At 43.7% G+C, this 144,179-nt stretch overlaps 4 protein-coding genes across 10 annotated transcripts; all 4 read right to left on the bottom strand.

Annotated features, from left to right (window-relative positions):
• Window positions 1–2,228: 2,228 nt before the first annotated feature.
• LOC116319739 (ADP-ribosylation factor-like protein 4D) lies at window positions 2,229–7,603 on the bottom strand. Its single transcript, XM_031739163.2, has 3 exons — window positions 7,386–7,603; window positions 6,143–6,848; window positions 2,229–3,465 (listed from the first exon to the last, which is right to left on the bottom strand). The coding sequence occupies exons 2-3, from the start codon at window positions 6,584–6,586 to the stop codon at window positions 3,301–3,303; spliced, it is 609 nt and encodes a 202-aa protein (XP_031595023.2). The 5' UTR covers window positions 6,587–6,848; window positions 7,386–7,603; the 3' UTR covers window positions 2,229–3,300.
• Window positions 7,604–20,639: 13,036 nt separating this feature from the next.
• Window positions 20,640–31,820, bottom strand: LOC116319737 (transmembrane protein 106B-like). 2 transcript variants are annotated; one of them, XM_031739160.2, is made up of 8 exons: window positions 31,551–31,820; window positions 30,108–30,302; window positions 29,379–29,442; window positions 29,160–29,313; window positions 28,931–29,071; window positions 22,158–22,201; window positions 21,694–21,747; window positions 20,640–21,178 (listed from the first exon to the last, which is right to left on the bottom strand). In XM_031739160.2, the coding sequence occupies exons 2-8, from the start codon at window positions 30,298–30,300 to the stop codon at window positions 21,058–21,060; spliced, it is 771 nt and encodes a 256-aa protein (XP_031595020.1). In that variant the 5' UTR covers window positions 30,301–30,302; window positions 31,551–31,820; the 3' UTR covers window positions 20,640–21,057. The 2 variants fall into 2 exon arrangements, with proteins under 2 accessions (XP_031595020.1, XP_039467092.1); XM_039611158.1 differs by lacking the exon at window positions 31,551–31,820 and adding an exon at window positions 30,901–31,517.
• Window positions 31,821–35,474: 3,654 nt separating this feature from the next.
• nbr1b (NBR1 autophagy cargo receptor b) lies at window positions 35,475–56,881 on the bottom strand. Of its 2 annotated transcripts, XM_039611154.1 has the most exons (23): window positions 56,568–56,856; window positions 53,676–53,738; window positions 53,389–53,407; window positions 53,268–53,290; window positions 50,236–50,424; window positions 50,035–50,112; window positions 49,688–49,956; window positions 49,101–49,226; window positions 48,646–48,852; window positions 47,994–48,153; window positions 47,150–47,233; window positions 46,870–47,055; window positions 46,524–46,640; window positions 45,210–45,285; window positions 44,525–44,635; window positions 44,017–44,193; window positions 43,563–43,835; window positions 41,424–41,607; window positions 41,083–41,328; window positions 40,559–40,644; window positions 40,399–40,471; window positions 39,490–39,583; window positions 35,475–38,988 (listed from the first exon to the last, which is right to left on the bottom strand). In XM_039611154.1, the coding sequence occupies exons 1-23, from the start codon at window positions 56,667–56,669 to the stop codon at window positions 38,815–38,817; spliced, it is 3,117 nt and encodes a 1,038-aa protein (XP_039467088.1). In that variant the 5' UTR covers window positions 56,670–56,856; the 3' UTR covers window positions 35,475–38,814. The 2 variants fall into 2 exon arrangements, with proteins under 2 accessions (XP_039467088.1, XP_039467089.1); XM_039611155.1 differs by lacking the exon at window positions 39,490–39,583 and having other exon boundaries at window positions 38,815–38,988; window positions 56,568–56,881.
• A 7,861-nt stretch (window positions 56,882–64,742) lies between these two features.
• si:dkeyp-72e1.9 (syntaxin-binding protein 4) lies at window positions 64,743–130,214 on the bottom strand. 5 transcript variants are annotated; one of them, XM_039611156.1, is made up of 21 exons: window positions 130,126–130,214; window positions 115,899–115,972; window positions 109,028–109,123; window positions 104,939–105,008; window positions 104,782–104,856; window positions 100,398–100,477; window positions 94,983–95,106; window positions 93,091–93,232; window positions 85,987–86,093; window positions 83,551–83,692; window positions 82,172–82,244; window positions 77,317–77,405; window positions 73,744–73,840; window positions 73,169–73,296; window positions 72,950–73,042; window positions 70,373–70,438; window positions 69,777–69,974; window positions 69,375–69,491; window positions 66,921–66,967; window positions 66,696–66,823; window positions 64,743–65,740 (listed from the first exon to the last, which is right to left on the bottom strand). In XM_039611156.1, the coding sequence occupies exons 1-21, from the start codon at window positions 130,152–130,154 to the stop codon at window positions 65,685–65,687; spliced, it is 2,031 nt and encodes a 676-aa protein (XP_039467090.1). In that variant the 5' UTR covers window positions 130,155–130,214; the 3' UTR covers window positions 64,743–65,684. The 5 variants fall into 5 exon arrangements, with proteins under 5 accessions (XP_039467090.1, XP_031595017.2, XP_031595016.2 ...); XM_031739157.2 differs by lacking the exon at window positions 130,126–130,214 and adding an exon at window positions 119,361–119,695 and having other exon boundaries at window positions 70,373–70,426; XM_031739156.2 differs by lacking the exon at window positions 130,126–130,214 and adding an exon at window positions 119,361–119,694.
• Between the last annotated feature and the right edge of the window lie 13,965 nt (window positions 130,215–144,179).

Raw genomic sequence — 144,179 nt, 5'->3', positions numbered from 1 at the left:
ACATGGCAGCTTTCTGCTACATATGGAGCCTGTTCCTGGTCAACTGCAGGCAGAAATTCATCCTCAGTGATTGTGTTACAGTGGATGAACAACTTGTGCCTTTCAGAGGGAAGACCCAGCTTCTGCAGTATATGCAGAGCAAGCATACAAAAGTGATACAAGTGATACAAAAACTGCAATTTCTTAAAATTAATGAAAAAATAAATAAAAATGCAAAGGGCCTCATGTCACAAACATGTTTTATGAGGAATACCTCAAATATGAAAATATTACAAACCTTTGTTTTAAAGATTTTGAAGAATAACAACCGAGTTTATAGCAAAATGCATTGTTTCTATTTGGAAGAGTGTAGGTATTGGTAGGTTCTAAAGTTTTAGCGTCATATAGCTCTGTGAAGGTTCTCAGTGATCCAGCTCATCGTAGTCTAAGGAGCTCAGAAAGAAAAGTGTCTGGACTTCTTTAAGTTTCTTGAAGACGTTTCATCCGAGAAGCTTCTTCATTTCTAAGGTCAAATGGAGGAGAGTCCCAGATTTTTTTAACCCCTATAGGAGTGTCCCCCAAGGGGGTCATGGACCCCCTGTTGATCCTCACACAAGCCTAATTTATTACCTCATCACACGGCCAAGGTGTGAAAACGGGTGTAGGTCACAATCAGCCAAGGTTTCGTGTGAACCCATAATTAAACCTAGCCCCACCCTATCATATGATTTCCTGAGGTCAAATGGCCCAGGATATGAGTGGGCGTTAAGGCCCCGCCCTCTGTTCAAGGATGGTCGCTCACAGTGGACATAGACGCTGCTTTCACTCCTCTTTCAAACCATCTGTTTTCTCTGTCCAAAATGTGAACGCTGGCATCCTCAAAGAGTGACCTTTGACCTTTAGATGCAGACGGACAGCTGAGTTGGCTCTTGCATATAGATGGTAGCGTTTTTGTGTGTGTTCATTTGTTATTGTCTGAATGCAAAGAAACCTGATGCTGTGATCCTCAGGCTTTAATGTATCCAATTCTTCAGGTTTTCACTTGTCTACATGCCCGTGAAGCAGTAGTAACACTAGTGCAGCTGCAGTGTTTGTCATGGTTGCATTGCCTGCAGGGAATGTGCCAGGTATCTAGACGAGCCTGTTTGTGACACCTGATGGCTGGGTGTGCACGAGCACTTTTACGTCAGTGGAGCTCCTCTTCCTGCTATGACTGTGTACACAGACAGCTCGCAGCAGGGAATATAAACCATAGAATGGGAGTGCTGGTGTACCAGTTTCTGTCATATGTACAAAAAGAGACATCTTGTGTACATGCGTTCAGCTAACAAAACCTCCAGATAAGCCAACGTGAATTTTATTTGAAATTAACGTTCACTTTGGGAAGTTGGAGCACATGGAGGAAACCCACGCAGGCAAAGGAGGACATGCAAACTGCACACAGCAGATAAGGTTTGAACCAGGAAACGACCGGGCCCCTGTGCCAGCTACAAACTAAATCCATTATTTGATACCCAGGCAGCAGCTCACTTGATTTGTTCAATAGAGATGCCAAAGAAGGTGTGAGCAGCCTTGTAAGATAACCTGACTCACCATAGGCATGCAGTTTGATTAGTAGCACATCCTCCTCATGTTTCACATTCAAGAAGAGCTTGTAACACTCAGGTGATTTCTTTGAACAGCATGTCCTTTTTTAACCTGTGGACTAACTTTGCAAGACACATCTGAAGTCATAGATTCCCTGTACACACGCATACTTCATGTATGCGTGTGTACAGGGAATCATGCTATAGACTTTTTGCTCCGACAACTGAGATGCAGCAGGGGGGGGCCTCCAATCAGGATAATTGCATTGACTGGGGAGCTGATTGGGTGGGCACAGCAGGTTTTGGCCAGGGATTTAAATACCACGGGGGGGGGGGGGGGTTAAGCTTTGTCTAAACTCCTCGTAGGATGGCTGAAGAATCCCTTTCCACTTTGGAATATCTGTGTGGACTATTTTTAGTAATCCATCAGTACTGATAATAACTCGTGGTCATCCCACAGTCCAAAGACATGCACAGTATTTATGGCGAGTCACTGGCTTCCATTCAGACATGCTTGTATGTATTCACTGGTCTTGAAATCAGATCCAGAATAATGGTGTTAAACAGGAATGAGTGTTTGGTATTTAGACAGCTATGTGGGTGTGTTTCACATTCCTGTGTGATGAAGCTTCACTGTGTGAATTCCAGAAGGCTGGCAGTAGAATCGTAAAACACAACTTTTATTAGGATTCAGTTCAACTCAGCTTTATTTACAGAGCACCAAATCACACGTGTTTAATCTGTAGTATTGTAACGCTCAAAAATGGCACTACACCTCTGCTGTGTGCGCATCGCGTTGGTGTTTTCATGTAACTCATTTTACACAACAACTTTAGGAGGATTGGGTTTATACATGTGGAGCTACAGGGCGTGACAGCTGGGAAAGACTTCAGTAAACCATGAGCCTGATTTAAATAATTACAAGACAAAAAAAGAACATAATTAAATTAATATGGCATTAAATAAATATCTTAATATTCACTGAGGAGATGCAGACATGCGTCAGGGTTAGGCTAACAACATCAGCAGACTCCCGCGTCTGCATGGATACTCTAGCTTCCTCTGAGGCTGAGGTTAGTGGGGTTGGGTGAACAGGTGACCCACAGGTGTGTCTGTCTCTAACCCCTGCAACAGGCTGGTGACCCGTCCAGGTGTACCCTGCTTCTGTGGCAGCTGGGACAGAACATGAATAAAATAATGACTGTTCTCAGGGAAACAATGCTAACGTTGCTCAGTTTATTCATATTTTACAGTATGAACAGTATGAAGCCATTGTAAAAACACTTGCCTGAACTTAAAAACGCTGAAACATCCAACTGTGCGGAGCAAAGCCCGGTGAGAGTGACAGTGATAATTTCCGGGAGATTCAAACACAGGAAGTTTCTGTGGGTGCACAGAAGTGTTGCTCAGTCTGAGGCAGGGTGAAGATTTAGGTGATCGGGTGTAACACAGAGGAACAGGCTGTCTGCACCAGTAACCGAACATCCTTCAACGTTAGAGTGTTTGTCAGCAACGCGGTCACTCCCTCTGCAGAGCTCTGTGGTCCTCTGAGAGTTAAAGACAATGAGAAGCAGTCTCAAAGGTCCAAATGTCTCCAGGAACAGAGTCTTGGTTGGAAACACTCCACCTGATCTACAGGACTGACCAGCTTCTTTCTGGTTTCCCCCGTTTACCAAGTTCCCCGAGAGTCACAGACACAAGTGCTCACAAATTGACCTGCACCCCTTTATTTCCGTCATCTTTTCTTCTTGCTTTGTCGGAGCATCTTCTTCCTCTTCACGATCATCTCATAGAGTTTCTCCAGGCCGGGCTGCAGACCCTGACCATTCAGTGCTGAGCAGCCCTCTGTGTGGTGCAGTGTGGAGGAGCTCAGCTCGTGGAGGCCCAGCACCTTTTCCACCTGAAACGAGAAAAAGTGAGGTCAGTCCCAACCGCGTCACACAGCTCGGCTCATATGAACCAATAAGCTACAAACTCTGAGCGTGACAGTCGCTTTCAGAAGCAGGTCCTAAAGCACGTGTGTCAAACTCAAGGCCCGCGGGCCACATCCGGCCCAGCGTACATTTATATCCGGCCCGTGAGATCATTTTATATAGATTTATTATTATTGTTATGCATGGCCCGGCGATATGAGGTGCTAATAACACACAAACAACAGATCCCATAGTGCAGCGCTGCAGCCTCCTTGCTGAACGTTAGGCTACCTGGGAACATTCCCGTGTCAATCAAGTCAAACTTCTGTTATTGCGAAGCTAGCCGCTCACAATGGCAAAGAGAAAAGTTGATTCTGAAAGCAGAGCCTTTCAGCGCCGGTGGGAGGCTGAATACTTGTTTACAAACGTAAACTGCTGGTAACCTGTTTACCAGCAGTTTACATTGCTGGTAAACTGCTGGTAAATCACAAAGTGAAGCTGTTGTGAAAGCAAATTTTATTGTAGCAGAGGAGACAGCCAAATCAGCCCGGCACGCTGAAGCCCACTGCAAGATGATGAAGCTGTGCGACGTCTTGTGTCCAGACAAAACGCAGATTTTGGCAAATGTGAGCCTGAGGAGAAATACGATTGCTGACCAGTGCAACCTGCCTCACTTTCCCTGTTGCCAAGTAATGTTGAACCAAGTCAGCACACTTTGCTGATAAACTGAGCGCACTGCGCACGTGCGGCGCTTTGGTGACTCTGAAGCACAAAAAGAGAATTTCGAGCTGCTTCGCAACCAATTTCCGTGGAAACTGCACCTGTGCAGATTCAGATGGAGCTGCAGTGTAATGGTACATTCAAGGCAAAGCACGACACTGCAGTTTATTCACTCCATTCCTGTAGCAATGCCCCAGCCAAGTCTACATGCGGCTCCAACCTTGTATATGCTTTCATTTATTTTTTCTGGGGGTTTTGGCAGCATGTTCATATTTCTAACTTGCATAATTTTGACAGGATATATTTTTATGAAGAGCAAAATATTTAAAGTTTATTTCTTTTGGAATAATATTCCTGTCTGTTTTTATTCATATTTATGTTTAAAAAATCATTGTTTAAGGGTGTTCGATAAATGTATATCTTGTTTGGCCCGTGCCCTTAAGTGTGCCTTGAGTTTTGGCCCCCTGTGCAATTGAGTTTGACACCCTTGTCCTAAAGGATGACGTATGCGTGTTTCTGCAAGAGTGATGAGGCTAAACAAACCACACAATCCTATAAACAAAAGGACAGACCAACAAAAACAACATTTTTTCACTCTAAAGTTGTGCTGCTGACAAATGCTGATGCTGCAGTTTGCTGTTTACGGAGGTCACCCTGCAGCGACAGCACTGACGGGACTGTCGCTTCATGTTTGACACCATCCGCAGCTCTGTGCTGTTGCCATCACTGTTGGCTCAGGTGTAGGGCAAAGAAAATAATGTGTTCATCCACAGAACTGACGCAGCCTCTCTCTTTGTGACTGGGACTTCATGCACATGATGCACCCACATCATACTGAACTTGTGTTAATGCAAACCTGTTGCTCCAGCCCACTCAGTGGCTCCCACACAGTGACACTGTGTTTGTGCTGGCAGCCTCAAATGTGCACATCCATTCTAATTTATTCTTTTAATAATACATCACATGTATGTGCGTCCTCTGGGGGCTCAGTAAGGCTGAAAACACAAACTGTTATGACCCACGTCATCATTTAACGTGCTGTTTTTGCTCCTCCAGCCTGAGGGTGGTGTTGTTCTTTTTCTCTCCTGTTTTTGCTTATGCAAGTTCCAGGTGGAGGCTGACCGCTGGAAGACTGAATGGGGCTGGCTATAAACTGTGACACGTCAAGACTGCCATGGCCCTGCCTACTTCCTGCCTACAAATATGTTTAGCCCTGTACTTCATGTTAAGCTGAGTACTGTGTGTGATGATGTTTCTGTGGCTAGATGAGCTAGACTCGCTGTTATTGTATATACTGTAAATAGACCTTTGTTGATTGACCTGGTAGCTGCAGGGGTGTTAGAGACAGGTCAGAGGCTTTATCACCCACCCCGACGTTTCCTTTCTCTAAAGATAAATATAATATTCAGTTGTTGGCAGGATTGGACGTTCCTATCTTTCTTGTGTTTCCCCTAGGCCGGGCCATAACAATACGAATAAATAATCAGCTGCTGCTCCAGCACTGAGTAGTACTCCCTCACCCAGTGACTTGGCCCGACACTGCCTACGGTCCCTGCTCTACAGTGCAGCTCTCCACCAGCCGAGGACAGTGACCTCCCCCCCCAGCAGCAGAACCCTAAATGATACTGAAGAGCACCGCAACAAGAACCAGAGCCAGCTCTTGCTGTTTAGCAGCGAACAACTTTTCAGTGTACCCGAGTGGCCATCCAAGTCTGTGTGTCACTAATGTTTAAATGGAAGTTTTTAGGGTATATTCATATGATGTTTATATAGTGCTGTTTTTTCTCACTGACCACATTTAACCACCCTTTAACACGGAGCATTATTCTGTGCAGTTTAAAGCATTTTACCGACCTCCAACCACAGCCACAAAGCTAAAAAAAGAACAAGAAGTAGATGCTGTGGCCAGAGCAATAATGCCGGCCACTTGTGTTTGATAATTACCTCTGTAGACAACAGCGCTCCATCCAGGTCTTGTTTGTTTGCCAGAACCAGCACAGGAATCCCCTGATTTTCAGCTGACCGGGTGATCCGGTGGAGCTCCACCTTGGCCTCCTCCATGCGCTCCATCTCCGCTGCGTCCACCACGAACACCAGCCCGTCCATCCTCCGAGTGTACGACTTCCAGAGGGGCCTCAGCTTTTCCTGACCACCAACATCCCACACTTGGAATGTGGTGGTGTTGGCTTTGGATTGTCCGATTTTCACTTTAATCTTTTCCATGTTGAATCCCTTGGTGGGGCTGGTCTCAACAAACTCCCTCAGCTTGAGTCTGTAGAGCAGGGAGGTCTTCCCTGCAGAGTCCAAACCAATCACAACCACATGCAGTGACTGAAAGCTGGGGAGGAACGGGCTGTTAGGGGCCGTGCCTGTTAGCTGGTTCCCCATGTTTGTGTCCTGTGATGCAGTGGGAGCTCTTAATGAATAAAGCAGATCTGGTTATCTCCTCTGGCTTGTTACTATTCTGCTTTTCACTTGTGTCCAGGGTCAACTTGCTTTCTGCATCCTTGGCAGCGAGAACACAAGTGTGTGTCAGGGGGGTCTGAAGGTGTTTGAAGAGTTTACGTGGTTGGAAAATACTTCACACCCTGGCCTCACTTCAAAGGTTACGGAGGGGAGGGCAGGCTGTCTGGCTGCAGTCACTGAGGACCTGAAGACAAAAGAACAGACAGACGAAAACTCGAGTCAGCGTTTTAACAAATGGCCCTGCCTTTGTGAGCATCTTCAGCAACACCGGTGGAGTTTCTATTTCCAGTCTTTTCCAGCTGTGCCCAAAACAGAGCTGGAAAAACCAGGCTCGGGAAGAGAAACCGAGAGCGGAGGAATCCTGCACTACCTGTTCTGGTTTCTGCGCACTTAGTAGCGCGTGTCTCACAGTTAGCCCTGTGAAGCAGTACTACAGACGACAACAGTAACGACAACAGAATCAAACTAACTACAATTAGATCAAAGCACAAACTAGTGTCAGCTATGACTTCCCCAATAAGACTCGCACATTCCACACCACAGATCACAGTCACACAAGCCTTTGTTTCTAGAAAACGAGGAGGAGCCCGAATCCCAGAGCAGGACTAAGCAGCCAGGCTTCACACATGCTGAGCAGGAACACTGCGCTCCCGGCGGCTGTTGGCGCAGCTCTCGGGTCAGCCAGCGCGCTTCTGTTGGTGGAAAATGATGAACGTCTCACCTGCCAGTCCTTCCACGCCTGTTCCCGCAGACAGCGCAGTCATCCTGGGACAAGTCCGCTCACAAGGAATCCTCGTAGCTTCGTTTCAAGGCCGCTCCGCGAAGACGTGACCGGCTCGATCCTGAACCGGCGAAGACTGAAGCAAGGGAGGAGCGCCGGGAAAACACCGCAATCCCGCTGCTGACGTTTCACCGGAGGGAGGAGGGATGGAGGAGCCTCCTCCTCCCCCACCTGCTTCTTCTTCTTCTTCTTCGGCTGCTCCTGCTGCTCCTTTAGGAGTCGCTACAGCGGCTCATCCGCCCACAGCATCCTCCTCTGTCACACCAGCCCTCTGCACTGCACCCACGAGTCCTCTGTGGGGTCATCGTCAGTGTCCTCTGTCAAATATAACTAAAATGCTTCTTCTACCCATTGTGGGCTTTAGCTGAGGAGGAGTCGGCACCATTTACCACAGACTATAAAATATCACAGACAAACGGGCCTCAAGCAGAGGTGTAAATATGAAGTAACGAAGTATTTGTACTTCGACACTTTGTTACTGTGCTTAAGTAGAATTTTCAGGTATCTGTACTTTGAGTAGTTTTTTAAATGAAAACTTTTTACTGTTACTCCCTACATTTATAAACTGTACTCTGTGCTTTCTTCTCCTTACAATAATAAACGGCCTGTTACTTTTGCTTTAACGACTTTGGATTTATTATCTGACGTCACTACAAGCCTTCAAACATTCTTTCTTTAATCTTTATTTAACAATGGAGAAAATCTCCATTGAGATTAGAAAACGTCTTTTACAAGGATGTCCTGGCCAGGATGAGAAGCAGCACAACTGCAAAGTGCAAAACAAGCCAATTAATGTACAAGTGCAACAACAACATCCAACTGATTTGAGCCTAAACAGTGAGGCGTGTCTGTGTAATAATCACCAGGAGATGTGATGTGCCATGTGCCATAGTCAGGGTTTAAAGTGGCCCCACTTTTTTCCCACAATAGCAGAAGGACTGCAGGTGCAATCAGATCTTGGTTCTGTACATGTGACAGAAACATGCTGCCAAACAAACTGAGATAGACTAACTGCGTTAAGACTGCATGAAAATCCTCTGCAGGATTGCACAGTGGCTGTGGTCACAGTTAGATTACATCAAGTGAAGCAGACATTCATATAAATTTTACCTGATGATGCTGAGATTCATCGACTGAATTCAACCTTCATACCAACTATGCAGGCATAAGAAAATCAATTAGACCAAAGTTTGTATTCCCATTTTCTAATATTTTATTATTACATAAAATAGCACAAGGCTCCATTAGCTTTGAACAAAAACAGCTGACAGAAACATCCTCCAAAGAGCTACTCTTACTTTCTTACTCTGAGCACATTTCAGAGTCTGTACTTTTTTACTTTTACTTGAGTAACTAAGTTGAACCACTGCTTTAACTTTTACTGGAGTGTTTTTTAACACTAGTACAGTCCACGTGACCACTAGAAAAATGTAAAAAAAAAAAAAAAAAAAAAATGCTATTTTGCATGTTTGGATCGTAACGAGGTTCCAAGTAGAGCTTCAACATGCAACAAGAAGAAATGGGAGTGAGGCAAAACATTTTTTTGATCATGCAGTTTATTGAAAACAACACTTAAACTGAAACAGGCTGTTTCACAGCTGATCAAAGTTTAGGACCACACCTCCAAAAAACCCGTAAACCCCCCAAAACAGAAATCAAAGTTCCAAACATGAACTCAGTAATGAGCAGCTCCACCGTTATTGTTGATCACTTCAAAAATTCGTTGCGGTATGCTTTATGTACGTGTTTCCATGAGGTGAGTGGGAACATTTCTCCAAGTGGTGCAGACGGCCGCACGAAGGACATCTACTGTCTGGATCTGTTGTCCATTTCTGTAAACCTCTGTCATGGTCCCGGGACTTCTGACATTGACATTCTTTGACATTCTGTATTAAGTTCATTTGTATTCTTAAGATCCTGAGGTTGTCTGTTCAGTGTAGTTGGTTAGCTTTCCCCTTGTGTCTCTGCCTCTGTCTGCCTGTGTGTGTCTGTGTTTATTTAATTGTGAACTCTTGTGCCTTATTTCTCTTGTGTTTTATTCCATCATGTTTATCGTGTTTCCCCAGCCCGTTATGTCTGTGCTCTCCCCGTGCTCTCTCCCCTCCTGTCTGCGTCTCTGTGTCCTTCCTGTGTTACGTTTAAGGTCCGTGTCTTGGGTCAGTATTTTCAATTCCATGTCCTCTCTGTCTTGTCATGTGTAACTGTCCTCAGCTGTGCTCCCCGTGTGTTCCCACGTCCCTCATTACCTTCTGTGTATTTATGTCAGAATCTCCCTCTGTTCCTCTGTGTCGCGTCGTCCCTCATGCTGTGTGATTCCTTGTGTGCCTGTCTGTGAAGTTTAGTTTACATTTTCCCAGTCTAGTTTAGTTTTCTATCTTTTCCTTGAGTTCGTAAATAAAGTTTTGTTTTGAGTTCATTCCTGAGTGTTGTGAGTCCTGCATTTTGGGTCCAATCTCTTGCCTGCACACAGCGATTCATGACAACTTCCTTTGCCATCCATCCCCAAAGGTTCTCAGTTGGATTTAGATCAGGGAAGCCCGCAGGCTGGTGCAACAGAATGATGTTATTCTCCTGGAAGAAGTCTCCTGTCCTGCAACATTGTGTACTGTAGCGTTGTCCTGTTGATAAACCCAGTGGTTACCACACAGACGAGGGCGCTCAGTCATGAGGGGTGCTCTCTGCAACATCTGGACTCAGCCAGCAGCTGTTTGACACCCCTGCACCTCCTGAAGCTCCACTGTTCCACTGAAGGAAAAAGCACCCCAGACCATTATGGCGTCCCCTCCACTGTGGAGGTGAAATTGTTTTGCGTCTTCCACTTGACTTTTTTGTTCCATAACCCACAGGAACATTTAAGAAATTCCAAAGGACCGTCTCACTGCGTCCCACCTCAGCAGCGATGGTGCTGTGAGAGACCCTGCTTATGCAGTTCAACAACCCAACCACGTTCAAAAAGGGAATGTTTTTTGCCTTTGCCATCAGAACGTCATGACAGTGTGACTACCTGACAGAAAAGGACAATGAATCCACATTTTTGCACAGATTTGGCCTTTTAAAGGCATGTGGTCCTAAACTTTTGATCAGGTATAAAACAGCCTGTTTCAGTTTGTTGTTTTCAATAAACTGCATGATCAAAAAAATGTTTTGTCTCACTCCCATTTCTTCTTGTTGCATGTTGAAGCTCTACTTGGAACCTTGTTAAGATCCAAACATGCAAAATAGGATTTTTTGCCATTTTTCAAATGGTCTTAAACTTTTGATCGGAACTGTATCTGTGCTTCTACTTAAGTACAGAATGTCTGTACTTTTGCCACCTGTGGTCTCAGTTTAATTAAGGTGGATGAGTTGACCTGTGTTATGTCACTATGCATCAACCAAGAGCCAACAACAGCAAACTAAAACTACTCTGAAAGCTTTTATAGACTTGAATGAACAGACAGTGATTTTAACAAACGAGAATAAAAAAATATATTCTCTCAGGGCCGGGCTCAGGTCACTGCAGGATCTTAGACTCTCTCCTCTCCTGGGTTTATTCTCTGTAAATTTCTCTAAAAGCTCAGATCGCTTTGCTCACAGGCTTTGATGTTGATCACTCTCCTCTGATTCTGTCCTTCAGAGCAGCTGAGAGATGATGTTTCTGTTCACTACTGCCAACCACCTGACTCAGCTGGCCGTCCAGCAATGGAAATTCACTTGTTTTCTGGGTATAAAATAACCAGTGTTAGGGTTCTGTTGGTTGCCAAGTTCCACTTTCATTTTTAGTTACTTATCATGGTATTTCCACCATTGGGCCCACAACAACACTGCAAAACCTGATCTCACAGCCTTCATCTCTGCTGAGTCGTGGTCTCTGTGGCCAGTTCAGCATCACCAGACATGTGACAGACATGTGACAGACATGTGACAGATGTAACATCCAACATCCAACTTGTATAGAAAGAACTGGAAAAGAAAGCTCACTTTTTCTGGTGTGGTGTGCGATGTCTGGATTAACACGTGAAAATGAAAGTAAAAATATGAAGAATTAGTGCAGAAACCTTTCAGAGTTCATTCTGGATCCATGCACCACACTGTCCACTGACACTCTCTCTGAATGTGTGACTGAAAATGCTTGTCCAATGTTCGTTTCCAATCACACACATGGTGATGCGCTTCACTCAGACCGCTCCTTTCTGTGCCTCAGTGTTTGCTCGTTAGTTTAAGCGCTCACTTCTCTTTCCTTTTGTTGCCACATTTTAATCATTAGCACTTTTATTCTGTGCATTTAAATCACTTCATGTGGCTCACATCCATGGTCAGTTTAGAATCAGAGTTCAGCTTTTTACATGTTGTAAAGGTCTGTATTTCACACTGTAAGTGAGATGTCTACAAGCATTCGGTCTTAGATGAAATGTTTCCCGTTTTCTCAGTATGATTCCCCTAAACAACACCGTAGCCTGTCCACATTTACCTTTCATGGCAAACTCTTCGGTAACAAACTCCTCTGACTGACCTTGTTCACTTCCTGTCTGCTACATTTAACATTTTGTGACATAAACAGCAGAGTTCAAAGGTCTGTGACCCCCAGCCTCACCTAACAAGGACTTCTTCTTATCCAGGTCTCCTAACTAGCCTCTTTTAAATCAGAATGTAAGACCTTCAGTGAAAGTTAGTGTATTTAAAATGAACACAGAAGCTTAACAGCACACAGCCATGTCAGGCTGGGACCATTGTTAGTGAACCACGGAGGGTGGAGGCAGCAGATTTACCCACACTCCCCTGCCTCCCTGTTCCTCTGTAACAAAGCAGCCCAGCGTTATGTTGCCTGGAGGCTCTCCTTATCGAGGTCAGAGTGACACTGACACTTCAGCAGTGCTCAGCCCAGCCTGTACAGCTTCCTTATCTCCAGGTACAAGTCAGGTGAGTAAAACTCTCATTTGCTCATTAGAATAGAATAGCCTTTATTGTCATTGTACAGGGTACAACGAAATTGGAGTGCCACTCCCTTGGTGCAAAATGCAATAATAAATATAAATGTAAAATATAAAAGGTACAATAAAACAATCGTAAGTACTCAAACAATAGTAAGTACAATATATACAGGATAGCAGCATTAATATAATGACAGTGACAGTATGGAGTAGCTAAGCAGGTTCAATTGTTTTTGTGCTTATTTACTACGGTGACAGCTCTGGGAAAGAAGCTATCCCTGAATCTGTTTGTCCTGGTTTTATGTGACCTGTATCGTCGGCCTGACGGTAATAGTTCAAACAGTTGATTGCTGGGGTGAGAATGGTCCTTGATGATATTGCCAGCTCTGCTGAGGTACCGAGAGTTTGCAATGACCTCCAGGCTGGGCAGAGAGCAGCCAGTGATCTTCTGGGCTGTGTTGATGACCCTCTGCAGTACTTTCCTGTCTGCAGCTGAGCACCCTGCATACCATGTTGTTATGCCGTACGTTAGGATGCTCTCTATGGTGGCTCTGTAGAATGTCACCAGCAGCCTCTCCTCCAGCCATTAAGACCACAGTAACTGTCTGTGCTGATATTTAGTCACGCACACACAATCTTTAACAGCTAAAAGTCCAGGAAGAAAATATAGTTCAAATAAATCATGTCTTCATTCATTAAGAGAGTGTGGAAACATGATCCAAACTCTGGGTGTCCAGTCTGAATCCCATATCCTATGTGTAACATGATATTTTTGCATAGCTTCAAACTCTAACAGTGTGAATAAATGTTCGTGTGGTATCATTTAAATGTTGTGTTCATTTTAAGCCTACAGGGCTCACACTGAGAGCAGGTGAGACAGGACCCAGCTCAGTAATCAGAGTAGATGGTGGCAGTGGTTGGGTGCTGTATCATGTAGCTGCTGTGAGATAAAGCACAGTGTTTGTAATCCAATCCTCCCCCAGCACCAGCACATGCTGCTCGAGTCAATTTGAATCGTGAAGTGGGTGATCGTGAAAATGAAAGAATGTGAGGATGATAAAGAGTAGAGAGATGGTTGGTCCAGATGACATACCTGTGGAGGTGTGGGGGTGTCAAGGAGAAGTGGACATGGGGGTTGGTTGACACAATCTTGGTGTGTGAGAGGATGTCTGAGTGTACTGGTGCTCATTATCCATAACAAAGCTGAGAGCTGTAGTAACCACTGAGGGCTAAAGCTGAAGAGACAAACCATGAAAGTACCAGAAAGAGTTGTTGAAGAAAAGCACTGCAGACGTGACGATGCTTGATAGTGCTGATGGAGCAGGATGGAGGAGGACAGACGTAGCTTCACTGTGTCTTTGTGGATCAGAGGAAGCAGATGAGATGCTGCCAAGAGAGGAAGTCATGAGAGGGTGGTGAGGTGTGAGTGGACAGATGGGTTCAGATGAGCAGCAGACCCAGCTCACTGTACAGCATACACGATGCACCCATGGGTCAGGTCTTTGATGTCATGTAACATCATGCTTAAATGAAGATAATAAGGGAAAGGGTTTCCATGGCAACTGAACTTCCCATGTCCTCCAAACTTCACACCTTCATCACTACATTTACCCCATTTTCTCTTTTTATGTACTTCCCAAAGTGACCTTCAGTGCAGACACACCACAAAGGTTTACAGTGTCTACTTCTCCGTAGCCCAGACTCACTCGAGATGTCAGCTATGCACTGGGAGGCCAGGCGGCGGCAGACTGCTCTGGACCGCAGGATGGCCCGAGACAAGCAGCCGGTGAGCAAGCAGCTATCCTGCTTTCTAATAAGGAACCCTACGTAAATGTTCATTTATGAAGCTTTCAGTGTTTTTAAATATGAAATGACATCAAGTGTAATCAGAATCTGAACACTTTTATTATATGGCAACGTCTCCAGGTTCTATGCACTTGGGAAACTGTAATTAAATCCTATCACAAACCATCCATCCTCTTCCACGTATCATCGGGGTCACAGGAGGGCTGCAGCCTTTCCCAGCTGCCACAGAGCGAGAGGCACAGAGACAGACGACCATTCACACTCACAATCACCAATGAACCTAAACCCACTAACTGCATGTCTTTCACCACAACAGGTGAAAGACATGTGGTTCTTTCATACAGTGCTTCTAATACTTTGTCCTGCTGATTGATCCAATCCAAGTTTGTCAAGACTTCAAGTCAGAAGCTATCACACTTCTAGTTGGAAGTTAAAGAACTTCAAATCATTTCTCCAACTCTCTGGCTCATCCATTACTTTGCCTGTAACACATTGTTCTGATGATCTGAGGACTGAAGGCAGACTTTCCTCAAACTGTGACATATTCTTTAAACTGCAGATGAGTTCAGAGTTGGTTATTGATTATGTACATCTTTCTCTTTACAGTTCGTGCACATGAGAAGCTGTTCTGACACCAATGCAGCCAAATCAAATGCAACACAAGAACAGCGAGGTAGGACCAGGCTTTGTGCAAGAGCCACAAGGAGTCACGTGGCCCCTCAGAGAGCTCAAACAACACCAAACAGCTTTTTGTTATAGTCCATTTTGTTGTGACCAAATACTGAGAGCAGACAGCAGATAGGCCTTCAGCATCTGCAGCATTCTCATTAGTAACTATCAGAATCCTCGAAGTACAGCCCGGGGGGGCAGCAATCCTCCATATTATCCACTTCCACTTATTGATCACCCAAACACCCAGATCGAGTTTTAATTAATTTGAAAACCTGATGCTTAGCCTTGTCCAGCCAAGCTGGAAAACTGAAAGAACAGTTTTATTTGTTATCATCTGTAATCCTAATCCTTACTCTGAGCTTTTGTCTGATTTAGTGCTCATGGAACAAAACACAGGGAGGAAAACATGTAAACAGGAAAGGGAGACGAGACTTTGACAAGACAACATGGAAACAGAAATATAACTAAACATAGCAGCCATAACCAAGTTTAACTCAGTACTAAATAATAGAAAACTAAAACATTATAACACAAAGAAAAAAACACTATCAACTCAAAAGCTGAGTCAAATAACCCAGAACCATGACGGTTATTAGACTCAATTGGCTTCTGTCAAAATGTAAAAGAACCCACCCACCACTTTAATCACACTCTAGATCTTGTTTTAACATATGGCATAGAAACTGAACATTTAACAGTGTTTCCTGAAAACCCTCTGCTGTCTGATCATTTCCTGATAACATTTACATTTACAATAATTGATTACACAGCAGCGGAGAGTAGACTTTATCACAGTAGATGTCTTTCTGAAAGTGCTGTAACTAAGTTTAAGAATATAATCCACCCACTGTTATCATCTTCAATGCCCTGTACCAACATAGAGCAGAGCAGCTATCTGAACGCTACTCCAACAGAGGTCGATCATCTTGTTAATGATTTTACCTCCTCACTACGTACGACTCTGGATACTGTAGCTCCTGTGAAAACTAAGGCCTCAAATCAGAAGTACCTGACTCCGTGGTATAATTCTCAAACACGTAGCCTAAAGCAGATAACTCGTAAGCTGGAGAGGAAATGGCGTGTCACAAATTTAGAGGATCATCATTTAGCCTGGAGAAATAGTTTGCTGCTTTATAAGAAAGCCCTCCGCAAAGCCAGAACATCTTACTATTCGTCACTGATTGAAGAAAATAAGAACAACCCCAGGTTTCTCTTCAGCACTGTAGCCAGGCTGACAAACAGTCAGAGCTCTACTGAGCCAACAATCCCTTTAACGTTAACTAGTAATGACTTCATGAACTTCTTCACAAATAAAATTTTTATCATTAGAGAAAAAATTACCAATAATCATCCCACAGATGTAATATTATCTACAGCTACTTTTAGTGCCATCGATGTTAAGTTAGACTCTTTTCTCCAATTGATCTTTCTGAGTTAACTTCAATAATTACTTCCTCCAAACCATCAACGTGTCTTTTAGACCCCATTCCTACAAAACTGCTCAAAGAAGTCCTGCCATTAATTAATGCTTCGATCTTAAATATGATCAACCTATCTCTAATAATCGGCTATGTACCACAGGCCTTCAAGCTGGCTGTAGTTAAACCTTTACTTAAAAAGCATCTCTAGACCCAGCTGTCTTAGCTAATTATAGGCCAATCTCCAACCTTCCTTTCATATCAAACATCCTTGAAAGAGTAGTTGTCAAACAGCTAACAGATCATCTGCAGAGGAATGGCTTATTTGAAGAGTTTCAGTCAGGTTTCAGAGCTCATCACAGCACAGAAACAGCTTTAGTGAAGGTTACAAATGATCTTCTTATGGCCTCTGACAGTGGACTCATCTCTGTGCTTGTCTAACCAGATTCTTACTCTAGTTCATGCATTTATTACTTCCAGGCTGGACTACTGTAATTCTTTATTATCAGGATGTCCTAAAAACTCCCTGAAAAGCCTTCAGCTGATCCAAAATGCTGCAGCAAGAGTCCTGACAGGGACTAGAAAGAGAGAGCAGATTTCTCCTGTTTTGGCTTCCCTTCATTGGCTTCCTGTTAAATCCAGAATTCAAAATCCTGCTCCTCACATACAAGGTCTTAAATAATCAGGCCCCATCTTATCTTAATGACCTTGTAGTACCATATCACCCTATTAGAGCACTTCGCTCTCACACTGCAGGCCTACTTGTTGTTCCTAGAGTATTTAAAAGTAGAATGGGAGGCAGAGCCTTCAGTTTTCAGGCCCCTCTTCTGTGGAAGCAGTTAAAAGGGAGTTTTTCCAAAGTGCTTGCTCACAGGGGGTCATATGATTGTTGGGTTTTTCTCTGTATCTATTATTGTAGGGTCTACCTTACATTATAAAGCGCCTTGAGGTGACTGTTGTTGTGATTTGGTGCTATATCAATAAAACTGAACTGAATTGAATTATCTGGCATCTGAATGATTGATGCCAGGCCACACAGACTGCTCTACACTGTCTCACATATCAGCACCCACTGATGTACTGCTGTGGACAACAAAGGATTCATCATTCACTGCCTCATTCGCTCTCTCGTGACTTTCTCTCTCGTCAGCCATTTGTTTGGCTGAGATCATTCTAAGGACAGCAGCAGCAAGTTAGCCGTGTGGTCAGATAGAAGCACACATATCATTTTCCAGCAGGTTAACTGTCCCTACAGCATCAGCCCCACCTACCCCAACCTCCACAGCTACAGGTTACACACAGAACAAATCAATGTTATGATTTAGTGAACACACCTTAAATATGAGTGTAACCGCTCTGTCCATTTAGTTTGTTTGATTTGGCTCTTGTGCATGTCACTCACATTAGCGATGAGTGGGATCGGTCTTAAGGTGGTAATTAGGTCTCCTGCTCCTTGCGATCTGACCTTGTTTCTTTGTGTCTAGAGCTCTCAACAAGCCCAGTTCAACCCCCCAGGGACAGCACATCAAATTCAGAGCCCGGTGCTGTGTTTCAGTCCAGTTCAGTTTATTTTTTTCATATGGCACCAGTGCATAACAACAACCAGGCTTAGGGAGGGGCAGCTTCATGGGATGAGAGGTAAACAAGAGAGGTAAAGTTTTCCATGCGCTGTTTGTAGCTGGAAGTCAGCATCACTGTGAAGGTGACCTGAAGATGGATGACCATCACAACCCCAAGATTCCCAACAGATTCTCAGTAGGTATCATTGAATTCCTGTGATAAGGCTTGGCCTCTCACTGTAGACTGGCAATGACTCATTTTCATTCTGTTTATCGGATCGGTCGTCTTAGTCAGCGGTCCCCAACCCTTTTTGCGCCACGGACCGGTTTATGCCCGACAATATTTTCACGGACCGGCAATAAGGTGTCGCGGATAAATACAACAAAATAAAACTAGTGCTGGTACCGAAAAAAAGAAGATTTATTCATAACACACGTGAAAAGACCCAGGAAAACCGAGTTAACGATAAAAACGATAACAAAATAATGCTGAAAACCGATAAAAACCCTGAAAACCATACATTTCACACCTGAGCCTCAACTCTCGCGGCCCGGTACCAAACGACTCACGGACCGGTACCGGTCCGAGGCCCGGGGGTTGGGGACCGCTGGTCTTAGTAACGGCCCATCTATTATAAATATTGATCTATTATCCATTTATCTTCCAGTCTCTCCAGTACACCCAGCAGTGGTGAGGAAGAGGAAAGCCTCTGCTATGCATGTGTGGAAGTTTCTGCCTCTATGAGATAATAAATGAAAATGACTCGGTGTGTCTGTTATTGGAGTTACAAAAGGACCCTCAGACAGTATGACACATATTCACACTGTACAGCGAAGGGAGCAAAACACTTATGAAGCTTCAGTGCTTGGTCTCTCGCTCGCTCGCTCTCTCTCACATACACATGCTCAAACACACAAACAGGTGTGGCTGTGTGACAATGCATGTGTAACACACTGACCACAAAAAGGAGAGATCAGGGTCATTATTACTGTGATCACAGTCAAGCCAGATTTATTCGAACAGCACTGTTCAGACACAGCAGCTGTGTGCTTTGCAAAGGAAGGAGAGAGAAATTTATGGCATGAAACACAAATGCACGCATAGACATAAAATCATGAGAAAATATAACAATAACAATGCAGACACAGCTTATTAAGAAGCTGCCTTCTTGTGTAAATTTGTCCTCCCACCTTAACTTTGCTCTTTGTTTAGGCTTTTCTGTGCCGACTATCTAGTGTCTCCAGTCCTTCACACATTTTCCAGTTTCGCCTTCTATCCAGCAGGGGACGTAACAAATACTTTGTTACTGTACTTAAGTAGAATTTTCAGGTATCTGTACTTTACTCGAGTATTTTTTTTCCTGACAAAGTTTTACTTTTACTCCTTATGTTATCAAAGAAATCTGTACTTTCCACTCCTTACATTTACAAAACAGACATACTTTTAATTTTAAGTGGAGCTATTTCATCACACCTTCAAACATCAAACTGATTTGAGCCTCAACAGCAACACGCGAAAGGCAGTCGTGTTCATGTATTAATCACCAGAGGATGCCACAAAATGAGATGAAAGAGGCAAACCGTGTGCCATAGTCCAGGATTAAAGTGGGCCAGTGTTTTTATATATTTGTTTTTCTGCACAGCACCAGATCGACTGCAGGTGTGCTAAACTGCAGCTGCAGTATTTCAGCATCTGCCTAGCCAGGAGTGAACATACATGGAGCACTATTTTTTAAGGGACAGGTCATTTGAAATTCAATGTTTCTATCAGTTCAACAAACACAACAACTATGTGTTTGCAGTTTGTCTCACAGTGTTAGAGGCTGCATGATAATCCTCTGCAGGTCAGTGCAGGATAAACAGGTTAGTTTGCTGTACTGTGGTGGATTTAAAGTAAACAACAGTGTGCTGCAGTGTTGCTCAGTGGCTGTGCTGCTCATGGTCAGAGTTAGGTTACATCAAGTGTGCCAGAGATTCATATTACAACACGTTCTCATCCCGACAGTTAACATACCAACACTATGTGACAAATCGTCAGTATGTTACATGTTGGGAATGAGAATGCTCTGGATTTTTAGCTGATGATGCTGAGATTCATTCACCTTCATACCACCTGTATAGTGTCTATAAGACAGTATAAATAGTATGCTGTCAGTGTAGAGGACAGAAATCAGCCCAGACAATTCATAAAACATCAGCTGACATCTTGTTGAATTCATTCTGTACATCCACAAAGAGCCGTGAGCAGCTGTACCCTCGATCAGCTGATCACTGAAGCTCTCGATAGAGATAACAGAGTTGTGATTCACAATCAGTCACAACATCTGACTTTAATGTTCCCCCACTTGCTAAACCCTGACTGTGCTCTTTTTCCTGTTTAGAGGCAAAGTCACCCTCTACAATGTACGCAGTAGAAAACAGAGCTGAAGGCTTAACATTTAGACTGAAATAAAGTTTGTATTCCCATCTACTACTTTTATTTTAATATTACATTAATATAGCACAAGGTTCATTAAACATTCAAGGATTTACTTTGAGTACTTTTCAGAGCCTGTACTTTCTCACTTTTGTTAACACGAGTATCCGTATGGACACTTTAGTCCAGGATGTCTGTACGTCTGCCACCTCTGACCATCTCTCACAGCAGCTGTCGATGTTTAACACTGGGCTGACTAACAAACTTCAACTAGCAGGAGCTGATTTGACTGTTTTAAAGCCACAATGCTGCCGTTTCATTCATTGTTACAGCTGGCTTTGTCCCAAGTGGAGAATACTTGGAATACTTGCTCATGTCTTTTGCAGTAAGTTTGGTGAATAAGCTCTCAAAAAGACAAATAATGAGCTTTATTTGAAGATGATTAGCAGACACACCATGCCATCTAATGATTTATATCATTCCAGCTTACAGAGGGGGCAGCACATGCTGGACCACAGTGGGTGCCATCCTGTAGGTGCTGTAGGGTCACATGGTTACCACATGACTTCCAGCACATCACAGTGAGACCATGTGAACGGGATACCTTAGTCCACTGGTCTGGCCCACAGCACCGTTTCTCCTTCCTCTCCAGCCCAGGCAAACACAGCAGAGTCAGTTTAATTCAAAACCAAAGCAGCTGTTAATCTTCACACTGCTTTTCTGGTCCTCTTCATTCAACATCCAGCCGAGACAGCATCCTGCTCTAAATATTACAAAGCACATTACTCTACTTCCCAGACACATGCACAGCATTTGTTATCCGTCCCTCCATCAGGTCGATGCGGCTTGTATGCTGTGTGGTACGGTGTTGTTTGCTCCACAGTCGATGTACTCGTACGTCTCCAGGGACAGCTGCTCATAGCGGGCCAGGCAGAAGACTGTCAGTGATATCCTGCAGAGAGATCACCATGAAAATCAACAAGCTGGAAACTGCAGGCCTTCATAGCTGTGTGTTAGCCCGAGTTTGAAGACACTTGTCACTCACCCACCCCCTGCTGGGAGCGGAGGAGGAGGAAGGATGGCCTACATATTTCATTGTCACACACAAGTACCAACAAGCATTCATGAAGACCAAAGCAGACTCGCTGCTCCTTCAGGACCATCTGATCTGGCTGCTGTTGCCATATACAGCCTTGTATATACAGGTAGCTGGCTACAGTCAGGACATGTTCATACCTCAGCTGTGATCGGATCAAACAGCTTCTCTGAATCTCTTTATGCTTAAAATTTTCAGATTTCAAATAATGTAGAATCAATTAAAACAGCCAGGAGCAAAGACCTACTAAATCACACTGTTAATGTAAGCTTGTTAACATCTAGCTTCAAAACGTCTTTACTGTATTTCCTGCACAAACTCAAGAGGACTAAGAGCCTGCTGAAACAAAAACAGGATGATGTCATACTTACTGTAGGTTCACATATAGAATATGGACAGGCAATGACTCTTTCTTACAGTAGTTACTGCAGAGGGAAGACAGCAGAAACAGGAATGAGACAATTGATTTCACAAACTGTTTTAGACACAGAAGAGAAACCCCATCACTGCTCCGTCAGTGGGACAAAGTGTGTACCAGCTGCTAAATAAGAGCGTAACACAAAGCAGAGCTGGATGATCACTTCACAATGCAAACCAATACTTTGAACAATGTTCACCAGCTTTCTACATTACCTGCGTAAAGTGTAACCTTCAAACACCGGACTGACGAATACACGTCAGATTTAAGTCTACAGAGAAAGACTCAGACTTGGATACTTGGTGTCACACATCTGCTGTTAGACAGCAAACGGGTTAGAATAGGTATGATTCAGTGACCTCTGACCCTGCAGTAACTAAATCACTCTGACCATAAATTCATCCCATTTAGGCTCACCTCAAACCAGGGTCTGTCAGCTGGATGGGTATCATGAAGGAGTACTGCGAAGAAAGAGAGATGCAGAGTCAATCCTCACTTCCTGTGATACTTGTTGAACAGTGTCTCAACAACAGTGATCTTCCTTAACAAAAAAAAAAAAAAAAAAAAAAAAAAAAAAAAAAAATCACAAAAATACTGTAAAATAACAGACAAATCAGATCCATCAGTGAGGAAATACCCCTCTGGACAAATGAAATGTTTCTGTTTCATGAACAAACCAAAACAAGCTCTCATCGGTGACTGGGATATGTGAAAATCTGTTCTGGGTTAGATGGATATCCCCCCGATATTTTACAAACATTTCTGCAAATTACTGTAAGCACTTTTTGTTACAGTGGCAGATGAAATTAAAAATAACCAGTTTGTTCCATATCACATGAATACAGCTCAAAACAAACAAAGACCCTATTCACTGCTGCAGTTACAGACATATTTCCTTTATTAAGACAGAAATCGTAACAATCAGCAATGCTCTAACAGCCTGCACTGAAGGATTCATTAAAGGCAGACATCCTTCAAATAATACACGTAGACTTTCAGCCTCATACATCAGTCGCACCAAAGTAACCATAGCAACGATCCGCTCACTGGAAGCAGAAAAAGCCTCCGACCATCTAAACTGGACATTTCTCCTGAAAACACTGGAAAAAACACGGCTTTGGGCCGTCGTTTATCCGATGGATCAAAGCACTCTACGATACACCAAAAGCAGCAGTTATAACAAACAACTTAATCTCAACAAATTCACAGAGGCGCAAGACAAGCATGCCCACTCTCACCCTTATATTTGCACTTTTCATTGAACCACTATAAGCAGCAATCTGAACGTTAACATCATCGGCATTCACACCAATAATGTAACACAGAAAATCAGTTTATATGCAGACAATGTAGTCCTGTCCTACAAAATCCCAACTAATCAGTTAAAGAACTAAACTACATCATTAATCCAGTCTCCAAAATCTCTGATTATACAATAAATTGGGATAAATCCACCACTCTAACAATAAATGGAGATACTAGGGGTGGGGGAAAAAATCGATACTGCGTAGTATCGTGATATTTTGTTTGCTAATATTGTATCGATACAGGGACAGCAGACATCGATATTTTGTTCCAAAAACTTCCAGTCCACCAGATGGTGCGGTTGAGCTTTTTCTCTAGTGAGGTCAGCAGAGGTTAGGTCAGCACATGGGAAAATTTTTCAAACAAAGATGGAGGAAGAGAAAGAGATCAGGAAAGCGCCATCTGCGTTTAAATCAAACGTCTGGATGTACTTTGGATTTTTTAACAAGGATGGAACCAATGAGATGGATATGACACACGGGATTTGCAAGGTGTGTCGTATGAAAATAAAGTACTCTGGAAATACTACGAACATGAGGGCCCATCTTACACGGCACCATCCAAAAATAGCATTAACCACGGACGGCAAAGCTAGCTCTAAATCAGCTCAGCTGAAAAAAGAAAAATCAACCAACGCTGGACACTCTTAGCTTAGCAAAGCTATCTCCCAATTCAGAGCGAGCTAAGAAAATAACACAATCTATCACGTACTTCATCTGCAAAGACCTGCGTCCTTACAACATTGTGGAAAACGAGGGCTTTTCTTACATGATCAAGACGCTGGAACCCAGGTTTTTTTTGCAGACACAGCCGTACCCAATCTCTACATAGACATGAAGCGTAAAGTTGAGGAAAGTTTGAGCACAGCAGAAAGGGTTGCTTTAACTTGCGACGCATGGACGTCGCGGGCTGTGGATTCATATATGACTACAGGGAGTGCAGAATTATTAGGCAAGTTGTATTTTTGAGGAATAATTATTTTATTGAACAACAACCATGTTCTCAATGAACCCAAAAAACTCATTAATATCAAAGCTGAATGTTTTGGAAGTAGTTTTAGTTTGTTTTTAGTTTTAGCTATTTTAGGGGATATCTGTGTGTGCAGGTGACTATTACTGTGCATAATTATTAGGCAACTTAACAAAAACAAATATATACCCATTTCAATTATTTATTTTTACCAGTGAAACCAATATAACATCTCCACATTCACAAATATACATTTCTGACATTCAAAAACAAAACAAAAACAAATCAGCGACCAATATAGCCACCTTTCTTTGCAAGGACACTCAAAAGCCTGCCATCCATGGATTCTGTCAGTGTTTTGATCTGTTCACCATCAACATTGCGTGCAGCAGCAACCACAGCCTCCCAGACACTGTTCAGAGAGGTGTACTGTTTTCCCTCCTTGTAAATCTCACATTTGATGATGGACCACAGGTTCTCAATGGGGTTCAGATCAGGTGAACAAGGAGGCCATGTCATTAGTTTTTCTTCTTTTATACCCTTTCTTGCCAGCCACGCTGTGGAGTACTTGGACGCGTGTGATGGAGCATTGTCCTGCATGAAAATCATGTTTTTCTTGAAGGATGCAGACTTCTTCCTGTACCACTGCTTGAAGAAGGTGTCTTCCAGAAACTGGCAGTAGGACTGGGAGTTGAGCTTGACTCCATCCTCAACCCGAAAAGGGCCCCACAAGCTCATCTTTGATGATACCAGCCCAAACCAGTACTCCACCTCCACCTTGCTGGCGTCTGAGTGGGACTGGAGCTCTCTGCCCTTTACCAATCCAGCCACGGGCCCATCCATCTGGCCCATCAAGACTCACTCTCATTTCATCAGTCCATAAAACCTTAGAAAAATCAGTCTTGAGATATTTCTTGGCCCAGTCTTGACGCTTTCAGCTTGTGTGTCTTGTTCAGTGGTGGTCGCCTTTCAGCCTTTCTTACCTTGGCCATGTCTCTGAGTATTGCACACCTTGTGCTTTTGGGCACTCCAGTGATGTTGCAGCTCTGAAATATGGCCAAACTGGTGGCAAGTGGCATCTTGGCAGCTGCACGCTTGACTTTTCTCAGTTCATGGGCAGTTATTTTGCGCCTTGGTTTTTCCACACGCTTCTTGCGACCCTGTTGACTATTTTGAATGAAACGCTTGATTGTTCGATGATCACGCTTCAGAAGCTTTGCAATTTTAAGACTGCTGCATCCCTCTGCAAGATATCTCACTATTTTTGACTTTTCTGAGCCTGTCAAGTCCTTCTTTTGACCCATTTTGCCAAAGGAAAGGAAGTTGCCTAATAATTATGCACACCTGATATAGGGTGTTGATGTCATTAGACCACACCCCTTCTCATTACAGAGATGCACATCACCTAATATGCTTAATTGGTAGTAGGCTTTCGAGCCTATACAGCTTGGAGTAAGACAACATGCATGAAGAGGATGATGTGGACAAAATACTCATTTGCCTAATAATTCTGCACTCCCTGTACAACAGCTCATTATCTCACAGCGGACTGGCGACTGCTGTCTTACATTCTCCAAACTCGAACATTACATGAGAGTCACACCGGAGCGAACATTGCAAATCTCCTGCAAAATGCAGCACAGGAATGGGGGATTGCTGACAAAAATCTGGTGGTTGTCACCGACAATGCTTCTAATATGACAGTTGCCACTCAGCTAGCGGGATACCTGCATGTGAAGTGTTTCGCCCATACGCTCAATCTGGCATCACAACCAGCCTTAAACCTGCCTGCAGTAGCCAGAGTCTTGGGGAGAGTGCGGCGCATAATTGGGTTTTTCAATAGAAGCACAGTGGCAAACCACGCTCTGGAGCAAAAACAGAAAATGTTACAGCTCCCGACTCACAAGCTCAAGACCGACGTCTGCACGAGATGGAACAGTGCTTATGACATGCTCCAGCGTTTCCTTGAACAACAACCTGCGATTTGTGCAGCGCTGCTGTCTCCCGAAGTCAGAAAGAGTAGCAGAGATATCTTTACTCTAAATGAGACGGATATTGGGAACACTGAAGAAATTGTCCGGGCCTTGAAGTCAATGCAAGTCGCGACTACTGTGATGTCTGAGGAAAAGAATCCTCCTCTGTCTCTCGTAGCACCGCTGCTAGCACAGCTGTTGCACGACACCCAAGACAACATTGGTGACACAGCGCTGGTCAGAAACATCTAGCAAAGTATCAGTCAAGATCTTAAGAAGAGATATGCCAGCACAGTCGAGAGGAACACCCTCTACACAGCATCAGCTCTCGACCCACGCTTTAAAACCCTGCCGTTCCTATCACTGGAGGAAAGACAGGAAACCTATGTCAGAGTGGTTGCTGAGGCTATAACCCTTCAGGTAAGCAAACATTCTGGTGTTATAATTTAAATAACTTACTTACAATATTAGTAGATCGGTGATATTTTTGTCATATTGGTAATATTCTATTTAACAATTAAATACATTAATTATAATTTGCTAACATATTACTGCATACTAAAAGATATAAAATATTTATTTTCTCCCTCCCTCTGTATGTGTGTGGGTTTTCTACAGGAAGAAAAGAGGCAGCAGCCCATCTGTGAGCCAGAAGCCCATGAACATCATGAGAAACCTGACGAGACTGAACAAAATCCCAGACCCTCTCTCATACCAGCCAAGATGAGGAAGTCTTGTGGGTTAACAGACTTGCTTGGTCAGACTTATGGTGATGTTGGAGCCCCACCAAAATCATTATCTGCCACAGCTGAGGAGGAGGTGAAAAGATACCAGGAGGTCACGCCACTGGCACTCACAGAAGACCCACTAAGCTGGTGGAAATCCCATGAGGAAGTCTATCCTTTCCTGGCCACGCTGGCAAAAAGATACCTTTGTATCCCAGGTACTAGTGTCTCAGCTGAAAGAGTCTTCTCAACCGCTGGAGACATGGTCACAGCAAAACAGAGCACTCTGACTTCAGAGCATGTTGATCAGCTCCTTTTTCTGAGCAAGAATGCTGACATTGCTTCACTATCCAAATGTGTTTAACTTTTTAGGGCAGCAACAAACATGACAGTTTACTTATTTTAATTTAAGACGTCTTTTATTTTATTTAAATTTAAAACTTTTTTATTTAATGTAAAATTATATTTTGTTTTTAGCTATAATTGTACCAGATAGTTACGTTCAGTTAAGTTGGACTAGACTGTAATACAAACCGTTCTGTTTGTCAGCAATAAAACTGACTGACATGAGAGAAAGACTGTGTGAGACTTTATTATTAGATAAAATGAATATTGATAAAGTTTACCTTTATGGACAAAATCTGCAGTAGAAAAAATATGTGATAAATCAATCATCGTATTGCAATACTCAGAATATCGCAAAAAAAAAAAAAAAAAAAAATATCGCAATAATATCGTATCGTGGGGTGTATGGTGATTCCCACCTCTAGGCTATACCCCTTCTTATACATGACATACTACCACCTACTACTGGCAAGATCCAACAAACTGTCAGAGCTGTTCCACCTTAATTTCACTCTATTGAAAACAATAAAAGATGACAAAACAACTTTCGATTACAGGACGTATTGACACCATGCAGATCCATTACTTATTCACAATGACCCCTGTTCAACCCACAGCTGCTTTTTTCACCACTCTGGACACAATAACAACATTAAATACAACTAACAACATCGCACCAGTCAAAACTTCAAGGAGGCCTAGAAACACCACATCTCCACCTCTACTTCTCAGCCAACCAACTACAACACCTCATCAAATGGATACACTCGTCCATCACCATCCATGACTGGACATCGAACAATCTGATTGTAAAGAGATATTAATTAATTAATTGATTTAGCATTCAACAGTAATACAGTCACACATGACAACTGCTTTAATAGCGACAGCTTGGTGTAGATCAATAAAATAAAAAAAACACTACATTTGCACCTAAAACTCAAACACCCACACGGACTCACCCCGACTTCACTGCAAATAGAAAAACACATCACACACCTCCGTCACATGTTTGATCACAATCATTTCAACAGCTCATTGACAGGAAACAGTTTCTTCAACATAACCAACTCAAACACTCCACCAAAGCAAAGTATCCACAACACTCAGCTGGCACGACCATCACTGCAAGACAGCACCAATAAAACTGCAAAGTCACCAAAAACCCTCTAAATACACTAATATCCTCTACTGACAATGCACCTCACACTCCAACCAACAAATGGCAGAAAGACTTCAACATCCACACAGACAGTCAAATCTGGAATAGCATCTGCACCAACAATATAAAATACTACAGTCCTCACACAGCACAGGATGCACGCCATGGGACTGACTCAATCAGACATCTGCACACACCACTGATGACCACCTTCACACATCCTGGCTCTGTCCACCAATACACAACTTCTGCAAAGAAAAAACTACCAAAACATCCCAAACCCTCGACCACAACATCCCGCTGTGCCCCGCCGTCTGTTTACATGGTAAACTCCAAACAGATGAAAACAGCCCTGCCTGTGGCCCCGACTATCACCAGGAAAACATTACTGCTCAACGGGAAAAACTGGAAAAGATCCGCACATCCCAAAAGTTAGAGCTCCTCACACAGCAGGTATCAATGGAACAACAATCAGCAATACATAACAACCAATTTGAACATTTCATTCAAATATAAAAGCTGCTGAGCTAATGCCACAGCAGAAATCATCGGACCAGGGCAGGAAACAGGGACAAAAACAGTGAGAATACAAACACGCTCTCATTTATGTGTCTGCTTTTCTATTCTCATCCTGTCTCACTCCACATCTACATAAAAGGACAGGTGTGTGCTCCTTTCTCTCACAGCTGTGGTGACTGCATCACATCTCACCGTTTTCATGGACAGAGGTTTGACAGACACGACGTTCTTAATGGACACCGTTCCCAGCACCGTGCCAAAGTTGAGCGCCTGGACTGTCAGGTTGTAGGCCTGCACCGCTGCAAAGTTGTTATTAGTGATGTTCAACACGTTCTACAAAAGAAAGCAAAGAGCGATCATCCCGTCCTTCCTTCCACAGCCTGACTGCTCCATTCATCACAGCCCGGCCCGCTCTTCTCACCGTGATGTTAATCTGCACGCCGTCGTGAGTGAAGTAAACAGAGGATGACTTGACAGCTACTGGAGACAGAAGCACGGAGCGTGGAAACAGGAAGAACAACACCAGGATGCTGACCAGGAGGCACAGCCCAACAGACAAGGCAACATACAGCTTCCTGAGTGAGGACAAAACATGAGAAACAGAAATGCATAATACAACAAGTATCAGCAGCAGTCTTACGTGTGTCTGGGTCTCAGCCTCTGGTCAGTACAGGGAATGACAGCAACCAGCTTGCTTTCCTGACCTGTAACACAGTTGGAACAAGGTTCTTAGAAAGTGAGGAAGATGTAACGTTGTTGGGTCATCAAAGCAAACTGTGACTGGTCATGTCTGTGTCAGCCTTGTGGTACACCGCTGACTAGGGCCGGGGTGCTTCTCACCCTGTGACAGTGGGGAAAGGCTGCAGGCCAACTGTCAGCTTCACAAGTGAAATTAACATCAGATTCATCACCCGGCCCTAAAATAAAGGCGGCTGTGAGGTTCCCATTGAAACACGCGGTGTGCATTACTGTTGAAAAGAGTTTGTCATGTCAGAGTTCATCAACTCAGAGACTTTTAATAAAGTCTAATAGTTATAAGAAAGCAGGAGTGTGTGCGTGTGTGTGCGTGTGTGTGTGTGTGTGTGTGTGTGTGTGTGTGTGTGTGTGTGTGTGCGTGTGTGTGTGTGCGTGTGCGTGTGTATACGGGTTCTTACTATACTGGTGGCGACCAAAATCCAGGGTTGAAGGCATTTTTCACACTCAACATGTGGTTTCAGTGTCAGGGTTACAGTTGGGTTAAGCTTAGGTTTAGCGTCAGGGTCAGGCATTCATTGTTGATGGCTAGGGTAAGGATTATGTCAATGGGAGGTCCCCACGAGGATAGCAAACCAGACATGCGTGTGTGCGTGTGTGTGTGTTGGTTCACTACCTCTGGGTATACGCCCGGTGCCCTGACAGGTGGGACAGTGAACAGTGTCTGCTGAGCTGCATCTCCTGCTCAAGCTGGTCCTCTTAATGCTGTCCTTCTCAATGATAGGCTGGTTGTAATCTTCCTGTCCCGCCCCGCTGGGCTGGAGACAGTCCTCGGTGACACCCTCACATTGGCTTGGAACAGCTCCCATACCTAAAGGAACAAAAGATTAAAAAAAAACAAAAACAAACAAAAAACAGTAACACACACACACACAGACAGTACTGTGCAAAAGTTTTAGGCAGGTGTGAAAACATGCTGTAAACAAAGAAAGCTTTCAGAAATATAAATGATTGTTTATTGACCCCAAATGTATTCTGCAGCAGGACAACGAGCCCAGACACACAGCCAACGTCATGAAGAAATATCTTCAGGGTAAAGAAGAACAAGAAGTACTGAAGTGATGGTCCGGCCCCCACAGAGCCCTGATCTCAACATCACTGAGTGTGCCTGGGATTACATGAAGAGACAGAAGGATGTGAGGAAGCCTACACCCACAGGAGATCCATGGTTAGTTCTCCGAGATGTCTGGAACATCCTACCAGCCGAGTTCCTTCAAAAACTGTGTGCACGTGCACCTAGAAGAAGGCAAAGGGTGGTCCCACCAAACACTGATATGATTTCTCTTTTGTTTATTCACTGTATTTTGTTGATTGATGAAAATAAATGATTCACACTGAAAGCATTTCCCCTCACCTGCCTAAAACCTTTTGCACAGTACTGTGTATACATATATATAACCCTGTAGCACTCTGATTTGAAGATTTGATCATGTCCTGGGTGTGTTGGGTACAGCTGGCAGATTTTCCAGAACAAATCAGGAGCGATGGAAAAAAACACGTCCTCATCTCTGACACTCCTGTAGTAGCTGGCCTGCGCATTTTAAATCCAACAGTTTCAAGTCATTTTCTGAATTATAAGGAAAAACTATTCATGTTGTGGAAGATGGGTCCGGTGATCTGGATGTGCCGGGCCCGAAAGGCTCGAGGCCTGAAAAAAGATGTGGGAGTGGATCACGTGAATGTGTGACTGCGTCCGTCATTAGTAGTTTCGCTGGGCCACTCAAAGCTCAGTGAACAAAGTATTACAGCACTGTATCCTCAGGGTGACACAGACGTGTTTAAATCCACGCAGTAATGTTCATTAAAACGTTGCTGTAACAGGTTTGAACGTGTGTCTCGAACCGTCTATAAGCGCTCCTTGAAAACGTGTTTATGCTTAATATTTGAACAAAGTAACACTTGGAACGAGTGTGAACGCGACAGGAAGCACAGCCACAGCACAGGTATGCTAGCTAACACACAAACAGCAGCCCGCCGCCTTTCCCAGTTTCTACACCTCCTGCGTGTGACAGCACCGGGCTCCGGACTTACCCGTGACAGCACCGGGCTCGGGACTTACCTGGCCGCCGTGGGTCTCTGTTAAGAAGCAGCCCGTGTCTGTATGCTCATTCCTGCTGCACCGAGCCTCGGTTGACTAATGGTTGATCACGCCGCTGACCCTGCGCACGTAAACACTTCCTGTGACAGCTGGCTGCACTTGTTATGTAGCCTGTTATCCCGTGTTCCTCTTACGGTTCTTACTTATCCCAGAAGCTGGGAAATTCCTGTGTGACAGAGGGACCACAGTCCGGAGCGGAATATAACCAACAGTTCACTTCCTGTATTTTCACTGGCAGCTGAATCTGTCAGAGGAAGTGCTCTTCGTCAGTCTGACATTAGTCACTACTGTTCACCTTTGGCTTCTCGTGTCCATGTCTTCCTCACTGGACGCTGTTAGTTAAACTTACTATGATCACTGGGCCATAATAAATGTGTCAGTACGATTCTGGCTGTACTCCCTTTGGCAGAACTGGCAAAGTCCATTTCAGCTGGTTGGTTTCGTGCTGTAAATCCGGCTTTTAAGCACTGTAAATACATTTTCTACAGGGTTGAGCTGGGATTTTGGATGCTCCCTTATTCAGATTGGGTTGCCACCAATGTTCCCTCTACTTTTTCATGTGTCTGAGCGAACACACAAACTCCCTGAGCGTCCCTTGGACCACTGTGAGCGACATCAGACGTGTGCGCTGTGGTCACGCCAGCGTCGAATCCATCCAAGTTACATGGTTTATTAAAATAATCAAATTACAGCATTTACATTTCTGTTAGACTACTTTTAATTAACTGCTTTAGCTCACTTACAATGAAAATTAAAAAAAAAAATCTTGTTCCTGACCTGTGTAGGATGTTAACACTATTGGAAGTAAAAATAACTTGAACTCCAATTTTGAAAACACAACTTTCTTTCTTTTCTTTTTTTTAAATAAAGCTCTGACTTGTATTATGAGTCTGTGGTCTGGGAGAGAGTCTGTAACTCTGTCTGCAAAATACAGCATATAATGACCAATGTTGGGTAATTAATTATATAGTTACTACTTCAAAAAAGTTACTGAGTTTTACAAACAACAAAGTGTTTTGCAGCTGTTTACCTAAAAATGCAGCCAAGGCGTTTTTTTAAATAAACATTTCAAACTATTTACAGAACAATCAGCTGTTCTGCATCAAATCTGATGCCACACAAATTATTTGTGCCACTCCAAAAAATAATTTCTGTCCACTATGAGATAAAGGAGAACACCAGCCTGATACCTGCAGGCCTGACAACAGGAGATGTATCACTGCTGTAACACCTGTAACATTCAGCAGCCGCCTCATTGTTCTGACACACACAACAAAACTATTGACTACACTACACACTAACTACACACTAACTACACACTAACTACACACTAACTACACAAGATTTGCGCTAAACGTCTCAAATCTCTCACATCTCAGAACACCGCCACACTCCTAAAACTTCCCCGTTTCTTAACAACTAGATGCCACGTTGCCATATCATTTTTTGATTGGTCGACAGGTACTTTTTTCGACCAATAGGAAAGGGTGGGGGGTTTTTTGGTGTTGTTTTTGCTCACAGGCTTTCGAGCGTTTTCCTTATAAAACGCCGTTTTTACCGTTTCTTCCCGCAGTAAATATAAACAACGATAGTATTCAGGAAGAAAACCAAACATTGCAGATATTTTTATCATAACTCTGGTTTTACGTGGCCGATCAACACAATTTAAAAACTGGTATAAAGTCCACACTTTTTCCGTCAGTTGTTCCGTCTGTCCTGCTCACATCTCCAATGGTTGTACACGTCATTAACGTGGCTTCACTGCACATCAGCCACGCCGCTTTGCTAGCTAAAACACCGGTGTCGGCACATATTTACTTTAATTTCAATTCAGGTTAGAATTTTTTTTGTGTGCGCAACGCAGATTTTCTCTGCGCAGAGACCGTGCCAACAGTGCGCAGCTTAGATGGTAAATGGCCTGTATTTATATAGCGCTTTTCTGGTCCCTAAGGACCCCAAAGCGCTTTTACATATCCAGTCATTCACCCATTCACACACACACATTCACACACTGGTGATGGCAAGCTACGTTGTAGCCACAGCCACCCTGGGGCGCACTGACAGAGGCGAGGCTGCCGGACACTGGCGCCACCGGGCCCTCTGACCACGGGTGAGGCAACGGGTGAAGTGTCTTGCCCAAGGACACAACGACCGAGACTGTCCGAGCCGGGGCTCGAACCGGTAACCTTCCGATTACAAGGCGAACTCCCAACTCATGAGCCACGATCGCCCGTGGAACATTGGTTGCCACAGGTTTCCTTTCCTGACACAGCTCCGAGGGATCGGTGTCTCCTCTCAGCTGTAAGCTGGGGATCTTTAATTTGTTGCATACATGTGTAAATCACTACATTATCAAGTCATTCATCCACGCAAACACAGCCACAAACAGATCCTGTTAAATATCTCTGACTCTGTCAGTAAACAGAATATGGTCTGATTCAGTCGTTGAGTTCTTCAGCAGTAAAGTCCACTTTAAAGTTTTTCAGTCACTTTCTGACAATGTGATGAAAACATGTTCTGTGCCATCATTTCCTTCACACACGTTTACTGGCCCACGCTTGCCCACAGTGGATACGTATGGGCAGGGTGGAACCCACACTATTTCTCAGGTGGTGGGGTTGGTCAGTGGTCTGTGGCTCCTCCAGTCTGTGTGCCAAAGGCTCTGAACCCATACCTGCCTCCAGTGCATCCATCACAGTGTGTCGTGTTCTGAAAGAAATTGCTTAGTCATAGATAAAAGTGCAGTCCACTTACCATTTACACCCATCCCACTCAGGCCCCAGTGGGCGTGCCCACACTGAGTCCGTTTTAGTGTCTATTGTGAACAATTTGTTTATTTGAAATGACTTGTTCTGTTTATCAGTGAAACGTGGCAGCGTAAGAACAAAATCTCCCAGTTTTCACAACATTTGTGTGCACCATGTGGCTCCATAAACAAGATATTTTTATGCCAAATGAAGAGGATTATTCCTAAAATTGGAAAAGTTCAGCCCTGTTATAGTATTTGATTAAATCCAGCTCAGCTTTGTGCATCTTTGACTATTATGTCAGGTAGGCTCATCACAGTCAGGGACTTTAATTCATGTCAATGATTCATTCGCATCATGGGTTTGTTTAACCCTGTGAATGATTAGATGACTGCTTATTCTTCATTCTGATCGGATGAGCCCATGATGCTGATTATTTAAACCCTGAGCCTTCCTTCCTTCACAACAGTGGCACTACTCTCACTGCAGGACACACCCTTTTTCATTATTTAGTCTACCTGATGATAATGCTGAGTAAATGCTTTGTGAGCACGGCCTTGCCTTTAGAGATCAGGTTGCTCTCTGCTGCTTCTGGTTCAATAATCGTCTGTAGAAGACTAAGGGTTTGGCTGTCCATAGAGAATTTTTCCACTTTTATGAGGCAGTGAAAGTCAAGATCTTATTTCAGCAATCTCAAAAATCATAATCAGAATAGTCCCAGATTAGTATTTGATGCTAATAGCAGCACTGTTTGTCCTCCACCTAATCGTGCTGTGACAGCCTCTGATGAGGACTCATTTATTTCTCAACCACTGTGTTTATAAGGTGAAGGATGTGAGATCCAAATTCTCCTCAGTTACTCTTTTTCTCTCCTCCTCGACCTAAACCACTGCTGTCCTTGAACCCGCCTCTGTCAGAGGTCACTTCCTGTTTAAAAAGGAGGTACAATGTTACAAGACACATTCTCAAAGACGCTCAACAGTCCCATCTTTGACACTGTGAAGATGACTGCTGTGAAACATATATGATGACATCCATTTAGAATTTTGTTGCTTCTCTTTAAAGGTGACACGTCACAAACGTGACCTTTTTAGTTCCATGTGATGCTTCTGACAAGCAAACGAAGCAGAAACCTCAGGTGGGTGTAACGTATTTAATCAGAGACATATTGATTTGTACATCATACAATATTCATAAAGTGCAACACAGAAAAAAGCTCAAGCCATCCCCCGTTTTTCTTCCTCCATAAATACATGTTCCCTAATTTCAACATGTTTCATCCAACCGGAGCTTCTGGCACACATGATGACACACAGCACACATGTGGCCTTCATTTGAGACAGTCCACACTGAACCTGTTTCAGGACACTTTTATTCTTACCTTCCAAATTAATTACCTATCCAAGATGGTGAAACCCAACAGCATGATTTATGAAATGCTAATATAAAGAAATAATGTGTCACTGATGAATGCCACTTGCTTTTTAAAAATCAAAGCATCCGTGTGAGGTGGAGCTGTGTTTGGCAGATCCCATCACCCTACAGGACAGCACTGATCTCTGTGCAGAAATCTGCAGCCTTCAAAAAGCTTTTCTCCACTGTGGGAAAGCTAACAGCTCAAAATGCACTTCTCTGGCCTTCTGATGATTCAGTCGCCCATACAAGGACCTCCATAACACAGCTGACTCGTCTGTCTTTACCTGGAAGTTCCTTTAAGGTTATTGGACAATATTGTTTCCTATCAGACTGTTTATCTGTGAAGATTTGTGATAATGTAGCAGAGATGTCATCTTTAAGTTCATGGCTACTGTCACCAGGGGGCGGGGTCAAAAACGTGCGGCCCAGTGTGGGGGCTATACTGGCTGGACCTGTGGCTGGTCCTTCAGGCAGCTGCAGAAAGGACAGAAGTTATAACAAACACAGAGCTCATGCTGTTCTTTAAATCGTTTCCACCGCCCAGCATGTGACCTGCACGTCTCCCTCAGGCTCCACCCACACGGTTGCTTTCCTGTTGGACCGCACAGACGCATGTTGCATATCCTTCCCATGAACCAAACACCAGTGCAAACCGACACAGACAGGGTACCATGTGACGTGGCGTGAGGTCACGTGGATGTGTAACGGCATAAAGTGTAGTAGCACGCAGTGTATCCCAATCTTTTATGAAAGGGTTTTCCCTTCACACCCACACCAACAAAACAACGTCCTTTATTACAAAGAATGAGACTAAAACTGCAGAACAGCTTTAACTAGCATGCCTAAAGACACGGCGTCAAACTTCCAAACAGCCTTCAAGCAGTCAAAGCAGAACTTAAACTAACTGAGCCCACACCTTTAACTAATGAGGTCAGCTCAGGGTCCAGCTAGGAGCAAAAGGAAAGAGCAGACAAGAGCAATGACCTTACTGTGCACACCTGACAAAGCCCCATCAAAGTCAACTTACGGAGTAGCCACGTGTGTCTGGGATTCACAGCGTTCAGCAGAGAATAATATTTGCATTACGTTAGCCTGCAGTATCAGCAACGAGCCACTCATGGACCGCATACCTCTGTTGAACTTTCTCTAGTGATGGAGGAAAATCCATTTCCAACCATCACCTGGGCCCCTCAGCTGATCCTAATGAGCGCCTCTCCACAAACCAAACAGGCAAGCATGTCACATCTTCTCCAAGAACAATGTAAGCTCTGAGTGAGAGTGAACAGGTGCAAATCCACTCTTAAATCATTCATCTGATGGGAGAACTGAAAGCACTGTGCCCAGCAAACATCTGAACTCAACAAAGCAGCCAAGCTGATAATGAACTTCATCTAAAGCCACAAAGCCGACCCCAGCAGGACTGCACTCTCCCATCAAAACAGTAGAAACAATGAAGCATGGTCAGGTGGGTGAGTGGGGAAACATGACAAGCACAGAGAGGGAATGTGGAGACAGCTTTGTGTGACAGGAAAGGAAGAATTTACGCTGCTGCTCATTAAGTTTAGCTACGATAGCTCTATTCAGAGGAACGTGGTGTTTCCACAGCAGTTCTGGGTAAACTGTGCTTCTCATAGACAAACCTGGTTCATTAGCTAGTTAACCATCATGCAGTGGGACAGTGTAGTCTCCTCACCACCACGGACTCACGACGAGCTAACAGTCTGACTCAAAGTTTCAGCTACACTGAGTGGAATTGTTTTTTTACAGGTTATGCATACATGTTGTATTAAATGTATATGAGAAAATCCCTTTAGTTTCAATGATGGACTAAAGTTACAGGACAAAGGTAATGTGCAACCAAAACGGCACGCTGCAAAAAGCTCATCACACACTCGCCTTTCCCACCATGAAGGAGCGTTACTCAGATTTCAGTGGTTTGTTGTGGATGATCTGCTCTGAGCACATATGTGAGTTCTGGGAAACTGACTCAAAAAAAGACAAAAAAAGGAGGAATGTGTGTTTTGAATAGCACAGCAATTTAAACATCAAAGTACTTCATTGCATTCATCATCACAAGTCACATCAACATGAATGTGTCGGAGCAGTCCTGCTCCTCCAGCCGGAGCTCTGAAAACACCAAAGGATCAGATTTCTTAAACAGTAAAGCCTCACACACACTACATCACCTGACCAGTTCTGGTTACCTACAGTCAGTTTGACTATTTACAGCCCAGTAATAAAGTTATCAGTAGCTGTTGGAATGGCTGGTCAAATAAAACAGAGAAAGAAGCAAACCTGAAGCTGACACTGTGCAGACGAGCTGTGTGAGCGTGGCTCTGGGACACAGGTCAGTGATTTCTAATGAAAGGAAATCTGCAAACAAATAGCTTTGTGACACAAACAGCATTAGCTCACTACCAGTCAAGCTGGTTGTTACAGTTTTCACCACAACACGCAGAAACATGCATCACCAGCTGGTGTGATGGAGCCAACTCGACGAGGCGAACAAGACTCTGAGGAGATGAGATGACTTGATGCCTCAGCAGAACCATCAGCACGAAGCTGCATTTTCTTTTTGCCCAAAGATGTTCTGAGCGAGGGGGTTCGGTAGGCGACCTCTGAGAGTCTGCTGCTGTGGACTTGAGCAAAGGAAAAGCGTGAGGGTGCCGTTTGTAGCTTTTTGGGATACCTGCAACCAACAGGAACAGGTAAAGCAACTGTGGAGTTTCTGCAGCCAACACAACTTTAGCTCAGGTTTGATGGAAGCGAATGCTTTTACGCTTCACACTTAGTTAAACTCCATGATGTTAGCATGTGATGCACATTTGAAGACCTAGAATGCCTGTTTTCACCTTTCTTAGACAGATATGCAAAGAAAACCTGCGACTATCAAGAGCTACGCTGAAAGTACTAAAACTACAGACAGTGGGTGGGTGATGGTCCGCTGGAGGATCCAGGGTCGGCTGGAATGTCCCTTACAAGGTCATAGTATAGTCCTCGGTCCAAAAGGGCAAATTAGTGGAGAGCTGAAAAGAAGGAGGAAGAGTTTGGCCTTCTCGTCATCAGTAGCGTGTAGAGTACCAGTCATTGTCGGTCATCTGAACGAGCTCATTGACCACGTCCAGCAGGCTGTAGTTGTGTTTCTTTAGCAGACGCTGGTTCAGTGGGCGGTCTGCAAAGCCCATCTCCACCAGCACGGCCATCATGGTGTCCTGGGTGGATGCATCCACTGGAGGCTGGGTGGAAACAAGATCGGATCAGTCGAGCGAGCCAGCTACTGATTACTGCACAGGCCTGAATGAGTCTGAAGTGTTTGAAGGTCTGACCACTGACAACATGCTGTCTAGAATGTAAATAAAACCAGAATGCAGCGATTGCAGCAGCAACATGTCACGATTCCCACTGTGTGGCGTCCCCTCGTCAGGAACTGATCGAGTGTCGGGAGCACCTGTCTGATCAGGGAGCACCTTTGGCAGCTGGCTCCTGCTCTCCTGGATTAGGGACGCAGCCCATTTTAAAAGCCTTTCCAAAGTAGTGCAAGTAGCTTTGCACTTAATGTAAGTGTAGGCCCACAACTGTGTCGCCTATGTGTTGCATTACTATCATGCAGAGAGACAAGAGTTCAAACCTGGGTTGTGACTAGGAGATGTCACATTTACTCAACACTGGAAAATAGCCTGGAAACTCCAAATAACACAAATGTGAATATGGGAGAAAAAAGCTGCTAGATGTGTCACCTGTGTGGGGCCTTGTCCGGTGAACAGGGCTTTGTAGGCAGAGGCAGCTACTGACAGAGCTCCTTTCACCAGGCCGCCGGTGAGGCCTTGTTGCCTGAGGAGAGCAAACATTTGGAGAGTTAATCCTTTTGTTCTCTCTTATCAGTGTTTACTATTCATGGATGTGAATTTATTAATAAGCTGTCTGCAAGGGGAAAAGTTACAGCAGCAAACAGAAATCAAAAAGCATGCTTGGACTTTATGCTCCATCCAAACTGTTAGTGCTCATCATTTTACTCGGGAGGCCACGACATTATTCTGCTTCTGTTTTAGTTGGCAGCTGGGATTGAAGCACAACAACTTCATACACTGTTATCAGTGCTCGGGGTCAGGCTCTAAGCACAGAGCCAAGGTGAGACGACTCCTCTACGTATGTGCATCTGAGCTGACCCTAACCTGAGCTGCAGGCTGACCTGTGAGGACTCTGCCTACACAGTCATACTTTGAACAGCACTGCAGTTCAATCAGCTTCATCATTCAATCAGCGAGCAGATAATCTGCCTCCCGTCTCCTGGAAGCCAGTGTTTGGCCATTTCCATCAGAAGCTACATTCAAAGTGATTGAATGACGGTGGGACTCTGATATCTGAGATTTGTAGTATGAGTGGTGTGCATGCTCGATACTGAAGGACAGATACAGGAAGTTGAAAAACAAACAGAAAGAAAATGCTTCAGGGGCCTCATGTCGGCTCTGCACGATAAATCAAACCTAGCCAACAGATGGATGGACTAATAAAAACATGATAGCTTCATTGTGTGTGTGTGTGTGTGTGTGTGTGTGTGTGTGTGTGTGTGTGTGTGTGTGTGTGTGTGTGTGTGTGTGTGTGTGTGTGAGAGAGAGAGAGTGAGTGAGTGAGAGAGAGAGAGAAACCTGGGGTCCCCAGGGTCGCTCTTCTCTGTGTCAGTAGCTTCAGTATCCGTCTGAGCATGCTCAGGAGCTGCTTCTGCAAGACAGACAGATGCGATCACCGTGGAGTTCATCATTGTGGTACTGTGAATGAAGTGACAGTGAGATGCTGTAAGGAGCCTACCGTCCCCAGTCTGGTACAGTTCTGAGCCCTGCGCTCCTTCCTCAGTGCCGGCATCCTCCTCCTCTCTCTCTGCGCTGCTCTCTGGGCTGTTCAACACAAACATGTTAGTGTCAGTCATTTACTGTCCGTCAGACAAACTGTGTCCCCACAACAACAATACCTGTGCCACTTCATTAGCTTCATTAGCTTCGTTAGCTTTACGACTCGGCTCGCTGTATTTGAATCTTGTTTAAATGAAGGAAAAATGTTTTAGATGATACGGCACACCATCTAACATATTTTGGTAACTATTTTATGAACCTGAATAAATGTTTAAACTGCACTGATGTAGCTGGTGTAGCTGTGTAATGCGGAGTGTGTAAACGCTTGATTATTTGTATATAAGCAGGAAGTGAAGCATTAGTGATCTCCCTTGCCTGATGAAGGCTGTAGATGATGCTACAGTCGTACAGATGCGGTGCAGCAGTGGAGCGGTCAGTCTGAGGCACAGAGGAGCATTTCTGAGGAAACTTTCTCATGCTTACTGTGATGTGACGACGGCTTTAGGCGGTGTCACAACTTCAGGAGTCAGCGGCTCATCGTCCAGCGTCTGGGATGTACACAGCATATCGTTGGCACTGCTGGCTCCTGACAGCTCCATTCCTGGAGCCGCTTCATCCACCTCGTCCGCCTCCCTCTCTCTTGCGGCACTGTCCCGACGCTCAGCTGAAGGGGTATCTGGGTCTGTGGCGGTCTTGGCTTGGACGTCTCCAGGCTGGGACAGAGCAGAGCTGCAATGGGACAAAGAACAAAGAAAAAGTGAAAGCACCCATTATTGTCCCACACGCGATGGTTCTTGCAGACACTCCAAAGCCACGGCTCATACCTGTACATGGACTCTCCCAGGGGCCGACTGGTGTCAAAGCAATCGGGCAGGATGATGATGTAATCCTCAGAGGATGTGGAGGAGGAGCGACTCCTCATTACACCTCTCTTCTCCTCCTCTTCTTGCTTCTCCCTCACTCTGGACTCCACACAGATGCTCTCCATGTGCGATTCTTCAGCTTCACCTGTGATGAGACCAAGGAAGCAAACACTGGGTGTGACTGGCTGCTGTACGTCACACACATGCTGGGACCCATGCTTCACTCCCACTCATGACCCAGAGCTTCAAGCTTCACCTTTAGCCATGGCAGCACAAGAATTTCAATTCAATTCAATTCAATTTTATTTATATAGCGCCAAATCACAACAAAAGTCGCCTCAAGGCGCTTTATATTGTACAGTAGATCGCACAATAATAACAAGAAGTAACTAGAATCATAAAGGAGGACCTGATGGTGTGAAGTGTGTGAACCTGATACGTAGCTGGATTTTTAGAAAGGTGCACATCAGTGTAGGCTTTCAGAGAGGTGTGCAGTTCCCTTTGTTTTAGTTTTAACACATAAACTAGCTTAAGCCTAGTTTAGACTTGAAGCAGGAGAAAAAACATCTAATTTCTAGAAATCTGGCCAAATTTATTAAACCCCCCAAAATGTGACTATCCAGAGACTGTGTCAGCTCCCAGACAGACTAAAAACAAACTAAAAACCAGCAAAAACAACTTAAACATAAAAAATAAAATAAAAATAAAAATAAAAATCACAAAGAAAGAACAATACAGCATCCAGCACCAAAGAGTAACACTGTGAAATGTGGATTATTAAACATTAGGTATCTCTCCTCCAAGTCCAATTCAATTTTATTTATATAGCGCCAACAGTCGCCTCAAGGCGCTTTATAGTGTAAGGTAGACCCTACAATAATACACACAGAGAAAAACCCAACAATCATGTGACCCCCTATGAGCAAGCACTTTGGCAACAGTGGGAAGGAAAAACTCCCTTTTAACAGGAAGAAACCTCCAGCAGAACCAGGCTCAGGGAGGGGCGGGGCCATCTGCTGCGACTGGTTGTTGATTCATTTAAACTAACATAATAATCTCTGTTAGTACACGACTTAATAATTGATCAACAAATCCATTAGTTTAATTAGATTAGTTTAAATGAATCGACACCCCCGAGTCTTTCTATTTGTGGCAGCAATTTTTCACACCAGCCTATCAATCAACCAAAGACCCAGACAGACTGTTAATTCATTTGAAAGCCTGATGCTTAGCCTCGTCCAGCCCAGCTGTAAAACCAGTCTTATTTGTGATCGTCCACCTGGGCCTTACACAGAGTTTCTGTCTGATTTCTCGACTGACCCCCCCCCCCCTTGTTTCCTTAGCGTAAGGAGTGAACTCTTATGTCAGGTGTGTGACAGCCCCGTGAGGAGTAGCAAGCCAGAGAAATCCTACTTGAGATTTGGAAAAATAGAGATGGAATTGATTCAAAGCCCAACACAACGGCTGCAGTGTGGGAGCACTTTGGATTCAAATGGAATGACTTAACCTGTGTGAGCCGGTTTGTCGGATTTGTTGTAAAATACTGGCTCCCTGTTAAATCCAGAATTTAAAATCCTGCTCCTCACATATAAGGTCTTAAATATCAGGCCCCAGTCATACAAAGTGTTGGAATTAGCTGACATTTCTGTTGTGCTTGAAATCTTGCGGACCTTCCATTTAAAGAATAAACAGCTGTTCCCTCGACAAAGTTCTCCTATGTTTGTGGTGAAGGAGTTCCACACAGACTCAACTGTGCTGTCACATGTCAGCTGGCCGCCCTGTTAGCACAGCTGCCTGGGGTTTTAGTAGCGTTCCTCCTGCTGATGCTAGAGGTCCTCCCAAACACTGAGCTGACCATAAGCTGCAACCCAGGGCTTCAAGTCTGCTCCTGTACAAACCACGGCTGCCATCACACCTCACTATTAGATCCTTGAATCCAGTCCAGTCATACGGTGACACTTTCATTGAAATTAGACGCCGCCTCTACTTTACATAAGTCTGCAAATGCTCAACGCTCATTCATTCCACTGACACTCAACAATGACCTCCCCATTGGTGCAAACAACTCTTTGAGTCAAGATATCAACTTAAAACTATCACCTGTGGCGGTGTGTTCTGGCAGCGTGGCGGTCCCGGCTGAAGCGTGGAGCGGGCCCGGTGCTGAGCTCGGGCCAGGCGGCACGTTCAGGGTCACAGACGTTGGAGTGGGCAGGGAGGCTTTCAGTGGGGAAGGGATGGGCGCCTTGAGACCAGTGAGGGGTTTGATGGGAGTCTTGGAGTTGCTAGAGCAGTTGTCGGGACTCTCCTCCATTTTCACCGTTTTACTCACACAGGACAGCGAGGAGGAGCCGCCATGAGCAGCTGGACGTACCACTGAAAGCAAACACAAGGACCACAGTGAAACACCTGCGGCAGCACGTTCACATGCAGATCACGCTGCAGACGTTCAAGTCAGAACAGATTGTATATGAACATAGAAACGGGGACGTTTCAGCCAAACACAAATGATCATTCATTTAAAAGGACGAGCTGGCGCCGAGGGCGTGTCACTGACCTTTTCCTGTTCCTGGGCAGGATCCTCTCAGAGGTATGTGATCAGGGGCCTCCTCCAGGGTCATCGAGCGAATCACAGTCTCACAAACAAACTGAGTACCACTGATGTCATCCTCCCCTTCCTCCTGAGCTGGGACTCCGCCCCCTTCAGCTCCAGGTCCTACCCCATGGGGGACATCTGAGGACCAGCAGCGAGACAACAAATGTCAAGACACACCCATTTCATTTTTGAACAAGACAGCTGTGCACATTTCTCCACACACAGCTGTATCAGGAGGACAGCTGCTGATCTACACATTCAATCAGAGAACTAACGGCTGTGAACAGCTGGACAGTTTTAGAAGAAAACCTTCACCCCACTGCATGCTGGGAAGCCAAAGAGGGTTTTTTAAGGAACCTGAATCAAGTCAGTCAGGTGTGGCTTCTTTAAGGAGTACTTGTAGTTTACGTTCCAAGCTTTTCAACAGAACAAACTGAGAGAACACTGAGGAGGATTGGGACTCCATTACCCATGATGCTATTGATGACTTCAGTCTCTTCCTGAATCAGACCCAAGGAGGGGCTGCCCTTGTCCAGCAGAGGGCCATCTTGAGACAGAGGGGACATGCAGGGTGTCATGTCTGGAGGAGAAACACAGACAGCTCTTACAGTTAGCAGCTGGGTCCAGTTTCAGATATGAATAAGAAGGATACAGCGTGTGGAAACCATTTAAAGCCGCCTGCTGGAATAAAGACAGAATGGCAGTTTTTTCAAAAGTGTAACATTTGCACTGGTTTTAAAACCAGCTGTGGGCTGCAGACACACCAGTTTAGCACAAACTGACAAAGCCACAGAAAGCGGTGTGTCTAACCAAAGTCTGCAGCTTCCCTACTCGATCAGGGTCACAGCACCTAATGCTAATCAAGCAATGAGGTCAAAGAAACATTCTCTATGAGTCACAGACGGCCTCCGTCAGTGTGTCGGGCCGATGCTGCCACTGCTCTTGAGCTCAGAGGACACCGTGCTCGCCGTGTCCCAAAGAAATCTGCTGGTCTTGGGGTTTTTTTGCATGTTCAAGTATTTGTGGTGCAACAGATTAATATTTTATCTTACTGTTTCATTGTTCATATAGCTGACGTGCTTTTAGTGCAGACGCGTGTCTCTTAACCAGGACCGAGTGTTCTGGCTAACAGGTGTATGCTGTTCTCTTCTTACCAGCAGGCGTGTTGGTGGGGGCGCTCTCCAACTCTTGGACGATGTTGATATCCAACAGCTCAAAAGACAGAAGATCCTGACAAATGAACAACAGGTAACAAATTACAAGGCTAGTCTATAGGTCACCTGACCTGTCTCCAAACCAGTACAATCCAACTCAGACCTCCCAGTTTATAAATGAAGATGATGACGTTGCAACTCATTTGTAACACATCTCTTATTAACAGAGGACTCAACTGGTTCTGCTGTGGTTATATTGCTACATAAGTGCTGGGTTGTTGAGTGCGTGTGTCACTTTGCCGTTAAAGTGCCATCCGGTAGTACAGCAGTGTGCAAGAGTCACAGGCCACACCCCATTTCTTTATATTTTACTGGGAAAATGAGACTTTGCATAACTTCAGTGAATTTGAAGCTGAATGATGGCTCTGATGGCTCCACACACTTCTGCCGCACCTCCTCTGTAAACGCTGATGAGAATTTGAACCAAATAAAATTGGGCTCATCAGACCTTGTTGCCACCAATTTTCAGTCCAGTTCCTGTGTAATCTGGCAGACCTCAGCCTCTCCTTACCAAGCAAAGCTGTAACATACAAAGCTTGTGTTTCACAAACCATTCCAGCTGTCAGCCAATCAGCATTTGGCCCACAGTTAAGCTACGTGACGCTGGGTTTTTGGAGGACAGATTGAAAAGCCCCTCCCACAGGCTTGCACAGGAAATTACAAAAGCAAACAGGGGTTGGTGGTAGAGCAGGTCACCTACTAATTAGAAGCTCGGTGGTTCAATCCCTGCCTGCACAGGCTAACAATACTAACCCCAAGCTGTCACTCAGACTCAGACTGTAGGTGTATCTACTAAAAAGCTCTGCAAAAATCTGCATCCTTGGAAAAAATAAAGAAATAAATGAGGATGGCTCAATACTTGCACAAAATCCCTACAGTGGACTCTGGAAACAGATTTACAGTCTTTGCTCGTTTGTCACAGTTAATCTCAGCCTGTGTCATAAACAGATGACTATCAAAGACAGAGCAGCAGACTGACTCCATGTCATCTCTGACTGCCAGTGTGGACCAGTCCCCGTCCTCAAAGGCAACAAGTTTACACAGTTGCAATTATTTTGGTTGTGCTACGATCTGTAAAAACAGATGCTTCACTGCACATTCATGGACATTTGAATAAACAAGTCAAATATGAGCTATTATTATTCCAGCTTCATGTCAGCTGAAGTATACATACAGTAATGGCCCCAGGTAACGTGATGTTAGCATACTGAAGTTCAGCTGCTAGGATGGGGGAGGAGCGTCCCAGCAGGTTACCTGTGCAGTGAGCAGGTCTACAGACGGGATGTAGTACTCTTCTTGGTCCACCGACAATAACGGCTGTTCCCTGGAAGCTGCACATGCTTTCCCATCCTTGGCTACTGGGTTCTTGCCCTGCAGGCAAACATTCACATAAATGTCGTTTGTGTGTTGGTCTTAGTGAATTTGCACATCCAGAAATTTATTCAATTTTTAAACCGTCTAAACTTCAATTTGTTTTGTATGAAATTTACGAACCAAACGTCCTTTATCTCAAAAATTCACACCGATTAGTTAAACTGCAGGAATGTCTTAAAGACGTTAAAGACTTTGAATAAATGAACAATAAAGGTTATTGTTCTACCTGCGGTGTGACACAGGGTGAAACCAGGATCCCATCAGCCATCATGGGCGCTGGAGCCAGAGGGTCGACCACGATGCTGCACCACACTCTCGGTCCAAACTGCTCCCCAGCGTGGGCCAGACGCCAGTGAGATGTGTAGGAGCCCTCCACAGTGGGAGCACACAGCGCTACGCTCACTATGCCCACCTACACACACACAGAGACACACACACAGACACACACACTTGTTTCAGTGCTTCACAAGGATATTTTCCACAGCTCTGGGATGTCTCACACTCACCTGTCCTGGCTGCAGGAAGGGAACTGACACTTCTCTCCAGCGGTCTCCAGATCCCACTGCCAGGTTTCCCCACATAAACTTCAGCTGCAGGAACCAAACAAGACATAATATAATGGTTCCTTAGTGGGAGTTAGCACACAGTGGACCAAAACCTCCGACAGGTGTTGAGGTCAAAGATCAATTTATACAACAACCAAAGCCACGTCCTGCGGTCCGTAAATGTCAGTACTTTGCTGCTAAACTTGATGGAAAAAATGTTTAAATAAGGATTTACACTTTAAAGTGACACTATTAACACTATTAAGGAAGTATTTGTTGAGTCATAGTGAAACAGGGTTGCTGTTTGTTTACACAAAGTACAGCTAAACTAAGCCTTTGTAGGCATTTAAACCAAAAGCAAAGCACAAACTAATCACTGTGTCTGAGCCCATGGAGTAACCTGAAACACATAAGATGTGACGGGCAGCATGAACGTTGTGCTAGTCAGTGATGACATGTCAAGTTCTGAATCTGCCCAGCTGGCTGGGTAATCACGCAGGTCAGTGACGCTCATCACCTGGGGTCATGAGTATAGCTGTTTCTATGGTAACCCAACCAACAGTTACACTTCCCCCAAAATGTAAAAAGTACATCTAATGTTGGGTCAGATAATATTTTTGTGTCACTCTGGCCTTTTGTCCAGCACCACTGTCAGGACACATCTGTGCTACACACACATATAGAAGAGTTTAACCTATTCCATTATATTCACGGCTCTGAGACGGCGAGCAGGTCTCGTTCTGGTGTAGGTGCCTCTCAGGAGAATCCACGGCTTTTAATGACAGAATGCTGTTTGAGACTTTACCTTAGTGTCAGCACTCCAGCTGAGAGTCCCAGTGTTCCTCATCTTCCAGTACTTGATAAACTTGGTCCCAGGACGCAGGCGCGTTCCGTCAGGAAGGTTTTCATCCAAAAACGCTGCCGTCATGGCAGGAACCACCAGGGGACAGGGGCGCTTTGGACGCCTGGGCAACAAGAGGAAAATCCCTTTATTCTAACTCCTCATCACATCTCACTTTAAATTCATTCATATCTTCATTCAGCTCCCATCCAGTCCAGAGCAGTGGTTACAATGGACCATCTTACTGACTGCTGCAGTCTAACTGCTGCTGTATTTTCCCATAATCTGTACACTTCATTGCACTATAGCCAATTTAGCATCACCGTTCAGACCAAACTGTGTTTCAACTTTGGGAGGAAGCCGTAGTAGGTGGAAAAAAGCTGTTTCAGGGTCACAGAGGTTACTGAAATGCATTTCCTGCACACCCAGCCCTGACGAGCTGATAGCGCCTCCCTGTGACTCGACTGTGTGAGCAGGTGCTGACGTTTAAATAAAGACAGACTTTGTTTCTGGAGCTACTCTGGAATTAGACACGAGGAGATCAAGTGTCACAGTGGTAAGATCTACACTGAGATAAATGAAGTGCGTCCTGCAGCCTAACTTGGTTGGAACCTACTCTGGGCTGTTGTGCTGTGTGGCTCGAGGCTGCAGGAGGACGGGGGAGGAGCTTCCGTCTCGATGGGACGAGCTCCACTGTATGCCCCGCCTCTCCATCCTCAGCTGCTTCCGGATTTCTTTCACCTCAGCTTTCAGCAGGCGTTTCTCTGCTTTCAGCCGCTGCTTCTCTGCCTTTCGGAAACTGCGATCCCCCCGCCTGTAGAACCTAAACAACAATGGATCGAGATGAAGTAACATCAGCAATATGGGAATGTCTACAGCCAGGTGTAGGGCAGAAATATTTTATACTGGATCCAGACAGCCCTGCATCAGCTCACACTCATACCACATATCTTTAAAACAAAACATGCACCTTTTTGTTAAATATTTACTCCGTAAAGCTAATAATACAAAGCTAGTTTGTGCTTTTTGGTAAATATGAACACGTGTTAAAGTCCAGTAGCTGTGTCACACCTGCTGTGGTCTGGGGCCGGTGATCCGTGCTCCGGGATGGACAGGGGAGTCCTGGCTCTCACCAGATTGTGACTGGGATCGTGAGAGAAGCTGCAGGGCTCGCACAGAGTACAAGAGGTGCACACGCTGTGGAGTGAAACAGCCAAGAGGGATGAGAGGAAACGTGAGACTATCTAAAAACTGACACCGTGATGAAGAGCACGCACTCAGTTTCACAATCTGCAGAGATAACTGTCAGCTCAACACGGTGCTGTCATTTGCCAGTCAAGGCATGCAAGGAGAATACGAGGAACTGCATCATCAAACTGCAACGATCGGTCATTGCAGCAGTTTGTGTGCAGAGCTGAAGTTAGAATGGAGCACCAACATCCTCCAAAGACTCTTCCTTTACAGCAGCGAGGCCAACATTGACAGGTAGATGTTCACTTGGTAACAACGTTTTGTTCGTTTTTCAGCTTATTCATTTGTACACTGACAAGTGTTAGAGTTAATCCGAGGCCTACTGCAACACCAGGACAGCGTCTTTCACCAACAAAGACAAATCAACAAGCAGAATCCAAAGACAGAACTCACTCAACAACACATACCTGCACTGATAGCCTCCTCCAGTAGTCTGCCCCCTACAGGACGAGCAGGGAGGAGTTGAGGAGGACGGAGCTCCAGGCAGAGTGGAAGAGGACACCTCGGGGACCTGCTGGGTCTCTGCTCCTCCTACGGCTTCCACTCTACCTCCACCAGCTCCACCTGCTCCTCCTGCTGCTCCTCCTCCCCCTCCCAGGGGTTTGTGGATGCAGCACTGTCCTGAAAACTCCCGACAGATCTTTTCCACTGCTTCACGAACTACCTGGTCCTTAAACTGAATGCAGTAACGAGCACTTTAGTCGTCAGTCGTTTAGCGTAGTTACTGCTATGATACTCATCAGGCTGCTCTTACCTTCTCCATGTAGGAGGTGAACCAGGCTGGGGGGGTCTTGTCTTCTTCTTTGGTCCCTTTTACTTCTTTCATGATCACCTGAGCAACAAAAGAACATTATCTATGTGCATACAAACTTGTGGGCTAACACTCAAACATCTAAGTCGGTACACAGCAGTGGATGAATGCAGTAAGAATGAAGCCTGTGTGCTGGGGTCTTACCATGCCCTGTTCTGGCACTGCAGCCTGGACCTTGCGACTGACCACCTGAGCAAGCGAAGGGCAGTGCTGTGGCGGTCTGAATCCCCTCTTGGGCTCTGCTCCGCCGGCCTTGGTGGTGGCAACCCTCGTTGGCTGGCCTCGAGTCTCGTACACATTCATGTGCAGACGGTTCCCCTGCCTCATTGCACTCTGGAAAATAAACACACCGTCAGTTTCACCGTTTAGCTAGATTTTTCACTGACAACACAAATGCTTCACTTAAGAAGAGCAGTAAACACAGCGATACTATGTGAGCTGGGCGACAGATGATCCTGTCTCCGCCTCTTTAAACTAGATCTTGGGAGATGGAACATCTCATAAGGAAGTCCTTATCTTCATGGGTCAAATGTAACTGCACAAACCATGAAAGAAGATAAACACCATTAGATTATTATTTACTTTCTGGATTTGGAAAGCTTCCACAGTCACATTTCAAAGCTGTTCACAGCATCGTAATCGAGATGCAAATCCCACACTGGGGATCAAAACTAGAGATGGACCGATCCGATATTACGTATCGGTATCGGTCCGATACTGACCTAAATTACTGGATCGGATATCGACGAGAAATAAAAAATGTAATCCGATCCATTAAATATCAAAAAAACACCTCACAAAACTTGCAACACGGTGTAACTCGGCTCATAACCGTAGCACGTCGGAGCAGTGTGCTCACGTGATAGAGCAGCTGTGTGTATTTGTAGCCTCGCTACCAAACCAGCATTTCATCTCCGAGGAAGTTATCCCAGAGAGAAGTAAAGCAAGTGTGTAAGTTCATCTCTGAATGTTTGTAAAGCGTTCCCATGTTAAGCTTAACAACCGATATATGGAGCGACTGCCTCTCTCTCTCTCTCCTGCTGCTACTTCAATCATGAAACTGATCAATGATCAGCTGATCGGCTTTTCTGTCGCGAGTCCGTCTCTCTTCTTTGTTTTTGGCCCACTTTGCACCAGAAAGAGGAAACCAGCGGCTGAACAACAGCAGCACGTTGAAGCTTGATAAGCTGTTGTTAGAATGTATTTAATATTACTTTCTACACCAGGATCCTTTTCTACGTAGCTGACGGCTGGTAACTGTGCAGGGGCGGATCTAGCAAAGTGTAGCCAGGGGCCGATAGGGCATGAACAGGGAAAAGGGGCACAAAGACATACTTTTCTTTCTTATTCTCATTTAAAATGCCTAGCTTTTAATAAATAATTATCTGAATCTTACACCCAAAGTTTTAATCTGATGTAAAATGTATAGAAGTCCATTACTGTATATAGTAACTGTTAAGTCTAATATACCCAGTAAGCTATAGTACTTTTTCCTTTGGGAAGGTACCATCTGTGCAGTCTGCAATTCTGTAGAAGAAAGATGTTGAATCTATTTAATTATTCTTGAAAAATAATTTATTTCTGTGCATTTTTTTTCACCCTGCATCAAATTAAAGTTGATTACATCGATTAAGCATCATGAGGTGGAGGGTGGGGGTTCCCTATTTTTTTGCTGGGAGTTTGCAACCCTATTAGTTAGGTTGCTTAATATTTCTGCTAAGTACTCTTTAAAATACCAGAATAGGGAGGATGGAGCAGGTTTAAGTTTATTAGATTGATCAGTGTTGCTGAACTATGAAATATTTTGGGTGCAGTGTTTTTTTTTTTTTTTTTTTTTTTTTTTTTTTTTTTATAACAGAATAGCTTTAGTACAGCGGTCCCCAACCCCGGCCTCGGACCGGTACCGGTCCGTGAGTCGTTTGGTACCGGGCGCGAGAGTTGAGGCTCAGGTGTGAAATGTATGGTTTTCAGGGTTTTATCGGTTTTCAGCGTTATTTTGTTATCGTTTTTATCGTTAACTCGGTTTTCCTGGGTCTTTTCACGTGTGTTATGAATAAATCTTCTTTTTTCGGTACCGCACTAGTTTTATTTTGTTGTATTTATCCGTGACACCTTAAAGGCCGGTCCGTGAAAATATTGTCGGGCATAAACCGGTCCATGGCGCAAAAAAGGTTGGAGACCGCTGCTTTAGTGTTATTGTTTATTTAAACTTGAGTATGAACTTATACAAAATGCAGCAAGATATTAAAACAGTTTTATTGATTAAAAAACACACTATATCGGATTCATATCGGTATCGGCAGATATCCAAATTTATGATATCGGTATCGGTATCGGACATAAAAAAGTGGTATCGTGCCATCTCTAATCAAAACCAGACCTTTTTCTTCAGCTTCATTTAGGAAGAAATAACAAAGGAATAATCCACAAATGCCCATGAAATGAGGGACTGTGTGTAAAAAGATATTTTTTAGCAATCTGTTAATAAAAGCTGCAGAAATATTCCTTAAAGCGTTTACTTGGGCTAACTGTAACCCAGTGGAGGTAGCACCAACAGTGTGCCAATAAACTGACTGTTGCACAGAAGGACAGTGTGACGGTACAGTGCGTCTCTGCTATACACAAGTCAGGGATCTGTGCTGGAGCTGGATGTGAGCGTTTAATGGTTAACTGGCAAAGCTATGCATCGTAGCTGATGTTGCAAAGTAAACAAAAGTATAGTAACAGGTGCTGCTAACACAGTGCACTCCAAGACGCCAGCAAACACTCCACAGGATGTCTTTACTGTAAAGACGCTACAGGAGTGTGAAAGCAAGGACAACCAGACTAACAGTTTCTATCCACAGGCCATCGGCTACTCAATCACTGACCATGTCCAACTGTTTATCCCTAACTGTAAATTTGTCATTTTTTGTACATATCTCTACATATACACCCTAATATTGCATGCTCTGTATAAGTTAGCACTGTGACAGTGTTGCAGCTACTGTGTTTACACCCACATATGAGCTGCAGGATTTACAAAGCACTGCTTTACTGTTTTACTATTATTACTTTCTTCTAGTCGTGTGAAGGGAACCTGCAGAGTAAGCGTTTCATTGCTCTGCGTAACAGTCTGTGTTTTGCAGCGTACATGACAATAAACTTCTTGGATCTTTAACCGTGACTGAGCTTACCTTCAGAGCCTCCTCATACTCAGCTGGAACAAAAGCAGAAATGACCAACATTAACATGAGTGCACTTTTATTTGGACTTTGTTTACTGTGTAGCATCATGTGACTGCCCAGGTGTACTTACCTTGGCTGTTAATGGACACCTGGAGGAAGAAAAGGAGAAGACGATGATGTAAATATGTGATAAGAATGCGTTACATGGAGGAATTAATGGAATTAAAGGACCACTCCTTTATACAGGCTGCTCACTTGTTAGTGAATCCTGGCCAGAATGTGAACAAGGCACAACTTACCACAGTCATTTAGGCTACGACACTCTTACTGCATCAGTACCTGGCTGTAGGTTAGCTGTACCTACTCACTAATCTCACTTTGTATGGCACTCCTCAGAGGAGGAGCACAGTCTCTTACCTCCTCGTTCTCCTCATCAAAGTAGGTCAGCTGCAGGCTGCACAGGCCAAAGGAGCGCTTGACCTGTAACACACAGACAGATGTTGTCACATCCAAAGTCAACTCTTATTTACTTCTTCACTGTAAATCTCAAAAGTGTCTTACTACACAATAGCTCTGAGAGCCTGGTCTGCAGCAACACTGAAGTCTGACCAACGACTCAAACCCCTAAAAGCTGATCCTGTTCATCTGGACGCTGCGTTTCCGTGTCCCCAACTCTCTGTGAACGGAGCTCGTGGCACTGATCAATGATCATTGATCATTGATCATGACAGTTTGCATATTAATGATCATAAACTGACCCCACAGCCCATTGTTCCTTTAGTGGTGCTGGTGTCAGTCATTATGCAAATGTACTGTTTATAAGATTGGAAACCTGCAGTCAGCTGATGAAACGTTTCTCCCACTGAAAACAGAACCAACCTTTTGGGATTTCCTCACCTGGACGATTGAGCATGCATCAAGACAACTACTCAAAACTTTTTATTACTTCAGGACCCGACGATTATGATTCTTTTCTGTAATTAGGCTGTTCTGGAAATCAACTGACCCAGAACACTGCAGTGAGAGCAGCAACAGAGACCCGAAAGAGTCATATTAGCTTCCCCACACTGAATGATCGGAGCCCATCATATCCTACAGAGCTGACAGTACCACACACCCCACAGAGGACTGCTGCTTACTTCTGGTTCAAAGCCATTCTTACAGACGGTCCTACAGGGTGAAAGGTAACACACTAAAACAGTTTTACATAGAAGCACTGTTTTTTAATATTTGGCACTCAACCAAATCACGGCTCAAGCCCACGAACGTCACCAGATGGTGTTTCCCGGCTTGATTCAGTTAATGTAACACTGTAGCTGAGCTCTGTGCACTGACACTGAGTGTCTGCACTTCAGTCACATCTCAGGGGGTTTCATTAGAAATCCACCTTTAGTGTACAGAAACAAAACTGTCCAAACACTTATGGATTTATCTCCTGCAGTTTGTGTTTCACCCACACCCACCCACCCCTAACCTGCTGACCGTGGCTGTCCCCCACTGAGCCTGATCCTGTTGGAGGTTTCATCCCATCAGGACGGAGATCTCGGACTATGCTTACACTGTAACAAAAGTCTTCTCTCTTGACATAACTGTTATTGTGGTGTTAGAGCAAAACAAAAAAATGAAGCGCATACTTTACACATCAGGCACAGAGTGAACAAATTCAGGATGACATCACAACTGTGTGTGAGGAGTGCTTCAGCTGCTGAAGGACTGAGAGAGGAGTTGTTCCTGTATGTTAACCATCAGGAGGATGACCCCTCAGCCACAGGGACGGCCTGCATTTATACTCCTGCTAGCTTTTTACATGCTGTGAGCAGCACAATTAACCTTTGACACAAACACATATAAGCTCATATTGTTTCACAGATTGGCATCAAATGAAAACTGTAAAAGCTAAACCTTTTGCAACCATCTCAGCAGCCAAACGTCTGTGACTCAGCAGCACTCACACCAATGATGTGCTCCAGGTAAAGCCAACCATGCAGAGCTCCAAGCCTGTGTTTCACCTTCTTGTTCCTGACTTACTGCATTTCCAGGCCCAGTCATATATAACAGGGCGCTTGCTCAGGGCTCCTCTTTACTCTGCACAGTTAATACTGCAGCTCTGGATCTGGATATCTGCATCCTTCCAGTGTGTAGCTATATTCCTGAGGAGGTGCGTGTCAGACTCTGGTACACATTTAACACAGTAATGAGCTGAGCTCTGTCGTTCAAATCTATGTTGTCCTATAGTTACTACACCACACATCGAGGTATGGCAGTCAGTAAATGGAAACTTAAAAAGGCGAGACAGGAGAAACGCCCTTTGACCTTGTTATGATGATGTCATACGTGCTTGGACGACAACAAACAACAAGCAGAGTGCAGATGAGTAGATCAAGTCCTACACATGACAAACATTAGAGATATCTGTGTGAATTAAATCAATAAGTGATATCAGATATAAAACAATCAGCCAGGCTCTCCTCCACACCAAGCAGCCCAAACACGTCTCCAGGTTATTTTCCTTGGATCTGTTACTGTGTAAATACACGAGCTCGCTCAGTGGAAATGCAGCGATATAAAGTCAGTCTGCCAGTGTCGTTCTCGCAGTGAGGACAAATACACAAACCGCTGCATCCCTGCTGCGTGGTGCTGTTTTTCTCATGGATTTGAGTATCTTTAAATGTCTTTGTGGTTGTTTCGTCTTTTTACTGCCTGCAGTCGGAGTGTGCCACTGCGCATGTCAGTGAATTGGCTACGCTGTTGCTGGTGTGTTGACATTAAACCACCTGGGCAGAAAACGCAGGAATGTGTACAGGCCTGTCTGACTCGTTGCCTTTACCTCCCCGATGTGACCCACGCAGAGCCTTAAAGGTCACACAGTGATTTCTCCGTTATTCGGCGTGTTTCACTCTGACATACACAACAGTGTGGCTCACCCGGAGGGACGAGCACGTCCTGAACAGCCTAGTGTCTAAGCAGGGATCACGGCCCGCATGTGAAGCTGCCTAAAATGAGTGCGGCCCGTCACGAAGCGGGCTGGGACACAGGTCTGCACGACGTGACGCACTCCCGGTACTTCCCGCACACTGTCACCGTCACACCTGCTGGGCTGGGCCGCTCACCGTGACGGCTCAGGCTGGAGTAATCCTCTCCGTGAGCACACAGCGCCTCGCGGCACCTCTCAGACGGAGGTGGAAACGTTTGCCCGTGTCTCTGACAGCACCTGTGGGCCCCCTGAACCCCCATCCCTCCGTGTGCTGCGTGAGCGCCATGCGTGTGGCGTCGTGTCTGACAGCAGGCCTGCTGCTCGTCTCTGCTTACCATGGCCTCCATCGACTCCCAGCTCTTGGTCTCGGATCCCGACAGCAGGAAATTCTTGGAATTTCCCCTGAAATTCACCTTCAGGTTGATGTAGAAATCCATGGCGCCTCCCTCGGTGCTTTAGAGCATATTAGACGCGACGCACACGGAGGGTTTTCCGCACCGCCGACGACTCTTTCTGGGTTAACCTCAGCAGCTCAGTCCACCACGATTATCCGTCGAGCTGTGAGGCGTATTTTGTGTTTACATCAGCGCAATGGACACACCCACTTTGCACCACGTGTCCGGAACAATTTCTTCTTTAGGGTGCCTCGTATGCCTCTAAGTTGCGTTACTGCCCCCTCTGGTTTAACGCCGCCATATTGGCTTGTCTCCGCGATGCCGTGGGCTCTAATGAAAATAGAGCTACAGACGGGTTTGGCTCCACTAGTCGCGTCTGGGCGATGGCTCACTGCACATCAGCACAAAGCTCAAATGTACAGGAGCGTCGTTAGAGGCTTTTTGATATGACCGTGAAAGTCCATTACAGGGCAGGTGCTCACATCTCAAACACACCTGTCCCTCACAGCTCCGAGCCGATAACCTGCATTCAGCGGGACTCCAGCAGCTGTGTGGGAGCAGGCAGTGTTGCCAACTCCTCAGTAAGGAAAATCGCTATTGGCTGTCCTAAAAGTCGCCAGAAGTCGCTAAATGACATCATCGCCTAATTTGCATAATTGGTCATGCTAATATAATTGTAACCTAAGTTGCTGGAGAGAGAAATAACATTGTGGAAGAGACATAAAGTGAGTAAAAAACGTCCTAAATGCATTTAGAATTTATTTAGAACTACAAATTAAATTTATTTTAGCAATTATTGTTTTTTTTTAAAGTCAGAATTCCAACCCTGCTCCTTTATCCGGGCTTGGACCGGCAAAAAAGACCCGAAATAGGCACTCTGGTGGAGTTACTTTGTGTGTGTTTATAAGTAGTTTTAAACCTCGTACTCCACAAAACAGCATAACAGTAAAAGAAGAACTGACTGCGTTACAGTCAGTGCGGGAGCAGCGGCTTCGCTCATGCGAGATTCATTTGCAGTTCGGACGCATAGGTGTGAACATCGTCTGCCCTGATAGCAGCTGGGGGAGGACTATCCTCCGCCTGTGAGCGCTTTGGTAAGGGCGAGGTGCCCACGGCAGCAGCCGTTGCTTGTTGAGAGTAAAAGCGATACCCACTTTCACGTCAAAAAGTCGTCATAAATAAATCTCCAATAACACCAGAAAAAGTCGCCAGATTTGTCGCTAGTCGCTTTTTAGAAAAAAAGTCGCTAAGGGGGTCTGAAAACTCGCTAAATATAGCGACAAAGTCGCTAAGTTGGCAACACTGGGAGCAGGCCGATCTGAGCGCTTCAGCAGCAGAACAGCTGCGAACACGTTCACTGTTTTAACGAGAAAGACCCGCCTGTACCTGCACCAGAGGGACCTCTGGTGACTGTTTAGCTTTATGTTATTAAAATTTCATTAATAAGTTGAATTTCTGCAATCTGATGTTCACCTACAGTACTGTGCAAAAGTCTTGAGCCACACCTCGTTTCTTTATACTTTGCTTCTAGGAGGCAGACTTTCTTTGTAGCTGTCTTTACCAGAAGCTCTCCAGAGTTTTGGGCAAGTTAGTGTTTTCAGTTAACCTAACCCAGTCTTTGGACTGTGGGAGGAAGCCAGAGAGAACCCATGCCCATCCCGTTCCACACGGACAAACCCTGGCCTGATGGTGGTGGAGTTGAACTCAGGACCTTCTTATTGTAAGGCAACAGTGCTAACCACCGTGCCACCTGAGTCTTTATCCCGTTTCAAATCATTGTCAGTATGAGGTGGTAATGAGAGAGGTACAGCAGTGAGTTGTCAGGGTTTGGGTGTTGGAGATCTTGTCCAAAATGAATGAATTTCAGGATGGCAATGATCCCAGACACACTGGCAGTGCAGTAAATGCTTACCTGGATAGAACAATATCAGCCATGGATTGGCCTCCTTAGAGCCCAAACCTCAACACTATTGAAGCAGTCTGGGATCATCTCGATAGAGAACAGAACTAAAGGCAGAAACATCCAAAGAAGAGCTTTGAATGTTCTTTGAGAAGTCTGGAGAACTGTTCCTGAAGATACTTGAATGACAAAGCTGCCTCAGAGAGTTCAGGCTGTGCTGAAGAACAAAGGTGCTCTCAGCCAATATTCACTTTCAAATTCACTGAAATTGTACAAAGTCTGATTGTGCCTTCTATACTGTGTTTGCATGTACACTATAATGCCAAAGTGTTTGCTTGTCTTCCTTCACACACACAAACCTGAGTGACATCCTTAATCCTCAGGGTTTAACAGGACGTTGGCCCAACCTTTGCAGCTATACCAGCTTCAACTCTTATCGGAAGATTTTCCACAAGATTTAGGAGTATGTTTATGTGAATTTCTGATCTTTTTTCCAGAAGCCCATTTGTGAGGTCAGATGTTAGATGAGAAGGCCTAGTTAGCTCTACAAGATCCCAAAGGTGTTCGTTCAGGACTCTGTGAGAGCCGGTCATGTCCTCCCACACCAAACTCGCTCATTGATGTCTTTATGGACAGGGGTGCACATAAGTGGTCCGCAGGTGCGCATGCTCTGTCAAAATAAAAGACGCGCACCAGACAAGAAGTTGCAGCCCGCGTTTGGGTACAAATAAAAAGCACTGTTTTTGTCCGCTAGAGTGGGATTTTCACGGCATATTCTGCGAACCATCTCTGTGCGTTCATCATTTGTTTGAAGCCAGCTCACCTCCTGCAACCACTTTTCCGAGAATACGCGGTTCTTTTGCGGTTCGGACTCCTTCTGACATTTCTTTGGAGGTGGAGGAACACCAAAGTAATTGCTTAAAGGAGCTTCTTCGACATCTTTAAGAGTTCTAAACAAATGTCTGTCCTCCTCCAGAAAATCTTATGTACGCAAACGCGCGTTGCAACTTCTTACCTGGTGCGCGTCTTTTATTTTGACAGCGCATGCGCCCCTGCGGACCACTTATGTGCACCCCTGTTTATGGACCTTGCTGTGTGCACTTGTGCGTAGTTATGTTGAAGGAGGAAGGAGTAATTCCCAAACTGTTCCCACAAATTTTGAGCATAAAATTGTCCAAAATGTCTTGGTGCACTGAAGAGTTCCTTTCACTGGAACTAAGGGAGCGAGCCCACTCCTGAAAAACAACACCACAGCAGAATTCCCCATTCACCAAAGTCAACAGTTGGCACAATGCAGTCTGATAAGCACAGTCTACTGGCAACCACCAGACCCAGACTGTTCACTGCAGAGAACACGTCTGCACTGCTGTATAATGCAGTGGTGTGGTGCTTTACAGCGCTGTATCCGACACTTTACAGTACCCTGGGTGATGTAAGTCTTGGATGCAGCAGCTTGGCAATGGAAACCTATTCCACGAAGCTCTCTATGCACTGTTCTTGAGTTAATCCTTTAGTATAACAATAATAAACAACTTCAGTAAACAGTCCAAAGATTTCATGGTTAAGGCCCTAATATTGATCCCAGCAACACCCCTAGATGGAAGATTTCTATAGTGATGGCAGTGGGCTCTTCTGAAGGACAACACCCTGATACAGCCAATTGTATCACTGAATCAGTGATATGGACATGAGCACTCACTTTTTTTATGGGGCTCAGGTTGTCATGGAATAATGTGGGGACCTGTCCTGGTTATTTTTACAATGGGCAACAGTGTAAACTAAAGAGTTACTTTCAGTCGCATCTTATTTGGTGTGAAATCCACTGTGATGGTGTGCAGAAGCAAAACTACACACACTGGGTCATTGCCTCACGTTTCTGTGTTGAATTTCTTCCCATGTCTCTGGTGCTGTTTAGCCCTTGTGTTGTCCACGGGTCATTTTTGTCCTCTACAGAAATCTTTTGCTATCAAAAATATGTTTTTTATTCATCAAATGGTCTGAAAATAACAGAAGTTATTCATTACTATACTATGCATGATTGGAATAAGTTTTAAGTAATTTGATTTATTTATGGGGTTTTTATTCGATTTTATAACACCTGTTGTCCTCGTGGACAAAAATGACCCCAAAGTACAAAGTGTTGCAAAAGGCCGTATTTTCACAACATACTGCTATCAAACATCTTTGATCTTGGATCACTGATGTTTGGGGTCAAGCACTGGTCATAACAACCACAACAACAACAACAACAGGCAGCACAATGAGGAGGCAGGTGCTCTATATTCAATAAAATGTTATTTATACTGCGCCAAATCAAAACAACAGTCGCATCAAAGTGCTTCGTATTGTAAGGTCGACCCTACAATAATACATACACAGAAAGTATGCTCACAAGCCTCCATTGCACTAGAGATTTGCATACTTTGATGAGCATACTTTTTTAACCATGTTGTGCAAAGCAATGACCAGTAGGACAAAGCACATATTGTCCTCTAGTATAATGAGGAGGAAGAATCAATGTTCAGGAAGATCCAGGGTTAGAAGATATAGAAAATATTGTCAATATTTAGAGCACATGCTACCCTTTCTCTGAAAAAGCACATCACCCACCTGCAGAAGTGGAAGAAGGCTATGAAGTGAAGAAAAGTGATGAAGAATCTGAACTATGTTCAAGTAGGTTCTTGGGCATCCAGGGCATTGTAGTCTGAGGAACTTGGAAAGAAAGTGACTGGGCTTCTTGAAGTTTCTTGAGTTTTCAGAATGTGAAACTGGAATAGAAGATGTGTCAGAGGACTGCACATCATCCATTTCAATTATGATGAAGACAAAGAATCAAGCAGGAAAGAGGAGTCAGCTGAGACGGAGGAATATTTGCAGTAATGTGAGGAAACATTGATCTGGTCTTCTAACATCCCAATGACAGACGATGCATGACTCTCTCATGTGCCACAGAGAAAGATAATCTATCACAGTCCAAGCACATATGCCAGGTCCCATACTCCTTCATTGGCTTTTCTACTCGAGCACTGAACGCATTATACACAGTGTTCTGCTTGTATTCTGCTTTTTAACGTTCACATGCCAATGGATGCATCAGAGACCAAGTTGGGGTTCAGTAACTTGCCCAAGGACACCTTTGGTAAGAACTCCAGACTAGAGCACACAGAGACTGAACCAACAACCATCCAATTAGCAGATGAGCTGCTCTACAGCTAACTCAATGACGAACAAGGAGGGACAACAAGAGGGAAAAAATGGATCGAATGCAGCTGTAGGCATATGTGGGTATGTTGATTCTACATCCGTGGAGTCGCTACGGACAGTTTATGACATCCTGAGTCTGGTAGAGCAGTTTTAAAGGTGACACAAGATTAATCATAGAAGCGCAAAAAGGATATAATTTCTTGATAAAGACACAATAGATGATCATCGTGCAGGGCCCCGCCCGTCGGGCTATATGATCGCCCGACTGGAGATATCACTAGCTCCGCGACGTTGGGCTAGCGATTTTGCGAGCCCTGTCGTTCATGACACAAACGCGCTCCCATTTGAGGTGTATGGAACAAGTGGGTGTTTCTCCTGCTGTGATGTAAGATCCTGATACTGATGTGACTGTATGAGCACAAAGTCCCGTTCAGAGGACTCTGTCCATTCCAACAGAACATCCCAAGTAAACCTATGAGATAAAAACATGGCAGTATGTCATGCCAGGTCCAGCTGTACATGGAACATGCTAGTGTACCGATGGCAAACGTCTGGCCTGCAGTCAGGACACGCGAGTTGTCCCTAACATTGCAGGTTTCCAAAAGAAAACAATCATCTGTAACAACTTGTTTACTGTATATGACCCTTGCCTGCAACTGCAGAAAGAAAGCTGTCCATGATGGGACCAGTGCAGAGGAATAAACCTGAGCTTCCTCCTGCACTTGTGTCAAATATGGACATGAAAGTTTGCCTTCACTCAGACCCATGCCCTGGTGTCCTACCATGCCAAAATATAGAAAAATGTCAGGTAATGAGTTGGAATAAAGTTGAATAAAACCTTGAAACACAGAGATGGATGATATTTTATACTTATGGCTTTATAAACAGTCAAAGCAAACAGGGTCATTTTTGAGCGCAGAGGACAACAGATGTGATTATTTGCTGCCAGTAAAAAACTTGAAGTAGTTTAAAAACAGCTTTCTAAATTAACTTTGACATATACCCGTCTGTGATCATCTGCTAAAGCAACTGACTCTGGTTGTGAAACGATAATCACAATAAGTGATGATTTGATTTATTTTTACCCGAAAACAAAGAAAAAATTCATTTTTTATGAGGTTTTTAACAGACTTAAATTTGAAATGGAATAAAAAAATGTGTCAGAATGTTTGAATTAAGTTTTAATTAAAAGTGGGGAAAAATCCACTTCATAGTAATTAAGTATCAATCAAACCAGATGGGGACATTTTTGACCCCTGAGGACCACAGGTGTGATTATGTGCTGCCATTTAAAAATTATAAATGGTTCAAAAAACTTTTCACTAAAGTTCAACATAGAGCACTCTGTAGTTAGTCAGATAGTCAAAATTATCTGAACTTTTAAATATTTTATTTTCTTGTTTTGTTTCCACTCGAAAACACAGTGTATTTTATGTAAACAAGGTCTGGTGGCCCTAAAATGTAAAATGTTGGGTAAATTTTGTGTTAATGTGTTGGTCTTAAGTAAAACTAAGACGTAACATTGAATTGATTGACAAAGTATACTTTATATTTTAAAAACAGTCAAATGAAGTGGGGACATTTTTGACCCCTGAGGGACCACAGGTGTGATTATGTGCTGCCATTAAAAAATGTAAATGGTTCAAAAAATTTTTTCACTAAAGTTCAACATACAGCATTCTTTAGTTAGTCAGATAGTCAAAATTATCTAAACAATTAAATATTTCATTGTCTGATTTTATTTTCGCTCAAAAACACAGTGTACTTTATGTAAACAAGGTCTGGTGGCCCTTAAATGTGTAATGTTGGGTAAATTTTGTGTTAATGTGTTGGTCTTAAGTAAAACTAAGGTGTAACACTGAATTGATTGACAATTTATAATTTATACTTTAAAAACAGTCAAATGAAGTGGGGACATTTTTGACCCTGAGGACAACAGGTGTGATTATGTGCTGCCATTTAAAAATTATAAACACTTCAAAAAAACTTTCTCACTAAAGTTCAACATACAGCACTCTGTAGTTAGTCAGATAGTCAAAATTATCTAAAAATTAAATATTACATTGTCTCATTTTATTTTTGCTCAAAAACACAGTGTACTTTATGTAAACAAGGTCTGGTGGCCCTAAAATGTAAAATGTTGGGTAAATTTTGTGTTAATGTGTTGGTCTTAAGTAAAACTAAGATGTAACACTGAATTGATTGACAATTTATACTTTATTCTTTAAAAAACACTCAAATGAAGTGGGGACATTTTTGACCCCTGAGGACAACAGCTGTATGGAAATCGGGAGGACATTATGAGGGTTAAATGCCCCACAGTGACTTCCTGTGAGTGTTTAAATGGACTCCCTTTCCACTCAGTTTGACTTCTCTGAGTACTTTTTTACTACTAGCCTCATTCATTCAGCACCTTTTCCCTATGCTCAAGTACTTTTAACTTAACATCCACACATACAGTACTGTGCAAAAGAAGACCTGTGCTTAGTTCTCTGAGATGTCTGGAACATCCTACCAGCCGAGTTCCTTCAAAAACTGTGTGCAAGTGGACCTAGAAGAAGGCAGAGGGTGGTCCCACCAAACACTGGTGTGATTTCTCTTTTGTTCATTCACTGTATTTTGTTGATTGATGAAAGTAAATGATTCACACTTAAAGCATTCTTTATTTACAGCATTTTTCCCTCACCTGCTTATAACTTTTGCACAGTACCGTACGTTTGTGTTTAGTTTATCTTACCAGGGGTAACTCATCAATGTATTTAGAAATGCCTGCTGGAGGAACCTGAGATCAATCAGTAGACAGCCCCTCACTTGCAGTCACGATTTACATGACCCTGGAACGTCACGTCATTAGTCAGTATCCACTTCCTGAACACCCTGGTGCACAAACTGTGAGCAGCTCTTGTTTCTTGCTCTTTGAGGGTCTTCTGTGGGAAGCAGTTGTGGTAAAACTGCCCCCTGTGAGCACCACTGTTGGTTGGATCCTGAACAAAAGTTGAACTCGACACCAGTTCGGTCATCAGTTATTCCTTTAATATAAAACAGTAACAGAAAGAATGAGGCCACACCAAAGATGCAATCTGGTTGAAGTAAAGGACATGTCATCATTGTCACTGCAGTTGCAGATGTCTGTAGAAATCAAATCTATGTTGAACATGTAGCCTAAGACTGAGGTCTGCCTACACGGAATACCAAACACAGTTTAACACAGCTGGAGCTACGGCAACAGGTACACCACTCCTGAATGCAGGAGACACATCAACATGAACCAGGCATTTAGATGAGATGATCCGCGCTGCACCTTCAAACCCTCATATCTTGTCTTCCATGACAGTGTGAGTAAGGGCGCGAGGGTAGGAAGCATGGCAGATGTTGTGTCAGAGCAAACGAGCAAATTTGTCATGGAGGTTCTGGCACAGGGGGACACGCTGTACACATCAGCTTTCCAAGTAACCAGTCCTTCTTTCACGGAGTGGAGATGAGTTTGTGTTTGTCAGGATAGAAAAGAGGTTGGCAAGAGTATTAACAAGGTCTACAGCATTGATGGGAGTGTGTGGAGGACTTGGTCATGCAGCTCCACCTGTACCACCTGCTGAAAGAGTAACACAGGAGAGAATTCCAGCAGATGTTAGTCAGAGCACTTCTCACAGAGACTTCTGTACATGTGATGTGCTACTGACAGGATGAGACTGATCCCATGCTGAGCCCTGTGGGGAGCATGTGGAGTAATTGGAGGGAGCACGCTAATTTCATGTGCACAAACAGGCTTTGGCATTAAAACGTGGTCAGTCTGTCCCAGTGAGGGTTTAACAAAGTGGTGTCGTCGTGTCCTGTCGTAGAATGGTGTTGTGTTTGCTGCGGACTGTGGTGAAGTGCATGGCGACGTCAGCTGCTCGTTGGGCCTCTCCTGCCCAGCCCAGGTCTGGACTCAGTCCTCTTTGGCTTGGTGCTGTTCACACATGATGAGGACTGACATCTGGAGCGGATGCTGCATCTGCACTCACCAGTTCTGTAGAAGAGTTGGACAGAAAGACTTGAGTCTATAGCAGTATAGGAAGCAGTGGTGCCTGCTGCGAGGGGGAAAGACAACCCTTTGGATAAAGTATTGCAAACACAAATAGAGGCAGGGAAAATACCAGGTCGTTGGTTCAGCTGTGAGCAGTAAGGTCAGCAGCTAGTGGCTCACACTGTCACTGCAGGTCTGAATCACAAGCTGTTGCTTCACTACCTTCCCTTTGACTGCGATGCTTCTGTCACAGATAAGCCTCAAAGCCATGTTTTTGAAAACTTGCTTACACACAAAGTAACTTATCTGTGTGTTGATGTGGTCACAGCTTGGATTTCAATCTTAGCTGTATTCAAAAAGAAACAGAGCTGAACAACTGAACATGAAGCCAGAACAGTTTCACCTTCTAAAGAAACAGCTGTTAATCATCGTCACCACTGCCCCCTTTATATCCTGGAACCCTGCTCTCTCTACCTTTGTGAAAAAGGAACTTTATCGGATCGGCCTAATGAGTAAGGATGAGATATTATCGATGTTTCATTGCTCCACTTCAGATCTGCTGCAGAACGATGGACAGCAGTGGTTGTACAATCACTGCTTTAATATATCGCTGCCTTGAGGCTGCAGGTTACATCCACGTCTGTTATACAGTATGAGGTGAAGAGTTTGGAGTAATTTGGCTGGCACTAAAGACTTTGTATATATATTTTATACTGATGCCATTTATAGCAGAGTTCTTGCTAAAGGATGGCTCATAATTAATTCATCAATTCTTAAGTTGTAGCAAAAACCCCTAATTTATTGGATTTTATAAACACCGATTTCATCACGTTATCTGAAAGTGTTTATTGTCTTGTTTGCAGTTCGAACCTTTGTCCTTCCTTCCAAACATGCTGTTTCCACGTAGTGTATAAACACAGTGTTCAGGCTTTTTATTCTGGGTTAGTGAGCTCTGTACCTTTATCAGTTGTGAGAGTACACACCCCCTCCACCAGCTCTTTGGCTTCCACAGCCAGCTGGAAGGCAGGGTCAGGAATTGGTGATGGGATGTCGGGGCTTTCCGTGGCAGGAGACGACCTGTTACTCCTGATATAGACAGACACACAAGCAGAAGGACAATTAGAGCAGGAACTCGACTGCAAAGCTGTAAGGAACTCGTGAGGTGAAGGTCACGCTCTCTTACCCCCCTTCTCCAAATAGGCTGGGCGTGGTCAGCACTTTGTGGACGTTCTGTAAAGAGAGATAATGTGACAGCTGTAAGGCCAAGCGCTGGCAGCAGTAACACACACCGGGTCTCTCTGTGCTGTCAGGATGAAGCAAACCAGAGAGAAGAGCCAGATTCTTGGACCTCGTCCGATATTGGTGTTATCAGCCACAGGCTGCAGCTTCCCCTTGTTGTGTTTTTCAAACTGGTTTCTGATGACTTCGTGCGCACCCGTGTCTGATTGGTGCCTGCACATCCCACCTTCCACCATCACTGACTGCACTGATGGATATCAGGATATCAGGTCAGAACAGAATCAATGTTGGAAACATCCACCCATAGCCAATTCCAGGAGGACAGGTGTTGGTGGAACAGCTTGTACAGCAGCTGGTTTATGGCTGTGGACAGAGCTGTAGCACATCCTTCCATCACTGGGGGGCAGACTGACTCCATCAGGTTATTTTCCTGTCACTACATTTTAAGAACCGAGCTTGAAGTCTCAGAGCTGCATACGCAGCCTCCGCTTCATCTGTCGCACAGCACGGAAGGAAACGTTCAAGCCTTCGGCCAAATTATGCAACAGTTATGTACAGCTCTATGCAATGTCCTACTTTATCTAATAATTGTACCCGTTCTCTTAAATACTGTGTAAACTGCAAAATAAACCATGAATTCCTCACATGTATAGTGGCTGACATGGTTGTCATAATGTGTTTTTCTCTGACATTTACACTTCAGTGTTACTCTGGGGGTGGGGGGGGGTAGTAATGTATACTGAACTGTTTTTGAATGACGACATCATTTCTTCATTGGCACTCAGTTACTAACAGCATTTTTTCCAAACGACTTTCAGTCTGTCTGTGTGAATGTGTCTGCAGGGAAGACCATGAAATATAAACAGATGGCATGTCCATCACTCTTTTGTTGATTAACCGCAACTAAAGGGAAAGACGGCACAAACTCTATCCTTGTTATGATGGAAGCTAACATGCTCTGTGTGTTTGTTTGACAAACAATCAGAGGAACAGACGTCTGAGACTATTCTGCAGTTATGTGTGGAAACTCAGTTATTGATCATCTTCCCTCTAATGTGTGATTTTTAACAACACCTTTAGCACATTAGCAAAGAAAGGCTTTGATGGAAAGGGGACGTCAGCTCCTGGCTGGTTTAATCCAACAGGAGGAGACAGTTAGCAGCTCCAGATCAGCATCCATGAGAGATAACTCGGTGGACCAGACACGCCCAGTTTGACCAGCTGTTTTGCTGATACGCCACCTTCACTTTTCAACAATATTGAATCTCTTTGTAGATGCTGACAGTTAACCAGGTCACACAGCGCTCAAGCCTTTCATTCAGCTGTGTTTCAGTTTTTATTCATAGATTTTTATGCACTTTTTCCTGAACCTGTTAAAAGTTATTTTAGAGATACACGGTCTTCAGCTTTGATTACTGAGTTTTTATCAATCAGTATAAGATTATATTTCCCACATACAGATTCATTTAACATTCTGCAGAATTTGTATTTTCATTTTAATACTTAAGGCTGAATTGAGTGTGTGTTGTGCGAAACAACATTGCCATCGCACTGCAGAATAGGAAGCAGTGTTAACAGCTTCGGATCACTGTCCTGTCCCAGTTTGGACCGAGGTTTAGCTGTGAGACCGATACAATACTCTGGTATACAGAGTGGACTCTGTGACTGCAGGTGCCTGGTCTCTGCCTGTTCACAGCTCTGTGTGCATCCAAAGGAACACCACACTCTTCTGTGGAACCAGCTTCCAGTTTGGATTCAGGAGACAGACACTATCTCTACTTTCAAGATTAGGCTTCAAACTTTCCTTTTTGCTAAAGCATATAGTTAGGGCTGGACCAGGTGACCCTGAATCCTCTCTTAGTTATGCTGCAATAGACGTAGGCTGCCGGGGATTCCCATGATGCATTGAGTTTTTCCTTTCCAGTCACCTTTCTCACTCACTATGTGTTAATAGACCTCTCTGCATCGAATCATATCTGTTATTAACCTCTCTCTCTCTTCCACAGCATGTCTTTATCCTGTCTTCCTTCTCTCACCCCAACCAATCACAGCAGATGGCCCCGCCCCTCCCTGAGCCTGGTTCTGCTGGAGGTTTCTTCCTGTTAAAAGGGAGTTTTTCCTTCCCACTGTCCCCAAAGTGCTTGCTCATAGGGGGTCATATGATTGTTGGGTTTATCTCTGTACCTATAAAGCGCCTTGAGGCGACTTTTGTTGTGATTTGGCGCTTTATAAATAAAATTGAATCGGATCACTGTCCTGTCCCAGTTTGGACCGAGGTTTAGCTGTGAGACCGATACAATACTCTGGTATACAGAGTGGACTCTGTGACTGCAGGTGCCTGGTCTCTGCCTGTTCACAGCTCTGTGTGCATCCAAAGGAACACCAGTCAGAGCGGTACCTGAGCAAAGCCTAGCAGTTTCTTGTTGGAGATCTCCAGATATTTCCTGCTCAGCTCGGACTTCTTCAGCTGGCAGTCGATAGTCGTCAGCCTCCTCTTCAGTTCGCCCACCTCCTCCTGACAAACACACACCAACACACTCAGCCTGGGTAAGTGTGTCATGTAGACAACTGTTTGGGTGCATGAGTGCATCATGTATCACTATACAGTACAATGACCTTTGACCTGATGCCTGAACATATTGGCTGTGTAAGATGTAGAGTACTGTGAAGATGCTTTAAAAATACAGACAGATGTTCAGACAGATGTTTCCCTAAATTTCAAGGCTGAGATGAGGTTTTCTTGCTCTCCTGTCGGTGGCCCTGATCAAGGCTGTGGGCCACGACTCTAACATCATTGTACCTGCATGGACTCTGCTCCCCGTCTTTGCTTCTTGGTGGCCAGCTGGCTCTTCAGGTCTCTGATCTCAGCCTCCAGCAGCTGGATGACTTCTTCATAGTCCTGCTCAGCACTGCCGGCCTGCCGATGCACCGCCTCGGCCTCGGCCGCCTGCAGACGACTCTTCAGGCGAGTGTTCTCCTCTACAGTCAGACAGGCTTTCTAGGAGAAATGACAGAAGGATTCACTCACTGCCTTTAGTCTTTGTCCATGTTTTTAGATGATTCAGATGCCAGTGAGACGTACTTTACATCGCTAAATACAACAAGACGATCATATGAATATGTTATTAGCAATTTATTTTACCAGCTGAGAAATCTTTACATTCTTGGTTCTCATACCTTAAACTGTCCTACGACATGCCCGATCGAGAAGCTGCACAACCACACCATTTCTATTCATTCATCAACTGAAAACAGCCGACATTATCAGCACACTCAGTTTGTTTAGTTTCACTACAAAAATAATTTCCATTCAACTTCGACCCCATTGCCCACAGTTATAAAGATGTAACTTGAGACACTGTGTGTCTCCACACAGGCTGCAGGCTGGCCTCTGACCTCTGAGGTCTTCTGCAACTCCTCCTCGAGGGTTTTCTTGCTGTGTTCCATGTCCTTCAGCATCACCTGCCAAGAGAGGCAGCAGATGAAGTGGCAGCTTCCTGGATGACTGTTAAAGACTCCACCTTTCCATTCAGAGGACAGACACATGACTGTGAGGTGCACGGCAAAGAAAAAGCAGCTAAATCTTGGTGAGGATGTGACTTGTTTAGGCTTCGTCTGTGGTTTTCCCACTGAGTGTGTGTTTGCTAGCTAAGTGTGGAAACAGGATTCTTTGTGTTTAGTTTTAAACTGCAAAAAGTATTCTCACTACTTCACTTGGTAGCCAAAGAAATACCACTAAAACATCTAGCACCAGCCCTGGTCTATGATACAAAGAGATGACTGAGACTAAGAGTGGAAATGTGCCTATTAAATTGTAGAAATTTGACCATATTTCTGGGAACTGTTGAAGGAAGCAGGTTTAGCAAAGCCGAGTTAACTCTGAGACGAGGAAAACTCGTGCTTCCTGAACTGTTCTCTGACTCCGCCCATCCTGCTTATTCTCCAAAGTGGCTGTCAGAGCACGCAGTGAATTCAACTGCAGATTTTTAGAAACACTAGAAACAGTTAACCTGAGTGTTTTTACAGTCGTCAGTATATAAGAACAACGACAGTCATGTCACTCATTTATTATCAGCTCAGAATAAAAACCATTTTCTCCATCGTTCTAACTCTGTGACTAATGCAGCTGTAATGCTAGTGCCAATTCAGTTACATTATACAAGCTTGCATTTTCACTGCTATGCAGATGACACGCAGCTCTATCTGTCCATGAAGCCAGGTAACACACACCAATTAGTTAAACTGCAGGAATGCCTTAAAGACATAAAGACCTGGATGGCCGCTAACTTTCTGCTTCTTAATTCAGATCAAACTGAGGTTATTGTACTCGGCCCTGAAAATCTTAGAAATATGGTATCTAAGCAGATTCTTACTCTGGATGGCATTACCTTGGCCTCCAGTAACACTGTGAGGAACCTTGGAGTCATTTTTGACCAGGACATGTCCTTCAACGCACATATTAAACAAATATGTAAGACTGCTTTCTTCCATTTGCCCAACATCTCTAAAATTAGAAATATCCTGTCTCAGAGTGATGCTGAAAAACTAGTTCATGCATTTATTACTTCCAGGCTGGACTACTGTAATTCATTATTATCAGGATGTCCTAAAACTCCCTGAAAAGCCTTCAGCTGATCCAAAATGCTGCAGCATGAGTCCTGACAGGGACTAGAAAGAGAGAGCAGATTTCTCCTGTTTTGGCTTCCTTCATTGGCTTCCTGTTAAATCCAGAATTGAATTCAAAATCCTGCTCCTCACATACAAGGTCTTAAATAATCAGGCCCCATCTTATCTTAATGACCTTGTAGTACCATATCACCCTATTAGAGCACTTCGCTCTCGCTCTGCAGGCCTACTTGTTGTTCCTAGAGCATTTAAAAGTAGAATGGGAGGCAGAGCCTTCAGTTTTCAGGCCCCTCTTCTGTGGAACCAGCTTCCAGTTTGGATTCAGGAGACAGACACTATCTCTACTTTCAAGATTAGGCTTCAAACTTTCCTTTTGCTAAAGCATATAGTTAGGGCTGGACCAGGTGACCCTGAATCCTCTCTTAGTTATGCTGCAATAGACGTAGGCTGCTGGGATTCCCATGATGCATTGAGTTTTTCCTTTCCAGTCACCTTTCTCACTCACTATGTGTTAATAGACCTCTCTGCATCGAATCATATCTGTTATTAACCTCTCTCTCTTCACAGCATGTCTTTATCCTGTCTTCCTTCTCTCACCCCAACCAATCACAGCAGATGGCCCCGCCCTCCCTGAGCCTGGTTCTGCTGGAGGTTTCTTCCTGTTAAAGGGAGTTTTTCCTTCCCACTGTCCCCAAAGTGCTTGCTCATAGGGGGTCATATGATTGTTGGGTTTATCTCTGTACCTATAAAGCGCCTTGAGGCGACTTTTGTTGTGATTTGGCGCTTTATAAATAAAATTGAATTGAAAATTGAATCGAATTGTTCTTCTTGTCTTGGAGCAGCTTTGGATGAATAAAGTATAGTGATTGTGATGTAAGGTTTGACAGCTATAATGTGCAGCCATAATAAACAGCAGCACTGAGAGCGCACTCAGCCATGAAACACTGGAGTTAAAATGTTTGTTACTGCTCTGTGCCAGAAAACCACCAGAACAATGCAGCATTCGTCTGTGGTCTAACTTACAACAGTGATACATTTCACTGTTACATTTGAATCATTTTGTCACCATTTTATCGATACATGGTGACACGTGTAGGTGCCACTCATGGGGATCGTTTTATGACAAGAAAGTCACATGACAGGTGAAAAGCCCTGTTTTATGTGAGTGTGCTCAGAGCGTGAGAAAGTTCCTGACCATCATCATGATACTCATCATCTCTGACTGATGATGAGCTAAGGCAAATTAGCCTGACTGTGTTGGACTTCATTCTTAGTAAAGACCACAGGACAGATACTAAACAAGACAGTACACTAACCAAAGAGGGAAAAACAAAGGTGTGTTTTCACCTTGAGCTGTTTCATCTGCGTCTGCAGCTGCTTCACCTCAGTCTGAAACTGCTCCATCTCCTCACTGCTGTAGCTGCACTCGGATTCATATGTCTGCACACACACACGCACACAGTTAGCCCTTTATTTCTGGGTGGAAATATTAAAATATTAGGTTAATGAACTGCAGTGTAACAGCCAGCTGTTTTGTGTATATGAGAGGTTGTGAGAGCTGCTTACAGGTGAGTGGAAGGCTGATGTATCCATCAGACTAGCTGCTTCATGGTAGGAGAATGTGAAGGGACCTGTCTCCAAGCCCAGCTCCTCCAGGTTCTCCTGGAAGATGTTGCGGGTTGCCTCCACAAAGTCTGAGCCATCACACCAAAACAGATGGGATTCATTTTTTTAACAGAAAAACAAGGAAGACCAAACAATCAGGGTCACAATACACATGTGTTTGTATTCATGTCCTTGTGGGGACATCTCATTGACATAATGCTAGCTGCTTACCCTAACCATCAAAAATGAATGCCTGACCCTGACCCTAACCCTAAACCTAGCCCAAATGTAACCCTGACACTAAAACCACATTTCAAGTCTGCCTTCAAACTTGTGGGGACTGGGATTTGGGTCCCCATAAAGATGTCTAAACAGGTACACACACACACACACACACACGGTTACACAATGTGACACAACCAATAAGAAACATGGTGCTGTCACATGAAGCCTGTGATTTGACAGGACCTCAGCACAGATCTTCCACCTAACGGCTGACACAACTACAAATATGTGTGCTGCTTGTATCACGTCACCTCCATAGGCCACGGTGCCTTGTGGGTCTGTGGTCAGACTCTGTCGCAGCTTCTTCTTCTTCTCTTCTGTGACATCCAAACCAAGGAAGGACAAGGCCTAGGAGAGACAGAGGAACATGAAGACAAGCAGTGCTGTCATCAAACTGCACTATGCATATCACAGTTTGTTCTAAATATAGTAAAATTATATTTAATTACAAATATTAGCCTAAAGTTACTTCACAAAGCATGTGCAAAGAGGAAGCTTGTCTATGAGACATACTGATACACCTGAGCTGGAGTACCAGAGACAGGATGCAGTAGAAGACAGTACAAAACTGCCTACACACACTTTGAGTAATGTGTTTTTCATAAATCTCTTATAGAGTTCTTTAATTAGCAAATTCACTGTAGTCATAAAGCAGACACTGTGCTCTGTTCAACGCATACGCAGGTGTGTAATTCCTTTGTTTTTTGTACTTTGACATTTCTCCCTGTTCTTTTTCCTTTGCAGTGGAGCCAACAACACGAGAGAATGTTGCCCGTATTTAAACTCATTGTGTCTCTAACCCCTGGATCAACATGCCCAAGCAAAATGTTGGCAACATTAAAATCAAAGCTAAATAACAGTAACAACTGTACAAAGAGCAAAATAGAAACTGGCATCAGAGAGACGTAGAGCTGAAGGGACAGAGTCTGCTGACAGGGTGAAAATAAACCACATGCAATGGAGAAGGCACGGCAGGCCTGTAAGAGGGAGATTAGTAATTGGATGAATAAAGATGATTGGCTGGGAGTACTGGGATACTGTGGGTCCAATCCGAAGTAAAATCTGGGTTCAGGCCAGTTTCTATTAGTTTCTAAGTGATGAGTGCGCTGCAGGAAGAAGCAGTGAAAAGGCAAAATAACATACAGAAAGGTGCAGAGTGGTAGGGAGCGATACTGAGCAATACCAAAATCAGGAACACTAGAAGTTCACTGAGAGAGGAACTACAGAAGATGTGGAAGGTGAGGCCGTGGTAAACAGCGGTCCCTGTGGTAATCGGAGCACTTGGAGCAGTGACTCTTAAACTAGGCGAGTGGCTCCAGCAGATCCCAGGAACGACATCTCTGCAGAGAGGAGAGCAGGTCCAGGAATGGCAAAGATACTCAGACTCAGGCCTTTGGTAGAGGGCCCGAGCATGAAGGAGAAAGAGCACCCAGGGGACAAGTGGAGGACATTAGTATACACTAACACATCCAAATCATCCATTATCCAGGTTAGAGATGGCACGATACCACTTTTTTATGTCCGATACCGATACCATAAATTTGGATATCTGCTGATACCAATATGAATCCGATATAGTGTGTTTTTTAATCAATAAAACTGTTTTTTTTAATATCTTGCTGCTTTTTGTATAAGTTCATCCTCAAGTTAAAAAAAAAACAACAACACTAAAGCTATTCTGTTATACCTGTATGTAAAAAATACACTGCACCCAAAATATTTCATAGTTCATCAATCTAATAAACTTAAACCTGCTCCATCCTCCCTATTCTGGTATTTTAAAGAGTACTCAGCAGAAATATTAAGCAACCTAACTAATAGGGTTGCAAACTCCCAGCAAAAAAAAAAAAAAAAAAAAAAATAGGGAACCCCCCCCCCACCCTCCACCTCATGATGCTTAATCGATGTAATCAACTTTAATTTGATGCAGGGTGAAAAAAAATGCACAGAAATAAATTATTTTTCAAGAATAATTAAAAACATTCAACATCTTTCTTCAACAGAACTGCAGACTGCACAGATGGTACCTTCCCAAAGGAAAAAGTACTATAGCTTACTAAGCCAGCGGTCCCCAACCTTTTTTGCGCCACGGACCGGTTTATGCCCGACAATATTTTCACGGACCGGCCTTTAAGGTGTTGCGGATAAATACAACAAAATAAAACTAGTACCGGTACCGAAAAAAAGATTTATTCATAACACACGTGAAAAGACCCAGGAAAACCGAGTTAACAATAAAAACGATAACAGAATAACGCTGAAAACCGATAAAAACCCTGAAAACCATACATTTCACACCTGAGCCTCAACTCTCGCGGCCCGGTACCAAACGACTCACGGACCGGTACCGGTCCGCGAGCCTCAACTCTCGCGGCCCGGTACCAAACGACTCACGGACCGGTACTGGTCCGAGGCCCGGGGGTTGGGGACCGCTGTACTAGGGTATATTAGACTTAACAGTTACTATATACAGTAATGGACTTCTATACATTTTACATCAGATTAAAACTTTGGGTGTAAGATTCAGATAATTATTTATTAAAAGCTCGACATTTTAAATGAGAATAAGAAAGAAAAGTATGTCTCTGTGCCCCTTTTCCTGTTCATTCCCTATCGGCCCCCTGGCTACACTTTGCTAGATCCGCCCCTGCACAGTTACCAGCCGTCAGCTACGTGAAAAGGATCCTGGTGTAGAAAGTAATATTAAATACATTCTAACAACAGCTTATCAAGCTTAAACGTGCTGCTGTTGTTCAGCCGCTGGTTTCCTCTTTCTGGTGCAAAGTGGGCCAAAAACAAAGAAGAGAGACGGACTCGCGACAGAAAAGCCGATCAGCTGATTATTGATCAGTTTCATGATTGAAGTAGCAGCAGGAGAGAGAGAGAGAGAGGCAGTCGCTCCATATATCGGTTGTTAAGCTTAACGTGGGAATGCTTTACAAACATTCAGAGATGAACTTACACACTTGCTTTACTTCTCTCTGGGATAACTTCCTCGGAGATGAAATGCTGGTTTGGTAGCGAGGCTACAAATACACACAGCCGCTCTATCACATGATGCACACTGCTCCGACGTGCTACGGTTATGAGCTGAGTTACGCCGTGTCGCATGTTTTTTGAGGTGCTTTTTTGATATTTAATGGATCGGATTACATTTTTTATTTCCCTCCGATATCCGATCCAGTAATTTACGTCAGTATCGGACCGATACCGATATGTAATATCGGATCGGTCCATCTGTAATCCAGGTGTTCCAATCACTTCCATGGCCATAGGTGTGTACAATCATGGGTCACTCTCAGGAGCTCAGTGAATCCCAGTGTGCTTCCATGATAGGATGCTTTCTGCAATCATTTCCTCACTACTAAATATCCCACAATCAGCTGTTAGTGGTATTACACAAAGGGGAACAATTGGAATAGATGGCAACTCAGGCACAAGTGGCAGGCCACATAAAACGACAGAGTGCATCTCTAACAGCCGATCACTTACATGACCAAAACGACCTGGGTCCACCACATCCTGCATGCAAAGCTAAGCATCTCAGCCCTGCATCAGACCTGTAAGGTAATTTTCCAGGAAGCTGACATCACTTCCTAGTTTGTTTCTCACATACCTGCTGGTAGGTATTCAACACTGTCGACCAGGATCACCCACAAACCTCGACCCAGGTTCTGACTTCTCCAACAAAATACACCTTTCAACCATATATGCTTCGACATGTGTCATCGCTCTCACATAATCTGTGCCCATAATGTTTTGACTTAACTGTGTATCAGGTAGCATAGGTGTAAAGAAGCCTGCCTGAGCGGGTCAGCACTCACCAAGTCTAATTTGTCTGATTTGAGGCGAATGTAAGGGTCCAGGGTTATCTTAGGTTTCGCTCCTGTCGGGGATCTCTGGCTGGTTGAACCTGGAGAAAGCAAATGAAGAAAAGAAAATCAGGACTGACTTTGGTTAAATAGAAAGAAAGAAACCAGAAGTTTGAGTTGTATTAATTAATCCTTTCTTTAGCAGACTGTGTATATATACACAGATATGCAGTACATTGAACAAGGAAAGACTGGCCTCTTAACAGAAAACTGAGAGTGTAATTAAGGTCTCAGGAGTGAGGAACAGCAGGAGAAATATCATTGTATAATCTGTCATATCAGAGTTGAATAGACACCCTGATGTCGGTGGATTGCTGGTTTAAAGCAGGTCTTTGTGATTGTGTGTGGTGGTACAGGGAAAAGCAGATGATTAAAAAGAGAGGAACTGAAGAAAAGTGGATGATTATGTAGACGAGAGGGGAGGGAGCAGACAGCCATTGTCCCATATTAATTTGATGTGTTTTTCTGTCCCAGATTTGTATGGCTGCTCTGCTCTTCTGACTTTAAACTCACTCATGTGCACATGTTACGGTCGATCAGTTTAGTGAAAAATCTAAAAAAATGAGCATATATTGGATCATCTAAATAAGAATTTGAGATAGATCTACTGAAAATCTGATTTTAATGAGAAATAAGCCATAATCATACAAACTCTTGGCTTGTAATATTTCACTTTATACGTAATAAATATGAAATATGTGAAAGTCATTCAGGTTTTTTGAGATGCACAGACAAGGTCCAAACATTGCCTTCATAGTGTGGAGTCATTTTTGTAGATTAACTAAGAGGAGTATTTATCTGAAATGTTGTCACAGTGTATCATGTTTAACCTGGATCATATTTCTGGAATATTATATTTTGTAATATAAAAAATCTCTGTGTGTGTGTGCTCACCTCCCTACAAAGTGCTGACATCTGTCACAGCTAGCAACTGGCTTAGAGGCTGGCAGGGAGTGAAATGATTAGAGTACCTAGGAAATAACCTTGGCTGGGTAATCCCAGCCAATTGGATTGGGAAAGGCTGTCCAGTGGCTTTCAGCCGAGAGCCACGGGCAGCGCTGTGACACTACAGCTGCGGGTCTGAAGCTGTCCTTCAGTATGACGACAACTGGACTGCTTCAGATCGTTTTCAGTCTCCTTTTGCTGCTGCTGTTCTACTGAGGGGTGTTTGTTGCACCAAAAATAAAGATGATAACAGCAAACGTAAGTCATGATGTGTGCTTTACAAACACTCGTGCTGTATGGCAGACATAATGTGAGCCAAAAATATGTTGAAATGAATATGAACTGTGAATAAGTCCACTGCCTTAAAGAATGCTCTTATTTGTGTTATTTAAACGTTTCTATGTGACATGCTGAGCCACCGCATGCATCAGAACAGCCTCACTGATCTGAGATCGAGTCTCCACTTCTCTGACTTTACTTCAGCACTGAGACAGATGTTCGGCTGAACTGTGGTGACTGTGAAGTGCACTAATAATAATGATACTTGTTGTTCCTAGAGTATTTAAAAGTAGAATGGGAGGCAGAGCCTTCAGTTTTCAGGCCCCTCTTCTGTGGAACCAGCTTCCAGTTTGGATTCGGGAGACAGACACTATCTCTACTTTCAAGATTAGGCTTCAAACTTTCCTTTTTGCTAAAGCATATAGTTAGGGCTGGACCAGGTGACCCTGAATCCTCCCTTAGTTAATAGGTGTAGACTGCTGCACTGAGTGTTTCTTCTTCAGTCACCATTTTCACAAACTGTCTACTGAATCATTAGTTGATGTTAACTTCTGGCTCTCTTCCACAGCGTGTCTTTGTCCTGTCATCATCCTCACAGCCACATGCCCCCCCCTCCCTGAGCCTGGTCAGCTGAAGGTTTTTTCCTTTTAAAATCAAGTTTGTCCTTCTCGCTGTCACCAAAGTGCTTCCTCTTGTTGGGGTTTTCTCTGTATTAAAGCAGTTTGAGGCGACTCTTTGATGATTTGATTTTGTACATATACAGGGAGTGCAGAATTATTAGGCAAATGAGTATTTTGTCCACATCATCCTCTTCATGCATGTTGTCTTACTCCAAGCTGTATAGGCTCGAAAGCCTACTACCAATTAAGCATATTAGGTGATGTGCATCTCTGTAATGAGAAGGGGTGTGGTCTAATGACATCAACACCCTATATCAGGTGTGCATAATTATTAGGCAACTTCCTTTCCTTTGGCAAAATGGGTCAAAAGAAGGACTTGACAGGCTCAGAAAAGTCAAAAATAGTGAGATATCTTGCAGAGGGATGCAGCAGTCTTAAAATTGCAAAGCTTCTGAAGCGTGATCATCGAACAATCAAGCGCTTTCATTCAAAATAGTCAACAGGGTCGCAAGAAGCGTGTGGAAAACCAAGGCGCAAAATAACTGCCCATGAACTGAGAAAAGTCAAGCGTGCAGCTGCCAAGATGCCACTTGCCACCAGTTTGGCCATATTTCAGAGCTGCAACATCACTGGAGTGCCCAAAAGCACAAGGTGTGCAATACTCAGAGACATGGCCAAGGTAAGAAAGGCTGAAAGACGACCACCACTGAACAAGACACACAAGCTGAAACGTCAAGACTGGGCCAAGAAATATCTCAAGACTGATTTTTCTAAGGTTTTATGGACTGATGAAATGAGAGTGAGTCTTGATGGGCCAGATGGATGGGCCCGTGGCTGGATTGGTAAAGGGCAGAGAGCTCCAGTCCCACTCAGACGCCAGCAAGGTGGAGGTGGAGTACTGGTTTGGGCTGGTATCATCAAAGATGAGCTTGTGGGGCCTTTTCGGGTTGAGGATGGAGTCAAGCTCAACTCCCAGTCCTACTGCCAGTTTCTGGAAGACACCTTCTTCAAGCAGTGGTACAGGAAGAAGTCTGCATCCTTCAAGAAAAACATGATTTTCATGCAGGACAATGCTCCATCACACGCGGCCCAAGTACTCCACAGCGTGGCTGGCAAGAAAGGGTATAAAAGAAGAAAAACTAATGACATGGCCTCCTTGTTCACCTGATCTGAACCCCATTGAGAACCTGTGGTCCATCATCAAATGTGAGATTTACAAGGAGGAAAACAGTACACCTCTCTGAACAGTGTCTGGGAGGCTGTGGTTGCTGCTGCACGCAATGTTGATGGTGAACAGATCAAAACACTGACAGAATCCATGGATGGCAGGCTTTTGAGTGTCCTTGCAAAGAAAGGTGGCTATATTGGTCACTGATTTGTTTTTGTTTTGTTTTTGAATGTCAGAAATGTATATTTGTGAATGTGGAGATGTTATATTGGTTTCACTGGTAAAAATAAATAATTGAAATGGGTATATATTTGTTTTTGTTAAGTTGCCTAATAATTATGCACAGTAATAGTCACCTGCACACACAGATATCCCCTAAAATAGCTCAAACTAAAACAAACTAAAACTACTTCCAAAACATTCAGCTTTGATATTAATGAGTTTTTGGGTTCATTGAGAACATGGTTGTTGTTCAATAATAAAATTATTCCTCAAAAATACAACTTGCCTAATAATTCTGCACTCCCTGTAGTCACATATGAATCCACAGCCCGCGACGTCCATGCGTCGCAAGTTAAAGCAACCCTTTCTGCTGTGCTCAAACTTTCCTCAACTTTACGCTTCATGTCTATGTAGAGATTGGGTACGGCTGTGTCTGCGAAAAAAACCTGGGTTCCAGCGTCTTGATCATGTAAGAAAAGCCCTCGTTTTCCACAATGTTGTAAGGACGCAGGTCTTTGTACAGATAAAACTGAACTGAATAGAATCAGGAACCCCCCGCTGTGACCTAGCAGTACTAACCACTGACCCACTGTGCATATGAGTCAAATCAATGACAAAGAAAAAACCCTCATAGTGTTGGTGCTGGCTTGTGCTCAGTGTGCATGCATGGCCTCCAGTGCCCCCTTACATTACAGTATGTGTGTAACCCATGGTAACAGCTTCCTGATGACATTTATCCGTTTTTCTGTCCTCTCGATACTTTTTCACACTGTGCATTTTTTCCTTGTTCCTGCAGTTTTTACTAAACATTAGCCAAACATTTGTTTTCAGTGTAGCAGAGTTTTTTATTTCCAGAGTTTCTGTTGAACAACGGAGCTCTTATTCATATAGAATATACCAGAGGTTCCCAAAGTGGGGGGCGTGCATTTTGCACAGAGAGGCATTTTTTTTTTAAATGTATTGATAGCAATGTTGAATATTATTACACAGGAAAAAAAACAACTACATGTAAAATAATGACACCGTGACGCCTCTGCCTTTCTAAACGGAGGGACAGTAACTGCGTGTGTATATGTAAGCGTGTAAAAACTGCAGACAGTCGGATTAACAGTACTTTGTCTCATTGTAGAAATTCATCTCATGTAAACAATAACGTGACGCACAGCGTCATGTGAAAAAAGGTGCATACCTTTTTTGTTGCGTGACTAAATCTCCGTTTTCCTCGTCCACACGTAAACGCAAAGAGTTTTTGAAAATCTCCAACCTGACAGGAGTTTTAAAAATCTCTGTTTTCAGTGACCCAAAACGCCGTTAACGTGTGGGCGAAAGGCCCAAACGCATAGAAACAGCTGCGTTTTTAAAAATAACCATGTAGGTGTGGACGTAGCGTAAAAGAGTTAGTAGTTTATTTTATTGCGGCCTGTAATTTATTCGGTTTACTTTTATTTGTTTAATTGTTTACTAAACGTTTGAGGTGTAAAATAAACTGCAATGAAGTTTGAAAACAAAATATGGGTGTGTGTGTGTGGGGGGGGGCAGCACTGCAGTCTGAGTGCAAACACAGAGGTCTCACCTGAAACATGAACATCTGGAGGACAGATGTCAGGAGAAGGTGAGGACGGTGGGGCTGGCTCCTCTGTACAGATCTACACCATACACACAAAGAAAACAGTTACATAGAATTCCAATACTGATGACCACTGAGTTTATTACTGTAGCTAAAATGATAACAAAGTCATTTGAATGTATTCATTAACAAGAACACTGTCCCAAAAGTTGATTCTGTTCATCTGGACATTTTCAGTGGGAGAAACGTTTCGTCACTCATCAGGTGACTTCTTCAGTCTCAGCTGACTTCAGGTTTCAATCTTATAAACAGTACATTTGCATAATGACTGAAACCAGCCCACTGAAGGAACAATGGGCTGGGAGGTCAGTTCCTTCATAATTATGAAGGAATAATGATAATCATAATTATGCAAATTCTCATGACCATTGATCAACAACCACTGATTAATGTCCAAAGTCCCATTCACAGAGAGTTGGGGAATGGCTGCAATCACAGCATTGTAGGATGGTGACAGATGTACCCTTAGGCCCCCTCCTCCATTCAGAGATGGTCTTTCCCTTATTAGATTTAGTAGCTGGTAGCAGCAGAACAGGGACTGAAGCTAGATGATGCAATGGTCTAGCTTCAGTCCCGATGAATCGGTAGCTGTAACCCTGGCTGTCTCTATATTGACTTTAAAGACAACAGCTCTAAGTTCTCTGTGGTAACTTAAGACCAAACTCTATAAATGAGAAAGTAAAGAAATGAAATTCTTCCAGCTTCCTTTAAAAATCAAAATTATTTAATTCAACTCAGCTATTTTTACATTTTACATGTCAGTGAGTTTGAACTGACTACAGTTTCACTTCAGAAAATCACTCTGATGTTGACCCACCTTATGTAACATGCTATACTGTGAAGGTACGACTACTCTTTAGTCAGTAACCGTTCATTTATCAGTGTGTTTATTGGACTGTGTTTATTCCTCAGTTATACCAAAGTACATCGGCCTATTCAAAGTTATTTGGTTGATCTTTTAGTATTTTTTTTTGACGACATTAGTAACAATTTGAGACTTTAGCTCAAAGAATAAATGTAGTCTTCACCTTCAATTTTTGAAACAACATAATCGACTCAGCCAGCTGACACATTTAACACCTGGTGTTTTTTGTGTTTCTGAATGAAGATAAATAGCAACAATAACTCGGTTTCCCAGAGCTCGGTCAGTTTGTCTCTTTTATCCTGCAGTCGGTGTGCTGATACAGGTACATAAGATACAACTCAGATTTTTATTTTACATGGAAATCCTGCAACTTCTGCAATTTCTGGTTTGCTGTGAGAATAACAACAGGCCACTTCTTCTATGAATGACCTGTAGGATCAGTGTATGTGGTGGAGCTGACCTCGGGTGAACGGATGTGGACTTTTAAGCGTCCAGAGTTGTAGCTGTTGCCCGAGGCTCGCTGGACCCCATTGTGCAGAGACGAGCTGCTTGGAAAAAGTCCTTTCCCTGGGATGAAGGCTATGTCCACAGCAGTATCTTGGCTGGAGACAAACACAGACATAAGCATGTGACCTGTGATGGCACACAACGTGTGGTCCATATATGTGGAACATTTTGTTTACCTGTTTACAAAAACACATTCAACTTTGATTAACATGGGCTTAAAGTGTAGTATCAGCTTTGACCCTGTATTTACAGGTGGGTCTATGGCAGTTTGTGTAAAAATCATTTGGTTGCAGTCTTTAAGCTTCTATCAGGTTGGTTTTTCCAACCCAGGAAGTTTCATGTGACTAGCTCCTGTGGCATCGAAGATGCTGTAGAAGATAATGTTTCCACAGTATGAAGGTAAACTTCTGCAAAACTTCACTTATTTAAGTATTATAAGTTATTAGCTTAAACTGTTACAAGAAAAACTGTTAATCCTAAGAGAGTGATATGAGCTTTTCTCAGTTTGAACTGATTTTAATGATCAACATGTAACCCAATGAACTGGAGACAGTGCATATCCATGCCATCACACTGCTTTATCTCTTTTACAGACAAAGTTTTACACTTATACTCATGATAGTATCCACCATCCTTTTTCTTAAGTCTAATCTGGCCTTGCTATTCTGGTCACTGGTTTGTGAAGTTTGTGATGTCTATGTCCTGCAGTGTTGTTATCTAGCTGCTTGATGTAAAAGGCCACCTCTCTTGCAAAAAAAAAAAAAAAAGCCTTTTACATGGATTTCCATGTAAAAGGGAGGGATTTCCATCCCTTCTTATAATCTCAGTCTCACAAATGAATTTTTGTTTTTTTGCACAGAATCTACCAAAATACTGAATCATGCACTCCCACTGTCCGCCTGGTTTCCCATTGTTTCATTGTATATGTACAATGACAATAAAGGGCCATTCTATTCTATTCTATTCTATTCTATTCTATTCTATTCTATTCTATTGTACTGAGATGTCTTTTGACTTTATGCTCTGTGTTTCTGACTCCAAGTGTCACACTTGGAGTCAGTTCCAGACCTTGGATCTTATTTCTTTATGAGGAAGCTTTGAAAAATCTATCCTGCCTGCATCTGTCAGCTGTCCAACCCTGTGTATAGGAATAGCTCTGTTTTAGTGGTGTGGAGTTTAGACAAATATTTTACTGCTACTATTCATAACCATCATCATTACCATTACATTAATTATCATTTCATCAAAGCATTTATTGAAGCTGTTGGCCTTACATTAAAACTTGTATTACAGGTGTTATCATAATCACATATTAATCTTTATTACAGGTGCAGTCATAATCATTTTCTACACACCTTGCATTTTGTGCTTATTTAAAGAGTTGAAGCTCAGTCAGTTAATTGAGGGTCGTGAGCTTTGTTTGGTGCTATGTCCAGACAATCTATTGTGTAAGTGACTTAGGGCTGTGAAAGATTGCCTACATGCCTACAAAACACATATACCATGTTATTCATTATTATCTTTTATTCATTTATATCCTTTTTATTAAGCTTTGAGTAGTGGCATTTGATTAAAACATTTATTCAACATATTACATATATAGTTTCATTTAGGTTATTACACACATGAGAGTGGCCTCTGTCTGTAAGGTTGTCGGCGGGGTGAGGCAGAGTGCGTTTGAGGTCGAGACACACACACACACACACACACACACACACACACACACACACACACACACACACAAACAGTAGTTAGACTCATGTTTAGGTAAGAGTTCAAATAATAGTTTGCAAAACCTTGTAGCTGCAAAATTATGTCTGCATAAGGGGCAGTTTGTTCCAGGAGATAAGTGAGAGTTAGAAGATTAACAGGAAGCACCTGGCCTCGAGACGGACAGAATGTTCTTTGTAAATGTGTCAAAAGTCGTCAACATGTATTGTATTGTACCTTCTTGACGCATGAGGGGGCGTTCTAATACCCTGATGTTATAAAACAACTGCTTGTGTAGTCTTGGGCGGAGATCAATGCTGGTGTGTGCAGTGTTCATCTCCCCACGCGTGTGTTCAGTAAAAATCATTGTTTGACCAACTCTTCTGGACCAGTGTTGTTTTTGTGCTCATCCTCAATATTTGAACCCGCAACAGTGGTCTCTGCAGTACTTTTGTTAGGTATCTCTTGAAACTGAAACTATGACCTTTAAGCCCACATTAATTATCTGACTCTAACTTAATATGTGTTGGAAAACAGTAAAAATTTAAAAAAAAATATCATGTCAATGTCCAAAAACACACGGAACATTAGAATCACCCTGCTTATACTGTAGCACCTGCTCATTGTTCCACAATAGACTTACTTTGGTACATTCATTTCTAACATGAACACCACTCACCTGAATTTCACTTTGTTGAGCATGCTTTTGGCCTCTTCATGTGTCACACCAATCAAGGACTCCTTGTTAATGGCAATGAGCTGATCTCCCGGTCTCAGCCGTCCATCCTGCACAACAAAGAGACAGTTTTATTCCCACTGAGCAGGAGGCTACAAACACACAAACCCTGTTTCTTCTTATTTAAAAGTACAAACCTGCAAACTGACAGGGCCACTCCTAAGAATCAAAGTACTTATCCAAGTCTAGTCGTTATCAGCTCTTTTCAACTGCAGGAACATAACTGCAACATGTATTTCAGTTCAATCCAATTCAATTTTATTTATATAGGACCAAATCACAACAACAGTTGGCTCAAGGTGCTTTACACTGTAAGGCAGGATCAATAATTCAGACAAATCAAAGAAAATTCCAACAATCATATGACCCCCTAATGAGCAAGTACTTTGGCAACGGTGTGAAGGAAGAACTCCCTTTTAACAGGAAGAAACCTCCAGCAGAACCAGGCTCAGGGAGGGGGCGGTGACCAGTTAGGGGAGAGGAGAGAGCCAGATATGAATCATAACTATTGATAAAATGCAGAAGGTGTATAAACAGGTGATGAGAGAGAAAGGACGAGAGAAGGAAAAATACATCATGGGAATCCCCCAGCAGCCTACACCTATTGCAGCATAACTAAGGGAGGATTCAGGGTCACCTGGTCCAGCCCTAACTATATGCTTTAGCAAAAAGGAAAGTTTTAAGCCTAATCTTGAAAGTAGAGATAGTGTTTGTCTCCCGAAACTCCCAAACTGGAAGCTGGTTCCACAGAAGAGGGGCCTGAAAACTGAAGGCTCTGCCTCCCATTCTACTTTTAAATACTCTAGGAACAACAAGTAGGCCTGCAGTGTGAGAGCGAAGTGCTCTAATAGGGTGATATGGTACTACAAGGTCATTAAGATAAGATGGGGCCTGATTATTTAAGACCTTGTATGTGAGGAGCAGGATTTTGAATTCAATTCTGGATTTAACAGGAAGCCAATGAAGGGAAGCCAATACAGGAGAAATCTGTTCTCTCTTTCTAGTCCCTGTCAGGACTCTTGCTGCAGCATTTTAGAACTGAAGGCTTTTCAGGGAGTTTTTAGGACTTCCTGATAATAATGAATTACAGTAGTCCAGCCTGGAAGCAACTCTGAGACAGGATATTTCTAATTTTAGAGATGTTGCACAAATGGAAGAAAGCAGTTCTACATATTTGTTTAATATGTCCATTGAAGGACATGTCCTGGTCAAAAATGACTCCAAGGTTCCTCACAGTGTTACTGGAGGCCAAGGTAATGCCATCCAGAGTAAGAAATATGGTATCTAACCAGATTCTAAGATTTTCATGGCCGAGTACAATAATCTCAGTTTGATCTGAATTTAGAAGTTATGTAATGCCTTCTAATGATACTGTCTAAGGGAAGCATGTATAATGTAGACATTTACTAGCCGAGACCACACACTCCTTTTAGGTTTGACAGCATTTCTAGTAAACAATGAGAAGAAAACAAGAACGAACAGCTTGTCTGGGTCATATATAGACAAAGAAGGGGGGGTGAAGGTCCTGCTCCTGAAATTCAGAAAAAGAACTGGTCCTAGCACTGAACCTTGTGGAACTCCATATCAGTTTGGATCAGTTTGGTGGTGAGGATGTCTGGTATTTTGGTGTTGAATGCTGAGCTGTAGTCCACGAAGACCATCCCCATGTAGTGCTTGCTGTTCTCCAGATGGCTCAGCGCTCTGTGAAGGGTGATGGGAACGACATCCTCTATGGACCAATTTGCTCAGCAAGCAAACTGATGGGGGTCAAGGGAGGGGGTACAGTCTCTGATTGGCTGAGACACTATCCGCTCAAAAGACTTCATGACTACAGAAGTGAAGGTCTGTAGTCACTGAGGCTGTCTACCAGTGTTTTGGGGATGGGAATGATGGTGGAGGCTTTCAGGCAGGAGGGAACAGTGGCATGAGGAAAGCTGCAACCACCAAGTACCTGCAGAGGGTCAGGCAAGTCCTGAGGAGTCAGCTGAACGGTAAGAACAAGAGCCGGGCTATCAACACCTACGCCCTGCCCGTGATCAGGTACCCTGCTGGGATAATAAGTTGGCCAAAGGAGAAGATAGAAGCCACTGACATCAAGACCAGGAAGGCTCCTGACCATGCATGGAGGGTTTCACCCTAAGTCCAGCACCCTGAGGCTGTACGCTAAGCGGAAGGAAGGGGGCCGGGGACTGGTGAGTGTCAGCACCACGGTCCAGGATGAGACAACAAACATCCACGAATACATCAGGACGATGGCCCCAACCGACGACGTGCTCAGTGAATACCTCAGGCAGCAGAAACCCAAGAAAGAGGAGGAACCATCATGGAAGGACAGGCCCCTGTATGGTATGTACCACTGGCAGATAGAAGAATTTTCTGACATCCAGAAGTCCGACCAGTGGCTGGACCAAGCTGGTCTGAAAGACAGCACAGAGGGACTAATGTGGTGGATTGTCTCAGGGGCATCTTTACACAAGATCCATAGAGGCTGGGGTCTATCACACCAGGCAAGACCCCAGGTGCAGGCTGTGTAAAGATGCCCCAGAGACAATCCAGCACATAACAGCAGGGTGCAAGATGCTAGTAGGCAGGGCATACATGGAACGCCATAACCAAGTGGCCGGCATAGTATACACAAACTTCTGTGCCGAGTATGGCCTGGAAGTCCCAAGGTCAAAATGGGAGACGCCCCCAAGGGGCTAAGATCCTGCGGGACTTCCAGATACAGATGGACAAACTGGTGATGGCTAATCAACCTAGACATAGGATACCGAAAGTCAGCAACATCAGGACGAAGGAACACAAGAAGCTGGACAAGTTCCAAGTGCTCTGAGAAGAGCTTGAGAAGATGTGGAGGGTGAAGGTAATGGAGGAGCAGTGACCCCCAAGCTAGGCAAGTGGCTCCAGCAGATGACAGAAACATCATCGGAGATCTCTGTCCAGAAGAGTGCAGTCCTAGGAACAGCTGAGATACTGCTCAGGACCCTTAAGCTCCCAGGCCTCTGGTAGAGGACCCGAGCTTGAAAGACAAAGACCGCCCGCAGGGGCGAGAGGGAAATACATATATATATATATATATATATATATATATATATATGTATATACACACATACACATATATATATATATATATATATATATATATATATATATATATATATATATATATATATATATATATATATATATATATATATATATATATATATATATATATATATATATATATGTATAAAAAAAAAAACACCCAGCACGCCCCTGCGGGCGGTTTATCCTTCAAGCTCGGGTCCTCTACCAGAGGCCTGGGAGCTTGAGGGTCCCTCGCAGTATCTTAGCTGTTCCCAGGACTGCGCTCTTCTGGACAGAGATCTCCGATGTTGTTCCCGGGATCTGCTGGAGCCACTCGCCTAGCTTGGGAGTCACCGCACCTAGTGCTCCGATTACCACGGGACCACCGTCACCTTCACCCTCCACATCCTCTCGAGCTCTTCTCTGAGCCCTTGGTATTTCTCCAGCTTCTCGTGTTCCTTCTTCCTGATGTTGCTGTCATTCGAACCGCTACATCGATCACTACAGCCGTCTTCTTCTGTTTGTCTACCACCACTATGTCTGGTTGGTTAGCCACCACCATTTTGTCCGTCTGCATCTGGAAGTCCCACAGGATCTTAGCTCGGTCATTCTCCACCACCCTTGGGGCATCTCCCATTTTGACCTCGGGACTTCCAGGTTATACTCGGCACAGATGTTCCTGTACACTATGCCGCCACTTGGTTATGGCGCTCCATGTATGCCTTGCCTGCTAGCATCTTGCACCCTGCTGTTATGTGCTGGATTGTCTCAGGGGCATCTTTACACAGCCTGCACCTGGGGTCTTGCCTGGTGTGATAGACCCCAGCCTCTATGGATCTTGTACTCAGAGCTTGTTCTTGTGCTGCCATGATTAGTGCCTCTGTGCTGTCTTTCAGTCCAGCTTTGTCCAGCCACTGGTAGGATTTCTGGATATCAGCCACCTCCTCTATCTGCCGGTGGTACATACCGTGCAGGGGCCTGTCCTTCCATGATGGTTCCTCGTCTCCCTCCTCTTTCTTGGGTTTCTGCTGCCTGAGGTATTCACTGAGCACTCGGTCAGTTGGGGCCATCTTCCCAATGTATTCTTGGATGTTCGTTGTCTCATCCTGGACTGTGGTGCTGACACTCACCAGTCCTCGGCCCCTTCCTTCCGCTTAGCGTACAGCCTCAGGGTGCTGGACTTGGGGTGAAACCCTCCATGCATGGTAAGGAGCTTTCTTGTCTTTATGTCAGTGGCTTCTATCTCCTCCTTTGGCCAGCCTATTACCCCAGCAGGGTACCTGATCACGGGCAGGGCGTGGTGTTGATAGCCCGGATCTTGTTCTTACCGTTCAGCTGACTCCTCAGGACTTGCCTGACCCTCTGCAGGTACTTGGTGGTTGCAGCTTTTCTAGCGGCCTCTTCATGGTTCCCATTCGCCTGTGGGATCCCCAGGTACTTGTAACTGTCCTCTATGTCTGCAATGTTGCCTTCTGGTAGTTCGATCCCCTCAGTTCTGACTACCTTTCCTCTCTTTGTTACCATCCGACTACACTTCTCCAGCTCGAATGACATCCCGATGTCATTGCTGTATAGCCTGGTGGTGTGGATCAGTGAATCGATGTCTCGTTCACTCTTGGCATATAGCTTGATGTCATCCATGTACAGGAGGTGGCTGACAACCGCTCTGTTTCGTAGTCGGTATCCGTAGCCAGTCTTGTTAATGATCTCACTGAGGGGGTTCAGGCCTATGCAGAACAGCAGTGGGGACAGAGCATCTCCTTGGTAGATCCCGCACTTGATGGTGACTTGTGCTATGGGCTTGGAGTTGGCCTCTAGTGTTGTGCACCACATCCCCATTGAGTTCCTGATGAAGGCTCTTAGGGTCCTGTTGATCTTGTACAATTCTAGGCATTCCAGTATCCAGCTGTGGGGCATTGAGTCATAGGCCTTCTTGTAATCAATCCAGGCTGTGCACAGGTTGGTCAGTCTGGTCTTGCAGTCTCGGCTGACTGTTCTGTCTACCAGTAGCTGGTGTTTTGCGCCTCTGGTATTCTTGCCAATCCCTTTCTGTGCCCCGCTCATGTATTGACCCATGTGCCCGCTCATCTTAGCCGATATGATGCCTGACAGGAGCTTCCATGTAGTACTGAGGCAGGTTATTGGTCGGTAGTTGGATGGGACCGGTCCCTTCTTGGGGTCCTTGGGGATCAGGACCGTCCGACCTTCAGTTAGCCATTCCGGGTGTCTCTCGTTAACTAGCAGCTGGTTCATTTGTGCTGCCAGACGCTCATGGAGTGCAGTCAGCTTCTTCAGCCAGTAGGCGTGAACCATGTCGGGCCCTGGTGCTGTCCAACTCTTCATACTGGAGACCTTTTCTTGGATATCTGCCACTGTGATGGTTACTGGACCCTGTTCAGGGAGGTTGCTGCCCTTGCCACTGAGAGTACACCTTTGCTGGTTCTGTGGAGAACAGCTGGTTTATTCTCCTGCCTTCTATCTCTCTGGTGTACCTCCTCAAGCGGCAGGCCAAGGCTGTGAGTCGTTGCTTGGCAGTTTCCAAGGCCTCAGGTATGGACAGCTTGCTGTATTTCTTATGCACCTTCTTTGTCGCACCTTTCTGCAACTCCGTTAGTTGGCTAACCTCCCTCCGTGCTACTTTGATCTTGCCCTCTAGCCTCCTTCTCCATGGAGGGTACTGCCCCTTGTGGCTGTTCAACTTGTAGCCAAGCATCTCACTGATCACTGCTGCCGTAGTGTAGATCAGCTTGTTAGTGTCGGTAATCATGGTTGTAGGTATCGTCCGTAGTGCTGCATTAACATCATCTAGCAGACCTTCTGAGGGTACTTCACGTAATCTTGGTAACCGCCACGGGGATCCAGGTTTCAAGCTTGGCCATGATCCTATCTTTCAGGTCAGTTCCTCTCGCACTCAACGATCCTTCTCCTATTGCACTTGGGGCTATGTACCCAATCTCGGTGGGGTGATGATATCTCCCCTTGACCTGGCGTCCTGACTCCTCCTTGCCGTAGCATTTATGTTGTACCTCGTCAATCTCTAGCTGTGACAGCAGTCCCTTCTTTCGAATGTTGGAACACTGAGCTACTAGTTGTTTCGCCGTCATTGTGGATGTTGGGTATCGAAGAATCCATAGGTCCCTCATCCTATTCATGTAGCCCCTTCCGCCAGGGTTCCTCAACACCTGACGCGGACCTTGTTGATCCAGGCGACGTCCGAGCCGGCATGCCTTCATATTTATCTGTCTCGCTAATGTCTGCGGTAGGCTCGCTTTAGCATAGGGGGTCTAGCCTTAGGACCCTTACTGGATACAGACGCCCCAGGCAGGAATTACAGACGCCCCAGGCAGGAATATGAATATATGAATGAATATCTATCTATCTATCTATCTATCTATCTATCTATCTATCTATCTATCTATCTATCTATCTATCTATCTATCTATCTATCTATCTATCAGGGACCATACATAGTGCATGTATTTTGCACTAATCTGATACCATAGTGCAGGTCTGCATATGCATGCCTTGATTTCTTCTTTCTTATTCTTATGGATAAAGCATGAGGAGAGAGGAAGAGCGAGGAAAAGGAGACTAAACGGTGCTTTATTTCTCCTCTTTCTCTCTCCTCATGCTTTATCCAGTTATCTCATGGCCTTCCACTCAGAGATCAAGGAGTGAGCTCTGAGTTTGCATGGTAAAACTGAATGTTGACAAAGATGATGACAAAGTCTCACTGCATGAGATTTGTTAGCTGTAAGTGTAGTTTGTACGTCTTGTTCTGCAGTTTGTGTAAACAGAAAGGTGATGAGACCTTTAGCTTCAGCAGCCATCAAACATGTAACACAAACTGGGATTTAAATAAGCAAAGGCTTTGCTCCATGATGGGATGTCTTCCACTTCATCACACCGCTCATCTTTGCCTCTCGGTAAGTATGTGCACTTTAGGGTTTATTTGAGGCTGCTGTCCTCTTTTCTTACCCGGTGACAGTCTCCTCCTGACAGGACTTCCTGGATGAAGACTGCAGGGCCGTCAGGCCTGTTGGAGCCTCCTCCAATGGTGATGCCTAAACTGCCGGATCGTGCTATTGAAATAAGCTGAATCACCCCTTCACCTGGATGACTAAGAACAGAAAGACATGGATAATCAATTTTGGAAGTTAGGAAAAGGGGCCTGTAGTTCACTTCAATTTACAGGACCTGCTTCTCTAAGCTGGGTGGAAGACACTGGACTAAAATTGTGGTGTCCAGTGTTACTGGCAACTCGGAGGGTTTTTATTTAGCTTGAGACCACACCTATAGCCAATTTAGAATGACATTAACCTAACGTATATGCCTTTGGACACAAACACAGGGAAATGATGCAAATAACACAATAAAGGCTGATCGCAGGATTAAAAAGTGGATAATGGCAGAAGTAGTTCCATGGTTAAGAAAAACAGCTTAACATAGTTCAAGGATTTAGATGTATCATTGGCAACAGTGTACAATCAAGAGATGAATGAATGAAATACAACAAGGTGCAAACCACAGGTTACACTCAGAACTGGAGGCCAGATTAGACTTTGACAGAAACAAGGCTTTGCTCTAGAAATGGAAAAACAATATCTTTGGACAGATGAAACCAGGATGAACTCTGATCACAATGTTTGAAAGGACAGAAAGGAGAACATGATCCAAAGAATACCACAACATGTGTCCAACATGGCAGTTAGAGCACTGCATGCATCAGAGTCAAAGCTTTGTTGTCAAAAACCATATGTACTCATCATACACAGGAACTCAAAATTCACAGTGCTCCCATTACATATGACATTATGTTACATATACACAACAGCGTACAACACAGTCTAATTGTTTGTAGGCAACAGTTCGTATGGATGTTGGGTGGGGGAATCAGGGAAGGGCGATGGTGGAGGTTCAGAGGGAAAAGGTGAATGAAGGTGTTCATCTGTAAGTCTGATACCAATAAAAAAAGAACATAGAGACACAAGGACAAACCACAAACTACGGAAGAAAAGGGACACTTTTTTTAATTTTACATTTTTATTTACATTTAACCTTTTGTATTGTCTATACTGTCGATTTTGTTAGCTAACGTCACAACCTTTGTGACTGCCTGTTCATGAAAAGCACTTAATAAATAAACTTTACTTACAAATTCTTCTTAGACTCCTTCTAAGATGTGACAATGTGCTGGTACAGCTTTGTTTTAGCCACACTGGTTTCAATAATAAACAAATGGTTAAAATAAACAATGTTTCCTACTGGTCTGAAACAGGAAGTGAACAGTCTGATGTTAGTCAGAGGTACAATATTGGAGCATGAGTTATGGATGGTAACCTCCCACAGAGAGGCGGGATGACCAGTTTTAATCACCTCCTGATAGGAGGCCCACTGTCTGTGATCAGTCTCAGACAGACTGGCAAATAATCACAGATAAGTGCTATTCATCTGCAACGTGTCTCTGTGCAGTGGGAGCTTCTCAGATCAGCTGGTTATATTCTGGGTTTATTCCTACATAAACCAAGGCTGCCCTCCTGCAGCAGCTCTGTCATGATCTGTGGAAGAGTTTTGCCATTTCTGTCTCCAGTCACAGCTTTCCTGGTGTGACTGGAGCCTAAACAATCTGGAAAAAGTCCTGCAGCTTCCCAAAACTCAAATAAGATTTTCTTTTTATTTTCTTGTTTCATTATTATGATGTTCTGACATTAATTACATTAGCCCTGCTGACATCTTCCCTTAATGAAAAGTGGTTCACTTTCAACCACTTTGTTCATCCCAACCTAACCAACCAGAACTTATTCTTTTAGCTCCAACACTTTCTTGATGGTCGGGTTGATAATGAGCCTGTATTAAATATGAACTCTTACCTGAGGGAGCGCAGCATGGGCCCACTGTTGTTGTACATGCTCTGAGAGCCTGCTGGGCTCAACAGCAAAGGACTCTGGGAGCGTGACGAGGAACCGGATGATGTGCTATCCAGGTAGCGACCTCCTTTGGATTTGAAAAACAAACAAACAAAAAATTAGATGAGAGAGATACCCCAGATTACAGTTATTTTAGGAAAGGGCAGTTAGCAATCCAGACTCTTTTCAGCTGCTCCCTTTAGCACACAGCAGATCATCTGCCTCCATCTCATATTTCCGGCGCCGGCGCCGTCTCGGATGGCAGCCTGTCTAGCATGCTCTCTGCAGCTGAAAATTACTTTCCCCTTTCTTTCTTTTCCTCTTATTTATTTCTTTTTGTCTACTTAGTCAGTTTTTTAGTTTATACTTCTTGTGTAGTCGAGAAGTTTTTATCCGTGTTTGGATACGAAACTCCGTGTAAAACTACTGAGATGACCGCGACGCCACGATGCCCCTTTGTCTATAGCCGGGACCAGCTGCTGGGACTAAGACAGCATAGCCATGCCGGTGTTCAGCATGAGATCCCTGCAGTGATCAAGAGGAACTACCGCGGCTGCAGAACGGGGAAAATGCGAAGACTGAGGAGGAAAAGATTCCGTCCTGCTCTCCCGTCTGTGGTGACTGGCAATGTCAGATCGCTGGTTAATAAGATGGAGGAGATCGCGACGCTAACAAAGACAGAGAAAGTTTTCCGAGAATGCAGTGTTATGTGTTTCACGGAGACATGGTTGCACAAAAACATCCTGGACCAGGTGGTGGATATAAATGGATTTACGTGTGTGAGAGCGGACAGGGACCCAGGCAGCAGCGAGAAGAAGAGGGGAGGAGGACTCGCTCTGTATGTTAACAACCGCTGGTGTTCCCCCAGTCACGTTAAGGTGAGGATGGCTGTGTGTAACAAACACATCGAACTGTTAGCAGTCGGTCTTCGACCATATTATCTACCGCGTGAGTTTACCCTCGCCATTATCGTCATTGTTTACATCGCCCCTGATGCCAACGCGGCGCAGGCGTATGACGTCATCAGCTCTGCGACAGCGGACCTACTAAATCGTAGTCCCTCTGCGTTTGTGGCTATAACGGGCGATTTTAACCACATGAAACTCTCCACTGTTCTACCTACATTCAAGCAGTATGTGGACTGCAAAACAAGAGACAATAAAACACTGGACCTGTTTTATGCCAATGCTACTGAGTCATACACCTCCAGCCCTCTCCCTCCTCTGGGCAGGGCTGATCACAACCTGGTCTACCTCCAGCCCCTTTACAGACCTGCCGTTCAGAGACAACCTGCAGCCACAAAAACGGTCACAACATGGACAAGGGAGTCAGAGGAGACTCTGCAGGGATGCTTCAAGTCAACTGACTGGGATGTTCTTTGTGATTCTCATCAGGACAATATTGACAATCTGACAGGCTGTGTTACAGATTATATCAACTTCTGTGTTCACACTGTGGTTCCCAAAAAACCATTCTGTGCTTCCCCAACAATAAGCCCTGGGTTACCAAAGACATCAAAGCAACCCTGAACAAGAAAAAAAGAGCTTTCAGAAACGGTGACAGAGATCAGCTGAAACTGGTGCAGAAGGAGCTGAAAGCCAAGATTGCAGAGGGTAAAGAGTCCTACAGACAGAGGCTGGAAAACAAACTGCAGGAAAACAACATCAGGGAGGTGTGGAATGGAATGCGGGCTATCACTGGCCTGAGACAAAAGAGAGGTGTTGGGATGGATGGGGACGTCGAAAGTGCTAACAACCTAAATCTACACTTCAATAGGTTCGACTGCCCCATCGCCTCCTGTCTCCACACCCAGCTCTTCCCATCTTCTCCTTTCACCTCCCCCCTCTCCTGCCCCCTCAGACTGTCTCACCCTGTCTCTCTCAGCAGATGACATCAAAAAAGAATTGGGCAGACTCCACTCCGGCAAAGCTGCTGGCCCTGATGGTGTCAGTCCCAGGGCCCTCAGGTGCTGTGCTTCCCAGCTGTCTGGAGTTCTACAACGGATCTTCAACATGAGCCTGGAAATGCAGAGAGTCCCATCACTCTGGAAGACATCCTGCCTGGTTCCTGTCCCTAAAAAGATCAACCCGTCGACCCTCGGTGACTACAGGCCAGTGGCTCTGACCTCACGTGTCATGAAGACGCTGGAGAAACTCATCCTGAAACATCTGTGTCTGCTGGTGGAGCCCTGGCTGGACCCCCTCCAGCTTGCTTATCAACCTCGTATCGGTGTGGAGGATGCCATCATCTACCTGCTGGACCAGGCTTATTCTCATCTGGACATTGTTGGGAGCACTGTGAGGGTCATGTTCTTTGACTTCTCTAGTGCTTTTAACACGATCAGACCATCACTGCTGGGGAATAAGCTCACGGAAATGCAGGTGGACGCCCCACTGGTAGGTTGGATTACGGACTATTTAACAAGTCGACCACAGCATGTCCGACTGAAGAGCTGCCGCTCAGATGACATCCTGAGCAGCACAGGGGCGCCGCAGGGGACGGTCCTATCACCCTTCCTCTTCACTCTCTACACATCTGACTTCAGGTACAAGTCTCAGTCATGCCATCTGCAGAAATTCTCTGATGACTCTGCCATTGTGGGCTGTATCAGGGATGGACAGGAGGAGGAGTACAGGAGTGTGGTGGACAGCTTTGTCGAGTGGTGTGAGCTAAACCACCTACGTATTTATTCACCAGGATATAGTTATGTATATTACTTCGTTAGAGTTATCCGATACTATGTCTTGCACAATCCTACTGTATATTACTGTACACTATTCTTATTGTATATATTGTGTATCTTATATCTATTTCATCTGTTCCTCTGTCTCTCCTGCTGCTTTGAGCATGTACATGACAAAAGAATTTCCCTCGGGATAAATAAAGTTGTTCTTATTCTTATTCTTATCTCACCATTATCCCAGCATCCTCCTCTGTCACACCGGCCCTCTGGATATCCTCCTTCACTACATGCATGAGTCTCTGAGGTCTTCCTCTTTTCCTCCTGCCTAGCAGCTCCAGCTTCAGCATCCTTTGTCCAATATATCCACTCTCCCTCCACTGCACGTTTCCAAAACCATCCCAAACCCCTGAACTCACTTCCACCCACTCCACACTGTCTGTTTCTTTGGATGTTTGATCCCAGTATTTAAACTCACTACCTTTGCACCTTCATGCTGACCTTTCCACCCGTCTCTGTCTCATACTCCAGTTTCTGTCTGGCTTGTACAGACTTTCATTAGTCCAGTCTCCAGAGCATACCTCCACCTCTTAAGGCTCTCTTCCACCTGCTCTCTACTCTCACAATTTTCTCTGCAAAAATCAGGATCACTTCTTAACCAGTTTGCTCTTTTTTAATTAATCTAATTAAAAGTTGTCTCAAAGTATGAGTTCATTAAATGGCCCCATTTGGCATTTTTTCCTTTTAAAACATTATTTCTACTTGAGTCGCACTTAATTCCTATAAATGTTTAACACGAGCAAACTGGTCTCATACTACACATATAACATAATGTTCTCTTTTTTAGAACGTTATTTTTCCTCTGGGTTGTACTTGCACTCTAGCTTAAAGACCTCAATGCAATTTTTTAGCATCAGCGAGGCCTGACTGTTTAGATTAGCACACCAGACACATCACAATCAAATTTCTCTTCATAAACCAGTGTTTTTACACCAAGCGAGGAGTGGTCCATGCAGCCTACAGCAGCAAAGCCAACAGCATGGAGCAGCTCATCACTGCTGTTAGTGAGGGTCTTTTTCTCGCTGTTCTCGTGTCTCTAGAGAGACTTTCAGGCTCTTGCAGTATATTCCTGTGAACCATCCATACTAACAATTCTTAACGTAGTCTTCTAATGCAAACCACATTATAGTGCCGTCTCTCCTTATTCTGGAGCTGAAGCCTGATGTATCAGCAGCACTGCTCACATGCTGGAGCTCTATTTAACAGCTCGGCAGCAGCTGGCTGCCTCCTCTCCAAGTCAAACAGATGTTGGTAAATGTGCACTTGTCATAAGGCATTTTAAGGTCGACTTACTCCTTCCTGCCCATGGGCAGAGTACTCTGACTAAAATAGAACGGTTGTTTTCTATTTTTGATCTTAAATGTTAAAGGTCATGTTGGTCTATGCTTTAGAAAGTGGACAACAGTTTGAAGAATACCTGAAAGTATACTTTTTAACCACAAACTGATCAAGAAAATATTACCAAATAATAATAAAATAATAATTACATAATCAATAGACTGAGACGTCACTTTGTCATGGACTTTAAGGCCATTTTCCACTGTTTCCATGCTGTGACTCTAGCCCCGTGGGAAAAGTTAGGCTTCAAGGCTTGCTGCTAGCCAGGCTCCCTAAGAAACGGTCAACACTGTTGAAAAGCTGCATGTTAACCCAAACCACAATCACCAAACACCATCAAGTCATTGCTTCAGGTATGTGGATGACACCTGGGTGAAAATCAAATCTCAGGACATTCCACATTTCACGGATCACATTAACTCGGTGGACCGACACATCAAATTCACCAGGAGGATATGAAAAGTGGCAGGTTAGCCTTCTTAGACTGTGAGATTTCCATCAGTAATGGGGGACATCTAAAAGCTGATGTGTACCGGAAACCTACGCATACGGATGCTACAACACAGAGCGAACACCATCCCCACAGACACAGCGGCCAGGGAGGCAGAAGAACAGCACATCAAGAAGGCCCTGAGTAAATGTGATTATCCCAGCTGGACTTTTGTCAAAGCTGGGAAGGTTCCTAAAGAGGGAAGAAGGACAACTGCTGTCTATGCAAAAACCCTTAGTGAACCCCTATGTATCAGGAGTATTGCAACAGTTGATTTTCTCTAAAAGATGTATCTCTGTGGCTTTTAAACCCCAAAACATGCTGTGGTAAAAATCAGTCCGCCCCAAGGATCGGTCCCCCGGCACAAACAGAGGACAGTGTTCCTAGGGAGCCTGACTAACAGTAAACCTTTAAGCTTAACCTTTCTTATGGGCTACTGTCACACCATGGAAACAAATGGCCTTAATGAAAAAAGTCCATGAGAAAGTGACTTCTCAGTCTATTGATTATTGTTACGTGATGGCTGAGTTTCCTGACAGAGACATAACAGAAAAAAACTGTTTCTTCTCTGTCAGGAAGCCCTGAAGGCAGTTTGATCTACTGAAAGACTACACCATGTTTCCTCATCCAAAGCAGAGGAGCAGACAAAAACATGTTTCTCTACATGCAAACACATTATTACAGCAGTACTGTGTCACGTGCATGACAAAAACACTTTGTTCTAATGTAAATACAGCAACAGCTTTTTATTAGGAAGAAATTAAAATGAAAGTGGAAATCACCAAGCAGAGCTAAGCAGAAACGTCCCTACCTTGCTGGATCGGAGAGTTCCGTGTTGATCCAGTGCTGCCATTAGATCCATATTTCTCTAGCAGATCAGCAAATTCCCTCCTTTTCAAGAGAAACAGATGTTGAGACATGACAGGATGACTGCATGTTACACATTAAAGCCAATGATGTTGTAATGATTTGTGTAGATCTGGACAGCTTTGCTTTGGGAAGTGATACAGGTACATATATGCTCTTTTAAGTCATATACTCCAGGAAAATCACAACACATCGGAATGAATGGCACGCAACCATTCTGCTGAGTACTTTTTGCAGCCCTTCTTTATCAATGAATACATTTTAGAAGTGGAACATAGTTTATAGATGACCATAAGTTTACAAAGGTCTGCTCATTTCATTACCCCAAATCCTAAAACATCAGGACACTGTGTAAAATGTAAATGTAAAACAGAATGTGACTATTTCTAGGCTTCATCAATACATATTTTATCCAAATGTCAACATATCAAATGTTTACACTGAGTACAGTTTTTATATTTCATGAATAATATGAGCACATGTTAAATTTGAAGGCAACAACACATTTTAACAAAGTTAGGTCAGGGTCACGAAACGCTGGACAACTGAACAGAAACAGCAGTGGTAACAGGTCAGTAGCATCACTGTGTATAAAACAATTTTAGAATAAGATTTCTTTAATGATGCGTCACGGTTATATTAGTTAACCACAACTAAACTAAAGAACTAAAACTAGGTGTGAAAAACATTGTAATTAACTGAAATAAAAATGAAGGCCTTCATATTTGAATAGTGCAGATATTAGAAGAGGATTGCTTCTGAACTGGCCTCCCTGCAGTCCAGACCTTTCAGCACCTGAGAACATTTAGAGCTTTATGAAATGAAAAAGACAAAAAGAAGAGCTGGGACTGCTGAGAATCCTCTATCAGGCAGGAGCGGGACAAAAAAGTCCAGCAGCTGCTCTCCTTAGCTCACAGACGATTATGGAAGCAGGGATGTTACACAGTGGGAAACATGAGCTTTTCCAGTGTTTTTCACACACGTTGCTGCCATCAACTTCAACATTTTCTCAGTTTAAACATTTAAAATAAATGATTTTCTATGTTTTATTGTGAGTAACAAACAATGGCGCAGCTTTTTCACAGTTCAAAATGAAAATCCTTGTTTCATGAGACAGGCCACAAACAAGGATCTTACAACACCACAGTATGATAGTCCCTGTGGATGCTGATTTAAATTTGGCATTTCTAAGCAGATTATGATAAGCAGTCACATTGGCTGTGGAAAAATAAAGACACAAACTGAGCTTGGAAAGAAAAAATAAAAATAAAAACACACCTCACATCTGCTATTATCAGCAGCAACAGACAATTGGGTTAAAGGTTTTACACTGAAGGATGAGCAGATATGTGCTGTCAGTGCTGACTCCCTCTTTCCTCCATAGAAACAGCTTTTGGGGCATTTAGGGTCTGATATAGCACCATGACACGCCTGTGCCTGTTTAGCAACATTCACCATCCGCGCATGCGCGTGTGTGTGTGTGCGTGCGCGGGTGTGTGCGTGCATGCATGTGTGCGTGTGTGTGTGTATATGCATGTGTGTGTGTGTGTGTGTGTATATGCATGTGTGTGTGTGTGTGTGCATGCATGTGCGTGTGTGTGTGCATGCGTGTGTGTGTGTATGCGTGTGTGTGTGTGTGTGTGTGTGTGTGTGTGTGTGTGTGTGTGAGAGAGACAGATTTAGGCTCAGTCACCTTCAGCTGACTGTTGTTGTGATTTCAAAGCCATGGATTGAATTGAACTGAACTTTGGGTTAGCTCGTGTTGCCGTCTGTTCTGTTTCACTAAAACATGCAAACATGTTTGCAGAGTGCTTCTCACAAAGCACAATGCTGCAGATGAAAAAGCTTAACTTATCAGTAAGTGGGTTTTTCTTTTAACTGTAATTTGCTGCTGGTAAGCAAACAGCACATGCTGGGACCCTTCTGGCTTGTCTTTGTGTTGGGGTGGGGGTGCAGGCAGATATAAAGATAGAGACGAATAATCCCCACTCCCAGTCCCCAGCACCACTGCTGTCTGCCCTGCCAGCTCCTCTGGGCTGCAGGGTAGTTAAAGCACACAGTGCAGATTAACATACAATGCTCATCATGTCATCCAAAGCATCGTCTCCGTTAAGCTCTCCCCCTCCCGACTCTGCTGTCACATCCTCTGCGCAGAACACAAAGAGATGGAGAAGGGAGGATAGAGTGGCTCAGGCAGCCTCACTGCTGACACAGCCAGGCCTCAGAGAAATAGGTACACTTAAACTACACACAACATTGTAATTCTACATATCCACCCTGTATGTAACTGACTTCAGTCTGACACGTATCTTCTCCAACAGCCGAGGTATAAATCCCGACTGTCACGCTGTCTTCACTGAACACGCAGAATATTGCATTTTTAAGTAAAGCTCATGGCTGACACTAGTGTGCTAAAGTCTCACTGTTTAAATATGCAAATCCTCTACTACCTTTGTCACGGATCACGTTGTGTGCAGTGGATTTGAAGGGAAGACAAGGCCAATGCTGACAGCTGGCACTGACCTTGTTTTCACTCAGACTGGCCATAGTCAGATTAGAAAGCTGGTTCAACACTAATACTACCAGCCAGGAGTAATGCTAGTATGGTGCTGTCAGCACAGTTCAGGCATCATGTGTTCCACTCATTTTGAGCTTGTTATTCACGAGTTGTTTGAGTGGAGCTGGTGTGTGGAACAAAAGGAATGAAAATGGATGCATCTTTTTTTGGTGCTAGTTTGCTTCTCACCCCCAACAAAACAAAAACAAAAACAAGAACAAACAAACAAACAAACACAATAAGAAAATACTGCTGTTCAGGCTGCGACTGGAGTGCCCGCAATTTTTTTAGTTCAACGTCATCGAAAACTGTTTTTAGTCCATTAGATCTGGTCCACATTGAGCCCAGGATGAACGCCTTTTTGGACCACATGTATCCCAAATGTAACCATAAGTCTGACAAAGCACAGTAAACAGACAACGTTGGCAGATTCCTCAATAGTGAAACATGAAAGGAGAAAAGTCGCATTCAGGTTGTTAAGACGACGTCTAGAACAAGCTTCTTTACATATAAACCCACCCAACAAAAATCTGTAAATCTAAAAAACTCTAAAGTTTACCAGATTCATTTGGTGTCATTTGGCGGTGGTTGAGTTTGTATCTAGATGCTGTGGGGCTGGGTATCATCACTGATTTCTATAACTGATTCAATTCTGACTCACAAGGTCCTGATTCGATTCAGTTTAGAGTCAGAAATATTATAATTCTGATCATTTATCAGAACATATCCATATTTTATATCTATGTATAAAAATAAAGCTGACACTGTGAGACTTCATCAGAGGTGTGAGCATCACAGTAGATGCCTTTGTGTCAAAGTAACTGAGGATAAAACACAGGAAACATGAAGGCATGCTGAGATCAGACGAGATCGGGCGATCTCAGGGTGCTATGGCCGTGATCTCAGAAGCTAAACAGCGTTGGGCTTGGTTAGTACTTGGATGGGAGAAAAACATGAAGGCGACTTTCCTGTCCTGGGTTTTTACAGCAGATAACCTTAAAAATATTCTGCAGTAGAACAAAAACTGAAGAAAACCATGAATCAGCATCTGAACATGACCTGATGCTGCTGAAGTGAAGCAGAGCAAAGTTACAGAGGTTTGATTACAGACACAGCTGAGAGTTTTACAACTGGATAAAACAGTTGTAAAACTGTCACATAAAAAATTCATGACGATGGTTTTCAAACGTGAAGTGTAGTTTGATCTTCTGTTGCTGCTGGTTCAGTCAATTTTGGTCGGAGAGTAACGAAACCTGCAGCATCAGAATCTGTGAGCAGAACGGGGGGATCCACGCTCTGTGTTTACATCTTGGTGGGGAATTTGTTTACCTGCTCTCATTTGCTGTTTTAGCTGTTTGGTGATTGTTGAAATAGTTTTCTGAGCTTCTGGATTTCTGGCAAAATACATACATAATTAAAAATCGATTCAGGATTTAATGAATGCATTATTCAAACTAAAATCAGGTATATTGATTTTTTTAAACCCACCCCTAGTGACACCCCTGTCCACAAGGTGGATTTTCAAGGGATTGTTGACAGTATAAAAATGGATTCTTGATGGACCTTTGGGCCCTCTTCAAAAGCAGGACCTACAGTAAACCAAGACAGTACTCCTTTTTGAACAGCATTCAGGGGGCAGCACTGCTGTTTAGGGCCAAAAAATAGATTTTGACTGTGGATGCAAGTCAATGTAGTCTCCCACATACAAGCTCATTTTTATAGTCTGCAGAGAAACATTAACACACAGGACTGTAGACAGACATCTGCTTACTTTGCTTCCTCATCTCTGGCTACAAGAAGTCGCATGTGATTGGTTGCAGAGGCTGCTCTCAAGATATCCACAGCTCTGTGAAAGACATGCAAACACATTTACACAGATTGTCTTCATCACTACTGTTAACATGAGAGCAGTAACTTTAGCAGATTACCTTTCACTTGTGACACCTACTAGGCTGTCTCCATTCACCTCCAAGATCTGGTCCCCTGGCATCAGGTTTCCTGTGAAAGGTTAAACACAGATTACATCAAAGTCCAAACTCCAGAGGCGGGGGTGGGGGGCATCAGCTGGACTGCAGTGGTTCGTTTTGGACTTTTCTTTCTTTCAGTTGATCCCAAAATGTGATATGTGTTTAAAGAAACTACTGTCAAGAGAATGAGCTGCCTGGTTAGTTTGAAATATAAGGCAGTATAATATAGTTCCCGCAGGGAACTGTGCTGGCACCGTTCCTCTTCACCCTCTACACTGCAGACTTCTCCATCAACTCCCCACGCTGCCACCCCAGTGGGCAGGGATAGCTCAGTAGGTAGAGTGTCTGCCCCATGATCGGAAGGTCGGGGGTTCGACTCCACTGAACGGCTACCCTGAGGTACCCCTGAGCAAGGTACCGTCCCTACACACTGCTCCCCGGGCGCTGCATTGGTGGCTGCCCACTGCTTCACTGGGTGAATGGGTTAAATGCAGAGGAGTAATTTCCCTTCGGGGACTAACACAACACACTTTACACTTTACTTTACACCTACAGAAGTTCTCTGACGACTCTGCCATAGTCGGCCTCATCACAGGTGAGGACGACTCAGAGTACAGACAGTGGACTCTGGACTTTGTTGACTGGTGTCAGCAGAACCACCTGCTGATCAATGCCGGGAAAACCAAGGAGTTGGTGGTGGACTTCCGGAGACGCAGACTCACCACACTGACACCAGTGAACATCCAGGGAGGGGACATTGAGATAGTGGACTCTTATAGGTACCTGGGTGTTCACCTGAATAATAAACTGGACTGGAGCCACAACACTGATGCTCTTTACAGGAAGGGTCAGAGCAGACTCTACCTGCTGAAGCGGCTGAGGTCATTTGGAGTACAGGGAGCGCTTTTAAAGACCTTCTATGACTCTGTGGTGGCATCTGTCATTTTTTACAGTGTTGTATGTTGGAGCAGCAGTTTATCGCCAGCTGAGAGGAAGAGGTTGGATAAACTCATCAGGAAGGCCAGCTCTGTTCTGGGATGCACCCTGGACCCAGTGCAGGTGGTGGGAGACAGAAGGACTCTGGCCAAAATAACATCTCTGATGGACAGAGTCTCCCACCCCATGCATGGAAATGTTGCTGAACTGCAGAGCTCCTTCAGTGACAGACTGCTGCATCCTCGATGCATGAAGGAGCGTTTCTGCAGGTCCTTCCTCCCTGCAGCTGTCAGACTGTACAATCAGAACTGCTCCCAACAATCATAGATGTTTACATCAGCGCTGTAACAACTTCTACTGTTATAACTGCACATTACTTTTTCTCAGCTTATATGTACACTAACTTATTGGAAGTTACATGTCTACTTTTTAATGCACAGGTACAACACACAATCTGCACTTTTCTAATTATTCTAAATATTCTTAACTATTTAAACATCTTTCAGTATCCTGCTCTGTTTGCACACTATATGTACGCTAATTTTAACAACTGTACTGTATTCTGCTCTGGTAACTGTTGTCCATGATGGAAATATGTAAAAACTCTGTTTTCTGTTCTGTGTCCTGTTCTTTTTGTATATGTGTGTTTTTTTGCTGCTGATACAACCAAATTTCCCCTTGTGGGACAATTAAAGGATTATTCTATTCTATTCTTATATAATAAGCTCGAGTTGTTCATGTTCAGTTATTTCTAAATCAGTACCAATTGTCCATTACTATATCACGTTTGTGTAATCAAAGGAAACCTCAGTTTTGTTAGAGTTATCTGATTTTTACTCTACTACAAACTCCTTAGAGTATGTTTAAAAAGAACATAGAAAACAAAATACAATATTGTTCACTTAGGAACGAAGGAAACATTGCCCAGAGTGTGCGGTGCTTGGCTGAGGTTTTCACTCTCAGAGTGAGTCCTTGTTCCATTATATGAGGGACTTTCAAAGTTTTGTTTTGGTCATGGATTGGCCTCCCCAAAGCCCAGACATTATTGAAGCAGTGTGGGATCATCTTGACAAAAAACAGAACTAAAGGCAGAAACATTCAAAGAAGAGCTTTGAATGTCCTTCAAGAAGCCTGGGGAACTATTGAAGACTGCTGAAAGAAATGACAGAAAGCTACCTCAGAGAGTTTAGGCTGTGCTGAAGAATAAAGGTGCTCACACCAAATTTTCTCTTTCAAATTTACCCCCCATGGGGGGTGGCTGTAGCTCAGGAGGTAGAACAGGACTACTACTGATCCAAAGGTTGATGGTTTAATCCCTGGCTCCCCCCTAGTCTGCATGCCAAATATCCTTGCAGGGTAAATGGGAACAAGAAGACTGTAGAGTTCCACTGGGATTAAAGACCATCCTTTTGATGCTGAGCTTAAGGACTTTGTAGAGTTGTATAAAGCACTTTGAGTGCTCAGTGAGAGTACAAAAGCGCTATATAAGAACCAGTCCATTTACCATTTAAACAGCAACCTCTTCCAGATTTTACTGTGAAGTCACTTGGAATTGACATGAAAATCTTAGTGATGAGTGGGGGTGTGAACTGTGAACTCAGCTCTTCTGACTACAGTTTAAATGTCACACTGGTGGGTCAGGAAGAGACCAGCAGTGCGACGATACAGCAAAACCCTTTGACCTGTATACAAGCAGCTGAAGAAGAATGTGGCATAACCAAAGTCAAGCAAATGTGGTGTTCTGGACAAACTGTAACAAACAAACAACAGTTTTTACAGACACTTCTCTCTTTGCCCTATATCCATCATTCATGGTACGGTACACAAAAAGTAGGCCAAGACAATCTTGTGCTGTATATTATTCATGTTTTAATACTCACAGGAGATGTGCTCCAAAAATACTTGTTCTCACTGCAAAGGTCTTCAGTCAGACCACTGTCAACATTCATTTCTATTCTTTGGCTTTTGGAGTCATTCATTCTTCATCAATGGGAAAATTAAGCACAAGGACTCACTAAATTTGGACATTATGTAGTAGACGCACAAACAAAGCATTTGTGCACATAAAATAACACCAGCACCGCTGCAGACTGCATGCTTGCTCCCAGCCGACATGTTCAAGGTGTTGCTGTGAAATATCGGTGGAGAGAATGGTGTTATGATTTAATGTTGTCAGTGTTGTTTTATGTTATGTTTAAGGATTTGTTCTCGTTTCCTGTTTTATTGTGAAGGTCTGCGTCTCATGTGAGTGTGTTCAGTTTTACCTCTGTCTCATCTTGTTGATTATTCCCAGCTGTGTTCCCCACCTGTGTGCAATCTCCCTGTGTTTCCCTGTGTGTATTTAAGTCGCGTCCTCTGTCTTTGTAGTTTTTTTGGGCTGGTCCGTCTGTGTATCCACCATGTCTCATCCGTGTGTTTCCCTGCTGCCAACCGTCATCTGTTTTCTGCTCGTGGTTATTTGTGTTCAGGTTTGTGTTTCTGTTCAGGGTCAGTTTAGTTTTCCCAGTATAGTTTAGTTCTCCTTTCACCATTTTGTCCATCTCTTTTGTTGTGTTTGCTTTAGTGGCACCAGCCATTTTTTAGCCAACCTGGTTGTCCAGTTTAAGATAAAGCCTCTTCTCACCCACAACCTGGTATTCATCTTTTTTTTTGTTGCGGCCTTGAGCCGGGTCGTAACAATGGAAATGTCTACAAATAACTGCTGTAGTGCATGAGTAGTACTGACGGACCAGAGCATCATGTAGCTCCTTTCCTTCTGTTATGTGGCTTTTTTATAGGCCTTTTATAGTCCTCTCCACCTCTTTTGAACTTTCTGGGAAATATTCAAGAATGACCCAGTTAGTAATATTGCTTCACATAGAACCTATAACTGTTCAGTCATTCTTCAACAGAGATGTTGGAGAATGACTGAACATTTACAGTCCCACAAGTATTTTCTCTTTTTCTTATAGTCCCAATTCAGAGGCTGAAATAGAAACTTTTACTACCTTTGTTCTAGAATTATTGTCTTCTGCGTGGGGGTCAAAGTAGCTGGTCCAAATTCAAATGGGAGACTGTGCTGTTCTAGCACACCCTGACCAAAGGTTTCTGGATTTCAAGTCAAACTTGTCTTACCATCAGTTGAAGCAAGGCCACCTGGCAAAATTCGTTTGACGTAGACTCCAAACTCCTCTCCAGTTAGCTCTTTCACTCCACCTATCACTTTAATTCCTGTTGAGAGAGTGAGAGAGAGAGAGAGAGAGAGAGAGAGAGAAAAAAAAAGAGTACTTTAATGGGTTTTCCACTGTTTCTTTAATGATCTTTTGCTTTCCAACCACTTTGTGCCTTGTAAAAAATGACTGTCATCTTGAGATGGCAGTGGAGTCACTGCCTGGAAACAATGCCTCAAAGTGAACACTCTAATTTCTGGGTTAACCTGCAACATCTGCAAAAAACCTGCAAAAAACTGCTCAAGCACAACAGACAGAGGTTCATGTCTCCTGGCACACTGTTGTCAGATTTCTTCCAACTATGACCTGGTTACATTTCTTACAGCTCAAAGGGGTTCATTTGACTGACGGGCTTCTTGATGTGACTGCTCTGGTGATTAGGCATTATATAAATAAAACTGAATTGAATTTCTGAAGGAAAACCACCCAGACTCTGTGCATTTAGACTGTTTTTCTGTCTCTGAAAGCTGTGCATTGCAACCACTAAGCTATGCCACTGCACCACTATGTCACTGTGTCACACCATTTCCACAGTAAGAAGCAATTCAAAGAGAAGAAATGCCCCCTGTGGGCCTGGGAGCTTGAGGGTCCTGCTCGGTATTTTGCTGTTCCTAGGACTGTACTCTTCTGAACAGAGATTTTGGATGTTGTTCCTGGGATCTGCTGGAGCCACTTGCCTAGCTTGGGAGTTACTGCTCCAATTACCACTGGAACCACTGTTACCTTCAAATTCTTCTGTTACCTTTACGTCTTCTCAAGTTTTCGAGTTCTTTTGTCAGCCGTTGGTACTTCTTCTTCTAGACTGCACTTCTTGTGTTCCTTCTTTCTGATGTTGCTGGTATAGCTACATCTATTACTACGGCCATCTTCCTCTGGTTGTCCACCACTATGTATAGTTTGTTAGCCATCACCAGTTTGTCCATGTGTATCTAGAAGTCCCACAGGATCTTAGCTTAGTCATTCTTGACTGCCCTAGGGGAATGTGACCTCAAGACTTTCAGGCCATACTCATCACAGATGTTTCTGTATACTACACCGGCCACTTGGTTATGGCGATCCATGTATGCCCTGCCTGCTGGCATCTTGCACCCTGCTGTTATGTGCTGGATTTACACAGCTTGCACCTGGGTCTTGCCTGGTACGATAGACCCCAGCCTCTTTGGATCTTGTGCTCAGAGCTTGTTCCTGTGCTGCCTTTACTAGTGCCTCTGTGCCTTCTGCTGCCTGAGGAATTCACTGAGCATGCGGTCAGCTATGACCATCTTCCTGATGTACTCGTGGATGTTCGTTGTCTCATCCTGGACTGTGGTACTGACGTTTACTAGTCCCCGGCCTTCTTCCTTCCACTTAGCATCTCAGGATGCTTCACCTAGGATGAAACCCTCCATGCCGGGTAAGGAGCTTCCTTGTCTTGATGTCAGTGGCTTCTATCTTCTCCTTTGGCCAACTTATTATCCCAGCAGGGTACCTGATCATGGGCAGGGCATAGGTGTTGATGCCTGACAGGTGCTTCTATGTGGTACTGAGGCAGGTTATTGGCTGGTAGTTGGATGGGACCAGTCCCTTCTGGGGGACCTTCGGTTAGCCATTCTGGGTGTCTCTCATCGACTAGCAGCTGGTTCATTTGTACTGCCAGACGCTATGAACCCTGTCATTTGGATGGGACCAGTCGCTTCTGGGGATCCTTAGGGATCAGGACCGTCTGGCCTTCAGTTAGCCATTCTGGGTGCATTTCATCCATTAGCAGCCTCATTGTGTGCAGCCAGCTTCTTCAGCCAGTAGGCGTGAATCATACTGATCAGATCAGCTGATTAGTCTCAGTGATGGTTGCAGTAGGGATTGTCCATAGTGCTGCATTCAAGTACTGCTTCTAATAGACCTTCAGAGGGTTATTCATGTAATCTTGCTAACCAACAACAGAGCTAGCCTGTTGAATCAAAGCTGAAAGTTTACTGTTTGCTTGCTGACCCGATCTTTACTATGCAAAGGAGAAAAACTCCAATATGGATAGAAAATGAATAAAAACAATTGTAACAATCTTGGCACTACCAATTAAATTTAAATAATTTAAATAATTTAAACAACAGTAACTATAACTAAAGTCAGTGGACAGATTTATTCCAAGTTCATGCGTTTTATGCACACTTTACACACACAGCTTCTACAGCTCTAACAGCCCATCTGACTGCTGCACGTGGATCTTTCATCACTGCACTCCACAGAGAATACAGTAGAGTTAACCCTGAAATCAGGGCTTCTTTAGCTTAAGGCTTCCACTGGCCTGCTGGAGCCAACACAGAGTGGTACAACTAATTGGGTCTGGAGTGAAGGGCTCAAGTTAATTATCGCCTGTTGGAACAGTTTCACTCCTCCCATCCTTTTGTACTCTTCTCTGAGGAAAACAGTTTCTTGTTCTTTTACACCTCAAAGCAGTCTCCTCCCCTCATCTATCATCAGATAAGAAAAACATGCAGCTGGAGCAAATATGAAAGACTTACACCCCTTGTTCTTATTCAGCTTTGCATTTACTTTCCGAATCATTACTTCCCGTTCATAATGAGTCAAGGGCATATTTCTTACACAAGAACTGAATGTTCCAATACTTTCAGATCTAAATAAAATGTGGGGTTATTCAGTGTGATTACAAAGGTTCTTAAAATGGTTTCTTATCCCCCAGATAACACAAGAATGTGAAATATAAAGTCTCTGTTGAGTAGTGAGAGTGATTTTTGAAAACCGTCTTCTTTAAAGCACAAGCTGCAGATTCTGCCAACATGTCAACAAAATGAACTGTGACGGACACGATTTTCACTACAAACACTGTCCCCTGCCCACAGGCTCATGCTGTACAGCTTTCAGCTGCACTAACACAGAGATTCAAACGTGCTGTCCTCCATGTGCGAATGTATGCTACAGCAGCCCTTCCCCCTGCTGAAAGCTACATGTGTACACTAAGGAAGCCTTAAGACTTTAATATATGTATCAGAACACTGTGTACACCTGCATGTGCTCAGGTTGGATGGGCATTAGCTGCTTTGCTTCTCACCTGCGTGCACATATTGAGACACAGGTTGGCTTTTACGCATCTTCATTCTTCAGACTTTTTGGCTTTCCAGTAAGTCAAAAAACCTTCATGACACTTACACATATGTATAAATACAGCACAACCAATTCCTTAAAATCACTGTTATGCCAAAAGCATAACTGGATAGAAAAAAAAATCCACAGTGGCCAGTCCATGACTGATGGTTATGGACCAGACCTCAACATTATTGAAGCAGTAAGGGTTATCTTAAGAGAACATCCAAAGAAGAGCTTTGATTATCCATCAAGAAGCCTGGAGAACTTTTCCTGAAGGATACTTAAAGAAATGACAGAGTCAGCATGCTCAGTCAGTCAGCTGCCTCTGACGGTTCAGGCTGTGAAGAAGAATAAAGGTGTTCACACCAAATATTCACTTTCAGATTCTCTGGAATTGCGTCTTCTCTACTGTATTTGCATGTCTCTTTGCAGGTTTCAGTAAATCACTGGACCCATTTCGCATTTTCCTAGCCAAATATATATTGTATAGCATACATATATGCATTTTACAAATGCATAAAAAATGCACACAAATTGTGTGCATTTTTTTTTTATTCGTCAAATGAGAAAACAGAGCTGCCCTATGTACTCTGACTCTCTGAATTCTGTTATTTAATATTTATTACTTCTTTAAATGTAACATTTCAAGAATAATTGTAAACTTTACGTTCAGAACTTAAACATATGCAGTTTTATTTATATACTGCCAAATCACAAGTTGCCTTGACAGTGCACAAGTTCTTTATGCCATCAGCTTCTGCAAAAGTTACTAAACACCAAATCATGTAAGGCATCATCTTGGACATGTCAGCAATAATAGAGTAATACAGTTCTGTTCTGAGGAGATTTATACAACCACATAAATATATATGTGTGGACATATAAATATGGACATAAATATATCTATATAAAGCAGTTTTGCTTCACTGTGATGTTTGGCAGCTTGACAGTAGTTGCATTCGTGGACACGAGCTGTTTTTCTTGCTTAGGCACAAGTTGCAGCAGCACAGTGATAGTGGATAGTAGATAGTGGAAGTGGAGGATAAAAACAACAGCAGCTCCTGTATTCTTAACCCCACTCAGTTAAGTAGGTTATGGCTTTGACCTACTTCCCCTGGTTGGCAAACACAGTGATATGTACCTACTCTGCAAATCCCTTTAAAACGCAGAGTAATATTATTTTATTTACTCATTATCATGCTCCATCGCCAGTGGTTAGTGGAGGATGATTGAATAAGGCTATGTAGATGATTTAGACTTGGTGTAAAGAACTGTATTGTCATGATCCTGGGCCATGTTGGCCCAGCATTCTTGGTTCTCATGTATTTTTGTATTTCTTTATTTAGGCCATGGTTCCTGGGTTGCTCTGTTAAGTTGTTTCTTATTTGATTTCCCCTTGTGACTTTTACCCCCTGTGTGCCCCTCTGTGTATCTGTGAGCCCTCGTCTCCCCTCCTTGTGTTTTATTCCATGTTTTCCCCAGCCCGTTATGTCTGTGCTCTCCCCGTGCTCTCCCCGTGCTCTCTCTCCTCCTGTCTGAACCTCTGTACTTCCTGTTTTACTTTGACAGTCTCCCGTCAGTGTTGCGTTTTCTCCTGCCTTGTCTTGTTATGATTATCAGTGTCACCTGTGTTCCTCGTGTGCTCCCACTTCCGTCGTTAACCCTCTGTGTATTTAGGTCTGCGTCTCCCTCAGTTCTGTGTTGCGTTCTCCCTCATGGCTGTGTTTCCCTGTGTGTCTCTAGTTATCCATGTCCCAGTTTAGGTTTGTTATATTTTTTCGTACTAGCCTGCAATAAAGCAGTGTTTTGAGTTCACGTTTGTCTCGGTGAGTTTTGCGTTTGGGTCCTTCTCCTGCCTTTACACAGCCGAAACATGACATGTATTCTGTAAATTCATGGCTTCATCTCAGCTTGTATGTATTTGTTCAACTATTGGGTATAAAGTGTCAGACCACTACGTCCTGTGAGGTGAACAGTTTCTCTCAGAACTCAGGTTATGTTGACACACTTGCAGAAAGCTCTAGATCACAAGCTTTACTCACGAGGCCGAGTCTGAAGTGGATGTCAAGCTTGGAGAAGCTTCTCCTCTGATAAACCTGCTACACAAGGGATGGCAATGTTGTTCTGCTTGTCATTCAGTTTCTCCCTAGCTAGTGTCTGACCTTCTTTCCTGTGCATCTTTGCTGATTTGATGACAGTTCTGTTGGGATAACCACATGTTTTAAGAACTTTCTATACATGTGTGTTCCTTTCCTTTCTCTTCTGCCCAGTGTTGCAGGGTCCTGATTACTCCAAGTTTGTGTTCCACGGGATGTTTGGAGTCAAAGAGTAGGTACTAGCCTGTCTGTGTGGGCTTCTGCTAAACTTCAGTGTTGAGGTTTCCATTCTCCTCAATGCATACAGCACAGTCCAGAAATGGCAAACTATTATTCTTCTACTTCTTGGGTTTTGATTTTGACCCAGGTGTCATCCACATCTGTGCTGGTCTTTAGGTGCTGTTCCTCTGAAAGAACCAAAAACTTTACTTTCCACTTCCTCCTTATAAAGGTTGGCTACAATGGGTGACACTGGGGAGCCCATGGCACATCCATATTTTGATGTAGAAACCCTGGTTGTATGTGGTGGTAAGGCAGGGTGAAGCTGATTCTGTTTTCTATGGCGCGGTCTTGCTGTAGCTGTTTACTGACAGTTTCCACTGCCTCGGTTGTACAAGTGAAAAGGGAGACCACATTAGAGGACACGATGGTTTCATCTGGATCCAACTTCTTTGTGGATCTTTGGAAGTCCATATGTACAGGCCATAGCATGCCCTGGGTACAAACGGTGGTATGGAGGCCAATCCTTGTCTTTTCCTTTGGAGTTGTTGTAGACAGTTGGTGACTTTCTTTTTGTAGTTGTTTGTGGGGTCTCACGTTAAGGCTACATAGGTTGTTGTCACTGAGGAGTGTATGAATCTTGGTGTAATAATCAGTTGAGTTTAGAACAACAGTGCATGTCCCCTTGTCAGTTGGTAATATGGTGATGTTTTGGTCTTCACTCAGGGATGTGTTGGCCTTCTCTTATTGTACTGTGAGGTTAGACGGAGGAATTCAGGTTGTGTTAATTTGTTAATCCTCACTGTTTCCAAGACTGTGAAAAGATCCACTATTTGCAGCTGTTGTGGAGAAATGCCAAATTGGCTTTGGCTAGCACATTCTTTCAGGTTCACTGAGGTTCCTTTCCACCCACTTATCCTGTCTTTGGTTTGGTTGTCTTCCTGTTCTTGTCCAAATGGTCTAGCTGTTGGTAAGTTTTTGTTTGCAATGTATGGAACTTCCAAAATTGTTCTTTTCCTTTAATGTCTTGTGGAAAGTTTGCATTGTACACAAACTAATGGATCACTAAAGTCAATGTCATTTCATGGACATTTTTTATTAACTACGTTACATTACAGAGTACTAGCTACTTTTTGAGTAATCACTATTTGAATGTCTCCCTCACTGAATAAACTTGAGCTGTGTAAGCAGTCAGACAAGTGCAAGTGAAAAAATGAAAGAACTTTGGTTTACAGGAGCTTAAGTTGAACATCTTATTGAAGTTAAAGAGCCAGAGCAATAACTACAAGCAGCAACACATATGACCTCTGCAAGCACAAAGGAGAATAGTCGAGTGTTGAGGTGTGTTACTTGTGGGGACAGAAGTAAGAAAAGACTTACCTAGGCCATTCTCACAGTCTGTAAACTCCATGGAATGAACAGCTCGGTCGACTCCGTATGGACCCATTAGTGTCCTGTTAGAGGTGAATGGATAAAAAGGAAGCGGGAAGCAGGGAAGGGAAGGAGAGTGAGGAAGAAAAAGATGAAGAAATAGGGGAAAAAAAAGCCAAAATCCAACTATTTTCTTTCACAGGCTGCACAGCTACACAGTCAGAATCCATAGGAGCACTAAAGTGTTGGGAACTTAACCTCAGATAGCTTATCCTGACTAGGCCTGAGACTTTGTCACCACACAAGTCAAGGAGTGTGTCTTGAGTGTGTGCTGCAGATACTTGGTTGTGCAAATGAGAGTCTTCTATACATTATGTATATACATTACTGTCAAAAATCTTTCTCAAAATATGAACACAAAGGTGTATTTTTCCTCACACTGCTGTTTGAAGACAAGACCAAATACAGCTGTGACAGTAGCAGAGGAAGCAGAAATGAGACGGCAGCATTGGGTAACTCAAAAGCATCTTGGTAAGATCTCACACAGTGAGCAATAATCTCTGAGAGATAGAGCTGGCACACATGTTGTTCATCTTATGCAATAATGCCGCACAAGAGGACTGCACACTGCAGCTTTCCCCTTTTTTCTTCATTACTAATCCTCATCTAACACTTGCAAAGCATCCCTTTGCTTCCCTCATTAGACACTACAAAAGACAATGCAGAATACTGCAAATGAACAAACCATTTTTGGTATCTGGAACGATGTCTTTTTAGACTTTATTTTAGTTTGCAGTTCCCTTCCTGTCTACACCCAAATGAAAAAAAAAAAAGGACTATCAACATTTTAGCTGCAGAGGGTTCACCACTGCTGCCAGTAAAAACAATGAGGCTGAGGAAACTCTGAACTCCGGGCTTTATGAATGTCGCAGCAGAATGCAGCTCTGTGTACAGAATAACAGTCTTCAAGCTTCAAATTCTTTAGATGATATTCTGATAGCCCAGCCTGCTCATTGGCTGATAACACAAAGACGCAACATTCAGCATGGAGCTGGACATTTTAACATCATCTGTTAAGGATGGATATAGAAAGTCTCACACTAGAACACCTGAATTCACTGTTGTTCTTTGTATTTTTGTGGTTTGGATTCATTTTACTGCATTGGGTTGTTTTCGATCAATGGTCATGACAATTTGCATATTAATGATCAAGAAACTGACCTCACAGCCCGTTGTTCAGTGGTGCTAGTTTCAGTTTTTATGCAAATATACTGTTTATAAGGTTGGGGAAACCTGCACTTGGATGAGTGACGAAACGTTTATCCTACTGAAAATGCTACATCCACATTTTCCAAAAAGAATTTTGGATTTGTATTCCTCGGACCAGAGATCGGTTTTCCTCTTTGCTACAGACCATTTTAAATGAGCTTCGGTCCAGAGAATCATTGATCATATTCACATATGGCTTCTTCTTTGCAGGGTGGAACTTTAACCTGCATGTGTGGACAGTACGGCGAGTTGTGGTCCCACACAGGAAGTGTTTCTGAGCCCATGCATCGATTTCCACCACACAATTGTGCCTGTTTTTAATGCAATGCTGCTTGAAGGACCAAAGATCGCAAACAAAAAAAAAGAAAACGAAAGAAAATTGTGAAACTGCACCACAGTTTGTTGGCAGTTTTTTCATCAGCCTCTGCCTCTCCACGACACTCTTTTCATACCCAGTTGTGTTACTTATTAGTTAACCTAATTAGCTGCTAAATGTTACTCCAGCTGTTTCTTTTCAGTACCACTTACTTAGTTTTTGTTGCCCTGACCCAATTTTTTTGAAAGATGTTGATGCCATTTTCATGAAATACAGTCCTGATCAAAAGTTTAAGACCACTTGAAAAATGGCAAAAAATCCTATTTTGCATGGTTGGATCTTAACAAGGTTCCAAGTAGAGCTTCAACATGCAACAAGAAGAAATGGGAGTGAGACAAAATATTTTTTGATCATGCAGTTTATTGAAAACAACACTTTCAAGTGGTCTTAAACTTTTGATCGGGACTGTAGTAAAATGTTTCAGTTTAAACATTTGATGCTTTCTCTATGTTCTATTGTGAATAAAATGTGTTTTTACACCACATCCCAACTTTTTTGGAATTGTGGTTGTACAAAGGTCACATTGGCCAGGAGTTGGAAAGCAGCCACGATGGTTCACGTAACATCTCCATATATATTTTAGAATCCAGCTGGTAAAATCCACAAAAAGCATTAAACCTCAAAACCAGCACAGGTCAGCTGATCAGTCATTTCCTGCCACCGAAGAGCTACAAAGGTTCCCCCCTTTCCCCAGTCCCAGTTTAACCCTCAGGTCTACAGGTACCGTTTGCTGAGTAATTGTCATAAAAAAAAAAAAAATGAGTGCACTGAGTTATATCACATTCAGACCAATACAGTGGCAAAAGTTAACCTGATGGGCATGACCACAGACAACATAACGGATGGATGAGGCCAATGTGAATCACCGACCGCTTTGTTTCCAACCTGGATATGGCAGTGAGGGGTGGATCCAGCTATGAAACCACCTGCTCATTGGTTAATGCCTTGTGTGTTTCCAGAGGTGACAGCAGATGCCCGTTTACCCATGTAACACTACAGGACTTACAGTCTTTTTGCAACTACAGCTACTAACCCCTGAATCCAGGTTCATACAGTCTATGGGCATGACAGGAGTCACGAATACACTCGCTGAAGCTTGGTGCCATTCAAAAACCTCAGTGGTTGTGTTGTTAGACACACATCGATGAAGTATAACTTGTGGCATGAGAAACATACTGTAAACATAACTGCACAATTCCCTGAAGCAGCTCCACACTGCCGACTGTATCATTCACCCTAACGGATAAAAAGTCGATGAGACAAGCTTCCAAAAGTCTGTCAGTAAATGTTCCAACTTTGGTAAAACATATCAACAAATCAGCAACATTTAAGGACAAAATCAAAGAGCCACACACAATAAAAGCACAGATTCAACATTAAATGTCCACAATGGAACCCGCTAATGCTCCCAACATGTTCATGAGAGCTGACAAAGTGCCTCATAGAGTCTTTTCACAGTAAACTTGGGACAGCACCTGGTCTCCGGTGCGGAGCTCATCCGTTTGTAGCACATGCAAGAAAGATCACTGCATCATCTCACCCGGAAAACTAGAACATATCGATAAGCCTGAGAGAAGAGCATGAAGCACGGCTCTGCCTGAGACACGAAGCAGAAACATGCGCCTGTGTTACAGACGGACAGTCAGCGTCATGGTTACCAGATAAAGCCCGAGAAGACATGCGGTGTGTTTGGTTTCCACGGGACAGGGCTATGGTTAGTAAACGCGTCTCCGTGTTTACAGAGTTCAGCTGTCAGCATCGTGTCACTCCACCGCTGCTGTCACACAGACTAACCTCCACCTGCACACACAACCGCTCGCTTTTACCTGCTGATGATCACAGCTCCTTTGTACATGACTGAAAACGTTGGCATGTTGACATGGAGCCTGGTTCTCCGGTGAGACAGGCGGAGGCTCGGTCGCAGCGTTCAGCCTTCAGCCAGCAGCCACATGACGGTGCACAGGCACTAATTCCAGCGAAGCAGCCTGTGCGCTCCAAACATCTCCACCTTCAGCCACACGGTTAATCTCTTACATAACTAAAGTCGGTGGAAAATGAAAAAAAAAAAAACCCTCTGAGGCTGGAAATGATTCGGTGGTTTGTTTCTCACACATTTCTCTCCCCACTTGTCATTTTCTCTTGCTGTGGCCGTGCAGCGGCTTTATTTTTGTTGCGGGGAACAGCTCCATTCAACGGAATCTGGCTTTTCCCCTCTCTGTGGATGTTTGTGCTACTTTTATGGTAACGTGTTTAATTGTGTTTGGCCACGTTACGCTTGAACATTAGTCTTTCCATAGATTCTACCCACACTTCCATTTGTATCAACCACAGCTTCTTTTAAGACGATATTGGCCATTGCGCTAACAAGTTGTTGAGCCAAAGAGAGGGAGGGGCTTACGAGCCTTTAAACACATTAATGCACAAGTGCCCTACTCTCCATTTAGAAACTGCAATTTAATCCCCAGATGACATCCATTACTCTGCCTTCATCTTTTGTCATTCAGACCTTCCGTGCTGTCATCTTCACTACTCAAACAACGATTCTTCATTTTGGCTGTATTTTGATCAGCTGATGTTACAAAAATGCGAGAAAGAAAAAGAAAAGTTACCACAGTGCTGTCTCAGCTCAGTGCTGCTAGGAAGGGTTTTTGGTTAGAGACAGCCTCATCCGTGATCCCTAAAATGAATTTAATGCAAAGACAAAATCAATCAATCAAATGGAGGCGACAACGCTTAAAGATACAACACTGATCACTGTAACTGAGCTGTTTGTTCAAAGTGATCAAAGCAAAAGAAATGTGCATACAGCCAAGCAATCCCACACTGATTCCACCCAGCAACATGACACAGGTGAAACCTGCTGAACCTGCCTGTGTTTGGATTCACTGTTACATTACACTACATTCATAAATGGGGGAGCGTTCCAGTATACACTCTGTGGTTTCTTTTTGATTGAATTTGGTGTGTAACTGTTCTAGATTTGAAGTGTAATTTTCTATCAGTAAAATATCCTTACTGGTAGGTACAGTACAAGTGGAGGTTTGAATAGAAAAAACACACTAAGTATATTTTTTAAGGTTCTTGCCTCTAAAATTCCCTGAAATTATCATTACATGTAGATCCTTACAGTGTCATTTACCAATGTCCAAAGCCACTTAATAATTCAAAAATACATAAACATTCTTTCTCATATGGTAATTTTAGTTGCTGAAAGTTACCCCCCTAAACGAATAAAGAAATCATGGTGACTGGTCAGTAATTACACCATTATCTGTGTGCTGTATTATGAAGTGCTGCCCCCAAATAAAGTTGCTGAGTGACACGGGCCTGAGGCTGCAGGAGGTCCAAGCAGAAGAAATCTTTGACACAAACGATAAATAACAGAAAAATTCGTAGGAACGTTTCCTGGAGCACCGGGTGCTGAGATATTTGTGAGCAGCTTCAGCCTGAGCCACGAAAACAGCTGAAAACCTACCTGGCAAATCCTAGAGGCACTTTGAGCCTTTGAAGCATGTCTGTGCTGTGGTGCAAAAGCCTGGATGTTAGCTTGTGGTTGTTAACATATACTCTGCATATTTCCAATCATGATGCACCGCAGCTGCCAAGCAGATAAGGAGAGATGATATTGATGAAGAGATGATAAGCTTATGCACACAAATCCATATGGCACAAGCACGTGCTAAATATAGGCCTCTGCAAGAAGGCTGTTCAAATACTCCAAGCACAGATCAGACTGTATGACACACACAGAGTTGTTACATCTCAGTGGGTTTATTTCTTGCTTTGTGTGTGAAACAGACTGCAGTCTGCTTTGCTTCAATCTGTTAAAACTTTTTAAATGTGTATTGCTATTACTTCACACTAAAGCTGCCCTAATTATCTTTACGTGTTTTCTCTTTCATTCCTGCTTCTTTACATTTTCTTCTTAACTCACTGAGTTCTAGTTACTGTGCATACTAACGTTTATTAGTTCCTAACTTTACATCAGTCTCTGAGCTTCTTCCTTTAGTTAACATTACTTCCTTTTTCTGTTTCTTGCATTTAGCTTTACTTCCTGCCTGTGGTTGTGTTGATTGTGTACACCTGTATCTAATTACCATTAGCATTTACTCTATGGCCGTTTATCAATGCCCAAGTACGCGAGTACGTACTCGCGTTCTCGGTGAGTACGTACCCGCCGAGAACGCACGGGAGTACGCATCTGCCGAGAACGCGAGCACGGACTCGTGGGATGTTTCTCAATTCTCAAGTCCGCGAGCGGGGGGACACGATGTGCCGGGAGTCCGCTGTTGAGCTTTGGACGAAATGCATTCTGGGATATATAGCTGTCCCAAGTCTACACCGATGCATGCTCGATAAAATGGGCGGATCGAGAACACATCCGGGACTTTTTCGCGTTCTCGGCGTGATGCGTGCCAATTGGAACAGTACTTGGTCTCCGACTGATGACGTTTCACGAGTACACGAGAACGCAAGTACGCACAAGTACGCATATTGATAAACGCCCTGTGTGTATAGTCCTGTTTGCCTCTGTTGAACAGTTTCTATTCTACGGTCTGTGTGTTTTTGGACTTTAACTTTCTAACAAAAGCTTGTTCTTGTGTTCTTGGAGCCTGCCGTCATGTCTGCAGTTGGGTCCTCAGTATTTTTGATATACAACCTGCATGTTTCCTGGAAAGTACATTTAAACTTTTAGTCTGTGCAACATAGATTGTTTTGGGAGACGTTTTTGCCATGTTAGGGTAAACACAAATTGATAAAAATACCAACAGATAAACAAAAGACACCCAGGCGTGTTCAGCATAAATAACACATTAATGATGTTTGAAGCATAAATCCTATCACTGATGTTACCATTACCAGCACTAAACTGCTATGTTAGTTGAATGTCCCCACTGACCTCTGTAGTCTTATTTAACACTCTGATTTTTAGGTTTTAAATCTGTTTTTGTTTTTTGTGAATCGGATGTCACTGATGGGATAAAGAGCCAAGATATGAATTGGAGTTTCACATCCATGTTTGAGGCTTGGCTGTGCGGAGATATCGCCTGCATGGGTTCATTTAGACACAGTAAATAGCTGTGCTCAGTGGGGCAAACAGGAGCCCAGAGAGAGCCAGCCTGGCAAGTCTGAAAAATGAACTCGGGTCTGTAACTTAGACACAGTTATCCTTATTACTGCTGCAGTATGGGGACTAGCCAGGCTTCCTCAGAGATCAGTTTCAGAGACTACTCAAAATGAATGAAAATGCAGAAGTGTATACTCAGTGCATTTCAGTTCAGGTGACTAAGATTTAAACCAGTCAGCTTATATTAGGCTGTTATATTGAACGATACTCATGCACTAATAAAAGATTCGATCTGTCCATGAACAAAATGACATAAACAAGCTAAATTTAATGAAACCAGTTGACGAACAGATTAATCTGGTGTGGATCCACATCATATTCTTTAAAAGGACAGCAGTGTGGTTATCGATGCTGATAGACCCTGACGCTCTCTGAATTCTGTTCCGACTACACGCTGGATTCATGAATTCAGTCCGTGCTGGTAAATTCATCTTTTAAGCTTTTCAAAAACTGATCCTAGCCCAGTCTGACTATCACGTGGACTCACGTGTGATTACACACTCAGGTTTACAAGACCTAGTTAAAGATATTGTTATTATAACAAAAAAGAACCTTACTGTTCAATCTTTCAGTTTTTCAGTTCAATAAAATATACCATTATTACAGTGACAGCAGAGATATAGTAAAAACAGTTCAAAACCATTAAACCAGTGAGTTGTCTAAAGCCAGGACAAGGTTTGTGATGTTTTTCAGCTGTTGGGATTAAAGAAACTGGAGTCTTTCCAGGCCCTTACCAAACCCTGAGGTCTTGTACTGACTCCAGAGACAGGCTTTGGGAGCACAGATGTAAGCTTGGCTAATACTTGACTGCAGTGGTAGCCAACCTGAGATTTGTCTCCAAATGTGAAGCATCTCATCCTTTAGAGCCTGCACCAGGCAAGGCTTCACAGTCCCAGACACTTTCCACAAAACACAAACAGACCCTCATCACTAACTCGGCTGTCCACGCTGCATACAGTTCCCAAGCACTGGGAATACATTGGCTTTTAAACTGTAAATGCGGGCCAGTAAATCCAGAGTTATGATAAAAAATATACATAAGCCTTGCTTTTCTTTAAATACTGTCGTCACGGTTTTTTTTGTGTGTTTTTTAATTTTTTTAAGCGTTTTCTAAGGACAGCAAGAAAACAGTAAAGAAAGAAAAAAGCCACCTCTTTCCTATCGATGGGAAATTGTACCATTTTTTAAAAAAAAAATCACGTGGGATTTGGTTGTTTAGGAAGAGGGGAAAGTTTTGGGAGTGAGGGTAATGGCAGCGAGACAGAGCGAGCGAGTGAGAGAGAGTTTTTAGATGTGGGAGATTTGTGATGTTCAGCGTGGAGTGTATCGTTAGTGTGTTGTGTTGTCTTGTGTAGTCGTTGTTTTGTTTTGTGTGTCAGTGAGGGCACTAATGAATGTCAGTTCAGTTCAGTTCAGTTCATTTTTTATTTTCAAACATGTGCCTTCACAATCATTTCCAAATATCATTTCATTATTTGTTTGAAAAGGAGTAGGCAGAAGTAATTACTTATTTGTCCCTACCCCCTCAAATTTTACCTCTCATTCTTTTAATTTTCTTTTAGTCTTAAATTAAACAAACAACATATGAAACAAAAGTACAGCAAAACAAAACAAAACATACATAAATCAAAAAAAAGAAATTAGCAAGCCCCACCACAGTATAGTTTCTTTTATATGAAAAATACAGAATGTGTATATTTGCATATTCATAAGTTATGGAAAAACAAACAAACCAAAAAAAAAAAACAACAACCAAGAACCACAATACCATTACCAGCAACATTACCGTCACAAAAGCACATTTGCAATATAAACACTGCCACTAAGTAGAAAACCAGCGGAGTGATACACCTGCTGTTGTCAGGCCTGCAGGTTTCTCCCTGTGCTGCTCTCCTCTGTCTTTTGGTGGACAATTTTTTTTTACTGGCACACATCATTAGTAATATTTTTAAATGGTTGTACAAAAGAAACCCTGCCAGGTGTATTGGCTGCATTTATAGATAAATAGTTGTATATGTTTACAAAATGTGTGCATCACTTTTCAAAATGTACAATTTATATTTGCATTTCATGTTATAAAAATAATTTACTCAACATGTGTGTGTGTGGGGGGGGGGTTACGGTAAAAAAAATACTACTAGGAATTTAAGTACGTTGTGTGATTTCAGATCAGTAATATTAATGCAGTATGTCAGTGAAAAAACAACTAAATTCAGACACGTGAGGTTGAGCTGAAAAGAATGATCCCAAACAAGGCAAGGGGGAAAAATACATTGAAACAATTTGAGGGTGAAATACAAACGTAAACTCAAAAGGAGTCAAAAATGGCCGGTTGTATTTCAGACCTCAGTGGGTTAATCCAACAAATCATGAAAAATTAGGTGTAAATTTTTGTTCATGACAGTGCAGATTTCTGACATTTTGTGTAATTTAAGCATCAAACAATGTGATTGTTTTCTAACCAAAAACAGTGTGAAACTTAAGTTAGACTTGTGTTTGTAAATGAACTGCCCCATGTTGTGTAGCTTTCTACATACTCATTGGGCTACATATTTATTTATTATATAGGCTGTACTGTAGATAAAATCAAAACTCACATGTTTTATGCAACTAAAGTGTTTAATTATGTGGGCTACAGACAATAATTAAGTTATAGACTATATTTATATGAAAAACATGTATATTTACTGCATTTGAATTATTTTAACCATATGTAACCACCTGCATATGTGTTTGAAAAAAAAAGGCCTTGATTTTGCCACCCCATTTGATTTCTTTGCCACCCTAAGAAAATTTCTCTAGATCTGCCCCTGACTGTGAGAAATGATCAGGTGTGCCGTGGAACATTATCTGGTTCCACCTGATTGGTACTCTAAGCGAGCGGCGTGAGTAACGGGCAGAACAATGACATTCTCTACCACTAGAGGGCAGTACAACTACCTGCTCTAATGAAATGGGTTGCCAACTGGCAGTAAAACGGAAGACGACGAGGAAGAAATGACATAATAGTCATGCTGTGAGTGAGATGATGCAGTGTGTAATAGCAACAGATAAATATTTGAAAAGAAAAAGTGTTCAGTCTGACCTGGTCCTGGAGAAAACTCTGACCCAGGTGAAGGCCCGAGCATGAGTAGTGGTTAGAAGGAAGCAACAAAGGTAAACTGGGGACAAACTGAGCCAGTTCTGCTATATCTGGTGGAAGACTTATCAGTATGCTTTTGGTGACATTTCTGTTTGGTGGTGTGCCGTGGGATTTTTCTAAAGTGAAATATGGACCGTGGCTCCAAACGGCTGGGAAACACTGGTGTAAACACACTGCATACTTCACTAAAACATCCCATTAGTTGTAAAGTTGCACATCTGAGCCATAAATGAGCTGAGACATCACTGCACTTCTTGTTGCTTTTCACATTATTTGTTTTATTTCTTTTTTGCCTGGGAGCATGAGCAGCTGAGTGAGTATGTGAGCGATGTGTGCTCTCCTTTGTTTACATTTGACAGTACTGAGGACATACGCACACACTGTTCTGTCTCTTTGTGCGGTCGTTTCCCAACAAATGAACACAGTGTGAGTCTACAGAAAAGAAATGATAGAGTGTTTTTTGAGATTTTATTTTGTATTAATTATCTAATGTCTTTGGTTCCATTGTGTTTGTGTTCTTCTGTAACACTTGAAGATTTTGACTGGTCAGAATTAAGATTTTAGTTTATTATGTATGTCTCTATATCATGTTGTGTAATGCTGCAGCACACGAATAAATATGTAAAGCCCACATCCCCACATCTCTCCTAGAAGTAACAAGGAACCTTTAAGCTTGACAGAAGTAGTTATTTGAATTCTATTTATCATCATATCTGTTTAAAGTGAGATAAGATATCACATAGCCTGTTCACCTGTGTGCAGTTCAGCTTCCTGTCTTACTTTGTCTGGTGTTTTATTTCCTGTCTGTCATCGTGCTGACTGACTTTAGCTGTCTGTAGTTCCCCAGGTATCTCCACTTCCCTTCTTACCTCCTGTGTATTTAAAGTCACTTTAGGCTCAGAGTGTCTGTGTTCATGGCTATTATCCCGACTCATGGCTGCTTTGCATAAGCCGTGGCATTTTGGATTCTATTTTTTGCCTTTGAATCTAAATTCCACCTTAATAACGGTTGTTTTGTCGTTGAAATAATAGCTCCAGGACAGAATAAATGATGGAAGACAACAGCAGCTCAACCCTGATAACTTACTGTAGCTCATTGTACCGCTGAAAGGAAGAGGAAAAAAATCATGGATGGCCAAGCCCTTACATGGGACTAATCATCAGCACACGGAGGAAGTTGCATTGTCATGTAGTTAGACGAGAGGCGGCACCAAATCCAGGCCATGAGGCCATGATGAGTAAAGAGCTTTAACCTGGAAGAAGCACAATCTAAAATGAAACAAAAAGAAACAGAGAAGCTTCCAACTAACACAGTACAAGAGAGGACCACAAACAACGGAAACCTGAACCAAGGAACCAAGGACCAAGGACCCAACTACAGACATTAGATACACATAAGTAGTAATTAGACAATCATAACAATCATCAAGGAGGAAAATGACAAAAAGTTCAAGCATAATGAGAAACAACAAAAAGTCAACCTTGAAAGTAACACCTGAAATGATCACCGAAGAAGCAAACACAGCACATATACGAGACAGGGAACGACGATAGGTGATAGTAGAAAAATAAAATCCAAATAGGAACCCAAACTCAAAAACAACAGAAGCATCAAAGCTCTCCATGGCTACTTACCCATGAAATCAGAACAGAATTCCAAGACAGAAATCCTGCCAGTGTCTAGACAAGGCCAGTGTTTAGGAACCCACAGCGGGAAGACTATGGACAGCTGGAGCTCCCACTGCCCAGCACTCAGATGTTTTCACAGTAAACTTTCTAAAAGCATCCATGAAGATGGCCCCCATGGTGAGTTTGAGCTGTCCTGACGCTGATCGATAACACGCACCAACGTATGGAGTGCAGCACAGCACCCCAGCCCTGCCTCCAGTTTGGAAGATAAGGGGAACTGCAGCTTGTGTCTATAAAAACATGCAGTTGGTTTTTGTCCCCATCTTTGACTTGCCTGCTCTGGAGTTTAAGTCTTACATTCGTCAGTATCTCCTTTCCTCTCATATCCATGTTTCATTGATTTGGGTTTTCTTTTTCTTTGCATATTTCTCAAATGGCAAAGGAATGTTTTGGGTAATCCACCTAAATGAGACTTTAATTTGGGTGACTTGTTCACTTTCATCAGCAGCTGAATTGCATAACACATGAAATCCGGCATGTTTTAAACTAATACCTAGAGCAGCTTAGCAGTTCTTCAAAGCATCTTTCAAAGATGCTTTGAAGAACTTCAGGGTGCTTTGAGCCACTGGACTAAAAGCAGCAGGCTGCAAATGGTTTTTGTCTGTTTGGTGAGTTTAATGTTGAGATCCTGGGCTTTTTTTCATTACATTATTTGAAAAAAAATTTAAAGCAAACTTTTATACCTTTGATTCATAATTTTTGCATTTTTGACATGCCAGCATTCTTTTCTCTTCCATTAAAGAGTCTGTCTGTTAACTGCTGGTGAGTTAAAGTATTAAAAGAGATTCCTGCAGGCTGTAAACAAGAGGTCCAAAAGTGCCTGTTGTTCTTGGAGGAACTTTTCCAAGAACTGGAAGTGTCTCCCTTGTTATGTGCAGCAATCAAGGATGATGATAACTGTTATAATTGTGCATGTCCTCCTGAGATTAGCCTGACCACAGCAGTTTTATCCAGGCCTGAAAGAAAATCGGTCCTGGCATTCAGCACGCAGTTTTCAGCCTCTGTTAAGCATGGGGGTTAAACTGATTCTGGATGCTTAATGAGGAAGTCCTTCAAGGAGGTGCAAGTGAGCAGGGAGAGGCCTTAGAGGCCTTTATTTGCCTGTAATAATGGAGTTAACCAAGAGGCTATGAAGAGCATCTGTCATGCAGCTGTACAGAAACACTGTGAACACTCACAAGGAAAAGAGCCAGACTGCAAACAGACAAAGGTGAAACAGTGTTTGAGTAAAGAAAACTGGAACTCTAGAGAGAGACCATCACAAACATACTGAAAATGAAAACATGAGCTTCTATAAAAAGAAAGAAATCCAACACTTTGTCCTCCAAAAAGTTTGGCCCTCAGCCCTGAAGCTAAAACATCTGACAATAGAAAAGTGAATTAAAAGAGAATCCATTTTGAGAATTCAAACATTTTCATCACACAGAGATTTATTTTCTTCTTTTGCCATGGCAACGACCATTTGCCTCGGAACTTTAATCACTAAATCCCCACAGTGGGTCATTATCAGATTAGGAGATTATCCAATCCACACTGAGAAATCAAACAGGCTGGACCCAATCACTGCGAGACATACGCACCCGTGCTCCTCCACACATATTTATAAATCTTTTGTTATCATGATGGCATGTGCATGTGTGTATGTGTGTGTATGTGTATAAGAGACTGAGAGTGAGAGAGACAGCACGAGTGTATGTAACAGAAAGTGACAGAAAGAGAAGAGGAAAACTAAAAAGATGGTTGATCCTTCTCAAGTATTTCCAGTTACAAGGCTGCCCCCTAGAGAAAGGGAGCTGCACTGCATTTTCTGGAAGATGAAAGTGTGGAAGGATACCATTACTGATGTATATGTTTGTACAGTTGAGTGGTGTGAGTTGAGTTGAGTTGAGTTGAGTGGCATGCATGCCCGCTGTCACAACACGTACAACGTGGCGCTAAGAGAACCTTGAGGCATTTCACCAAACAGCTCTCAGTGACTCTTTCTGCAATATTCATCCACATATTGTCAAGCTCTTTAAGTTTGTGCAGCTTCCCTGCTTGAAAGGGATTGATGCATCTACCACAGGTGTCTAACTGGGTTTCACTCAATGACCAGGCAGATCTTTTGTTTTCCTTTTTTTTCCTTTAATCTTCTTTTCGGCCATAGTCAGTCATAGGTGAAAAACCTTTAAATACAAACCAAAACCCAAAATACAAATTATGTTTGCTATCACACATCTGCAAATATTGTGAACAATACCAAACACATTTTTTTTTAAAACACATCAATGCAGCAAATAAGCTTTGTAGCACAATATTTACTTGAGTATTTTTAAATGCTCAAATTATGTAATTCACTAACAATTGTACATACAACTTGAAAAATACTGCTTTCTATTAAAGTGCTAAATTAAATGATCAATCTGCACTTGAACTTAAGCAGTAACAATAGTATTTATAACCAGCTTCTCTTAACCATATGCAAGCATTAATAGTCTTCCATACACAGACCAACAATAAACAATGGTGCCGCTCGTAAACAGCCGACCAACTCACGGCACAATGCTAATGCTATGTAAGCTAGCGGCAGCCGCGATTCTTTAGCAACTCGCTTCAACCAGTCTTTTAACATAGTCAGCAACCATTTCCTTACCGGCTGCCTCCCTGGCTTTGTAGATACATCAGTTCAACACACTATCCATGTTGGTGACAACTTGTTGAAAGAATTATGCTGGGTTTTCCGTAAGTGGCAACTTCCTGTTGTTCCCCAGTTCACCTTCTTTTTCCTCCCAGACAGAAACCCAGACACAAGATTAGTTCCGCCCTCCAGTCTATCACTTTTACTTTTTTACCTCAGGCTCTCCACCTCCTACTCAGTTTGACTTGACACCTCCCACTCGATCTTCCCTTGGAACACGGGAGATCGCCAACTTCACAAGCAAACCGCTGTTTAACTCATCCCATTGAAGCATGATGGTGACGGCTTGGTTCCATTTTGCTCCTCCACAGGTAATAGAACAACTAGACGTCTGACATCTCTATGAAGGATGGTAGCTTGAGTCACCGGAGTCGCTCCCTTTGAACCAGAGCTTAAGTCCTTCGCTCTCAAGGACTTAGCCACAGAACCGCTGTAACTTGAGCATACCCGGACATTGACGTCCCTCACAATACCTTTTTTGTCTGGATTAGTGCTGACAACTATGCCCATCTTGAAGTGTCCTCTCAGCGCATTCTGATCACTTAACCAGACAACATCTCCAACAGCGACATTTTTGTGTGCAGTGTGCCACTTGCTCCTTACAAACAAATTAGGGCCAGCAAGTTGGCTCCAGGACCTCCAAAACTTGCTCACTTCTGCCTGAATCGCCTGGAGTCTCTTATAGGGGTAAATGGAAAAGTCAAACATCTTGAAGTCCCCATCTTGAGATGCTCGACCAAGCAAAAGACTGTTGGGTGTGACGTAATGAATGCAACCTTCCCGACTCTGTACTCTGGCATCAATCGGGCGCTCATTTGCAAGGTTAGCTGCCACATGAAGAGCTGTCTGGAACTCACTGTAACTTAGCCCAGAGTCCCTTCCAAGACTCTGGAGCGCTCTCTTCACAATGCGCACAGCAGCCTCAGCAGCTCCATTCCTATGTGGGGAATCAGCTGGATTAACTTTCCACATGCACTCTGTTCCATTCTTTGCCGCAGTCTCCTCCAAGACGAACTTGTTCTGACTTTCCAAGAATCTGTAAAGTTCCTTCAAGACAGGCTTTGCTCCTATGAAATTGGTGCCTGGGTCTGACCAGATCTTTCTTGGATGTCCTCTAATTGCTGTAAATCTCTGGTAAGCCATCAAGAAGCCTTCAGTCGACAAGGAGTTTACTAACTCCGTGTGAATCACCCTGCTGGCCATACAACAGAATACAACCCCCCAAACCTTTATCATGACTCTTTTCTTGACGTCATCCTTTATTTGGTAGGGTCCAAAGAGATCCACTGTTGTGAACTCAAAAGGTAAAGCAGGTTGAGTTCTTTCCGAGGTAAGTCGCCCATTATTTGCCGGCAACTCTGTGCTTTTGCTTTCCGGCAAACCACACAACCATCAACAACCTTTTGAGCAATCCTTCTCCCTCTTATGACCCACGCTTTCTTCCTCATTCTGAGCAGGGTCCCAGCAACTCCCTCATGACTCTCATTGTGGGCCTCCCGGCTAACAGTGTAGACACCCAAGCATCATAAGCCAAGATGGGAACACTAATCTGGTCTTTCTTAAAAGCTTGCACTCGGCCACCACAAACAAAGAGCCCAGAGCTTGGGTCTTTGTATACTACCAGTCTATCTGTAGTAGTGTTTGGGAAGACTGCGCTGTCTTGTGCTGCAAGGAAGATGTCTCTTAGGGCATCTTCACGTTCCTTCACTGAAATTACTCCTGCCAACGGGACTGCCTCCCACTTTGGGTCATTAGCAGCTGGATTTCCCCAAGAAACTTTCTAGCTGCTCTCCAAGTCCAAGCAACTGATCTTACCAATCGGGTTAGGTCACTGGACCGCTTGACATCTACAAGGTTCTTGATGACTGACCCTGCAGGTGGTCTTCGCTGCTCTCCCTGGGCCTCAGCCCGACTTTGCTTTTCTTCATGCCCTCTTACCTTGGCCCTTGTCAAGGCAGCGACAAATGCCTTTCTTTGCAGCTTATTGACGTTTTCTTTGGCAGTGACGGCTAACTCTTTCGCTGACCTAACTGGCCACTCGCTCACAGGCAAACTCAAGAACTTTGGACCATTTTGCCATTCTGAGTCTTCATCTAGATCTCTGGGACTGGCTCCTCTTGTGACTACATCCGCAATGTTCTGAGGGCCAGGGATCCACCACCAATCTTGAGTCCTTGTACTGCTCTGTATTTCTCCAATCCTATTTGCGAAAAAGGTCTGATAACCATAGCTCTCCCTCTGTATTGCCCCAATGACGGTTTGGCTGTCGACAAAGTGATACCACCTCTCAACCTGAATCCGGCTTTACGCCTCAAAGTATTTCTTTAGGCGTGAGGCAAACACTGCCCCACACAGCTCTGCTTTGACAACATAAGATAAGATAAGATAAGATGGCCTTTATTAGTCCCACAGGTGGGAAATTTGTTTTGTTACAGCAAAAGTGCAAAGTTATGTAGCAGAAATTAGAAAACACTGGAATGCAATAAAATACAATAAAATAAAATAAAATACTATATACAATAGAATAAAAATAGAATAATATATACAATAGAATAAAATAGAAATACAAATACTATATACAACTGAGTAGGAAAATACAAAAACACAACTTCGTCAGAAGAAGAATTGCACGTATAGCAGTCTTATTGCACATGTGTGGGTTTGTGTGTTTGATCAGCTGCAAAAGTCTTTATTGTAGAGTCTGACAGCAGTGGGGAGGAAAGACCTGCGAAATCTCTCCGTCCCACACCGTGGGTGCCGCAGTCTCCCACTGAAGGAGCTGCTCAGTGCTGTCACAGTCTCATGCATGGGGTGGGAGATGTTGTCCAACAGGGATGACAGCTTAGCCACCATTCTCCTGTCACTCACCACCTCCACTGGGTCCAGAGGGCATCCTAGAACAGAGCTGGCCCTTCGGATCAGCCTGTTCAGTCTCTTCCTGTCCCCAGCAGAGATGCTGCCCCCCCAGCAGACCACACCATAAAAGATGGCTGAGGCCACCACAGAGTCATAGAAGGTCTTCAGGAGTGGGCCCTCCACTCCAAACGACCTGAGTCTCCGAAGCAGGTACAGCCTGCTCTGCCCTTTCCTGTAGAGGGCGTCTGAGTTATGAGTCCAGTCCAGTTTGTTGTTCAGATGAACACCAAGGTACCTGTAGCTGTCCACAGCCTCGATGTCCATACCTTGGATGTTCAGTGGTTGCAGTGGAGGATGCTTGTGCCTGTGGAAGTCTACCACCAGCTCCTTGGTTTTACTGGCGTTGATCTGGAGGTAGTTCAGCTGGCACCAGTCCACAAAGTCTTGAGTCAGTCCTCTGTACTCCTTGTCGTCCCCATCAGTGATGAGGCCGACTACTGCAGAGTCATCAGAGAACTTCTGCAGGAAGCACTGGGTGGAGTTGTGGGAGAAGTCTGCAGTGTAGATGGTGAAGAGGAACGGGCCAGAACCATTCCCTATGGGGGGCCCTGTGCTGCAGACGACCCTGTCCGACACACAGCCCTGAGTCCTCACATACTGTGGTCGGTCGGTGAGGTAGTCCAGAATCCAGGTAGTGAGGTGATGGTCCACTCCAGAGTTCTCCAGCTTGTCCTTCAGAACCGAGGGAAGAATGGTGTTGAAGGCACTGGAGAAATCAAAGAACATGATTCTCACAGTGCTCCCAGCGGTCTCCAGGTGAGCGAGGGAACGATGTAGGAGGTGAATGATGGCATCATCCGCTCCAATGCCAGGCTGGTAGGCAAACTGAAGTGGGTCAAGTGATGAGCTCACAAGGCGCGAAGCTGAGCCAGGACCAGCCGCTCCAGGGTCTTCATCAGGTGGGATGTCAGAGCCACCGGCCTGTAGCTGTTGAGGTCCTTGGGCGTGAAGTCTTTGGCACTGGAACAACACAGGAAGTTTTCCAGAGCTGTGGGACTCTTCCCAGCCTCAGGCTCAGGTTGAAGAGGTGCTCCATCACACCACACAGTTGGTCCGCACAGGACCTGACGACCCTCGAGCTGATGCCATCTGGACCCGCTGCCTTCTTGGCTTTAATCCTCCTCAGTTCCCTCCGAACCTGGGTGGTTGAGAGAGACAGGCTGGAGCCTTGTGTTGAGTGTGTATTGGATGCTGTTGTTGGGGGTGGGAGGAGTGAGCAGGGTGAATAGAGGAGGTGTGAAGTGTCTGAGGTGTCAGAGGTGGAACAGCAGCAGTGGGGGTGAGTGAGTCTGCAGCCGATGTTGGAGACTGCCTCATGGCTGAATCAAATCTGTTGAAGAAATGATTCAGTTCATTTGCCCACCTCACATCCCTCCCAGGCAGAGAGTTCTGATGTTTGTGGCCTGAGATGGTTCTGAGGCCTCTCCAGACTTCATCAACATTGTTTTGCTGAAGCTGGTTCTCCATCTTCTGCCTGTAGCTGTCCTTCCCATTCCTTATCAGTCCCCTAAGCTCTCTCTGCACCCTTTTCAACTCCTCTTTGTCTCTGGATTTGAAGGCCCTCCTCTTCTGCTTGAGGACAGCTTTAATTTCTGAAGTAATCCAGGGTTTGTTGTTGGAGAAACACCGTACAGTCCTGGTAGGTACGGTGTTATCCACACAGAAATTAATATAGTCAGTAATGCATGTAGTAAGGCTGTCGATGTCCTCTCCGTGGTCGTCACAGATCACCTCCCACACAGTCGACTCAAAACAATCCTTAAGAGCCTCCTCGCTCTCCTCCGACCATCTCTGCACTGTGCGGGTGGCTGGTGGCTCCCTGCGCACTAAGGGCTCATACACAGGGACAAGGTGCACCAGGTTGTGATCAGATCTGCCCAGGGAGGGAGAGGTGATGAACTGTATGCCTCTTCAGCATTGGCATACAGTAAGTCCAGTGTTTTATTGTCTCTGGTTGGGCAGGTCACATACTGGGTGAAGGTGGGCAGTGTGGAGTCCAGTGAGGCATGATTGAAGTCCCCTGATATTATGAGAAGGGCTCTCGGAGATTGTGTTTGCAGTCTGCTGACCACAGAGTGGAGAGAGTCACAGGCTGCATCCGCGTTGGCGAGGGGGACATACGCTGTTATCGCGATAACATGCGAGAATTCCCGGGCAGGTAGTATGGACGCATGCTAACGGCTAACAGCTCAATGTCTCTGCTGCAGAGTTGTTCTTTTACAGTGATGTGCCCGGGTTACACCATCTGTCATTCACAAACACTGCCAGTCCCCTCCTTTCCTCTTACCGCTCTCTCTCGTCCCTGTCCGCTCGCAGCATCTGGAATCCCGGTAGTGTCACGCTCGTGTCCGGAGTTAGCGGTGTTAGCCACGACTCCGTTAGCATCATGATGCTACATTGCCGGTACTCCCTCTGTGACCAGGTTAGCGACGTTAGCTCATCCATCTTATTGGGCAAAGATCGTACATTTCCAATAATTACAGAAGGAAGAGATGGTCGATAACGCCTCCTTCTCGGGCGACGGCGCCCTTCCCAGCACGACACCCCGTCTTTTCTTCCTCAGTTCACTGGGAATGTCGAGTCTGTCCGCCCGGCAGTACCGCTGCGGGACGCAGCGCTAACAGCTGATCCCTACTGTAAACAAAGGATCCCTGCTCTGGGTCCCCAGACACGGGTGAAAAATAGAAAAAAACTAAGAAAACAACCAGAACTAGCACAAAACGGTAGAACATGGTTGCAGAGTCTAATTACTAATACGTTAGTTATAAAAATTATTAGAAGAAAAAAGATAAGAAGGAAAGAAACTCAGAATGAGCAGAGCTGCTGTAACAGGCTGCCGCACACGGGGGGCGCCGGAAGTCTTTGTGGTCCCCTTTGTGGTCCAATGGTGTTAACTTAGCTTTGGACTCCACCAATCTAATGATTGAGCCCTGATCTGAATTCCACCTTAAGTACAACACTGCCCCATAGGCTTGCTCACTTCCATCGGAGAAAGTAATAGCCCAGGGTTCTTCGGTGAAGCATGGGAGAGTTAGCGCCCTGGCAAATGTGACTTTGCTGAGCTGGGCATACTCCTCAAAAAGCCTAATGGCGTCCTCCCTCAGGGCATCTGAGAGCGCCATGTCCCAAGTGTCCTTGACTAAACAGCTTTCAGCTTTTGTCTCTTGGAATGCTCTGCGAACTAAGATTGCTCCTTTTTGCTTTGCAGGAGTGACCAAACCGACTGGATCATACAACCCTGACACTTGACTGAGAAGCTCTCTTCGTGTCAGCGGGTTTGGTGTGTGGGTCTTAATCTGCTCCTGGACAAGGTCTTGGCCAACTCGCATCTTTTTCTTCTTCTTGGAGAAGTTGATTGCTACCATGACATGAAGCTTGTCTTCTTCCACTATATCAAGGACAGCTTTTACAACAGGGCAATAGCCCTAATCAATGCAAATAGCTGACCTGATTGGCTACCTGCCTGGACTTTTTTTAGGGGGAGGTAACAATGTTTAAAACAATAACAATAGTAATATTTATATTTATAACAAGGTGCAATAATAATTAATGTGCAATAATAACAGTGTGCAATACACATAACACTTATTCTTCTTTTTTATTTCTAAGTTAATATACTGTGTTGTGTTGTTTGTGTTGCGTTGTGATGTGTCATATCGTGTCGTGTTGTGTTATATGTAGTACCGACGTAGGACAGTTTTTCCAATTTCATTGTACTACTGTACTATGTATGACTGTGCAATGACAATAAAGAATTATCTTATCTATCTTATAAAGAATTATCTTATAACCCAGACCAAGAGCTTTGTTTTCTTCGTCACGCATTTGGTTTGGTAGGACTATGGTTTTCATCCTTGTCTTCTCACCCTTGTCATCGCGCTTCCTCCTCCCACTTTGCCCAGATAAGACCCAAGGCTTCAGCTCAAATCCTCCAGCCTTTAGAATTCGCCCAATGTTCTCTGTAATGACTTCTAGTTGGTTCATGTCATTGTGAGAGGTAAGGATGTCATCGACATAACTGTCTTGCTGGAGTACCTGACGTTCCTCCTTGAGGTGGGAAAAGGTAGAAAGGCTGGCAGTTTCACGCATTGCCAGCTGTGCAATGCATCCTGCCGGTTTATCTCCAATATTCACCCTTGTGATTGCATATTCCTCTAGCTCGTCATCCTCAGAGTCCCGCCAGAGGAATCTATGCAGGTGCATCTCTCTGTCCTCCAACCAAACTGAATTGTACATCTTTTTTATGTCACCAAGGGCGCCATACACTCCGCCTCTGAATCTGAGGAGAACTGCCCGAATCTGGTTGAGGACATCTGGACCCTTTATTAGCAGGTCGTTCAAGCTCACACCTCTAAACCTCTGGCTGCTATTCCACACAAGCCTCACTGGAATTGTAACAGAGTGAGGATTCGGAGCAATGAGGTGACTCACGTACCACACTGGCCCATCCCAGTTACTGATCATGCCCTTGGACAACTTGACTGCAGCCCCACGCTCCACCATGTCATGCACCTGAGCGGCATAAGCAGCTTTCCATTCAGGCTCCTTGGCCAACTGCTTCTCTGTCCGGAGGAATGTGCTCTCAACTCCTCTTTTGTTGTCTGGTAAGGACACTGGATCTTCAACCCAGGGGTACTTGGCATGCCAGTGTGGTTCCTCGCTGTGACCATCACCTGTGACATAGGTGAGCCCTTCTCTTATTATTTCAAGCTCTCTTTCCTCAGCCAGTGTCATTTCTTTCCCACCTGGCTGGCAATTTCCACAACGGCAACCCCCACACTTTGGCTCACATGCAGCACCAATACTATCCCACTTCCACCACTCTAACCATCTGAACCAAAGAGTAAAACAATGAAATGTGGATTATTAAATATTAGGTCTCTCTCCTCCAAGTCTCTGTTAGTACATGACTTAATAATTGATCAACAAATCGATTTACTCTGCCTTACAGAAACCTGGTTGCAGCAGGATGATTATGTTAGTTTAAATGAATCAACACCCCGAGTCATTCTAACTACCAGAAACCTCGAAGCACAGGCCGAGGGGCGGTGTGGCAGCAATTTTTCACACCAGCCTATTAATTAACGAAAGACCAAGACAGACTTTTAATTCATTTGAAAGCCTGATGCTTAGCCTCGTCCACCCCAGCTGTAAAACTCAGAAACCAGTCTTACTTGTTATCATCTATCGTCCACCTGGGCCTTACACAGAGTTTCTCTCTGATTTCTCAGACTTTTATCTGATTTAGTGCTCAGCTCAGATAAAATAATTATTGTGGGTGATTTTAACATCCATGTAGATGCTAAAAATGACAGCCTCAACATCGCATTTAATCTGTTATTAGACTCAATTGGCTTCTCTCAAAATGTAAAAGAACCCACCCACCACTTTAATCACACTCTGGATCTCATTTTAACATATGGCATAGAAACTGAACATGTAACAGTGTTTCCTGAAAACCCTCTGCTGTCTGATCATTTCCTGATAACATTTACATTTACAATAATTGATTACACAGCAATGGAGAGTAGACTTTATCAAAGTAGATGTCTTTCTGAAAGTGCTGTAACTAAGTTTAAGAATATAATCCACCCACTGTTATCATCTTCAATGCCCTGTACCAACATAGAGCAGAGCAGCTATCTGAACACTACTCCAACAGAGGTTGATTATCTTGTTAATAATTTTACCTTCTCACTACGTACGACTCTGGATACTGTAGCTCCTGTGAAAACTAAGGCCTCAAATCAGAAGTACCTGACTCCGTGGTATAATTCTCAAACACGTAGCCTAAAGCAGATAACTCATAAGCTGGAGAGGAAATGGCGTGTCACAAATTTAGAGGATCATCATTTAGCCTGGAGAAATAGTTTGCTGCTTTATAAGAAAGCCCTCCGCAAAGCCAGAACATCTTACTATTCGTCACTGATTGAAGAAAATAAGAACAACCCCAGGTTTCTCTTCAGCACTGTAGCCAGGCTGACAAAAAGTCAGAGATCTACTGAGCCAACAATCCCTTTAACGTTAACTAGTAATGACTTCATGAACTTCTTCACAAATAAAATTTTTATCATTAGAGAAAAAATTACCAATAATCATCCCACAGATGTAATATCGTCTACAGCTACTTTTAGTACCATCGATGTTAAGTTAGACTCTTTTTCTCCAATTGATCTTTCTGAGTTAACTTCAATAATTAATTCCTCCAAACCATCAACGTGTCTTTTAGACCCCATTCCTACAAAACTGCTCAAAGAAGTCCTGCCATTAATTAATTCTTCGATCTTAAGTATGATCAACCTATCTCTAATAATCGGCTATGTACCACAGGCCTTCAAGCTGGCTGTAGTTAAACCTTTACTCAAAAAGCCATCTCTAGACCCAGCTGTCTTAGCTAATTACAGGCCAATCTCCAACCTTCCTTTTATATCAAAAATCCTTGAAAGAGTAGTTGTCAAACAGCTAACAGATCATCTGCAGAGGAATGGCTTATTTGAAGAGTTTCAGTCAGGTTTCAGAGCTCATCACAGCACAGAAACAGCTTTAGTGAAGGTTACAAATGATCTTCTTATGGCCTCTGACAGTGGACTCATCTCTGTGCTTGTCCTGCTAGACCTTAGTGCTGCGTTTGATACTGTTGATCATAATATCCTATTAGAGCGATTAGAACATGCTGTAGGTATTACAGGTACTGCGCTGCAGTGGTTTGTATCATATCTATCTAATAGACTCCAATTTGTTCAAGTAAATGGAGAGTCCTCTTCACACACTAAGGTCAATTATGGTGTTCCACAGGGTTCAGTGCTAGGACCAATTCTATTTACATTATACATGCTTCCCTTAGGCAGCATCATTAGAAGACATAGCATAAATTTTCACTGCTTTGCAGATGACACGCAGCTCTATCTATCCATGAAGCCAGGTAACACACACCAATTAGTTAAACTGCAGGAATGTCTTAAAGACATAAAGACCTGGATGGCCGCTAACTTTCTGCTTCTTAATTCAGATCAAACTGAGGTTATTGTACTCGGCCCTGAGAATCTTAGAAATATGGTATCTAAGCAGATTCTTACTCTGGATGGCATTACCTTGGCCTCCAGTAACACTGTGAGGAACCTTGAGTCATTTTTGACCAGGACATGTCCTTTAACGCACATATTAAACAAATATGTAAGACTGCTTTCTTCCATTTGCGCAACATCTCTAAAATTAGAAATATCCTGTCTCAGAGTGATGCTGAAAAACTAGTTCATGCCTTCATTACTTCCAGGCTGGACTACTGTAATTCATTATTATCAGGATGTCCTAAAACTCCTGAAAAGTCTTCAGCTAATCCAAAATGCTGCAGCAAGAGTACTGACAGGGACTAGGAAGAGAGAGCAGATTTCTCCTGTTTTGGCTTCCCTTCATTGGCTTCCTGTTAAATCCAGAATTGAATTCAAAATCCTGCTCCTCACATACAAGGTCTTAAATAATCAGGCCCCATCTTATCTTAATGACCTTGTGGTACCATATCACCCTATTAGAGCACTTCGCTCTCGCTCTGCAGGCCTACTTGTTGTTCCTAGAGTATTTAAAAGTAGAATGGGAGGAGAGCCTTCAGTTTTCAGGCCCCTCTTCTGTGGAACCAGCTTCCAGTTTGGATTCAGGAGACAGACACTATCTCTACTTTCAAGATTAGGCTTAAAACTTTCCTTTTTTCTAAAGCATATAGTTAGGGCTGGACCAGGTGACCCTGAATCCTCCCTTAGTTATGCTGCAATAGACGTAGGCTGCTGGGGATTCCCATGATGCATTGAGTTTTTCCTTTCCAGCCACTCACTATGTGTTAATAGACCTCTCTGCATCGAATCATATCTGTTATTAATTTCTGTCTCTCTTCCACAGCATGTCTTTCATCCTGTTTTCCTTCTTCACCCCAACCGGTCGCAGCAGATGGCCGCCCCTCCCTGAGCCTGGTTCTGCCGGAGGTTTCTTCCTGTTAAAAGGGAGTTTTTCCTTCCCACTGTCGCCAAAGCGCTTGCTCATAGGGGGTCATATGATATGATTGTTGGGGTTTTCTCTGTATTTATTATTGTGCGATCTATTGTACAATATAAAGCGCCTTGAGGCGACTTTTGTTGTGATTTGGCGCTATATAAATAAAATTGAATTGAATTGAATTGAATTAAAAATTCTCGACTGGTGGTTGAGGTGCTTGACCTCTGAAACTTAGCAGGAACATGCTTCCCTTTTGAAGACTGGTCTGAGGCCTCGCCAATGAGCTCCTCATACTTGACAGCTGCTGCTCTCATTGACCTGGCAAAGTGTGCCTTGGACATGTGGGCAGAGACAGTAAGCTCCTCGAACAGCTCAGGGTGAGTTCCCCCAACTGTCTTTCCAAGTGGCCCATCCCATAACACAAGGTCACCAATGACTCTGCTCCTCTGAGGCGCTAGCCGACCTTCTTTATGAGTTATGAGCAGATGAATGTCTTTCGGTCTTACAAGATCGTCGAGTGGTATATCCGGAAAGAACCTTTGTAGCTGACTCGGTGTGACATGTTTGTGGACTTCTGCTAAGCTGTCGAGTCCATAGCAGACCAGTTGGTGTGACCTAAGTGTGCCTCTAGGCGTTCTGACTCGGATCTTTAAAAGATACCGCCTTGTTTTCACACGCGTGCTTTTCATTCCCCTACTCTATGAACAACCAGAGTGATTTCTTCACTTCTTAGGTTAAGACTACTTGCAGTCCTGTGGGTCATATAGTTAGTGTCAGAAGCCAGGTCAATTAATGTCCCAATCTTTTGCCCAGCATTAGCTGTGACCTCAAGGAGCATCATGATTACTGGCAGCTCTCGAAGCCTTGGTGGTGCTGCATGCCCTGGATGCAGTGTTTGAAAATGCATCCCTGCATTCTCTTGCCAGTTCAGGTGATAGTTTTCTGAGGAACTCCTGATCCTCCGTACATTTCCTGCTGACCTTTCCTCCCTCTGGATCAGATCTGTTTTGCCTCCTGCTGCACTTCCTTCCTCACCTCAGCATTTGGGCATAGGTAGTAATGGTGCTCTGCAGCGCGCGCTTCTTTGCAGCCTGGGTTTTGCACAGATAAGTGGGTTTGCAGTATGACCCGTTGTCATGAACCTCGAGACAACTCCAGCATGCGCCTAGTTTCTTAATTGCAGCCTTTTTTTTTTCTGCAAGCTTTAATGTTTTAAACTGCCTGCAGAAGTAGAGTTTCTTTTATGCTTTCCATCACCGCAGACCACACACCTTTCGTCACTGCCTGATTTGGTGAATCTGGTTCTGGAATGTTTCAGCTCCACTCTTTCTATCTTGCTTGGCTCTTCCTCTTTCAGATGATCAAGCTGCTCATATATGGTTTCTTGCTCTTTGAGGAATTCCAGGAGACTATCAAATCGTCTTTCTGGTGTCACAGCGTTTCTACTGTCAGCAACATAAATAAGCCACTCCTTTTGAGTGTCTCTGGAAGTTTACTTTCGATTGACTTTGTCACCAATGGGTTTTTATAGCCCCGTGTCACCAAGGTCAACCAGGTCTTGAAGCGCCTTCTCCACAGCTTGAATTAACTCCACTATTTTTCTTGGCTGGTGGCTCTTAACAGCTGGCATTCTCTGCAATTCCTCCACTATTTCAATAGCAATTGATGTTTGATTGCCAAACCGATTCTCCAAAACACGAAAGATGTCATCTGCAGTGTTAGAAGTGGTGAGTCGGAGCTCTCTTGTTATTTTCTCATCCACACTATCAAGTAGCTGAAACTTTTGATCTCTTTTCGAACCAGATGGCTCCGCCTGCCCCTGAAGAGCCACCCATTCCTTCTTCCATCTGTGGAAGTCTCGTTTATTTCAAGAAACTTGGGAAGGGCCGTTGGTTTCAGCTTGATGATTGGCACGGGCAGCTGGAGGTAGCTGGCAATGACGTCAGGTGATCAGCATCCGCCTTTATTCTCATCTCCAGAAAGTCAGCTTTTCTGGAAACCAGCCTGGGGATGCAGAGTTCCAGCCTCTGTAGATTGCTTTGAAGGTCCCTCCGGACACTCGATGGGATCCAATGCTTCCACTTGCTATAGCTCTCCTTTGCCACTCCCACCAGTTCTTTCAGGTGGCCAAGTACGAGATCATACACTTCATAATTACCGTTAGGCTTAATGGCAGCAACATGTTCACACTCAGCCTCTGCTGCCTGTAGTGCTGTGGACAATTCTGCACTTCCAAAGTTGGCCCAGAGAGTCTCTCTGACTAGAGTTTTTATTTCCTTCAGTTTTAACTCACATTCACTTGCAGTCTTTGCTAAGTCGACTTTCTGCTGTTCTGTCAGCACAACTGCTTCACTTGTGTCAAGCTTTGTCTCTAGCTCTGCAATGAAACCGGCCTCTAGATCATCATTGGCCTCCATGACTTTCTCTGCTTCCGTTGTCAGTCTATTGAAACTGTCTTTGAGTTCTCCTTCAGTCATATCGTCATGCGTCCTCGTAACGCTATTAACCAGACGCGAGAATGATCTCTTAGCTGTTGTCCTCACTCCTTTGAGCTGTTCAACTGACTTCCCAGCAGCTTGGTCTGCCATTCTTGTATGCTCAGTGCTCAACTGGGGTTTATTTACTAATGGGAATGGCACATGCAATTTGAGGGATTCTCCGAATTTTCTCTTTGCACTAATTATTCCCTTTTCCCAGGACTCCAGGTCATCGCTCCCAGATTTTAATTTCCCGGGTTTCACTCAATGACCAGGCAGATCTTTTGTTTTCCTTTTTTTTCCTTTAATCTTCTTTTCGGCCATAGTCAGTCATAGGTGAAAAACCTTTAAATACAAACCAAAACCCAAAATACAAATTATGTTTGCTATCACACATCTGCAAATATTGTGAACAATACCAAACACATTTTTTTTAAAACACATCAATGCAGCACATAAGCTTTGTAGCACAATATTTACTTGAGTATTTTTAAATGCTCAAATTATGTAATTCACTAACAATTGTACATACAACTTGAAAAATACTGCTTTCTATTAAAGTGCTAAATTAAATGATCAATCTGCACTTGAACTTAAGCAGTAACAATAGTATTTATAACCAGCTTCTCTTAA

This window comes from Oreochromis aureus, linkage group 4 (genome assembly GCF_013358895.1).
Source record: "Oreochromis aureus strain Israel breed Guangdong linkage group 4, ZZ_aureus, whole genome shotgun sequence".
In the NCBI taxonomy this organism is placed as follows: domain Eukaryota; kingdom Metazoa; phylum Chordata; class Actinopteri; order Cichliformes; family Cichlidae; genus Oreochromis; species Oreochromis aureus.
The sequence above is the reverse complement of the archived record's forward strand: the minus strand, read 5'-3'. Positions and strand labels throughout refer to the sequence as shown.

Coding starts and splice junctions, on each gene's coding strand:
- LOC116319737 (XM_039611158.1), bottom strand. CDS start 31,030: ATGCGCAGGCCAGCTACTACAGGAGTGTCAGAGATGAGGACGTGTTTT. Junction 30,303..30,900: donor GATCAAATCTTCAAATCAGA/GTGCTACAGGGT, acceptor TTGTTCCTTTAG/GTATGGGAGCTGTTCCAAGC. Junction 21,748..22,157: donor CTGACAGACCCTGGTTTGAG/GTGAGCCTAAAT, acceptor TTCCCTCTGCAG/TAACTACTGTAAGAAAGAGT.
- nbr1b (XM_039611154.1), bottom strand. CDS start 56,669: ATGGATTTCTACATCAACCTGAAGGTGAATTTCAGGGGAAATTCCAAG. Junction 45,286..46,523: donor TAGACCTGCTCACTGCACAG/GTAACCTGCTGG, acceptor TTCATTTGTCAG/GATCTTCTGTCTTTTGAGCT. Junction 44,194..44,524: donor AGTCATCAATAGCATCATGG/GTAATGGAGTCC, acceptor GCTGGTCCTCAG/ATGTCCCCCATGGGGTAGGA.
- LOC116319739 (XM_031739163.2), bottom strand. CDS start 6,586: ATGGGGAACCAGCTAACAGGCACGGCCCCTAACAGCCCGTTCCTCCCC. Junction 3,466..6,142: donor GAGCGCTGTTGTCTACAGAG/GTAATTATCAAA, acceptor TTCTCGTTTCAG/GTGGAAAAGGTGCTGGGCCT.
- si:dkeyp-72e1.9 (XM_031739156.2), bottom strand. CDS start 119,407: ATGCCAACGTTTTCAGTCATGTACAAAGGAGCTGTGATCATCAGCAG. Junction 115,973..119,360: donor GGAGCTGTGATCATCAGCAG/GTAAAAGCGAGC, acceptor CACCTCTAACAG/GACACTAATGGGTCCATACG. Junction 82,245..83,550: donor TCCACATCCGTTCACCCGAG/GTCAGCTCCACC, acceptor TGTATGGTGTAG/ATCTGTACAGAGGAGCCAGC.